Source organism: Miniopterus schreibersii, assembly GCF_964146895.1.
Source record: "Miniopterus schreibersii genome assembly, chromosome: X".
NCBI classification, from domain to species: Eukaryota; Metazoa; Chordata; class Mammalia; order Chiroptera; family Miniopteridae; genus Miniopterus; species Miniopterus schreibersii.
In genome coordinates, this window is record NC_138104.1 from 68,188,833 (window position 1) to 68,308,694 (window position 119,862).

Below are 119,862 nucleotides of genomic sequence, written 5' to 3' on the forward strand. Positions count from 1 at the left end.
TTTCCTTTTTATTACTGAGTAGTATGCCATTGTTTGTTCAGCCATAAACCCGTTGAAAAACATCTGGGTTGTTTCCAGCTTTGGGCAATGATGAATAGAGCTGCTGGAAACATTCACTGCAGAGGATTTTGTGCGAGCAGCTTTCATTTCTGTAAGGAGTGGGACTGCTGGGTCACACAGTGACTTTGTCTACCTGTCTGTCTTTTACCTGTAGGGTTTAGTTGATCATATTGGTGGTGGTTGCTATATGTTTGGATTTACTCTTGCCCATTTATTAAGTGCTTTCTATTTGTCTTCCTTTCCAAATTTCTCTCCCTCCGCCCCCATTTTCTGTCAGTGAAGTTTTGGGGTAAGAAGCAGAAATTGCTCCAGCCATCTTACACAGAAAGGGATTTTGTACAAGGAATTGGAAACATACACAATCATCAGAGGGGCCATAGGGGTGTGTTCTGGGTGGGAGCCACAGGACACCACCACAGAACCGACTCTCCAAAGGAGCTCTTACCTCTGCCACCATCAGCAAAGTGGGAGAACAGGCGGTCAGCAGTGTAACTATTGAGTTCAAGAAGACACCACCATAGTCATGAGCCAGGGATCAGCAAGTTGGAACCTCGAAGCCATCGCTGCCACAGGAAGCAAAGGTTGAACACTGAAGCATTGCTGCTGAAGCCCCCAGTCCTCCTTGACCTTTATATCCAGCAGAAAAACAGCTCTACACAGTAAAAAGATGGTCCCCCTTCCTTCAGCCTTCCAAATCTTGTGTAAGTGCACCTAACTGGCAAAACCTAAATTGCATCCCAGAGCCCGGCTGCACACAGTCTGGGAAACACCCTACCTTAACAATAAGTACAAAGGCACATCAAAAGGAGGTGGGAGTTGTCCAGCCAGCATGGCTCGAGGTTGAGCATTGACCGAGGATCTGGGAGATCTCTGTTTGATTCCCGTTCAAGGCACATGCCTGGGTTGCGGGCTCGATCCCCAGTTGGGGGCGTGCAGGAGGCAGCCAATCGATGACTCTCTCATCATTGATGTTTCTATTTCTCTCTCTCCTCCTCTCTTCCTCTCTCTGAAATCAATGAAGATAAATTTTTAAAAAAAGAAAAAAAAGGTGGGAGTGAATGTTGAGCCCAAGCAACCATCCCATTCATTCCCTCTGTTCTTGGTCATCTTTTAGATGGGTTGAATTTGTTTTCTTCTTTCATTTTCCCCTCTATTTAGAAGCACTGTATGAATTTTTTAGTAGTTACTCTAGCTATTTTAATGTGCATTCTTAACAATGTCTAAAGTTAATCAATATCTCTGCTCTGGTGGTTTTAACTTATGGCTACAAATATTTTGGTGTTCCTCCCTTCAAGAGGTGGCGCCTACTTTCCCTTCTCTTGAATGAGGGCTGGACTTGGTGATTCATTTTTTTAAATAATTTTTTTATTGATTGATTGATTCGAGAGAGAGAGGAAGGGATACAGAGAGAGAGAGATGTCAATTTGTTGTCCCACTTAGTTGTGGATTCATTGGTTGCTTCTTGTATGTGCCATGACTGGAGGTCGAACCCACAACCTTGGCACGCTCTATCCAATTGAGCTACTCAGTCAGAGTGGTAACTCATTTTTAATGAAGAGAGTGAAGCAGAAGTGACAGCTGGCAACTTTGAGGAGCAGGTCATAAAAGGTACCTCTGCTTTCTCCTTATCTTCTTTGCTGGGCTGCTCCATCTGGAGGAAGTCAGCTGCCATGTTGTAAGGGCACTCAGAAGCCCTATCAGGAGATTCCTTTGAGCCTGGCCAGGCATGGCTCAGAGGTTGAGCATCAACCTAGGATCTAGGAGATCTCGTTTTTTTCCTGGTCAGGGCACATGCCCGGATTGCGGGCTCAATCCCCAGTTGGGGGCGTGCAGAAGGCAGCCAATCAATGACTCTCTCATCACTGATGTTTCTATCTCTCTCTCTCCCTCTCCCTTCCCCTCTCTGAAATCAATAAAAGATATATTAAAAAAAAAGAGAGAGAGAGAGAGAGAAACTCCTTTGAGGCTCTTCTCACTGGGCCTGGCCAACTTCTGAGCCTTCTTATGTTATCACTCTGCCATATTCATCAATGACTTCCAACCTTCCACTCACCCACAAAACATCCCAACCTCTTAATTTCTTGACCTTACCTTCAAAGACCTTCACCTTGTCTCAGCTTCCCCTTCTCACAGTTGTGCCTTGTAGGCCTCTTCATCATCCTCAGAATTGCTCTGACATGTTAAGATTCAAATGCCAGCTCTCTGGGCATGACCTTCCATCTGTTCCTCTTCATTTTCCAACTTCTTTCTTTCTACCACCTCTGCACCAAAGCTATTAAATCCCACTTGGCCTTGCTCTCTTCAATATCCTGCCTAAGCCCTATAGTGTATCTTTTCAACATACTCAAGTTTCTCCATTAATGGAGGATTCATGTAGAAATGAGGAAGACAGTTACGTTAGTCAGGGTTCTCCAGAGAAAGAGAGCCAATAAGATGTGTGTGTGTGTGTGTGTGTGTGTGTGTGTGAGAGAGAGAGAGAGAGAGAGAGAGAGAGAGAGAGAGAGAGAGAGAGAGAGAGAAGAGATTTATTATAAGGAATTGGCTCATGTGACCATGGAGCCTGAGAAGTCCCAAGATCTGAGAGAACCAATGGTTTAAGTTCCAGCCCAAGGGCAGCAAAAGCCAATGTCTCAGCTCCAGTAGTCAGGCAGGAGAGTTCCCTCTTACTCTGCCTCTTTATTCTATTCAGGCCTTCAATGGATTGAGTGAGTCCTACCCACATTAGGGAGGGCAATCTGCTTTACTCAGTTTACCAATTCAAACATTAATCTCATCCAAAACATCCTCACAGACATACCCAGAATGATATTTAACCAAATGTCTGGGTACCCCATGGCCCAGTCAACTTGACACATAACAATAATCATCAAGCCCGACTGAAGTGGCTCAGTTGGTTGAGCTTTGTCTTGCGCACTGAAAGGTTGGGAGTTCGATTCCCAGTCAGGACACATGCCTGGGTTGCAGGTTTGATCGCTGGTTGGAGCACATACAGAAGGCAACCAATCGATATTTCTCTCTCACATCTCTCTCTCTGTCTCTCTCAGCATGTCCTTGGGTGAGGATTTTTTTAAATTAAATTAAATTTAAAAATAACCATCACAACAGTAGCCTCAGTCACATGGACAGGAGCCCAAGCAGAATCAAACATCACAGCTCTGGGGAATTTGAACCAGGTTTTTAAGTAGCTCTGAGGACCAGATTTTCTTATTCACACTCTCAACCTCCCACCCCTGAGCTGTTATGATGGTGACTCAGTCCCTGCTCCTGTCACCACCAACTACCTAATCCTCTGGTACAGTGTCTGTCTTTTCTTCATCTCTCTGCTTCTGCCTAATCCTAGTTTCTGCTTCCCCTTGGCTTCTAATCCTTCATGACAATTACACATTACCTTTTCTCCACATGTCTTTTGGCTTTTAATCTCTCTGCATTTTAAGTACCCATGAGAAAGAAGCTTATTGGCCCAAATACTCACTATCTCTATTTGGGAAGAGCTTTCATGTCAGGCAACTTGGATAGGAAACTGACCGGTCTATAGACTAGCTGTTCTTGGCCAGGTACTTGTTCCTGGTCCAAGCAGTTGAGGACAAGGTTAAGGCAGGTTATGTGATACACAAAATGGCCATCTGTTATGGACTGAATTTTGTGCCCTCTCCCCCACCAAAACAATGATACATTGAAGCCCTGGACCCTTGTGTCACTATATTTGAAGATGGAGCCTCTAACAAAGTAATTAAGGTTAAATGAAGTCATAAGGGTGGGGCCTTGATTCGATAGGATTTGTGTCCTTGTAAGAAAACAGCAGAGAGTGAGCCCCCCCCCCCCCCCGCATAAGGATCTGCAAGAAGACAACCATCTACAAGCCAAGAAGAGTGCCTTCACCAGAAACTAGCCCTGCTCAATCTGGGACTTCTAGCTTCCAGAACTGTGAGAAGTAAATGTCTGTTGTTTAAGTCTTCAGTCTATGGTATTTTTAAATTGGTTTTAGAGAGGAAGGGGTGAGGAGAGAAACATTCATTGGCTGCCTCCCATATGCACCTAGACTGGAAACTGAACCCACAACCTGGGCATATGCCTTGACTGGAAATCGAACCAGCAACCTTTTGGCGCACAGGATGATAACCAACTGAGCCACAGTGGCCAGGGCAGTCTATGGTATTTTGTTACGGCAGCCCAAGCTAAGACACCATCTATGTGTAAATCATTGGCTAGAGGCGCTCCCACAGCAAGGAGCTGTGTCTTGGTAGGCATCTTGTTTGGTCTGTCCAGTCTCACCACACTTAAATCGCCTGTTCTCTTGTTTTTCTTACAAACCCCCAGGATTTGAACAGAGTTGCCCATTTTATTTCTCTGCTGTCCCTCTCAGGCTGCAGAAAGTGCTGCCAGAGCAAACCACATCAGTATGGAGACAGGCATCACTAGGGATTCATAGGTTCCAAACAAGCTGGCTTGTGAGTGCCGCAGTCCTGCTGCATGACCCTAGCCAGCTTTCCTCTCTCCACTCAGTTGTTCTTTCAGATTTTCTCCACATACTGTTGATTTGGAAACAAAAGGGACAGATTAAACCCATGAATTTACTTTCTCTCCTTCCTGAAACCTCACTAAAATGACATTAAATGACTTTCTAAAAGCAAAAATTCCCAAGGACAAAAATAACAGGAGATGAGATAACAGCAACGAGATTGTGCTAGCTGAGCAGTAACCACTGTAGCAAATCCAAGGAAGCTGGGGGCAGTGGGGACAACTGAGCACCAGCTGAATTCACATGGCAGAGCTCACACGTGGCTTAAAAATCAGCAGAGGAAATGGGAGTAAATGTCAAGCTGCAGTTGAAAATCTGTTTAAGAGGCAGTTATACCTCTAGATACCATCCTCCATCCCAGCAGATGAACAAGTTCATTCTTTAGAGATGATGAAACAAAGAGTGTCTTGATTGGGGAACACCAAGAACAGCTTTAGGGGGCACTACACTGAAAACAGGAAGACTAAACAAATATTTACTTCCTGTATGTGGAGTACTCTGGGCCCTCTTTCCTTACGCAGTTCCTTGAGTGCTGACTGCCAGCCCCAGAAATCAGACTGAAGCTCTTACTCTGGGCGATTTGACCATTCCAAGAGGAAGGAATTAGAGAGTAACATTGGGATTCCCCACTAAAACAGCCCAGGTACATCACCCTAAAATGAAGCCCATAGTTGACAAGCCTCTAATAAGTTTTTTAGTATCCCATTCTTAAGTATGAGACAACAACCAAAGATCACTAGACATCCGAGGAAGCCTTTAACACGAAAACATAAAAGGTAGAGATCAAACTGAAGAAGAAAACAATCTGCTGCAAACAATGTTATGAGGGATAAGAAATATTTTCTTTAAAACTCTTTAACTTCCTCAGGGAGATAATAGAATATAAATATCCATGAAAAAAAGAACAGGGTGCTATCAAAAGGACATTTAGAGAGCAAACAAGAACTTTCTGTGGTAGCATAAATTAAAAGGCAGTAAATGAATATTTTGTTTCTGCCTAGGATACAAGAAGTTGCAAGACAGCCTCACTTCCACCCTAGCTACAAGAAGCTAGGTAACCTCCAAAGTAATAGGTTTTTTTTTTCTTTTAAGCCTATTAGGATGCTGAAGTTACCAAAAAAAGGGGAAAAAAAAAAAGTGAGCCAAAATCTGAAAAACACCAAGCCCTTCCTAGGAAAAAGACCTTGTTGCTTTTATTTTTTATTTTTTTATTTTTTGGTTAATCTTCACCCAAAGATATTATTTCCATTGATTTTTAGAGAGAGAGGTAGGGAGGGAGGGAGAGAAACACCGATGTGAGATGGATTGGTTGCCTCCTGCATGCGCCCCAACAAGCATGGGCGCTGGGATCAAACCTGCAACCCAAGTACACAACCTTGACTGGGAATCGAACCCATGACCTTCCATCCATGGGCCGATGTTCTAACCACTGAGCCACACTGGCCAGGGCCCATTGCTGCTTTTATCCTGGGCAGCAGCAGCAACAAGAGGAGGCTGTTGTAGACTTGTGTAAGAGGAAAACAGAGGACCTTTTAACAAAATTTTAAAGGTCAAATGTGGAATGGCATGGCAGTTTGAATGCCTAGGGACCTCAGACACAAAGAGAGTTTGCATTTACCACAACTCCTTTCCATAGGCCTTCACCAAGAAACTTTGGGGGCAGGGCAGGTGGGCTGAGCAATTCTCTCTGAGGTACAGATGTACTAGGAGCGCTGAAGTCTGAATGCAGGGCAGGAGAAGTGAGACAAACCACACTCCAGACTTCCCAGTGGCAGTTGGTGGCTAGAGAAGGGCAGAAGAGCTGAGAGACATCAACCCCAGGATGAAGGGATACAGAGGACACATAGGCTCCCTAAGTCTTACTTTGAATACAAAGCAGAAGCTTGCGATGGCAGGAGTTGAGGCAGAAGACCTGAAAGAGACACCCCTGAGGCACATGTTCATCGGTCTACTGAAGTCTAAGGGTGAGGTGAACTAAGACAAATCCCCCAGGTACTTGGGTCACAAGTCCTACTAGAAAGAATGTTCTAATCCTACTTTGAAATACTCTGAAGTCTATGGGGAACTGAATCTAGCTAAATCAATAAGAAATCTCAGATGTAGCTTAACTACAGGCCAAATCAACTCCCCCCCCCCCACACACACACACTAACAGCTTAACAGAAGAGGTGTGTCCTTTGGGGCGGCACAAATGGTATTAGACTCCTTATTGTTCTATTGCATATAATGTCTGGCATTCAATTAAAAAATTAAAATACATGGGAAAAATCAAGGAACTATGACCCGTCATAAAAAGAAGAAATAAGCTCCCTGGCTGGTGTGGCCCAGTTGGTTGAGCACCGTCCCATGCACCAAGAGGTTGCTGGTTTGATTCCTGGTCAGGGCACATGCCCAGGCTGTGAGTTCAGTCCCTGGCAGGGGGCGTGCAAGAGGCAGCTAATTGATGTTTCTCTCTCCCTCTCCTTTCCTCTCTCTCTCTAAAAGCAACTAAAAAATATTTTTAAAAATTTAATAATAAAACAAAAGAGAAGAAATAATCAATAAAACCAGACTCATAGATGGCCCAGAGCCAGATGATAGAATTACCAGACAGAGACTTTAAAATAATAATATTTATCATAATTCCAACATCCCTTAGGTACTCATAGTCAAACTGCTGAAAAACAATTTTTTTAAATAAAACCTGAAAGCAGTCAGAACAAAGACATGCTATATACAAGGAACAATGAGTGACAACAGAATCCTAATCTAAAAACAGTAGAGGCCAGAAGATAATGAAATAACATCTCAAATGATGAAAGAAAATAAAAATTTCAATCTGGAATTCTAGATTCAGTGAAAATATCCTACAAAAATTAAGATAGAATAGCCCTGGCCGGGTGGCTGAGTTGTTTGGGAGTAGTCCCATGCAGCAAAAGGTTGCCTTTTTGACTCCTGGTCAGGAGGCAACCGATTGATGTTTCCCTCTCACATCGTTGTTTCACTCTCTCGGTCCCTCTCTCTCTCTCTCTAAAAATCAATTCTTAAAAATCTTTAAAAACAAAAGGTTGTGAGTTTGATTCTTGGTCAGGGCACGTGCCTAGGTTTCAGGTTTAATCCCTGGTGAGGGCTCAGACAGGATGTGGCCCATCAAAGTTTTGCTCTCTCACATTGATGTTTCTCTCTCTCGTTCTCTCCCCCCTTCCTCTCTATAATCTATAGACATATCCTTGGGTGAGGATAAAACAAATTAAGACAAAATAAAGTTGTATCCCCAGATGAGAATAAAGAATTCATCTCCAATAAAAAAAGCTAAATTAATTATTTAGATATAAATTATACCAGACTGAAGAAAGGAGTGTAAAACACCACTAAGTAAATATATATGACTATGTACTGTTTAAAGTAAATGCAAGAATAATGAAATGTGGAGTTACTTTTTGCATATTGTATATAAAAATAATTTGTATATCATATGTAAAAATATTGCATGACAGCCAGAACACAAAGGGTGGGGTTGTTGCAACTGCAATACTGTTGTAACATTCTTATACTGTTCATGAAATGGTAGAGTATTTCTTTGAAGGTAGAATGTGCTAAATTAAAGAAACAAATTGTAATTTCTAGAGCAACAATTTAAACATAACAGAAAAAAATTATATATAAGAAGTCAATAAAGAAGATGAAATACTACAAAATCCAATTTGTCCCCCTTAGAAAAGGCAGAAAAGGAGAAAAATAAGAACAAAAATGGATGAAACAAATAGAAGCCACATCCTGGGTTGGGAGACTTAAACCCAGAGATACCAATAATTACAGTGAATATAAGTGGACTAAAACTCTGCCCTAGTTATTTTTGTTGCATAACAAATTGCTCCAAAGTTTAGCATTTTAAAATAACTGCAATAATTTTCTTATTGTTCATGTTTCTGTAAGCTAAGTATATGGGAAAGGCATTCCTCAAACAGCTAAACAGGATTACCATATGACCCATCAAGTCCCCTCCTAGGTAGATCCTCAAAAGAATTGAAAACAGGGATTCAAGCAGATACTTGGACAGCAATGTTCATCGCAGCATTAGTCACAATAGCCAAAAGGTGGAAACAACCTAAATGTCCATCAATAGATAAATAGATAAAAATAGTATAGCCATACAATACAGTATTACTCATTCATAAAAGGGAACGAAGTCTGAATATATGCTACAAAATGGAGGAACCTTGAAAACATTGTGAAAGAAGGCGGACACAAAAGCAAAATAGTGTATGATTCTATTTATATGAAATGTCCAGAATAGGCAAATTCATAGAGACAGAAAGGAAGCTAGAGGTTACCAGAGGCTGAGGAGAGGGGAGAATGGAAAATTATTGCTTAATAGGTACAGAGCTTCTTTTTATGGTGATAAAAAAAATTATTTTGAAAAAAGGAAACAGATAAGGGTAATGGTTGCACAACACTGGGAATATAGTTGACACTGAATTATATACTTGAAATTTATATATATATATATATATATATATATATATATATATATATATATATATATATATATATAGAGAGAGAGAGAGAGAGAGAGAGAGAGAGAGAGAGAGAGAGAGAGAGAGAGACATACAGGGTGGGGCAAAAGTGTGTTTACAGTTGTTAGTATAAAAATAATACAATAGTTAATAAATAATATGAGAATAAACTGTTTCACATACTCAAATCTGTAAATCTACTTTTGTTCAACATTGTATATAAGAACCTGGGGAGGGCTCGTCTGGGCAGTTGCGGCTGAGGGTCTTTCGTGTGGTTGCTGTCAGACAGTGGCCGAAGCTGAAACAGTGGCTGGGCGCCTCTCCCTCTTCATGTCGTCTCCGAGCCCTTCCATGTGTTCTCTCCGTGAGGGCTAGTTTGGGCTTCTTTCCAGCATGGCAGCCTCAGGGAAACTGGTTAGGGGACAGCTAAAGGCTGGAAGAGTGAGTATCCCTGCTAACAAGGCAGAAGCTGTGTTGCTCTCCCTGACCTAGCCTCAGAAATTAAGTGGCGTTGCTTTTGCCACATTATGTTGATTTAAAGCAAGTCGCAAGCCTTCCCAGATTATAAGGAGAGGGTTCAATTCCACCGCTTGATGGGAAAAATGGCAAGGTTCCAGAAGAGCATGTGGGATGGGGGATATTGTTGGGGCTACCTTTGAAAAACACAATCTGCCACACACACCAGTTAAAAGGCAGAGACTGTCAGGCTAGATAAAATAGCTATATGTTATTTACAAGAAGCACACTTTAACCATAAAGACAGACAAGTTGAAAGTAAAATGATGGTAAGAGATATACTACACAAACACTGAGCATAAGAAAGCTTGTATGGTTATATTAATATTAGATAGAGTAGAATTCAAGACAAAGAATATTACCAGAGATAACGAGGGACATTTCACAATGGAAAAAGGTGAAATAACCAAGAAGACATAATCATTTTAAGTGTGTAAGTAGCTCATAGCAAAGCTCTCATATACATGAAACAAAAATTGACAGCACCAAAGAGTTCGAGAAATATACAAATCTTCAAACGTAGTTGGAGACTTTAAATATGTTTTCTTAAATTGATTTCTCAGAGAGAGGAAGGGAGGGGGAGAGAAAGATAGAAACACCAATTACGAGAGTCATTGATCGGCTGCCTCCTGCACACCCGCTGTTGGGGATGGAGCCCGCAGCCCGGGCATGTGCCCTGACTGGGAATCGAACCTCGATCTCCTGGATCATAGGCCAATGCTCAACCGCTGAACCATGCCTGCTGGGCCATAGTTGGAGACTTTAAGATACTTTTCTCAGTAATTGATAAAACAAATAGTGAAAAATCAGTAAGATACAGAAGACCATCAACACTCAACACTATCAACCAAAGTGACTTCATTGATATTTTTAGAATACTACACCCAGCAGGAGAATACACACTCTTCTCAAGTGCAGATACAACACTCACCAGCACAGATAACATTCGGGGCAGTAGAAAAGCCTCAGTAAGTTACAAAGGAGAGGAACCATACAAAGTAGGATTTCTGACCACAGTGATGTTGAATTAGAAACCAATAAAATAATGGTATCTAAGAAATTTCCAAATAAGTGGAATTGAAAAAATATACTTCTAAATAACCCATGGACAAAAGAAGAAATTACAAGTTAAATAAGAAAATATACTTATTTTACTTATGTTGAAAAATATTATGTCTTAAAAATAAAACTGTAATGTTATTTCACTTAAAAGGTACAGCATGTGAAATGTTATGTAATGGTAAAAAAAAAAAGTACTACAATGTAAATTTTCACAATTTTCCAGTAAATGACATTTCTGGATCAAAAATTACCATTACAAACCCTTTAATTGAATGTTTATTTGCTGTTTCCAGTATTACAATTTGCTGTAATTCATAAACTTCAATCTAAGTAAGCTTTAGACACTGACCTCATACAGGTTGTTAGGTCCTTATGTTAAGCACTTACTTATCCAGCAAAGAGATCACTCAGCCACCACTCTTGTGTGGACAATGTTCAGTGCTACCTGAGCAATTTAAAGAGCATATGAGCCCGGCCGGGCGTGGCTCAGCGGTTGAGCATCGACCTAGGATCCAGGAGATCGGGGTTCGATTCCTGGTCAGGGCACATGCCCGGGTTGCGGGCTAGGCAGCCGATCAGTGACTCTCTCATCATTGATGTTTCTATCTCTCCCTCTCCCTCTCCTTTCCTCTCTGAAATCAATAAAGATATGTATCAAAAATTAAAAAAAATAAAGAGCATATGAGTAGGCTGCGAGCCCTGTGGTCACCAGGCGTGGTGGGTGCGCCCGAGACTGTGGGCCTGGCCAAGGCACTGCAGCTCTCCAGGGAGTGGAAGCGCCGAAATCACGGCCAAGTTCTCATTTGGCATCAACGGCATTTTATATCAGCGTGGCATCTGAAATCTTTACTTGAGTGCAGGAATATGGACTCACCGTACTTGTAGCTACTGATTCTGAGCTCATGAAATACCTAAATAATGTGGTGGAACAACTAAAGGACTGGTTAGAAAGTGTTCAGTGCAGAAACTGGTGGTAGTCAGCTCGAGTATTGAAAGTGGTGAGGTCCTTGACATTGATACTGAGCGTGAGGAGGCTGCCAGGGATGACAGACAATACATCCAGAGAAAAGTCTCAGAAAGCTATTCAAGGTGAAATCCACTTGGTGATCAGACAGATCACAGCTACAGTGGCAATTCTGCCACTGTTGGAAGTTTCTTGTACATTTGACCGGCAAATCTATACAGACAAAGATTTGGTTGTACCTGAAAGTGGGAAGAGTCGGGATCAGGGTTCATTACCAATTCTGAACAAGTCTGTCTGCGTTCCTTCCCTAGTGCAATCCACAAAGTAAACAGTATGGCGGCCTACACAACCCTGCCAATGGCTGAAGATGAGACAAGAATAATAATGGAATTCCTAAATGTGTTTCCTGAAACCAAGTCAACTACAGTTCATGTTTTATCTCATTGACTAATTTTTCGATGGGGGAAACTTAACATTATACTTTACTGAACATAATCGTTCCATTTTTTGGTACCTGTTTGACTTTCCATAGGGTTGACATCATTTTTTACAACTGTTCAAAGGGAACCAGCAGATTACATCAGCACTGTAATGTCAATTCCTTTGAAGGTGGTAACTGGAGATGGAAAATTTTTGTTGCAAAGCTAAATGCCTTCCTAAATCAGACCTTTTGGTCAAGAAGCTTGACTCAGAATATAGGTAAATATGAAACAGCAAAAGAAGCCTGAGTATTCAGAATCTTTGTTTAGGTCCTAAAGTAACTGATAATCCAAAGTCATAAAATATTCCTATAAGACCCTTTTGCCATTTATTTCATCTGTATAGTTTCCATATTGAAAAAATCTCCAATTATTTGATTTTAATGTATATAATTTATATTTTCAAAGCTATCACTATTTCTACTGTTTAAATTCTGAAGATATAGAACTCTTAAAAATGTCTTTTTGTGTTTTGTAAAATCAAGCTTTAAGTGACAATGATAAAGTTAAATGGGTATGTTTTAAAAAAATAAAGTGCATGTGAGTTGTTTTGATGAATGGAGACAACGCTGTAGTTTTGCACTAAATTTTCAATTACTGAATTGTACGTTTCTTCACCTTGATACCTTATAATCGTTAGAAAGCTACTTACATAATGCTATAGCCATATATTATGCTAAATGCCCATTTGTAACTGCAAGAAAGTCATGTTATAGACCCACTACTGACTATGATATTATACAAAGTCATGGCCACAAGTTTCTGCATAAGAGATTTACTTCTCTCTCTTTCTTTTAAATCAAGAAAATGTATTTAATTTAATAAAACCAAAAACATAAATTATCAAAAGTTAGGAATTCAACTAAAGAAGTGATTACAGGAAAATATATAACATAAAATGCTTATATTAGAAAGGAAGAAATGTCCTAAATCAGTTATTTAAGCTCCTACTTTAATAAACTAGAAAAAGGAGAGTAAATTAAATCCAAAATAAATAGAAGGGAGAAAAATAAAGATAAAGAGCAGAAATCAATGAAATAGAAAAACAGTACAGTAAATATATGAAGCCAAAAGCTGACCTTTGAAAAGATTAATGAAATTGACAAACCAGTCTGATCAGAAAAAATGGAGAGTAGAAATTACCAATATAAAAAATGAAAGAGCCCGGCCGGGCGTGGCTCAGCGGTTGAGGGTCGACCTGGGATCCAGGCCATCGGGGTTCGATTCCCGGCCAGGGCACATGCCCGGGTTGCGGGCTCGATCAATGACTCTCTCATCATTGATGTTTCTATGTCTCTCTCTCCCTCTCCTTTCCTCTCTCTGAAATCAATAAAGATTTTTTTTTTTTAAATGAAGGAGGGGCTATCACTACAGATCTTACAAACATTAAAACGATAATTATGGCCTGGCCGGTGTGGTCAGCTGTTGAGCATCAACCTAGGATCCCGGAGATGGAGGTTCGATTCCCGGTCAGGGCACATGCCCAGGTTGCGGGCTCCATCCCCGGCCCTCATTGGGGCAAGTGCAGGAGAAAACCAATTGATGTGTCTCTCTCACATCGCTGTCTCTCTCTCTTTCTCCCCCGCCCTCTACCACTCTCTCTGAGAAGCAATGGAAAAATATCCTCAGGTGAGGATATAAAAAAAAATTTTTTTTAAAGATGAGTTTGTAACTAAAAACATTCCCACAAAGAAAACTCCAGGTTTATATGGCTTCAGTGGTGAATTCTGCTAAATGTAATGGAAGAAATAACACCAATTCTATACAAACTCTTCCAGAAAATAGAAGAGGAGGGAACACCTCCCAATTCGTTTTACAAAGTAAACAATACCCTCATACCAAAACCAAAGACATCACATGAACAGGAAACTACAGACCAGTATCCCTCGTGCATACACATGATGTAAAAATACTAACCAAAATGTTAGCAAATCAAACCAGAAATGTATAAAAAGATCATGGCCAGGTAGTGTTCCTCCCAGGAATGCCAGTTTGCTTTGAAGATCAGTCAGTGTGATTAACCGTATTAATAGAGCAACAACAAGGAAAACCATGTGATCATTTCAATGGATGTGGGGAAAAGATTGGCGAAAATTCAATACCCACTCGTGATAAAAGCTCTCAGTAAACTAGGAATAGAAGGAAGCTTCCTCGGCCTGATAAAGGGAGTCTATAAGAAACCCAGTTAACATCACATTTATTGATGACAGACCAACTGCTTTTCCTTTATGATCAGGAACAAGGCAAAGATGTCTGCGCTCATCACTTTTACTCATCATTGTACTAGAGGTTCTAGCTAGTGCCATAAGGTGGGAAAAAGGAATAAAAAGCATACCGTTAAGCCCGGCCAGGCGTGGCTCAGCAGTTGAGCATCGACCTAGGATCTAGGCGATCGAGGTTCAATTCCCGGTCAGGGCACATGCCCGGGTTGCGGGCTTGATCCCCAGTCGGGGGCGTGCAGGAGGCAGCCGATCAATGACTCTCATCATTGATGTTTCTATCTCTCTCTCCCTCTCTCTGAAATCAATAAAGATATATTTTTAAAAAATAAAATAAATAAAAAGCATACTGTTTAAAAAGGAAAAAGGAAAAGTGTCTTTATTCAGAGATGACATAATTGTCTATGTAAAAAAAAAAAAATCCTAAGAAATCTACAAAAACCAGTCTAATATGTAAGTTTAGCAAGGTTGCAGGACTAACAGTCAATATGCAAAAATCAATAGTATTTCTATATATTACCAACCGACAATGAGAAATTGGCATTTAAAAGTACCATTTAGTAGTTTCAAAATATAAAATACTGCCTGGCCAGCGTGGCTCAACGCAGTGTGGCTCAATGGTTGAGCATTGACCTATAATCCAGGAGATTGCAGTTTGATTCCCAGTCAGGGCACATGCCCGGGTTGCAGGCTCGGTCCCCACTGGGGCGTGCAGGAGGCAGCCGATCAATGACTCCCTCATCATTGATGTTTCTATCTCTCTCTCTCTCTCCCTTCCTCTCTGTGAAATCAATAAAGACATATTTTTTAAATATATGAAATACTTAGGGATAACTAAATAATGTGTGCAAACCTGTATACCAAGAACTATAAAATATTGCTGAAAAATGAAAGAAACTTAAATAAATGAAGAGAAATAGCCTATACATGGGTTGAAAGATATTATGGTTAAGATGTCAATTCTCCCCACATTTATCTAAAGACCTAATTAAAATCCAAGTCTTTTTTTGTAGAAACTGACAAGCTGATTTAAAAATCTACATGGAGCCCGGTCGGGCGTGGCTCAGCGGCTGAGCGTTGACCTGGGATCCAGGCGATCAGGGTTCGATTCCTGGTCAGGGCACATGCCTGGGTTGAGGGCTTGATCAATGACTCTCTCATCATTGATGTTTCTGTCTCTCTTTCTCCCTCTCCTTCCCTCTCTCTGAAATCAATAAAGATATATTAAAAAAAAAAAAAATCTACATGGAAATGCAAATTACCTAGGCAAGCCAAAATGATTTTGAGAAAGAACAAAGTTGAAGTTTATACTACCTGGGTTCAAGACTTACTATAAATCTAAAGTGATCAAGATAATGTAGCATTAGTATAAGGATAAGATATAGAACAGTGGAACAGAATTGAGAGTCCAGAAATAGACATGCGCGCACACACACACACAATCAATTTGTGGCACAGGTACCAAGGTAATTAATTCAATGAGGAAAGGATAGTCTTTTGAACAAATGGTGCTGGAACAACTGGTTAATCACATGAAAAGAAGAAATCTAGCACAAAATTTAACTCAAAATGAACCCCAGACCTAAATATAAAATCTAGAAATATAAACCCGCTAGAAGAAATCATAGGAGAATATCTGTGACATTGGATTAGGCAAAGACTTTTTAGATAGGACCCAAAAACCACAAACCATGAAAAAAAAAAAAATTAGACTTCATCAAAATTTAAAATGCTTGCTTTTTTTTTTTAAAAAAAAAATACATCTTTATTGATTTCAGAGAGAGGAAAGGAGAGGGAGAGAGAGACATAGAAACATCAATGATGAGAGAGTCATTGATCGGCTGCAGCCCGCAACCCGGGCATGTGCCGTGACCGGGAATGGAACCCCGATCGCCTGGATCCTAGGTCGACACTCAACCGCTGATCCACGCCCGGCCGGGCTAAAATGCTTGCTTTTTAAAAGAAACTGTTAGTAAAATTAAAAGACAAGCCACAGACTGGGAGAAAATATTTGCAAAACATATCTGTTAAAGGATTTGTAACCAAAATATGTTAAAAAGTGAAAAACCCTTACAACTCAATAGTTGAGAAAATTTTAAAAACTGACAAAAGATTTTACTACATACTTTACCAACAAATATATACAAATGGCAAATAAGTGTATGAAAAGATTCTTACCATCATCAGTCATAAGGAAAATACAAAATAAAACCCCAGTAAAATATCACTAAAATGGTTAAGATTAAAGAGGCTAAAAACAAAATAACAGACTGATCATAGTAAGTGCTGGCAAAGATGCAGAGCAAATGGAACTGTCATGTTATACGATGAGTGTGGAAAACAATTCTTTTTTTATTTTATTTTAGAGAGAGGAAGTGAGAGAGAGAGAGAAAGAGAGAGAGAGAGATTGATTGGTTGACTCCTGTACATGCCCTGACCTGGGGACCCACAACTTGACTATGTGCCCTGACTAGGCATGGAACCTGCCACCTTTTGGTGCACGGGATGACACTCCAACCAACTAAGCCACAACAGCCAGGGCCAATTTGTGGGTTTCTTATCAACTGAAACATACATCTATCATATGACCCAGCAGTCCAATTTCTAAGGATTTATCTAAGGAAATTAAAATATGTGCATACAAAGGTTTGTACTCAAGTGTTCAGAGTAGCCTTCATTTGCCCCAACCTGGAAACAACCCACATGTCCGTCCATCAACTGGTACTGGGATAAATGATCTGTGGTTCATCCATACAATGGAACACTACTTAGCAATAAGAGGAAAAAACTCCTGACACAACAGAGAGGAACTCAAAGGCATTCTGCTGAGTGAAAGAAGCCAGACATGAAATACTACATTCTCTATGATTCTACTTACATGAAATTCTAGAGAAGACAAATCTATAGTGATAGAAAGATCATGGTTGCCAGGCTCCAGGTGGGGGAAGGAGATTGCAAAGGGCCATGAGAGAACTTTCTGGAGTGATGCAAACGTTCTATATCATGATTATGGTGATGGTCACACGACTGTATCCATGTGTCAAATCTCATCAAACAATTTGTGAATTTTCTTTTATGCTAATCATACCTCAATAAAGCTGATTTTTTTAATCCTCACCCGAGAATACCTTTCCCATTGCTTTTCAGAGAGAGTGGAAGGGAGGGAGGGGGCAAGAAACGTCGATGTGCGAGAGACACATCGATGGGTTCCCTCCCGGACGTGCCCCGACTGGGGCTGGGGATCCAGCCTGCAACCGAGGTACGTGCCCTGGGCCAGAACCCAAACCGGGACCCTTCAGCCAACGCTCTAACCACTGAACAAAACCGGCTGGGGCAATAAAGCTGATTTTTAAAAGTCATTCAGGACAAGGAAAGAAATCATTGCCTGGGCCCCAGCAATCAGAATAGTGGAAGCATTGAGCACCCATGAAGCAGCTCTGGGTGCAGCCAGAGGGAAGGCAGGCCGGTGGAGGGAGAAGGATGTGTGGGGGCGGTGACAGTGAACGAGCCGGGGGCCCATTATTGAGCCAGACAGGTAATTACCCCAGAGAGCCCCTGGAAGGAGCTGAAACTGGTTGGCTCTGGGAAGGTGAAATGAGGAGGAGCAGCTGCTGCTTTTTGTTACAAGCCTCAGCCTCAAACAATCTGCCACTTTAAACCACATGCCTGTATAACTCTGACCAAAAAAGAGACACCTCCTACAGGGCTGCCTTCCCCTCAGATGGGGACCTCATGGCCATCTGGGGGCACAACTGTCAACTGCTCACCTGCCTTCTACACCCCAGTTCCTCATCCCAGAAGAGGGGTGACCCCAGAGCCTCCTGCGGGCCCTGCCATTCCCAGCCTGCAGGGCTCCTAATTATCAAGTACCACTCTCCTCCCTCCCACAACTTTGCAAACAGGCTTTGTCTAACTTTCGAAATTACTATTCACTTTACCTTGGACCTTAAGGTGACTGGACACCCTGTCTTCCCGTTGTCATTGGCCCGTGCATGTCCCAGTGAACACTTGCACGCACACATGCAGGCTTTCCCCCTTCAGTCCCATCTTTCACCCCACCGAGCCTCTCCTAGGCATTTGAATGACATCGGGCTCTCCTCACTGTGCTCCTTACCTATCATTTCAGTTGGTGTGAGCACATTCATTCCTCCCACTGCCATGCAGGATCTGCCATCTGCAATGCATACCCAGTCAGGAGGGATGCCCAGTTGGGGCACCTCTCTCCTTCCCTGGGCATAGCCTCTCAGCAGCTTTGCTGTGTCTTTCCTTCTCTTGGGGCACCTGTCTCTCCTTCCAGTCCTGCGAACCCAAGCACTCCTGGTTTTCCATCACTCCTCCATGTCTTTGGCTGGCTCCTCTTACTCTTTCATCCCAAATGCCTTTCAAGGGTCTATCCAGGGCCCAAGAAATGCCTTTCCTTTCCACCCTCACTGCCTGGTGGCGTTAATCAAGTCCCACCATTTCTCTCCTGGGTGCTTCTCCTGGCCTCTCTGTCCCCAGTCCTCTCAGCACAGGACCCTGTGCTTCTCCTGGCAGGGCCCAAGTCCTCTCACCTCCGCACCCACAGTGCGGGGCCAGCAGAACTTGCTGTTTGTTGAGCAAAAGGTTCTGATTACAGAGAGCGAGTGATAGAGCAAGGACAGGCAGATCTGGGGTCCTGCCAGCTCTGATTTCTTGCCCCTGCGGCTGGCACCTGGGATAGTCAATGCTCCCTGCTTCCTGGGGCCTCCTGTCCTCTTCTGTTTAGACATTGGGCTAGTGGAGGCACAGGCCTTGACCACCCACAGAACTCTTTCTGCAAATGCGATCTTAGAGGGAGATGGTGGAAAGCAGGGCAGAGGGGGCTGCATTGGGGATACTGAGGGGATGGGGAGGGTGTCTGCTCAGTCCTGCCCCAGGCATGAGGCCTGCTAAGGCTTACTAGTCAGCCCCATGGCCAGGCCCTTCTCCAGCCTCCCAGAACAAATTTCCTAGTGCTCCCCAGGTGAGCATGGGCCGGTTAAGCCACCCCTTCAAACACTTCTCAGGGATCCTGCCTTCTCTCTCCTCTCCAGGGCCCCCACTCATCTGCCTGTCTCCAGGTATGTGCCCTGCTCTCAGTTCATGCTGCCCAGGGGGCAGGGGTTTCTGGGCAGCCCAGTGCCATCTCTGCTGACTCATGTGGCCTTGACAGTGAATAATCCAGTCAGCCTTTCTTCCCACAAATTGCTGCCAAGCTCCATCTTTCTTATCTTCTGTGGGGCAGCTGGGGCAGGGGCCTGCCTGGGGCCTCTCACCTCTGACCGGCTCCTTGCTGTAGGCTGTGGGACTTAGCTGGGCCTCACCTCTCCCCTGGCACAGCGCCCATGCAGCACCAGCACGTGCACCATGGGCTCCTGAGCCTTCTGGGCTCTCAGTTGAAGAACCAGACTCTCTCTGGCACACCCTCCAATCTTGCTAGCTCTCATTTCCTGAGAGGTCCCCAGTACTTGTACTGGCTGACGAGGGGGAGTTCTATGAGCACCTTCCCTTTGTGTTCTGGCCTTAGTGTGGACACAAACCCCTCCCCTTGTTTCTTGGAGCCCAGAAAAAAACACAGGAGGGGGGCCTTCCCCAAGACTTTTCCCTGGGCTCAACAACAGGAAACAAGGAGTGCACAGAGCAGAAATGGTCACAAGCCTGGCCTCATGGCTCAGGTGCCCCGCCCTGTGTCAGCTCTCCACTGGGATCTAGCTCTGTGCGGCCTCTGTTGAATCCAAGCGGAGAAACTCATAAGGAAATGATTGCCCGGGAAGGCTGTCGCCCTTCCTGACCAGTCCCAGGAGCTTCTCTCCCCAGCCTCTAGCACTGCCCTACGTGTAGTGAAAGCAGCCGCTTCCGAAGGTGCATCACCTGCTGGCTCCAGGCCATTGCCCGTCCCATCACCGAGGGTTGATCTTCAGCCATTAGATTCCCAGTGTACAGGGGGGAAGCTGAGGAGCAGAGAGTTGGGCATAGCCTGTGCAAGGTCATCCAGCTGGGGATGGCAAAGCAGGGACATATGTTCTTCTGCAGGCACCTGAGTTCGGAGGGTGGACCAGGGAGGTCCCACCTTGCCTGCAAGGCTGGGAGAGTCTTGGGAACCAAAGCCACAGCAGCCATTGCAGCCTGGCACATGTGTAATGTCGGGGGTAGGGTGTGTGTGTGGTACATGTGTGTGCACAGGGTGCTTGCTGCATGTGTGACACGTGTAGGTATAGTGTGTACTGTACACTGTGTGTGCAGTGTGTAGGGTGGGGATATGGTATGTGTATAAGACACCTGCCTCCAAATCCCCTGCTGCCTGGTCAGAGGCTGGGGGGCGCTGGGGTGCAGCCAGTCTCTCTGGCTAGGAAGAGGAGGCCTTGGCTTTGGTTGTACTTGGGCTTGATCAGTGAGGGGCTGTTTTGGTCTCTTGGCTTGCAGGTCAACAGAGAAGATGAACAAACAGGAGAAAAGAGTCGAACTCAGGACAGAGCCTGGCCTTTGGCAGTGTGCAGGCCACTGCCTTGGGCTAGGCTGGGCCAGCCTAGGCTGAGGGAGGCCAAGGCTTGTGGCAAGGCAGGGGAAGGGTGGAAAGAGGGTGCCTGGGATGGGGGAAAACGATGGGCTAGAGGTTGGAGGGAGCCCTGGAGCCTAAGGGGAGAAGAGCAGGGAAGGCCCAGCCCTGAAGCCCCTGGCAGGGAAGCTCCTCTCTCAGGCCTTCCACACAGGGTGCAGGAGCCTCAGTGTGTGTCTGTGTCTATGATGTCAAGTGTGTATGCCTTTGTGGGCATATGGCTGTTTCATATAAGTGAGGGCTTATGAGAGGAGCTGGTGAGGGAGGGGAGAGGTGGAGAGGGAGAGCTGGAATATGCAGGAGCTCAGAAGCCCTCTCCTAGGACAGGTAGTTTCAGGTGGGAAAAGAGGAGGGAGGGTTGTCCGGGCTCCCACTGGGCCTTGGGGAGGAAACTGGATCTCACAGGGTAGGTTAAGACCTTGATCCCACCCCACCTCCTCCCTTCCTGTCCTTCATCTCAGGCTGGCCCTAATTGAGGAGGGGGAGGGGCTGTGTTTGTGGGGATTCTTTGAGCTCTCACCTTTTCCTCACTCTGGCCCAAAGCAAGACGGAAGGAGCCTGGCTTGGGAAAGAGGAATCAAACTTTGCCACAAAAAAGCTGTATGATCCTGAGCCAGTCTCACCCATCTTTGGTCTCAGTTTCCCCACTTATAAAATGGAGACGCTGAATTAAATGATCTCCCAGATCCTTGCCAGACCCAACATTCTAGTAAAGTCGGCCCTGTGGGGATGGGGGCTGCAGGGGCAGAGGGGAGAGGCAGCCAGCCTGGCGGTCACAGCCAGGTCAAGCTGGGGACCAGCCTCCGGGCCCTCAGGAATGGAATCCTGGGGACAGACCTGGGAGGGGCTGGGGGCAGGAAGGGAAGCAGTCCTTCCCAGTGCCACAGGCAGGAGGCCAGGGGAGGCGCATAGGGGAGGGGGAAGGAAGTCCCCTCCTGGGCAGGTCACTCCCAGAGGCTGGGTTGGGGCGGGGCGGGCGATGGAGAGCAGATCTGAGCTCCTGAGACACCTTCAAGCCTGCTGCTGCCCAGCTTCCCAGGAACCCGGGAGCCTGGCCAGGTAAGGGGCTGCAAGGGGCCCCGGGGGCACGCTGGCCTTTCCCACCCAGTTCCCAGCTCTCCCATGACCCCTCTCTTGGCCTCTGTTAGGGCAGGGGGTTCTATATGTTTGCCTTGGGTCTGTGGACTGCCTAGGTGGGTCCTAGGCTTGGTTTGTCCATCTGTTTAATTGTCCCTCTATCTTCCCCTGCCAGTCCTGGGAGGAGCATAGCAGGGCCCCGAGGTCCATGCCTGACTCAGTAGGCCCAGACCTCACCAACCTTGATCCAGCTAAGGATGTACCGCCGTGCCTAATTGCTGGCACACACACATGTACACACACAGTTGCATGCACAAGCTGGAACCCCCACTCCCACCCTACCACACACACACACACACACACTCTCTCTCTCTCTCTCCCACCCTGGCACCTAAGGGCCTTTGTCCAGGGACTCTGGGCAGCAGGGCTGGCCCTTTGGGATGGGAAGTTGAGCACACCACCCTATCTCCTCCAGGTGCTCAGGACACACGTCCCAGCCCCACCATGCTCATGGCTTCCACCATCTCTGGTAAGGTTCTAGCCACTGGGCCCCTCCCCTTCCCCCACTGGGATGAGCCAAGAGGGCCAAGCGGGGTTGGCTGGAGTGGGGTTGGATGAAGCCGAGAAGCCCCTCTTTCAGAGACCTCTTTCACCCTTCTCTCCACACTGCCCATGCGGGCTGGGGCTGCCCTTTCCTCCCTTCCATGTGAGGTGTGCTCTGCTGGTGGGAGGGAAGCAGAAGACCCAGGCCACTGGCTCTGCCTGTCCAGTTGGAACCTCCTTGGGTTCTCTGGTGCCCCTGCAGAGCACACTCTCTAACTTGGTGTCGTTGCCCACCCCCCCCCTTGCCCAGCTGTGCCTCGACCCCTCTCTCAACCTCTCCCACCCGGCAACAGCAGTAAGGAGAAGCCTGTGAACACCCGGGACCAGCTGCTAGCCCAGGCGGAGCTGGCTCTGCTCTCCATAGTCTTTGTGGCTGTGGCCCTGAGTAATAGCTTGGTTCTGGGGGCCCTAGTGCGGCGGGGCCGGCGGGGCCGCTGGGCACCTATGCACATCTTCATTGGCCACTTGTGCCTGGCTGACCTGGTTGTGGCTCTGTTCCAAGTGCTGCCCCAGCTCGCCTGGGAGGCCACTGACCGCTTCCAAGGGCCTGATGCCCTGTGCCGGGCTGTCAAGTACTTGCAAATGGTGGGCATGTATGCCTCCTCCTACATGATCCTGGCCATGACGTTGGACCGCCACCGTGCCATTTGCCGCCCCATGCTGGCATACCGCCATGGAGGTGGAGCTCACTGGAACCGGCCGGTGCTGGTGGCTTGGGCCTTCTCGCTCCTTTTCAGCCTGCCCCAGCTCTTCATCTTTGCCCAGCGTGATGTGGGAGATGGCAGCGGGGTCTTTGACTGCTGGGCCCTCTTTGCCGAACCCTGGGGCCTCCGTGCCTACGTCACCTGGATTGCTTTAATGGTGTTTGTAGCACCTGCCCTGGGCATCGCTGCCTGTCAGGTGCTCATCTTCCGGGAGATTCATGCCAGCCTTGTGCCAGGCCCAGCAGAGAGAGCTAGGGGGCACCAAGGAGGGCGCCGGACAGGCAGTTCCGATGAGGGAGCCCCTGTGTCTGCAGCCATGGCCAAGACTGTGAGGATGACACTGGTGATTGTAATCGTGTACGTGCTGTGCTGGGCGCCCTTCTTCCTTGTGCATCTGTGGGCAGCGTGGGACCCAGAGGCACCCCTGGAAGGTGGGTGTGGCAGTGGCTAGGGCTATGGGCAGAGCTTGGGCTTGGCTGCATATACACCTCTACCTGCCTTCCCCCCATACACATCCAGCCATGGGCTCAGGAGTCCCTAGTAGGCACATGGGGTCGCACCCCTGCCTGGGTACCCTCAGCCCAAACCCTTCTCCTCCACCTATACAGGGCCCCCCTTCGTGCTGCTAATGCTGCTGGGCAGCCTCAACAGCTGTACCAACCCCTGGATCTATGCCTCCTTCAGCAGCAGTGTCTCCTCAGAGCTGCGCAGCCTGCTCTGCTGTGCTTGGAGGCCCGCCCCACCCAGCCTGGGGCCCCAAGAGGAGTCCTGTGCCACTGCCAGCTCCTTCCTGGCCAAGGACACTTCCTCCTGAGAAGCCAGGGGGCGCCTTCCTTCCAGAGGCTCCACAAAGCTCAGCTGCCTGCAGGGAAGATGAAGGTCTCAGGGAGCCCAGGAGGAAGAAAAGGGGATGAGGCCAGGGGCCTTCCTTTCTTCACTTCTCTAGTTCCCCTCTGCCCTTCTCACTCCCTCCCTAATAAAAGTGTCAGCTCATTTTCCACCCAGTGAGTCTCCTCAGATCAGGCTAACAGTAGGTGTGAAGGTGGCATGGAAAGACGTCCTCAGACTCCCCCACACCCACAGGCACATGTATGACTCTGGAAGCCATGATGCAGGTGACGGAGTCTTCAAATATACAAGGGCCCAAACCACACAGCCCTGTGCCAAGCCCCCTGATCCCCAAGCAGAAGCTGTTTCTGCTACCCAGCCTCCTGCCTTTGCTGAGCACCCTGGCATCTGGCCTCAACCAGTGAGGGTGCCAGGAGGTTATCCCTGTACCTACCTGCTCAGTCCCCCAAGACAAGAGAACTGCTCACGTGGGGGAGTCAATGAACAAGTCTTTATGAATGGCTGCCGATGCTTGCCAACCCCACCAGTCTCACACTCTCAGCTGAGGCAGAGAAGGGCCTGGGCACTGGTGGGGGTACTCATCTGAGCAAGGGCCCCCACCACCCAACAGCCACTCATAAGCCCTCACAGAAAAGCTGGGAAGGGGCCTGCCCGCAGCCTCCTTTGGCTGCCTCCCAAAGGGGCCTAAGCCAGGGCTGGGGCAGGCAGGGGCATGTTTGGGCAGCTATGTCCTTCTCTCTGCAAAGGGTCAAGAGCAGGTGCTCCACACTTGCTGGACAGGGCCAGGGAGAAGCAAAGGGGCTGGGGACGGTAGAGGGTCTTGCCGATGACCTCTAGAGTGAGGGGGGCCTGCTGAGGAGCCAGCAGCACTTCAGTGTGGCTTGAAGGGTGAGTCCAGGCCTGGGAGTTGGGATGCTGAGGGTGAAGCAGGAGCCCCAGGGCTGCGGGAGAAGCCTTTGTTCTTGCCGAAGCGGTTGCAGCCTAGAGGCTTTGGGCTGCGGGGGCCAGGGCTGGGAGAGCTGGTGGATGCTGGCCCGAGGCCCTGGCGGATAGCAGTCTTTCCCAAGAGCTCCTTAAACACTGAGTCCATGGTCTGCGCCACAGCCTGGCAGAGAGGTGAGGGGGGAGGCATCTGGTAGGTGTCCCCCATGCCCAGCCATTCCCCCCACCCCAGGTCAGTGTGTTGACAACTAAGCCAGGAGTGAGGCCTTCCTACCCTCTGCTGCCCAAGCCTCCCCCAGAATTCCCCTCTCTAAAACTAATGTCCTCTGCCACCAACCTGTTACCAGGCCCTTCCTCTCAGTGGGCCTGCAGCTGCTGTCCCTCCTCCCTTGCCCAGTTTCCCTCCTGCCACTTTTGGTGTGGCTATCACAACTTCCTTTAAGGACAGCAATCTTCAACCCAGCCTTGAAGTGGGGAAACCTCTGGCTGGGCCCCGACTGCCCCTCTCCTTCTCATGCCCCCTCTCTCCCTGGCTGAGATCTCCCTATGACCTTGGGAGCCACCAGCGTATGGGGCCTCCCTGGTCAGTGTTCCCCTGCACCTCACCTGGCCCCACCTGCTGTCCACCTACCCTGGGGTTTCCCAGCTGTGCTGCCCCATTCCTACTGTCTGGTGGCCCAGCTCACCCCCCTGTCCTTAGGCTCCCAGGCCTGGCCTCTGGGCCTCACCTGGGACACCACGTGCTCTTAAGGTCTCTCCTTGGGCTCAGCCTGTCTTCAGGGCCTCTAACCCAGAAGCAGTGAGCACCCACCAGGTGGGCGAGATGGGCCCATCAGACAGAGCAGGGAGCCACGTTTCCCCAGGCTGCACCCCTTGCCGGGACCATGCACAGTACCCACTCTCTCCCCCTGAGAGAATCACTGTTCTGCCCAGCTCCGCAGCCAGCCTCCCCCACCCTCCAACCTCTTTTCCATCTGTCCCTTTCATCTTCCGTGGCCCACCAAGCATGTTGCCACCTGTCACCTAGCCTGGCTCTAGATTCCAGCCCTGAAGCCTGCCCAGTAGCCCCTCGGCCATACCACTTGCCACCTCCCACTCAAAAACCAACCATGAAGCCCAAACGCACTCTGGGGACATCCTTCCCCTTGCACTTACACCCTGGCCTGCCCCTAACTGGGTTGGGCTCAGTCAGCCTGTCTGAGGCCAGGAAGGGCAGACTCAAACCTCAGGAGGGAAGAATTTGGTTTATAAGGGGAGGCAGAGACACCCCTCCCCCTAGGAGAAATATCCCCCACCTGTCACCAGCCAGTCCCCGCTCTCACCTTATCCACCTCCACATGTCGCTCTGGGGAGGTTGGGACCAAGCAGTGCCGTCTGTGCCCAGAAGGGCCCCCGGGTGGGGTGCATGGCTCTGGCCTGTAGTGCACAGACAGTGAGTCTCACAGGGGCCCTGGGAAGTCTGCACTAATGCGGCAGTGGTTCCTCCCACCTCAGGGTGTGGCCAAAGGAAAAAAGACAGTGAAGCTGGCCCAGAGAGTCCATTCTGTCCTCCTTTGGCATCCCTCACCCAGACAACTCTTCCCCAACTGGGCCCCTCTCCATGTGCCCACCCCCCTCCAGCCTGGCCCCCAGAGCAGTGTTCAGGTGGGGGTAGGCAAGAGAGGCCACCAGAAGGGTTCTTCCCGAGGGGCCGAATTCCCCTTGCTCACCGTTGGAAAAACTCCATAGCCAGGAGGCCCTCTGGACTGCTCAGCAGCTCTCCTGCAGCCTGCAGCCCCTGGCCCACCTCATGCTTCTCTGCTCTGGGGTCAGAAAGACGGCCTGTTTAGGGTGCTGGGGGCCAGTGGGTTTTGTGCCTCAGTGCCAGGCAGAAGTGGTCAGAAGGGCACACAGAAAGCCTACAGACCCTGGGGCTTGGGGTAGGGGAAGGGCCAGGGCCTGGCTTGAAGGGAAGCTGTGTAGAGCTTCCCGGCAGCATGGGGCACTCACCCCCCAGGCAGCGTGATATACTTGTGGGGAATGAGTCCCCGGGTGCCACCACACTCGCCCCTCCACCAGTCGCCTGAGGCCCGCTCGTGCAGCCGCAGCACATCCCCACGCTGGAAGGTCAGCTCCTGGGCCGTGCGGCCCGTGTAGGCAAAGCAGGCCACGGCTTCCACGACCCCTTCCAGGACTGGGAATAAGAAGGGGTCTGAGTTGGGGGAGACACCCAGGGCAGGGACAGAGTAGGGTCCTTCTTCCAGACACCCTTACCATCCTCCTGGGCCGGGGTCCCAGCTTCCAGCTCCGGCTCGTTCTCACCTGCCAGGCTCTCCACCTGGGTGTCCCTGAGTGTCAGAGCAGAGTGAGGGGAATAAGCTGTTGAGAGGGCTCCCCTCCCCTTAGTGCCCCCTCCCTCCCTCCCTCCAGCAACATGAAGAGCATACCCCAGGCAGCTGGCAGATGGCGGTGCCATGCACTTCTCATAGACAGGGCCCGGCAGTAGGGTCAGGGATGGGAAAACCCGTGCGGGCTGTACAATGAGCGTCTGCACCAGCTGGTTCACCCGGCCCTGCAAGGCCACGGGGTCCTGCCCAGGGGGCACGGGCAGCAGCGTCGGCCCGAAGCACACGGCCAAGTTGTATGGGTCCATCATGTTCTCATCGCTATACTGGGCCAGGCTGGGGGCACATGTGGGTGACAAGCAGAGAACTCCCGTCCCAGTGTCCCCTACACCCCCCACATCAGCCACCCTCGCCCCCTGGGAAGCACTCACTGATTGAGGAAGGTGAAGAGGTAACGCAGGACCACAAGCACTGGTCCTGGCAGCTGTGCCAGAAGGCGGCTCACAAGCTCTACCCGCTCGTCCACGGCTTCCAGCTCTGTGGTCAAGGCCACCACGCCAGAGAGGAAAGAAGCCCATGAGTGCAGTCACAGACCACTGGGGACCGACCCCTCCCACCTGGCTGGCCTCAGGCCCTGGCTTCACCTGCAGAAGCCAGAAGCTCTCCAAACAGGTCTGGGGGGAAGAGTGGGGGCTCCAGGCTCCGAAAGTAGAGCTTCAGCACCCCTGCCACGGAATCCAGGTCATGGGCCGTACAGCCTTCCACCAGTGGGTCCTCTCCTGAGGACAACACAGGGTGCAAGAAGGCTGATCACATTCATTCTAGCTAGCCCCCCACCCCACCCCACCCCACCCCACCCTGCCTGTCCCCACCTCTCTCAAAAGCATCGCGGATCTCTGAGATCCTGGGCTGGGCACCCGACACTCGGAAGATGCCTTCATGCTGTAGGCCTGCAGGAGGACAAGGAGCCAGTGGGCACTGAGCCCTCTCCCCCTCCTCTCTAGATGGGTGCCAGGTGCTGGGTGCCAGGCTTACCATTGAGGTTAATGAAGCGGACACAGCTCTCCACCACCAGGGGCACGGGCTGGCTTGAGCTCTGGGGACAGAGAGGGTGTTCACTTCTCTCTGGACACAGCAAGTCCCACCTTGTCATTCGCTCGCTTTTATTTTCTCTTAACCATGCATTATGGTTGTTGGCAACAAGGCCCGGCATGCAGCTTGCAAGATTCACTCCCAGGTATCTGATGTCCCTGGTGCCATTTTCGGCAGAGCCTTACATTTTACTTGCTGTTTATTGCTGGCATGTGAAAATGTAATCCGATTCTGTATGTTGACCTTGAATCAAGTAGCATTGCAAAACTCATACTTGTTCATATAAATAGTCTGTCAACTCTTTTGAATGTTTACATACATAATCACATCATGACAAATACTAGCTGCAGCCTGAGTATTTCTGTAGATGCCTGTTACAAGTTAAGAACATTCCCTCTGATCAGTGGAAGCCTGGCAAAGGCCCACCCAGGAAGGTGGGCTGACAAGTAGTTGGCAATGTAGGTCGCTGGGGTCACAGGCAGCCAGACCACAGAGGTAGTCCAGGGCTGTAGAGAGAACAGAATGCAAGGGGAGGGCTTGCATTTAGTTGGAACACAAGGCAAAGCAAGTACCTGGATAAACTTCTCCATGTCTCCTCCAAAGAGTTTATGATTATATTGGGAGCTGGGGCGGGGGTGACGGCTCTTCTGGAATTTCCTCTGTGTGTACTGGGCCCTGTGGTAAATGGGAGCTGGCTCTGAGGGTTGAGAGCATGGAGAATAGGATGCCCCACCCCCCAGCCCAACCAAACAAGGCCCTGGAGCTTGTGAGTTATTCCAGAACCCACTGGCAAAGTGGGAAATTGAGGCCACAGAGGAATGAGCAGCAAGAGCTTGGCCCCAAAGAGAAGGGAGGAAGGGAAATCACAGCTTGATCCCTGCAGAATCCCAGCTCCTTGAAACAAACCAGCCCCTCATGAAGGACTCACCAAGGCACCTCCTGCTCTTCCTTGTCACCTGGAAAACAGAAAATGTTGGTGTGCCTCTCAGGCCAGGAGATCCTTAATGCACCACAGAGAGATAAGTGCAGCCTAAAGGCCAAGGGCAGTAGCAGGGCCAAGGGTGCAATAGAGGCCAGGACCCTTGTTGGATTATTTCCTTCACACCAACCAACCTCTCTGGGCAGAGAGGAAGAACATGGGTTGGGTGGGTTTCCAAGGCAGGAGAGCCAAGGGCAGGTGCTGCTCCTGGCCGTGGGGGTGGAGTGGAAGAGACTAAGGGGGCCAGGAGTGGGGCCCACCTCGCTGAATGGCCTCCTGCAGTTTCTCATGCTTGGCCTGCAGCTTGGCAAGGATGCTCCGTCCACTCAGGTACTCCTGGAGCTTCTGGGAAGCCCCCAAAAGAGCCCAAAGTTTTAGTCCCAGCTCTGGGCCCTCCCTGTACCCCACCCCTGCCCCCCAGTCCAGCCCTCCCCACCGTGATGTAGAAGGTCTCCGTCTCCTGCTGCTGGCCCCGCCTACGGCCTGCCTGCCGAGCACCTGGGTCCGAGCTGGTGGATTTGAGGGACTCAGTGGAGGGACTGGCCTGGAAGGAGTCAAGCACATCCCCGTCTTCCAATGCCACCACCTCCAGCAGAGCCTGCAGTGTGGCCTTCAGCGTCTTGTTCACCTGGGGAGGAGACAAGAAGTCCAGGGCAGGAAGAAGTTGGGGGCAGGCAAGGGACAAGAAGTCCAACTTTAAAAGAAGGGGAAAGGGAAGCCATTGCCACCTGGCTCCATGTCTCCAAGTTCCTGTCCCCCACCCCGGGCCAGGCCACTCATACCTCCTCTGTCTCTATGGTCTGTCGGTCCAGGCGGCTCTGGATATTCTGGGCTCTGGGCAGAATCTCATCCCGAAGCTCCACCTCAACCCGGATCTCAGCCACCTGCAAAGGGCAGCGTCCAAGAACTGAGGACTGAGCCTGAAGACAGAGAGCTCAGTCATGGGAATGGGGCTGGGCAATGGGCACTGAGGTCTCCAGGGCATGAGGGAATCGAGCACATTTCCACTGCCTGATGTACAAGACCACCAGACCTTGACGCTTTGTACATCTGGTTCTGAAGAATGGCAAGGGCACCGCCCCAAGAGAAAGGAGCACAGCCATGCACACACACACTTGAGCACAGACACTCAGGGCAGCACACTCATAACAGCCCAAAGGTGGCAGCAACCCAAGTGTCCAACAGCTGATGAGTGGATCAGCAGGTGTGGTGCATCTACACAATAGAATGTTATTCAGCCATGAAAATGAATGAAGTCCTGGCTGATCCATGCTACGATGTGGGTGAACCTTGAATGTTGAGTAAAAGATGCCAGACACAAAGGCCATAGATTACATGAATCTATTTATATAAAATGTCCAGAAGAAGCAAATCCATAGAAACAGAAAGTAGATTAGTGGATGCCAGGGGTTGCGGGGAAGGGATGGGGAGGAACTGCTTAACGAGCCCAAGGCTTCTTTTTTAGGTGAGCATGCTTTGGAATTAGATAGTAGTGATGGTTGTACAACTCTGAATATTCTAGAAGCCATTGAATTGCATACTTTAAATGGGTGAATTACATGGTATGTGAATTATACCTCAATAAGGCAGTTTATTATTTTTTTTTAAATCAGGAGGGCTGGGGTCTGAGACAGAAGTCAGGGAAGTCCCAGCCAGACCTCTCCTGGGGCGAGCAGAGGGTAGAAAAACTGTTTCCTCTAATCAGGCAGAAATAGACTCCCATGGGAGGGTGAGAGGAAAAAGCTTTAGGAAGTGAAGAATTTCTCCCTTTTGAACATGTAAACATCCAGACAAATCTGACATCAGGTTAAAATTGAGAGTGAGGACTTCACTTATCCATGGCAGGCTAACAGGCCCTGCTCTCTGCTCCCCGGGCCCCACCATAAAAGGATGCATGAAAGTGTAAGTCACAGGGACAACGGGCAGAGAGAAGGAAATGACGGCACACAAGAGATGTCAACAGACTTGTGGAAGATGGAGACTGGTGTATCTGACTCAACAAAGCCAAGACAGAAACCAATCAAAACAGGCCACTGAGCCTGGAAAAGCTCAGAAGATGGAGGCAGTGGGTGCCTCCCAGGTGCAGGGGGCACAGAAACCAGGACTGGCAAAAAGTCTATCTAGGAAACAGTACCACAGTTCCTCATAAAATTGCACACAGACTTGTCAGATGATCTGGCAATTCCACTTCTGGGTATCTACCCAAAATAATTGTAAACAGGGTCCTGAAGAGATATTTGTATACTCATGTTCATTCATAGCAGGATTACTCACAGTAGCCAAATGGTGGAAGCAACCCAAGTGTCCATCAGTGGAGGAACAGATGAACAAAACATGGTCTATCCATGCAATGGAATATTATTCAGCCTTAAAAATAATATTCTGGTACATGTTTCAACATGGATGGACCCTGAGGACATTGTGCTAAGTGAACTAAACCAGTCACAAAAAGACAAATAGTGTACGATTCCACTTGTATGAAGTCCTAGAGGAACCAAATTCATAAAGACAGAAAGTAGGAGGGTTGGTGTCAGGAGATGGGGGAGGGAAATGCAGGATTAAGTGTCTAATAGGAAGAGAGTTTCAGTTTGAGCAGATGAAAAAGTCCTGGAGATGGATGGTGGTTATGGTTAATGTGCTTAATGCCACTGAATTGTACACTTAAAAATGGTAAATCTTATGTATATTTTATCATAATGATAAAAAAAAGTCTATCAAGGCAATAGGGAGCACTGACAGTAGAAGACCCATCTCCTTAAAACCTACACAATTAGCAGAAAGGTAGAGATTTACTCTCTAGAAAGGACAAATCAGAGGAATTCTGGACTCATGAACACTAGTAACAGCTGAAGGAGACGAGACTCCCTACTGATGAGAAAGAGCAAAGCAGCCGCCGCCATCTGGAGCTGGCCGGGCACTCACAGCTGGGTCTAGGTGCTGTCCCATTGAACATAAGGGATGTCAGAGAGCACCAACATCAGACAAGGCCCCTCTGTGACCATGACAGGTGAAGACAAAAACAAGACTACCTTGTAATCAGGTCTGAGCACAAACAAAACCAAAAATGTTGTCCAAGCCACAAAAATAAGCAAACCTCCCTCTCTCCCAGCTCATGAGTGATTGCTGTTCCTCACCAATGACAGCTTTAGCCTCTCTTCATCCCTCACCCTGCCTCCTAGATAAGATTTATTAAGACACACAGTCAGTTACCCCTGCTTCCTGTCAGCATCCAAGCCAGAGTCAAGCCCCTCCCTCAACTTCACCCATTCTAGCCCAAGTCCTAGAGGTTTTTCTAGCACCCTTACTGAGACGCACCTCCCTGGTTCCCCAAGGTGTGGGCCTCCCTCGCAGCAATGATCTGAGTCCCTGCCCAGCCACCCTGTGGGGAAGGGCACTGTTGAGGAGCTCTGCTCACTCACATCACATATTTAATTCCCTTCTCTGTGCCTCCTCTTAAATATGAACTGATGGCCAACTCAGTCATTTCAGGGAAGCTCTAAAATGGAAGACATAGGTCAAAGCAAGCTTTTAAAAAATACTCAAGAAAACAGAGAAGTCCGGCTGGTGTTGCTCAGTGGTTGAGCACCGACCCATGAACCAAGAGGTCACCTGTTCAATTCCCGGTCAGGGCACATGCCTGGGTTGCAGGCTCAATCCCCAGAAGGGGATGTGCAGGAGGCAGCTAATCAATGACTCTCTCATCATCAATGTTTCTATCTTTCTATCCCTCTCCCTTCTGCACCCTCTAAAATCAATAAAACATATTTTTAAAAAATGAAAACAGAAAATGCAAGGAACAGAGAAAAATGTCAAGAAAACAAACAAACAAAAAAAACATTTCAGAAAGATTTGAGAAGGTATTGTATTCATGAAACAAGAATAAAGGGTTATTTTAAACAGGAATTTGGAAAATAAAACAGAACTCTTAGAAACAAAAATATGAAAGTAAATTTTTAAAAAATTCAACAAGGGGTTGGAAGAGGTAGTTGAAGAAATCTCTAAAAAAGTAGAATTAAAAGGCACAGAGATGGGGAAATAGGAAAGAGAAAAGATAAGGAAACTAGAGAATTAATCCATGAGGTCCAACATTTAATTATCAGAAGTCTTTTTTTATTTCATTTTTCAATTAGTTGACATTCAATATTTTGTGTTAGTTTCAGGTGCACAGCATAGTGGTTAGACAATTATATAATTTACAAAATGATTCCCTCCCAGTAATTCAAGTACCCACCAGGCACCATACATAGTTATTACAATATTATTGACTACAGCCCGGCATGGCTCGGAGATCGAGCATCGACCTAGGATCCAGGAGATCGCGGTTCGATTCCGGGTCAGGGCACATGCCCGGGTTGCCGGCTCGATCCCCAGTTGGGGGCGTGCAGGAGGCAGCCGATCAATGATTCTCTCATCATTGGTGTTTCTCTCTCTCTCTCTCCCTCTCCCTTCCTCTCTCTGAAATCAATAAAGATATATTTTAATATATATATTCATATATATATTTATATATATATTAAATTATATATATATATAATTGACTACATTCCCTACGCTGCACTCTACATCCCCATGACTATTTTGTAGCTGCCACTTTGTCCTTTATAATCCCTTCACCTTTTTTACTCAGCTCCTAAGCCCCCTCTGCTCCAGAAACCATCAGTTTGCTCTCTGTATTATGAGTCTGTTTCTGCCTTGTTTGTTCACTTATTTTGTTGTTTAGTCTTGGTCTCACTTATTTCACTTAGCATAATACCCTCTAGTTCCATCCATAATTATAAGAATTCTTGAAAGAAAAAAAATTAAGAGGAGGAAATTATCAAAGAAATAACATAAGCCCAAAAGCCTAAGGACACAACTTTCCAGACTGACAGGGTCCCACTATTTGCCCAGCATCATGAAGGAAAAAGAATCCCCAAAACACAACATCATAGAATTTTACTACAAAACACAACATCATAGAATTTTACTACAAAGGAAAGAGACTATCCTGAAAGCCTCATGGAGGGAAATTACAGGTCACTTGCAAAGGTCAGGAAATAGAAATGGCACTGGACCTCTCACCCACCGTACTGAAAGGAAAATGATTTTTCTACCTCAAACTCTATCTCCAGCTAAACTACCAATCAATTTCAAGGACAGAATACAGACATTTTCAGACATGCTCCAGGGCGGGGCTCTAAAAAGAAAAGGGAGCACACAGATTGCCTGGCATGGGAGACAGGACCGAGAGGACTATTACAGGAAAATGGTGGGGCTGAGCCCTGATCACCCATGGAAAAAAGTCAGTGGAGCTTATGGAAAGCTGAAAAGCAACTAGTAGGCTACTGCATGATTTGAACACACAGAGGAAAGCTCTAGAAGCAGCAGCTCGAAGACTGGAAAGTGGCTCTTTCTGGGGAGTGGGAATAGGGAACAGAAAGGGTGAGTTAAGAGAATGGCTGTGTACCATTGGAAGCCTTGGGTAACCTTTGACTTTTTCAACTATTATTTTGGTCAAAATACAGGTAAAATAACTAAAAACTCCATGTAATCCCAAACCACGCGCAGTGCCCATTAGGATACACTGGTAAAGGAAAAAACAGCACAGAGATAAGTCAAAAGATGCCTAGTTATATTATACTGCTTGTATGGTTTATTTCCCTCCAAGTGTGTGTTATGAAATATCTAAAACATACGTAACAATTGGAAGGAGAGTATATGGACAACTATATGCCCACCTACCACCTGGGGTCAACACTGGTGACATTTTTGCTGTTTGTCATTGGGGGAGGGGTATTCATTCACTGGATAAACTACAATGAGCCGAAGAAGTTTATTTGCTTCTAGTGCAAGTGAGGAGACTTCATTTGCCTCAAGGCCATTGAATGAGGGTCTGAGAAATAAGCTACATTCAGGAGTTTCGACCTCTTAGCAAAGTGAAATTCACTGACTTATCTGAAAGGCAGAGAGCACAAAGCCCTTGGCATCGATGCTGAGGGCATTAAGGGGCAGGGGCAGTGACCCTTACTTACCTCATCCCCTTCATGGGGCTGGTAGTCAAAACGCTGAGGGGGGCAGAAGGCTACGGCATGCACCTCCAGCACCTTGGCCTTGTCCCCTGGAGGATCTAGGGCCTCCACCGCCTCTTCCAGGCTGCCCAGGCCCTGCATTTGGGAGGCTTGGGCACGGCTCTCAGCAGCCATGTAGCTCCGCAGCACCTGCCCCAGGGCCAAGTGGAACCCTGTGTCACAGCACTGAGGAGAAAGCAAGGACATGGCTTGGGCGGGTCCCAGTGCACTGGGCCCTGGCCCCCCTCCTGTCCACCTAGCACTCACGTCCATGAGGTCCAAGACGTCATACAAGTAGTAGTTGCTGACAGCAGCATTGACACTGGCCAGGCTGAGCAGGTACTCATTGCGCGCCTTCGTGCACTTGAGTTTGTGCTCCAAGAACTTGGCCTGGCGCTGCTCAAAACCACACAAGTACACCAGCGTCATCTACTTGGCCAGCCCCCACACTCTTTCTCCCCTGCCCTCTCCATGTGGACAGCTACACTCAAAGTCCCAAGGCCCCTCAAACAGTATGTATGGCCAGAAGTCCTAAAGTGCTCACCCGCCCACCCTGCAGTGCACCAACCCTCCTGTCTTGGGCTGGCAACCCCAGCTCCGCCTCACCTTCCCCCCAGCTTGGCACCTCCATATTCTGGTATTCCTGCTACCCTCAACCTCTTCATCCTCTCTTCCAACGCTCATTATCCCTGCACATCACCCGATCACCCATCCCACATGCCTTCCGCCCCTCTGAAACCTTATGGTACTGTATGAGGCAAGGAGGATGGGTGGAAGGCCCCCAGGCCTGGAAGCATCAGAGTTCTCTTCACCCCAGCTGAGCTGGGGAAGGAGGAGGAAGCTAGGAGCAGGGGGAGACAGTCTCTATCCTCCTGACCTTTCTGTGTACTACCCCAACGTGGAGAGCCCTCCAGAGCCAGCAGAACTGATCAGGCCCAGGTCCTCCCCTTACAGCCTTGCCAGAGGTCTTTGGCTCTCCCCTCCCCAGCCCTACCTTCCCCCTCCATGCTCTCTACCTTCTAGCAGGCCCCAGTGAGGGCCAGGGACTTGAAGGGACAAAGGCTAGGAGCCATAGCCTTCACAGACAGCCCAATGCCCTCCAGGCCCACCTTTTCCACCAGCCGTGATCCCTTCTTGATGGAGGTCTTGCGGAGGGGCCCTGCCTCAGTGGTAGTGGTGGCTATGGCAGCAGCACTCCGGCCAGCCCGCTTCTCCTCCTGCCGCTCAGCTTCCCGGAGCTTGGCCTCGGCATTCATGCTCTCTGTGTGGTACACCTGGTACGTCTTCTTGGCCTGCAGGGAGGCCCAAGCCAGGCAGCCCTGCTGAAGGCCAAGGCCATAGCCAGCTCTCCCTTTCCTCCTCCCAGCCATCTGGGACTCAGACCTGAGAGTTAGGCAATCCCACATGAGCACCTATCCCATCCACCCTGTGCCTAGAGCAGGGAGAAAGGGCCATGCTTGCGGTCCTTGAAACCCAGGTCTTTCCTGGGTGCCTGACCCTCTGCGTTGGGCCTGGCTTGGTGAGATGTAATGTGACAGCCTCCGTCTGATTGGCATCCTCACCGTCTGAAGCTCTGATACCACCTCCAGGAGCTCCTCCTGCAGCTGTTGCTCCAGATCCTTACTCTGCAGAGGGGAAGTGTGACCAAATCATTGTCCCAGTGCAGCACCCACTGCTGTCCTGGAGTGGTGACTACACCTCAGCTTGGCACTCAAGGCTCTGCCTGGCACCCATCTGGCTTCCTTTGCCCTCCCAGCCCTGATGCCTCTGGATTGAGTACCCATAGGCTGCCCTCCATAGATCCTGAGGCCACCCACACCTCTTATATCCAGGATCAGGGCCTTACCTTCTTGACTATGCGCCCCACATCCTCCGCGATGTGACTCAGGCGTTGGACCAGTGGCCCAGCCAGCACCTCGCTGAGGGCCGCGCTATCCCGGCTCTGCTGCCGTGTCTGCTGCAGCAACACGGCCCAACAGTGCAAGGACGACAGGAGGGACGGCTCCTTCCTGGGGGCAGAGGGGCGCTCAGACTGGGAGCAGGCCTTGGGCCCTGCCAAGGCTTTCTTCTCAGTGAGGACCTACCGGAAGCTTTGGTACTCCCGGCTGCTGCCTCCCAGGCGACCTCCTCGGTTGGAGAAGCGCTCAGCCAGCTTTTCCAAGCCACGGGAGTACTCCAGCTCCACCTCGGCACGGCGCCGCATGAACTCCGCCAGCTCCTGCAGCAGCTCCCTCCGCAGCTCACCCTGCAGCTCCAGGCAGCGCAATTGCTCACTCAGCTGAGAGCGCATCTCTGTGGGAAAAGTGGCCCAGGCCTGGACAGTAGGCCATCCTGTCTGCCCTGAGGGTGAGGGCTGGGGCTGAGGAAGAAGGTGGCCAGCCCCCGGGGAGGAGTCTTGGGTTCAGACGTCTAGCTGGGCTCAGGACAGTCCTGAGGAAAGGGATCTCTGCGCTGAGGCTAAAGGGAACCAGCCAGGCCCAACTGGTTGAAGAGGAACCAGAAGGCTATTGTGGGGAGAAGGGAGAGCCATGCAAAGGCCCAGGGGTGAGAAGGAATGTGGCAGATCCAGGAGAGTTGGAGCCAGTTGTGATGGTGAGAACATAGAGCTACCCTAGCCCCATCTTGCCCTGTCCCCAGCCAGGCGCCTTTCACTTAGGTTTCCCATAACTCCCCGGTTCCTGGAAAGCCCCTGAATTACTTCCCCAGCCACTTCCTGCCCCTTAGGTGCCCAGGACCCCAGGCAGAGCAGCCTCCCTGCAAAAACAAACACACAGGGCTGCACAAGGGCATGGTGGCTATGGCGCTCTGCCAAACCTGCAGTGAACTTGTGGCAAAGGGCAGCCCCATGGTGAAGGCTGGAGGCCAGGATCGCTGCTCAGGGCTGACAAGTAAAGGGAAAGAGGAAGCTGGCCTGTTTTCTGTCCCCAGTTCCCACTCTTGATCACACCCCCCCAGGGCACCCCCAGCCCCACCTCCCAGCAGATAGAGCCACACCCAGGGCCCCCACACTGCTGGCTTTTGACACCTTATCACTGGCTTGATTGGGCAATGCTGCTTTCCCCACAGTGACCTAAAGCAAAGAACAGCCTCAATGACAAGCTTAAGCAACTGCTGCAAACACTTTTGCCACCCACTGTGTGCCCAGGTGGGCACTGGGGCTCTTGAGTAAACAAGTCACTGTCTTGGCTCCTGGCATGCAGGTCACCCACTTACTAATCTCTGCCCATGTGCTATGGAGAGACATTAACTGCTTTCTTCATTCAGCAGAATGTTGATTATATACCCAGTCTGTGCCAGGCATGTTCTAGACACAGAGATACAGTGGCAAAGAGGGTTGACCAAGTGCCTGCTCTCATGGAGCTGAGATGGGAATGGGGGGACAGCCAGAGCATGGGGATGGGGAAGGGTTCTTTTAGAGTATGGTGGTAACAAGTGACACTGGAGCAGAGAACTGAAGGAAGTGATGGAGGGGCCGTGGGGACATCTGGGGGGAAGAGTGTTCGGGCAGAGGGAACAGTGAAGGCAGTTGGAGCCAGTGTGGCTGGAGTCAGCTGTGCTAGGGGAAGTGAGGGAGTCTGAGGCCAGTGGGGGCAGAATAAACAAGGACCCTGGTCCAGGGGACTCCAGGTTGAGGCCAAGGGAGAGGGAAGCCACAGCTCCCTTGGGCTGCCATGGGGAGCCCAGGAGGAGGTCAGGTGACAAAGGGAAGTGCCCAGCCCAGTTGGCAGCTACTGCACCAGTCCAGGCAAAAGACAATAAGGGCTCAGCCCAGGGAGCCAGACTGGGAGAATGTATGAAGTGGCAGGACCTGGGGTGGCTGTTCGAGAGGACTCCACTGTGAACAGCTCGGTACCGGTACCATTTGGATTTCTGTGCTGCCAGTGACTTCCCAGAGGCTGTGACGTGTAGAGCAGCCTCAGTGGGTTCTGCCTACAGGGACAGCATCCCCATCTCTGACTCTAATCTCCCACTGGAGAACACCCCTTCCTATTCTCAGCCTCTGGGTCGCTCTCCCTGACTCCAGGTGCCCCAGATGTGGCTGCATGGGTCCCTTCTCCCCCACCCCCCATTGGCTCAGTGATGGGCCCAGGGGCCACTGTCCTCACACTTTCACTAAAATTACTGAAAAGGTGCTCTTTTTCCACTGAGGGGTCAAGCTGCATAAATAGAAGCCTAGGGAAGGGGGGAAGGTCTTCCTGACAGTGAAACCAATGCAGATCAGGGCAGAGGCAAGAAAGACAGTGCCCTTATATCATCTGAGGCTGGGCTCCAGTGGCTGACTCTCAGCTCCACAGGCCAGGTGGAGCGGGTTCTACACCACTTGCAATCAGGAGAGTCTTCATAGAATCAAGGTAACATTTTTTGAATAAAAGTAAATTTCATTTCATTCTAAGAAATGTCTGAGACCTCCCAGTTCACCTCGCCTTCCTCTGGCATATGCCCAGCCCTCCCTGGGGACAAATGAACAATGCTGGCAAAAATGGGCCAGCCCACCAAACTGTTTCATTTATTCTTCAGGGCAGCCATGACTCGGTCAGGATCCAGACATGCACACTGGCTGGTGTCAAGTAGGAGACTTGTGAATTAGCACTGTCTAAGCACAAAGAGCTGGTGCCTAGCCCCAGCCTCTAGGCTGTGTCTCTATCCACCTCTCAGGTCTCAGCTCAGATATACTCATTAGAGAACCCTTCCCTGACCTCCCCCCAAACTAGGACTGGCCCTCTTCCCACCCCCTTTCTTGACAGCTGGGCTTTCCCTTTATAGAGGTTAGCATCATAATTAAAATTGTGTGATGCCTTGTTTACTAAATGTCTCTGAGCTGTAGGAGGGCAGCAACTGGTTCTCTTTTGCTCAGCAAAAGAGACAGAACAGATGCATATAAAACATCTGTCATAAGGAAGGATGGAATCCACTATGCTCTGGCCCCACCAGCACTTCCTGTGAGCAAAGCCTAGGTCTCACTTCTGCTGACAAGCAAAGCAGAAGAGAAGATGGCCTCCCAACCCCGACTATGCTGACCTTTCAGAATTTAGGGTGTTAAGACAGTGATCCTGTTTTCTAGCATAGTAGGAAGTTTCTTTTGTCAGTGGTGGGGGTGGGAGGCAGGGAAAAGAAGCTAAAATCATTGGAGGCCAGAGCAGGTAAGGAACATCTTAAAGACAGCCTTACTCAAACTCTGTTTTTCAGTGTGAATTCACTGACCCATATTTGCTGACTGAAGAGTTCCCAAAGTCCTTCAGCCTCATGACATTTTGGGGAAGCAGGATGGGAATCATTATCTTCATCTGCAAAATGATGAAGGTAAGGCTTGAAGAGCTGGCTCACCCTCACCATTATCTCAAGCTGGCTCTGGGTGGCAGGTCGCCTCTCTCAGGTGGGGAGGACTCAGGCATATTTTGGTGTAAATTGCTTGCATTAATAATTACGTTGCAACCTGCATCTCTGGGTTGGAAGGAACTTCAAGGGTTATTTCATTCTACCTCCCAGGAGCTGTAGTACTGTGTGACCACAAGCGAGTCACTGCTCCTCTGAGCTTCAGTTTCTTCCATCGGTAAACAGTGCGATTGAGAATGATATATGGGGGTCACACATCTAAAGACACTAGGAAACTTTATGGCCCCAAATTGTTGGTGCTTGGATGCTACCTTCTTTCCTTTGCAAAGAGTTACCACACCCTAAATAAAACCCCTAAATAAAACCGCAGAAGTTGTCGACAAAGAATTTGCAAAGCTGATTTGCATGAGATTGGCACAGCCTGTTTATAAGTGCCCAAAGAGATCTACTCTTCTGAAGGCTGCGAGACTGGCCCTGTTGACTCTCTCAGGCCAAGATTCACTGGGCCAGCTTGACCCAGAGACAGTGGCCCTAGCTCTGAGCCACCTCAGCGCCCAAGGGAGGGCAAAGGGTCTGGGCTACAGGGACTGAAGTGGTTTAAGGACAAAGCCATCACTAATACATCCACCTAGGCACCTGGCCTCCCTTACTAGCCCCCACCTCAGCAAAGTCAAAGTGTTCGATTTCATTCTGGCTAGAATGTCACTTTCTGGGGGTCACCTTGGTGCACCCAGAGGCCCCATTCTCTTCTCAGGCTCCTCGGGTGAGGTGCAAGGAGAACTAAGGAGGGCAGTGAAACCAAAGGAAGGGAGTGATGGAGGAGGGAAAGGGGGAAGGAAGGGGAAACAGTGGGGTGATTGAGGCCAAGGGGGTGCAGAGGAGCAGGCAGGGGGCTCTGGATCCCTCCTTCAACACCCCCTCAGGTGCCTGGGGGAGGACAGCGGGCCCTGGGCCAATAGCGTGACTTTTGGGGCTCCTCCACGGCCTTGGGGTCTCCGCAAGGAATCGGGCCCGAAGAGCCCAGCACCCTCTCACCTTTTATTTGCGTCTCATACTCGGTCTGCAGCCCCCGCTCCCGGCGCAGCTTCCCGTGCGCGGCCATGGCTGCCGGCAGCGGCGCCGTCGAGCCCCACTGCTCCCACCCGGGCCAGGCGCTGGGACCTGGGGTTCCACAGCCAGCACCGGTCACTGGCTCCTCCCCGTCCCGCCCCCCAGCACGTACCGGGGCGGGGCAACCCAGGCCTGGCACTGCCCTGGATGGACTCCTGTGCGGGTCCCAATGAGCTCAGGCCATGCCTCCCCTACCGCTGGGTGCTGGTCCATACCTGGGCTGCTTTGTGCCCAAAGCTCTCCTGCCAGGCAGCCAGGGCCAGTGTGAGAACCCCAAGGTGCCCAGCAAGCTGGCTCCCTCTGGCTGCTGTCCTCCCACCTCTAGAAGGCTGGCTGGCCACCACTGCCAGACATGGCCACTGGCCCTCAATGCCAGTGGGCAAGGACACCATAGCTGCTCTAGGTCGTGGACTTCCTTGAGTCACCACCTTCTCCCAGACCCCCAGGACATCAGATGGAGCCCACCCTTCCCAAGTCACAGCCCTGAGAGATAAGTGCAAGGAGCCTGGAGAACTGGGTGGGAAGTTCCCAGGGTGGGCTTGGGAGGAAAGTCAGCACCAGAGGACAGAACCTCAGTAGTTGTTCCCTACAGCCCCCCTTCTGAGGGGGAGAGCAGTGTTCAGCTAAGGTTCCCCTTCTGCTCCACCCCATAGGGAGGAACAAGCCTTGTTTCCCCATAGGTGGTTACCACTTCCTGCTGCCGGAAGAGACTTTTCTGTCTGCTTTCCCCTGCTGCTTGCACCTGTCCTCTCCTAGGCCTGGGGGTGGGGATACAGCCTTCCTCCTGCTCCTCAAAGCAAGGCCTTAGCAAGCCTGGGGGAAAGTCTGGGGGCCTCCCTTATCCAGGGGTACTGCAGTTTCCCTCCACCACTCTCTACCAACCCAAAGCCACAGGGCAACAGCTTTTCTCCAGTAAATTGGGAAGGCAGGATGCAAGTGGCAGGTGATAAGCCAGACTATACAACTGTCTTCACTTGGGTGGGAGGGAAATTCCTGGGGTCTAGATGGTAGGAGAGGAATGAGGCAGTTAGTAAGCTCGTGCCCAGGGAGGCTGGTCTGTAGGCACTAGTGCAAGGAGTCTAGGCCTGTGTGTGCAGGATGTCAAAGTCAGGCTCTGTATACATGCGAGCACATGTGACTTAGACCTGCAGCTCTAAGGGAGGGAGGGCAGGCTGTGAAAGTACTTCCTGCCTTTCAACTATAAGCAATTCTCTTTCTCAGAAGGGGAAAGCATAACTCCTCAGCTTGCTGTCCACCCCCCACTCCCCCCACGACCAAGGGCCTTCTCTAGGATGCTGTGTCCACGGGGTCTGGGGCTGGAAGGCCCAGGACCTGGGCTTCCAGTAGCTGGTCTCAGCTGTACCAACTGAATCCTTCTGCAAGGCACGCGAGCAAATCTCCTGCCCCTTCCCACAGTAAGCAAGGGTACACCAACCCCTGAAACTGCCTTTGTCAGGAACCCAAGCTCATCAGCAAACCCCAACACACCCTTCCCCCTTTTCTCCATCTGAGCCCTGAATGATCCCCAAAAGTCCTTCGCCCATCCAACAGAGCCTGGCACAGGGCTCAAGCCCACAAGAAACTACTGATGAACTCATCTCAGCCCCTACTTTCAAATGCTCTCCTCAGACCTTTTCTGACTCCAGAAATGCAGACATGATGCCCCATTCAGCCACTGCTTTAAAATCGGAAGTAATCAGCCCTGGCTTTTAGGACACTTGTTTGGCATTTAAGGCTGTAACGCTTGCTCTATCCTCAGCTCGTTCCCAAAGAATCCAAAATCCCATTATCCCAAATTAGGCAAGGGCCAGGTCTGCGGGGCCTTGCTAAATCTGTTGACGAGTGGAGTGTATGTATACTTGGTCCTGAGTGGTAACCACAGTGCTGACGGGATCAGGTCTGCAGCGTGGCTGACAGACCAGAGGGGAGATGAGATCAACGGGGAGGCTGTTACAAGCAGTCCACATCAGAGCAAGAATAGATGAGAGCATGAATTGGGCAGTGAGGCCCCTCCTATTTTCCCACAAGTCTGCTTTCCAGAAGTCTAACAATAAGACACAATGATATGCACCTCAATGTCTAGGTTCATGGGGGGAGGGAGTGGAATGTCGTCAGTGCCTACCCCAGCCACACCGCGAGGGGTTAGGGGAGACTGCTTTCCTTCCACCAGCCTTCCAGCCACAGCTCGGTTCATTGGAATGGAAGCGGCCCCTCCCAGCGGAAGGTGCTGCAGAGGCGGGGGAAGTGCTGGGTCCCAAGGGCCAGTCGGGTCTGTGGCTTCCCCTCCTTCCCCCACCACCCGCAGTTCCCACCTCCGCCCAGGAAACGTAACCGCCTGGGGGCGGCGCACTGTGCGCGGCCCGCCAGGGAAGCAGGGCACCGAGGGCAAAGGGCGGCTGCATCCCTGCGGGCTGGGCGGAGGGAGGAAGACGGACTCCGCAAGGCACCGCGCCTCCACCGGCTCCCTCCCACCAGCGTTAGGGCGCGGCCTAGGCAACGCGCAAGGACGCTCGCCGCAGCTGCCGGACCAATCAGAGCCTGGGAACGAGGCCCGCCGCGGCTAGCGAACCGGAAGGGACTGACGCCAGGCGCGGAGGGCGGGGCGAGTATCGGTCGCCAACTCCCATAGGGGAATCCGCGACTTGAGTCAATCAGAACACAGCGTCGCCTTAACCCGCGAGCAAGCGGGCCTGCGCAGACACAGCTTTCAGCCCTTATCCCCCGCCCCCTAGTTTCAGCTTCCCCGGGTTTGTTGATCACGTGCCAAGCACCAGCCAAAGAGGACCGAGTTTCAGGCCCCTCCCGGAAGTATTCAGCCTGGCAGGGGAGTAGTGTGTCGTTGGCAGTAGCAGGGAAATAAGGTAGTGACAGCTCAGGAGTGCTGAGCTTCCCTGGGAGGTGGGCAGCCCAGACAGCCTCCTCGGGGACTAGGAGCGGCAAGTGATGGCGCTGCAGCCAGAGGAAAGGGCACAGGAACAAATTTGGGTTATAGTGAAGCCATGAAAAAGAGGGCTTATATTCTGCATGAAATGACATTATGCATTTGTCAAAATCCATAGAATGTATAACACGAAGAGGAAATGTAAACCCTGGACTATAGTTAATGTGTCAATACTGGCTCATCGATTGTAACAAATGCAACACAATGCTAAATGTTAATAGGGGAACTGAGGGGATAGAGGGGGTGCATGGGAACTCTGTACTATCTGCTCAGTTCTGTAAACCTAAAACTACTAAAAATAAAATCTTAATTATTTTCAAATTAAGACTTAGGTTAGGGAGTAGATTCAAGGAGTATTATGGTGGTCAAACACAGGACTCACTGACCTTTTGGATGGCAGGGGAGGGAGGAAACAAAAACAGTTGCCAGAACTTCAACTGGGTAGCTGGTTGGGCCATTATCCAGATACAACATCAGTGGATAAGCTCAATGAGCAGTTGGACTTAGGCATCTAGAACCCAGCAAGGCAGTGAAGAGCAGGGCTCAGAAGGCAGAGAATCTGTCCCCAAGGTGGGGGTGGCTCCCAGAACTCCAGGGTCTCCCTCCCTAGGGCCCAAAGATGCTGAAAGCCATCAGACTTAGGAGCTCTACCTCCAAAGCCCAGACAAAGCTCTTCCCTTCTTCTTCCCTTGGACTTTCCAAGACACACAGTGCCAAAAGGCTGTGAGGTCCACCTCCACAGGGACACAAAGGGACCTGAGAGAGGCACCCCCCCCAAAATGTGCACACTCGTACACACAAACCCCCCAAGGCTACTGGGTAAAGTTTATTGTGAAACCTTGGGTGAGGATAGGATGGGCAGGCCAGGGCAGGGAAAGGAGCACTTGCATGCTCTAGGAGGCTGAGTCGGAGGCCTCTGAGCTGTCCTTGACATCGGTGCTCTCTGTGGTCTCGCTGACCTCACTGAGGTCCTTGCTGTCACCACCGCTGTCCTCAGCAGCCAGGCCCTTCTCCTCACGACAGGGTTCTCCTGAGCTTGGAAGTGAGTTGCCCTTGCTCTCCACCTTGTTCTCAATGGAGCCCAGCACTGTGTGCCTGCCCTTCTCCTTCAGCTCCAGGTGCCTCCTCAGCTGCCACCAGGAGCCCAGGGAGAAGTGGGAGGAAGAAGACAGGACCTAAGTCTCCAGACCATTTAGGCCCTCTCTGGCTGCCCAAGGGACCCTGTGCCTGTCACCTCCTGGGGGCATGGGGCAAAATGAGAGGCAGCAGGGACAGGGCAGGGAATACAGGACTGCACTGTGTTGAATCCTGGCTCTGTCCTGTTTTCTCTCCTGTAAAGGCAGTATGGTCATGCCTCCCTCACACGGGCTGCTGCAGGACCTTGACTTTCTCCTCAGCCCTGTTTTGTCTTACCCCTGAGCCTTGGGACAGGTCATGGCTGTCCCCAGGCCCCCACTGCAATCCTGGAGCCCTCACTCTCAGTGCATCCAGAGGCCTCCTCCCTTGCCTCTCACATCATGCCTCAAGAGTGGCACAGGCTTCTTCCCGAAAATGGAACCTTGGGCAGATGTAGCCTTCTTCAAAGCCCTGACAAGGCCCACCTCCCTACCTGACAGCTGAGGAAGCTGTAGTGACAAGCACCGCAACTCCCAGCAATGTAGCCACAACGGCTGGCACCTGGTCTATCTTGCCTCCAGCCATCACAGGCCTCCTACCATCTCAGGGCCCCTGGGAGCCTTCACCTTTCCTCCAGCAGGGCCTCCCCTACTTGCCTTACTTTTCTTTCGTGTGGGGACTGTGGCCCTAGCCCCCTTAGACTCTTACCTCATCAGCCATCTGGGTGAGATCCCGTTTCATCGCATATGCATCTTCTCCATCTGCATAGTATTTGGGTTCCACTTCACTGATCCTGTGGGCAGGGGGTGGAGAGGAGGGCAACCCAAATCAGGGGTCAAATTCTCCTCAGCCTTCTGGCATCATATGCTAGTGGGATAAGATGTCATTTCCATCCGAAGGACCCTTTTGTAGACAAGCCCCATTTCCAACATAGCCTTCCCTTTGCTCTGTCAAGCAGTGAGTAGTGCCAGTGCCTATATCCCTCTCCCTACTCCCGGGGTCCTGCCATGGTCCTGCATCCCTAACCTGGCTACCAAGATCTTTCTGTGGTTTCTTGTGAGCTGAAGCCCTAAATCTAGCCATCCTCTTCCCTTTCTGCCCTGCTCCCTGTCACTTACTGAGAATGCATGGTCAGTTCCTATGCCTAGCAATTGGAACCGGGGAGAAGGGGTGCTGCACCCTCTGTTCCTGACAGGCATTGCTAGGCAGCATGGCCAGGGCAGCTAGGGGCTGAGCTTTCACTGGAGGTGTGCGCGCAGACTTGGGTGCCTGCCACTGAAAGGGGAGCTGGACTCAGTGGCCTAGAAAGTCCCTCCATACATAAGCCCCTGGAATTGTTGACCACTAGAGGTTTCAGCATCTGGGTCAAAAAATCTCTCCTCAAATGCCCTTCACAACAGTCCCTTCTCATCTCCCACCAAAGTGAGGTTGAGTACTGTCTCAGTGGGTCCTCCCACTGGGGTCTAACCCACCCCAGCCTCACTTTCAAGTGGCTTTTGCTATCATGTATTGGGTGTGTCAATTCCCTGCCAGGCTCTCTCCTGTGCCAGGTGCACAGAGACTCCCATGTCCCTGAGTGAACCCACCCTCATCACCAGGATGCCCAGGGCTCTAGATCCCTTCGCTTCTCGTGCTGACAGAACATCCTGCCTGGATGTGCTTAGGCTTCTGTAGCACCATATTCTCCTTTCTTCTGGTCCCACTTAGATGCTTTTAGGTGCCTGGCCATTTTGAGTCCTATTCCTAGGCTTCTGCTCATGTCCTAAGCCCTCATTTCTACTCCTGAACCTTCACTGAAAAGCCTGTGTGCTCTTCACCACACTGCCCATCACCTGCTCTCAGCCAGCATCAAGCAATCGCTCCTCCACCCAGCAATACGCACCACACATCCTCCTGCATCACAACATGCCTTGAACAGATAGCAGCAGGTAGGAATAGAGGAGGCACCCTGGCAATGTGTGTGGAGTCCATGACCTGCTCCCCTTCTCAGCTGCCCCTGCCCCTGCTGCCTGGAATGCAGCTCAGCCCATCTCAGCCACCTGGATAAGCCAGACCTGGGACCACCCCACTCCATTAGAAAAATCTAGATCTACTTACTGAAAGTTGAGGGTGTTGGAATAGAGGTGCAGGGCGGCCCGGTTACTGCAGGGGAATAAGGCACTGCTGAGCTGCACAGACTTGGTCAGGCAGGGACAGCACATCCAGGTCCTGCCCCTTTTCCTAGTGCCCCCTCCCCACTAATCCCATTTCCCAGATCTTTTCCAAAGGCCAGGGCACCCCAGGATCCACATCAAGACAGTATCCCCTCCCCACTCCTCCCCTTCCCTTGGCCCCAGCTTCCACCTCTTCCTGACATGCAGGGAAACGTATTTGGCATTGAAGTTCTCAATCATGGCTCGGGAGGCCTGGTCCATCAGCTTCTGAGCCAGGCCAAGGCGCCGGTGGGAACGCTTCACAGCCTGGAGGAAGAAGGGTAGAACCTTGAAGGCTGCCCCAACTAACCCCTACTTCCACCCCCATCAGAGCCTGTGTGGGCCCTACGCACCAGTGAGGTGATATGTCCATGGGGCACATCATCTGGGTCCTCTTCCCTATATCAAGAAGAGAGATTAGCAAGGAGCGTGATGCAGATGCAGCACCCCCCCCGGCCCCCGCACATGCGCATGGCAGGAGTGAAAATTCCTCTGGCTGGCCCCAAAGTCTCCCCAGACCTGGGGTGGGGGAAAAGCTGAGATTCTCAAAACCCCTCACAGCAACCAAAAGACATGTGTAGTGTCAACAGACTAAAATGGAATATTGTTCAGTGATAAAAATAAATGACCTAGCAAGCCAAAAAAAGACATGGAGGAACCTTAAATGCACATTACTAAGCGAAAGAAGCCAATATGAAAAGGCTCCATAGTTTCTGATTGCCACTAAATGACATTCTGGAAAAGGCAAAACTATGGACACAGTAAAAAGATGAGTAGTTGCCAGGAAGAGGAGGAAGGTGGGATGAATAGGCAAAGATACACAGAGGATTTTTAGGGCAGTGAAACTACTCTGTATGATATCCTAATAGTGGATATGTGTTATTATACATTTGTGCAAATGCATAGAAGATACACCAAGAGTCAAGCTTAAGGGGAACTATGGACTTTAACAATGTAGCAATATTGGTTTATCCATTGTAAGAAATATACCACAAGATGTTAATAATAGAAGAAACTAGGGGGGAGAAGGGAGGGTGCATGTGAGAACTCTGAACTTTCCATTACATTTTGCTGTAAACCTAAAACTGAACTTAAAAAAAAAGTCTGTAAGTTAATTTTTAAAAAAACACCCAAAAAACCCAGGCAGCATTCACCAGACATGTGCGGTGTTTGTGCCCCCACCTCCTGTCCAAGATCCATGCCCCGACTCCCAGCTCCCACACCAGGCTTCTCTCCCTCCTTGGTAACTCACATTTTGGCCAGGACATACCCCACAATCTTCCCATTCTCATCCTCAGCAATGTAAGAGAGCTGGGTGACAGGGAGGAAAAAGAAGTCAGAAAACAACTTCCTGTCAGAGGTGAGGAGCCCTTAGGTCAGACACCTGGTCTCACAGACCGCTGTGTGCATGACAGACAGAAGTTCATCAAGTGGTGAGTTCAGTGACAGCTCCTGACCTCCAGGCCAAGTGGCTTGGTTTCCCCACACCACGCTGTTCTCCCTTGGTTCGCAGGGAAAGGACAGACACAAGTGGGAATCCTGCCCCTCCTTTGGCCCAGTCCTAAGCTCCCCACCGCAGCTGAAAGCACCCACTCTTTCCAAACTGATGCCTGGTGTCCCCAGTCCCCAAATCCCAGCTGCCCACCTGGGGCCAGGAGAGGCCATGATAGAAGTAGTATTTCATCTGGTAGTTCTCTGGCAGGCACAGGAGGTTGCAGTGCTGCATGTTCATCAGGTCCTCTGGCTGCGGGGAGGAGGGCAGTGGAATGCGGTCAGGCCAGGGGCTGTGGTGACTAAGCAGGCCTTGGTCCTGTCAGAAGCCTGCAAGCTGTGTGTCTATTCACCGACACCCCCCACTCCACCCTCCGCATGGCCGGGAGGGCCTGTGACTGTCTTTACACAGGCCTGGCCCACAGCCACTGTGCAAAAATCGTCTGTTCCTGGAATGAACGTGGGTGTCAAGGGCGCTCCTGGACACCATCCGACTGAGCCCCCACATCCCGCAAAGGAGGGGTTCGCAGCCCCGGCACCCTCCTCGAGTAGGTCCAGCCCCACGGGCACGGTGGCCTTTACCAGCCCTGCGCAGGGCTGCCCGCCCGGGGCGCGCTGGGCCCCTCGGGAGCATGCGCACGCGGCCCCCGGGCCCGCACCCACGCGGCGCGGACAGCCTTCTGCCCTGGCCCCTCACCCTCGCATTGCGGATGTTCATAACGGCGGCGGGGATCGCGTCTCCCAGCGGGTCGAGAACGCGCAGTCAGCTGCCGCCGGGCTCCAAAGTGACGCCGGGGCGGCCGGGGCCGGGGCTGGAGCTGGGCTCGCGGGAGCGGCGGCGGAAGGGGCGGTGCGCGCCGGGCCCGGCCACCGGCCGGAAGTGCTCGCGCCGCACCCGCCCTTGCGGCCGCGCTGCCAATGCGCGGAGCGGGCGGGACTGTCGGCGGGCTGGACCGTGCACTGCGTGGGCAAATACGCGGGGCAGTCGGGCCCTTGGACTGGCGGGGCACTGTCTGGGTGAGCAGGTGCCCTCGGGCCAGCGCGGCAGTTGCCCCTCCCGCGACCCCACAGACTCGTGCACGCGGGCAGTGGCACAGGCTCAGCTTTATTTCGCGCTTCCGCGGGCGGGGTTAGCGGGTGGGGACCCGGCACGGTGGGCAGGGACCGGGGCAAGGCGGCTCAGCAGAGCGCCCAGCATCTCCTCGCACATGGCCAGGCACCGCGGCACGTGGAAGCAGCCTGCGGGGAGAGGCGAGTTGGGAGGGCCGGGTTCAGCCAAATTCCCAAACCCCTCAAGGCCCCACCCTGTCTCCCACTCACCTTTGAAAGGACCCCCCTTGATGGTGAGGGCAACCGTCCCCTCTCGGTTTAGGTAGCCAAACCACTCCCCGTGCTCAGGATCTCGAAACTGGAATAGTAGTGACACAGTGACAGCCACACCTACAGGAGCCGTCCATATGCGAAAGGCCCGGGGAAGGGCCTCTTACTGTCCCCACTGCACCGCGACCAGGGTCAGAGGTCCCGTTGACCCCAGGTAACGTGGCTCCAGAATCAATGCTATTAAACTTGGTTCCACATCGTGGACACATAAAAGTGAGGGGCTTTCCCTTTTCCCCCTTTCTCTGCGTGTGTGTGAATGACTGAAAGTCTGCAGCTAAATAACCCACTGAGGGAAGGGGCCACAGGCTGTTAGATGAAACACTGCAAGATGGACTAAAAAGAACCCTGCTTGGGGATGATAAAAACAATCTATATCTTGACTGCTCTTGTGGTTACACAGACGTATATATTGGCAAGTCTTAGCTGGACACTCAAGATATGTACATTTTAGTGTATATAACTTGTACTTAAAGAAACAAAGAGAACCATGATAGAGGTTCTGATCTGTCAGGCAACTTTAAAACAAGTTACTCCCTTAGAGTTCCTCCTGTTCCCTGCTACCCAGGCCTGTCCTCCAGTAGCTGAGACTGAATATCCATCACTACATCTGACTCTGGCCTTAATCACCACAGGTCCCAAATGTACCACCCCTCCCTTGGAGCCACCTGAAGCCTGCTCCTGCCCAGCAACTCTGTAGAACCTTCTGCATTCCGCCCTTCTCTCCTGCTAGCATCCCATTGGGCACCTGTCCCCTGGAGGCTTGTGAATTCCTTCCAGACACCCCAGGATGGACCTCAGAGACCTGGCCTCAGTCCTTTTTCCTCTCCGGATAGAGATTTCAGTGGAGTGGAGCCCCTTCTCAGAAGGGTCACAGAGGAAATCAATGACATTGAAGTCCACTATCAAAGTATTTTTTTAACTTGGGGCCCATGAGTTGGCATATTCTTCGTAAGGGGTAAAACTAGTTCTGTTTGTATTCATTCTTTCTTCCTAGCAACATTGTGTCCTTACTCATTTTTCAACTACTTCATCTGACACAGAAAGATAACAAAGAATTTAACTGTTTTCCTGTGGTTGTCTAAATTTGTGCTTTTTGTATTCTGTTGTGTTGGTTAGTACATAATGATTTGCCTGTTGATGATAAGTTCTGTAATTGTTCACATGCCATCTCTATCTCTTTAAAATGTATTCCTTAAATTTAACTTTAGGCAGTTAAAACTGGTGCCTCCAATACGTGTTTTGTGTGTGTGTGTGTGTGTGTTTTTAATACGTGTTCTTTATGAATGCATTCAATATTAAGATATAGCCTTGCCCTGGCCAGTGTGGCTCAGTTGGTTGGGCGTCATCCCTTTCACCGAAGGGTTGCCAGGTTGATTCCCGGTCAGGGTGCCCAGGGGCAGCTGATTGATGTTTCATTTTCACATCAATGTTTCTTTCTCCCTTCCTCTCTCTCTAAAAAAATCAATAAAATATATATACACAAAAAAGATATAGCCTCGGATCTTATGACTTCTGGGTTTGGAAGTAGCGATGAGCTTGTGCGATACTTGGAGATGCCTCTCTAAGTACAATGTAACATGAACATATTTGGAATTTCTGTTGGTGACACAGGTGCTGCTAATACTACTGTGGTGACTGCCTCCATTCATAATGGAAGTGAATTCTGGATTTCAGTTAGAGCTTAGTACAAATAAAGATGTCATTTTCTCTCAGGTTTCGAAGCCCATGGACTCCAGAATAAGACCCCCTGCTATAGTCCCTCCTATTAAAAAAACTCCATAAAACTGGAGTTCACCAATGGAATTAGTTGTGGCTTTAGAAACACATCAGGAATCTTCATCCATTCACTACAAGGCTCAGCACCCGAGGTACCCCTCAGCAGTGGCTGGTGTAGTTCATCACTCTGCTCATGGCACTTTGGCCTCTGGGGTCCCCTGGCTTCCTTCCTACCTTGAAGCTGATTCTTGTCTCCTTTGTTGGGCCTTCCTATTCCCTCTTCTCAGTCTGTGCTTTCAAAAGCTTACTTTGTCTCCTGGCTTCCAGTATCATCTATATTCTTATGACACCCAAACAATCATGGCCCAGACTTCTCCCACTTAACCAGACTCTGATCCATCTGCCCACTGAGCCTCCCAGGCCAGGCCCCCATCCTCACTGGCCAGGATGACAGCTACAGCCTCCTGTCTCCCCGCCTTTGCCCTGTGCCTTACAGCCTTCCCTCCTGAAGCCCCAGGGCCCAGTAATGCCTAAATCAGACAAGGTAACAACTCTGTACAGAGCACCCCTGCCATCATTATTCCCTCCCACAGCCACCTGACCTTTATTTTCCATAGCTCTCATCGCCATCTATGCTTGCCTGTTCACTTGTTTATAGTCTGCCCGCCCAAACATGAGCTCCAGGAGAGCAGGGACTGCTTTGTTGACCTTTACAGAGGGCATTGGGGGACCTCCAGGAATTCTCAGATCAGCTAAGGGACCATACCCAGTGAAGTGAGGAGTAGGGGGTGCGAGATGAGCCTCCCCATCCCTGCCCAGCCTCCTCCCACTGCCCAGAAAAGCCTGGCTCTGGCCTGTTCGGGGGGGGCGGGGGGGAATGACTGTCTACTGTCTCTCCGATACCCTTGCTGAGCCCATAGAGGGCTGAGAACCAGAAAGCAGCACTTACCTGGCGGAAGGTGTACTCAGCCACCTGGTAGAAGAGGTGCAGTAAGGCAGGGTCCCCACTGTCACTGTAGCCCATGAGTAAGGCAATCATGGCTTCACTGTGCGGCCACCAGAGTTTCATGGCCCACTCCAGCTGAGAGCAGAGCAGAGGTAGGCATCTGAGAGCCCTGGGCCCCACCCTCCACCACCCCTCTCAGCAGGAGAGTCACCTTCATCTTTTAGGTTCTGGCTCAGACTCTATCTGGCCCAAGCACTTGGAGCTTAATCACAGGATGGATATCTCTGGGGGTCTGAATGGCCCCTCAGAACAGGACTAGCTTCTTGACACAGCACACCACAAAGGGCAGGCTTCCCTTAGCCCTGGAATTGAAATCCTATCTGTCTTGTCAGTCTGTCTAAAGCCCCTCGGACACTCAGTTCCTGCCAGTGGCAGGGTCAGCCACTCTCTGCAGATCTAAGCGGATCAAGGCATAATCAGAGGAAAAAGACATGAGAGAGCAAATCTGCTCCTGCTGCTGACACCTTAAAATCACCCCGAAAGCCTTTCAAAGATGAAGGGGACAAGTGTCTCTGCATTGGCATTATTTGTGCTCCCTAATGGCTCCCTTTGCAAATAAGGGTGAGGACCATAGACAAAGAAGTCAAGTGCTTAGCACTGGGGTCACGCTGAGCAAGTTCACCACTCTGAGCCCCTGTGGTCCTCCTCTATGAAATGGGTGATGACAGCAAGCTATGAACCTCCCAGGACAGAAAGCTTTGAACAGGTTAGTATCATGTGGCCCTGGGCACACTCCTACCTGGGTAGGGCAGAGGCCATCGACATCCTGGAAGTAGAAGAGGCCTCCATGGTCAGGGTCCCATCCCGAGTGGAAAGGCAACAATAGGAACTTGTCAACAATGTGGGCTCGAAGTTCAGGATCACCTTTCCGGATGGCATGACGGAGCAGGAACCATCCAGCTTCTAGTGCGTGGCCTAGTGAAGGCTCATGGTAAGGTAGGCAGCGTATTCTCCTCTAGGCAGGGAGGCTCAAGCCCCTGCGCTGACCACTGTGCATTCCTTCCTCCCTCCCTAATAGTGGGAGCTGCCCTGAGCTCCCTGGCCCACCCGACAGCCCCCCATGCAGAAAACTTGCCTTGCCCAGTCCACCCCAGACTACCTCTCCTGCTGCTGGCTAGGAGGTGTGTCACCCCTCCTTTGCCTGGTCCTTGGTTGGCAGAAGGTAAGGAAGGCAGTCCCCAGGCACTCCCACACCTGAAGCCCAGAGACCAAGGCTGATTGCTTCCCTTCTCCTGGACTGCACCCAGCCCACCCTGCCCCTCACCTGGGTTCTGGTGTCTCCCCAGGCAACCAGAAAGTTCCTTGCCATCCTCTGACACATTCTCCAGCACAGCCTGCCCATCCCTCTGCCAGGGGAGGAGCAGGAGAAGGGAATTCTGCCTTCAGCCCCACCATCCAACCAGAAGACCCTCCCTCCCTAGTCTGCAAGCTTGGGCAAACCCGGTTCAGATGGGTGTTTGAGGAGGGGCCCATTCACTGTCAAGAGCCCAGATGGGTTCTAACCCTTGCTTTAGGCCTGGGCTCCACAAGATGGAAAAAGGGGAACATTGAAGAGGACTGAGATTGGATGGGCTGGGCTGTCCACAGAAGCCTTGGAAGGACTTGGGTCTGGCTGGGTTTCCTGCTCTCTGGCACCTTGCCCTTGTCCCCACCCCCAGCCCCCTGGGCTCTCCACATTTCCAAGGGTCCTGAGCCAAGCCTCCTCATCTTGAAGGGAACCATCAAGGTCCCTGTCGGGGTAGGTGTGGAAGGAAGAAGTGCCCTGAAGAGTGGGGGATGCCTTGCCTTCAGCGCCCAGGCCCCATCTGGCAGCTGGCATCACCCTCCTGCCTCCCACCTGGACGTGCTGCAGAATCCTCTGGGCACACCAGTCACCCAGCTCTGCATAGTTGCTTGCCAGCTCCTCATCTCCTTCCCCAAGCTGTTCCACGAGGTTGAGCAGCATCATGGGCACTGCCATGGACTCTGAGGCTGGGGTTCCTGGGAGCCAGGGCCGGCCCAGCCCCGATGGGTCTTTCCGCACCCAGTGTACAATCTGATCCATCATCTCCACTGCTTCGCTCTGGGGGGGGGGGCGGAGGGGGGAAAGGAGCCCAGGCTGAGACTGCATCCCATCCAGTCCACCCACTCACAGGACACCTTCCTTCACCAAGGGCCTACTCTGGGCCTGGCCCCAGGTTGGGTGCTGAGGGCCAGGGTGGATCTGCCCCACCTTGACTCAAAAGTTCCTAGTCTGGGGGTATAGGCCACTCCGAGGCAGTAAGGTTGGGTCTGAAAGCACAAGGAGCCCCAGGGAGGAGGGAGAGGTCCTCTCTCAGGTGGGGGCTGGGCATGGATTGGCCACTCCGTGCCCAGGGCCCCTGTGAAGGTTCAGAGAGGGGGGAGGAGTTCAGAAGTGAACAAGACTTCTGGGGGGACACCCTTAGACACACAGTGACAATATAATGCAATGAGGAGGGTATTGCCAGTAGCCCTGGAACTGTGGGAGCCCAGAGGAAGGACTGACGTTGACAACAGTTCCAGCCTGCAGACAGGGCCTGGGGAAAGGGCTTGCACACAAGTGGGAATGCATCAAGTGGATGCCCAGCACAGGCCAGAGCACACAGTCTCAGGGCAGCATTCCTCCCACGCACCTGGTAGCGTCCTTCCCCTGTCACCCTCCACAGCTCATTCATGGCCATGGTGTAGAAACACTCGCTAAAGATGGTTCGCTGCACCTTGACTGGGCGGCCATCCCTTGTCAGGACAAAGGCACACTTCTTCCCAGGAGGTGCCACTTTGGCATAACGCAGCAAAAACTCGCCACCTGGTGGTTGGGAAGTTGACATGCTAGAACTCGGGTGAGGACACCACCTCCCCTTCTTTCCCTGTCCTTCGCAGTTTCTAGACCCCCTCCAGGAAGTAGGGACACAGGAGCTACTGAATAAACTTGGAGTGGCCTCTGGGGAGATGGGACAGGGAGACAGCACCTGCTTTAGCTGAATCCAGAAGTTCAGGGCGGCGGAAGCGCTCAAACTTGCGGTACAGGCGACAATACATCCACACCTGTGGAGGGGCAGAGGGAACATGGCTTAAACAGGGAGCCTTGTGGTGTGTACGGATGCGCAGACCGTAAGCCTGGCTTTGGCTTTTGTGCCTGGGAGAGCTACAAGCCTGGGCACATCCCTACCTGCCTCCCCTGCAGCCAGACATACTTGAGGTCGTCGTACACCTGCCCGTCGCGGCCGAGGCACGTGAAGAAGCCCCTGTGGGATGCAGTGTTAGCAAAGGGAAGAAAGAGCCTTGCCCCCCAACAGCCTGCTGGGCCCAGCAGATCTGAGTCTGCTGAGAGTGAGGTGGGGCTCAGGTGGGGCAAAGACCCTGCTAAGGGCACCAGAAGGACGAGGCGCACCCATGCTCCTGGTCGTGGGAGTGCTCCATCCAGAAAGCCACCACACGGTCCAGCTCCTGCCCAACATGCTCCTTCCAGGCTTGCAGAGTCTCCCGCTCCTTCTCCATGTCCTGGGGAACTTGGGACTTGGAGGCGCAACTCCCAGACAGACCTCCCCATCTTCCTGGTACCCAGACTCCTCAATGGGTTCCTCTATGCCCAGGTCACCCCAGGCTTGAGTGGGCACCAGGGCTGCCTGATCCGTCTCCCCTAGGCCCCCAGGCTTGGGCACCCAGCCCTTGGGGTTCCTCCCACTCGTGTGCGGGGCTGCCCTCCAGCCCGGGACTAGCCCCAGGACTGACTCCACCAACCCTGGGATCCTCAGAACACCACCTTACCCCCCACGGTCCCCACTACTGGCCTGCCACACTCGGAGACCACCGTTCATCCCTACCTCTCCTCCAGGAAGCCAGACGAAGCAAGCCACGGTCCCGTGACTGTCACTCAGCTGACCCAACTTCGCTCCACCCACGCCCTCCTCCAGGGTTCCTCAGGGCCCTAGGGAGGGACCAGCTGTGGGGGCGGGGCTTGGCAATCACTAGACCCCTCCCCCGCGCTCCGGCTCCGCCTTCACGCTCGGCCCCCTGTGACCCCTCTGGTGGCTGAACCTCGCGATTGCCGCTGCTGGGGCCCTCAGCTCAGTATCCTCTGGTGGGAAATACTGGGCTAGCTGGCAGGAAGGTCTGGGGTGGTGGGTGTGTGTGTTGAGGATTGGGCCAACTTATCCTCCCCAACCACCTCTCCCCATCCTTGAAGTGAATCCTGAGAGGGGTCCTACTGTGTGGGGAGGGCTGGGCAGGGCAGGGAGAACAAGGGCGCAGGGCAGGGAGAACAAGGGCGGTGGCCTCAGCAACAGTGTAGGGATCGGGTGCAGCAAGAGAGGGTACAGCTGGAAGTGCCTGAACTGAAGCCCCTCTGACCTGTGACCCCACAGGGTGGGCAACTCCTCTGGATGAACCAGCTCCTCATAAACCACTTCAGCTGTTAGGGTCAGTACAGGGCAACCTTTGGGAATTGACTTCTTAGTTCAAGTGATGCGTGATGCAGCTCAAAAGCCAGACAGCAATTGTGCAGATAAGAGTGGGCATCCTGGGACCTCTCTGCCTTCCAACCCTCCAAGTTCTCCAGGCTTGTCTTCCAGTGCCCAGATGTGGTTTGTGTGGCTCTGCGACTGTCTGACCTGATCAGGTGCCCTAAGCAAGGCTGGCTGACCAACTGTCCCCCGCTTTCCCTGCCGAGGGCAGAATTATGTGGAGGCAGCGGTCCAGGGGCCAGATTGCCTGAGGGCCCTGGGATCCGTGTCACTTGGGGGAGCTTGGACTTCTGGGTTGGTCACCCCTTCTTCTGAAAGGATGGATTGCAGCCCAAGAGTGTAAGGGGGCCTCTCTACCTCACGGTGCAGCTCCAGAACGCGGCTGGAACAGAGAGGCTCTACTGCCTGGGCATGGCCCCATACTGCAGCTCCCACTGCTATGTGCTGGCCTTTTTGTTTGTTTGTTTTATTTTTAAAATATATCTTTATTGATTTCAGAGAGAGGAAGGGAGAGAGAGAAACATCAATGATGAGAAAGTCATAGATTAGCTGCCTCCTGCACGCTCCCAACTGGGGATCAAGCCTGCAACCTGGGCATGTGCCCTGACTGGGAATTGAACCTGCGACCTTTTAGTGCATGGGACGATGCTCAGGGCATGTGTCACAGTGGCTGACTCCTACCAGGCTCTGGCTGTTTGGCAGGCAGAGTTCCTGCTGCAGGCTGACCTTCCCAACCCCTTTGTGATGCTCGAGAATAAGACTGACCTCCCTGGCAAGTGGGTAGGTATATAGGCATACCTTAGAGATACTGTGGTCTCTGTCCTATAACAGTGAAATAAGGTGAGTTGTAATCTTTTTGCTGGTGGAGGGTCTTGCCCTCAATTTGTAAAAGAACTTCTGTGAAATGCAATAAAGCAAGGTATGCCTATACACTGTAGCTTCTCTGTGTTGCCTCCACCCTCTACCTTAGCACATGCTTAGGGGGGGTTCTTTGCTTTGGGCCCAGCTGGGCTTGTGTTCACCTGCCCTGCTCACAAGTGCCTGTCATTATTTATGGCACATCCCTTTATATCCAGCCTCTCCCCTGCTTTACTTGCACTCTGTCCCTCTCATGCCTAGCCAAGGACAAGCCTTGGTATGTGTAGGGTTCTAAGGTTCCTATTGGTGGGCTCCCTGGCCCTGGGTCCAGTAGATGAGCCCTTGGCCAATCCTGAGGTGAAGAACTAACACCACTCCTTTCCTCTTGCAGGTCTCTCCCCAGGAGACTGATGAGTGGTGAGCCCATAATTTTGAGACCAGCACCAACTGGTGTGGCCCTTGCCTTCCAGAGTGCCATGCAGGCCGCCCACCTTGAGGCAGGTGAGTGTGAGCATTGGGACAGCAGAGGGTGGGTGGGAAAAACCCCTGCAGCCCTCTGAAGGCTAAGCACCCAGAGTCATGTCACACATCTGACAGATCTGCACAGGACCCACCCCTTCTGGGGTCAACCCCGCAGACCCTTAGCCACAGCTGGCCTGAATCCTCCCATTGCTGAGCATTGCTCCTGCCACTCCAATCTGAAGGACATGTGCCTGCCTCTCCCCATGGAGGTCCCTGGGCTCAGTCAGGTCAGAGTTGGTGCAGTGAGGAAGACATAGCTGTGGCTCCCAGTGTCAAGATCAATAGTACCCCACACAATACGAGACACTGTGAGCCCAGCAGAGTGAGCACCAGGGAAAGAAGAGGTGGCCTCAAGAGGCTTCCTGGGAGAGATCAAATTGGACTGGGTCTCCCCTGCAACCATAAGGTGGCACTACATGGGCATGTGCACTTACCAGGCAGAGATGGAGGAGGCTGCTTTGGTACCAGAGTGAAGTGGTGGAGGTGGGGGCAGGGAGGAAGGCAGGCATGCTGAAGAATTCTTCCCTTGCTTTCTGTCCCAAGCACGAGCATGAGGTGGACCACCTGGCATTAAGTACTAATTTGGTCTACCTAACCCTGGCTATACCCTAGCAAACCACCCCAACTCCAACAGAAGGTCTATCATAGTTGGTTCAAGAGAAGTTCTGCTTCTTCCTCTTGGGGGGTCTGGCTCAATTGCACAGGGAAGCTGGAACAAGAGGATTCACTCTTGCACCTGCTGAGCACTAGACATGGGAACCACCCAATGGGCGACGACATCCATAGTCATTTCTGGGGTCCTGAGCCCCTGGTGGAAGGAGCTCCAGCTAAGCCCTCCCCAACCGGCAGCTGGTGACCTGCCTAGCCTTGGCCCCAGTCCCCTGGCTGGGGAGGGTATCTGGTCTCCAGATGGGAGTTGGTAATAGCTACCTAGGGAGCCCCTTGGCTACAATATTAGCTGCTGTGGGACCTTGTTCTCTGACAGCCTGGTCCTATCCAAGGTCATAGGCCATGGTGAGTCCTGAAAATTGCAAGGCAGTTGGGAAGCAGAATCCCACTACAGGCAGGCCTGCAAGAGGCTCCCTGGGAATTTGGTGAGCTTGGGAGTCCCAGCTCCCCACCTCCAGTACCCTCCCATGGGAGTCCCAGACACAGTAAGAGACAGCAGTTGGTTATTTCAAAAAAAGTCTTAATTGTTCAAAATAGCACAAAACGACATTGCACTATGGTAATATTGAATCACGGGGGTTACTCTACAATAGAACGGGAGTACTGTTCTCAGAAACAAGAGAAATGAAAGGGCGCTTGGGAAACAAGGGACAGGGAAACAATGGAACCAGGCGAGTGGGCTCCAAGGTGACTAAACATGACATTTTCCACAGCGAAATACACTATAATACAACAAACCAGAGGCCCCAGAAGGAGCCAAGTGTGGGGGGGAGAGGGGTAGAGGCAGCCACAGCTGGTCTCCACAGCAGACTGGAAGGGGGGGGTTCTGAAAAGATGGCTGCTCGTTTAAAATGTATGACCTGCTTGAAAGCCTTGCTCCTTGCCTAAAGCTTGGGTATGGGGCAGAAAGCTGTCTCATTAGCCACTCCAAACAGAACCCTAAGCCCCCCTAGGAGGACTGCATAGTCTGGGGACAATGTTGCACATTCATAGACCTGGTGGCCAGTGCTGTCAGCCCACTCCTCCAGGCTCCCTCCTGGGTGAAACGACACACTTGCCCTCTCAGACTGCCTCTGAAAACAAGTTCCCCTTCATGCCCCACCCTACCCTTTTCCTTACATATAGCCTTTGGAGGGGATGGCTGCAGGAAGCAGTAATTCAGGGTGTTGGACACTCTAAGCCAGCTATGCCAAGGAGGGAGCCTGGGGGTAGGTGGTGAAGGGTGCTGTGAACCAGACCAGGAGGATCACTGGACCTTGGCCTCTAGGCTGTCCTCCTTAGAAACCTGACTTCAAGCTCTTGCAAATTTTCAAGCTCAATCCTGTGGTGTGATGTGGAGCACTCGCCCATGGGGAGTGAAGTTAGACAGCTTACCCCTCCTTTGTTCCAGAGGCCTGGGGACAGGCAGAGGGGCAGAGAGCAGGGGCCAGCAAGAGGAAATTGAGCTGGGCAGAAAACACCAGGTCCACAGGGGAGACTCCATGCCTCTTATGCCCTGGCTGCCCCTAGCTTCTCCACAAAGATCCCTGCCAAGGCTTAGCCAAGGAGAGAAAAGTTTAAAAAAAAAAAAAAAAAAAAAGATACACAGTCTGTACACAGCTAACAACAAAAAAAGGGACAAAACTGCACACGCTAAGGCTAAAATTACAATAAAAATGTTAACTTCAATTTCAACTTAAAAAAATACAACAAATGCAGCAGTTGGTGATGTGGCCCCGAGCCCCAACCCAGGGGGGCCAAAGCTAGGCTGGGGGGGAAGGGGCTTCTGTATGCCCCATTGGGAGTCAGGAGGTTTTCACAGAACACTGTTCAGGCCACCATGGGGTCCCTTCTCCCCCTTTCTTTTTCTTTCTTTCTTCTCTTTTTAAATGGGAAAGAAGACAGAAGGGGAAAAGAGGTGGGATAGGTAAAAAGGCCTCTGAGAAAATGTGTAAGCTTCCCATGGGATCACGGGCAGAGATGGGTTGGATAAGTCGAGGGTGGGCTGTTAGGTGGCAGGAAATGCAAAGGGAACAAAATAAAATAAAATCAGACACATACATCCAGCACAGGGTGCCCCACAAAGCCTCTCTTGCTTCTCCGAGCAGAAGCTGGGTAGGGGGACTGAGGGGTGCTGTTCCCTGGCTTCCGTGTCCCCTGCCCCTTGGCTGCCTGCTCAAACCAAGGGTGATAAACAGCAAGAGGCTCCCAGGTTGTGGAGGTGCAGGCCTCCATTGTTTTCGCATCTTTGCTTTAAGTTTCTCTCCCTCAGGGTCTCTGGACTTGGGGACTCATTCAGCCCCCAGTGGAAGGCCCGGAGAGGAGCAAGTGCACTACTTTCACTTGCTCACTGTTCTTCCAGACCTGCCTCTGCTTCCTCCCAACAACAATGGTAAAATGTGCTTTCTTGAGATTTTAAAAAGAGAAAAGGAGAGAGAATGAATGGTGGCCAGTAGCTTGGGAGGGTAAATTGTGAGTGCTGGGTGAGTGGGATAGGCTGGCAGGGTCCTGGTGGGTGGTGTTCCTGAAGCAGAGGGGGGGGGGCCGGAGAGGAATCCAGTAGAAGCCAGCTGCCTCTCACTGGCCATCTGCCTTAGATTTCTTTGGAGCGGTTTTCCTGGGAAGATGGAAGGAAAGGGAAAGAGAAAGTGTTAGCGTGGCTCCTGACAACACTGTAGGACTTGCTGTAGGTTTTTGGCTGGCACCCAGTAGGGGATCACACCCAGTTAAGCCCCCAAATCCACTGCTCCTTCCTCCCAGGAGCCACCCACCCTCAGCCTCAGAAGGTTCCCAAAACAGGCTTCCTGCTTACATTTCCGGAGAGGACATGGGCCGCTTGTTGGCTGGCTTGGTGCCAGGGCTGTCTTTACTGGTTTCTGAAAACAAAAAGGGAGCAGTGAGCGACACAGCAAGGTGGGTCAGATCACTTCAGCCACACAGCTGTCCACAGGCTGAGAACATATCTGCACCCACCCCTTCACCCACAGCCTCTTGGCCCCGCAGCACAACTAGCTACGTCTGCTGAATATGACAGCCCCTCCGGTGGGTGCACTCCCCATGGTCCTGGGCTCCTGTGTGCCACCCCCCAGGGTGGCCCTGGACTCAGGTTAGAGGCCCTTACTATCCTCCCTGGTCAGCCTTGTGGGAGCTGGCTTGTAAACCTGACAGGGCAGCCTTGGGCCTCCACTCCCCAACCCATGTCCACTGGGCTCCAGCTACACTCTATGCCTCCTACTTCAGGCTCCTCTCCACCCCATCGCACCTCAAACACCCCTGGGAAGCTTTCCCTGTACCTCCAGATGAGGCAAGGGGCCCCCCCAAAACAACTTCACAGCACCCTAGGCCACTACCCTGCCCCCCTGCCAGATTGTAAAGCTCCAAAGTCCAGCTTAGAGCTGGATCACCCTCTGCCCATCTGGTGCCAGGGGCTTCCACTCCCCAAGCTCCCCCTTCCCAGAGACCACCCAAGAAGCCTCATGGATGATACCCACCTTGCAACCACCTCACTTGGGTGGCTGGGCCATAGCCCTTCTCGTTGCGGGCAGCGATGCGGAAGATGATGGCGGGCTTGGTGGTATAGTCAATGTGGGCATTGGAGAGGCTGGAGGACTGCACGAGGCAGGAAGGGCTGGGCCCGCAGTACACCCGCATGAAGGCCAACTGGGCTGGGGTTGAGCTCTTGGGCTCACCGCTGGCCTGTGAGCTCTGGATAGCCAGGTACACCGAGTACTCAACGATCTTGCCAGAAGTCACAGAGGGCGGCTCCCAGGTGAGGTGAGCACCATCTGGACTCTAGAACCAAAGCGACAGAGGTTAAGCTGTGCTGTCTTTAGCCTTTGTGACTTTATTGTACCCTGCCTATGCTAGACTGCTTCACAACTCCCAGAGCTGACCACTCACACTTCACCACTCCTCTAACACAACAGACCAATTTCACAGCAGAGTTCAAGAAGCTCCAAAGAGATGGCCTCATCTGCTTCCATCTAGAAGGCAGCCTCGTGTAATGGCAAAATAAAATCAACAGGGACTCAAAATACAGCCTTTCTATACCCAATTCGACACCTAAGGATTTGTCAGCCTCTTGGTGCCTCAGTATCCTCACTGGGAAAATAGAGCTAACAGGTCCCAGATCTCAGGATGTTCTAAGAATTAGATAAAAAACATGTTTAACATGACACATACTGAACACTCTCTGAACATTAGCTGCCATGTTAGAGGGGGAGAATGAGGCCAGGGGACAGGAAAGAACTTGCCCATGTCACCCTGGCAACTGGTGACAGTCCCAGGAGCAGAGACTTCACCCAGACCTGGCCAACTCTGCCCACATCTTGGGGCCCCTCCTGAGTCACCCCACCTGGCCCAGCACTGTGTATGAACTCAGCTGAGGCCTGCTCTGCTCCAAGTGGGCAGGGGACTGACCAGGGACAGAGGGCCACTCTACAGCAAGACTCACTTTGCTGATTTTAATGGCACAGGGGGCCCCTGGGAAACCAGGCAGACACGTCTTAAAGGCTGAGATCTCACTGAAGGGCCCCCGGCCACAGGCATTGATCCCAGCAACACGGAACTTATAGGCTGTGCCAGGCTGCAGTTCATGCTTCTTCAGTTGGTTATAGTCTGGAACAGTGCCCGAGTCATCCTGCGGAAAGAGGCCAGAGAACAGGAAGAGAGAGAGAAGTGACATAAACCCCACTGTCAGGAGGGCAGCTCCATTTTTCCAACCTGGGTACCATGCAGGTCCATGTGGGAGAGGGGAAGAGGGCAGCAATGACATCCCCTTCATAAGGAAAGACATGGCAAAAGGACTAAGAATGGGTTTCTTCACTGCTTCAAGGGCAACAAGAGGAGGGAGTGTTGTCCTCGGGCTGGCTCCAACATGGAGGGCACCCCTGGGGAGCTTTAGAAGTCTCCTCAAGGCCCTGTACCTGCCTTATGGCCAGGATCCACCCACCTGAGGGCATCAATTCCCGGGGACACTTACATCAGATGGAACAGCATCATCTGGTGGCAGGAAATAGTGTGTCACCATTACATTAGTGCCCTTAATAACCCCCACATCAAACCACTGATTCTCTTTCTTCACGGGGGCTTTGCTGGGTGGGGGTGGCAGGTCTGGCTTCTGGAAGACAGAAAAAGGAGAAGAGATCAGGCCCTCAGCCTTTGGGGCCCAGAAGCAGTGACCCCCATGAAGCCTCATCACATCAGACTCACCACGCCCAGGGACTCAATGCCATTGGCTACCTCAGTTAGGGTAGCGGCAGCCTGCAGCTTAGCGGGACTGGATCCCACAACTGGCTGGGGGGCCACAAACGTGTTAGAAGGAGCCAGGCCTGGGAGGAAAAAAGGTGTCAGTGGGAAAGACCCCAGAAACTCAGTTTCCACATGGGAGCCCTTCCCTCAGACCAGGCCACACTTTCAGTCTGTGCAAGGAGGGACCCAGATACCTCCCAAAACCTCTCCCTGGTCAACTGAGTTCCCTGGGGACAGTGCTACAGGAAATATGCACATGGCCAAACAGGGCTCTGCTTACTCTCGGTGGCTGTGGAGGGCAGCAGGGCTACAGTGCTAGGGACAGCCCCAGCCAGCTCACTGAGGCAGTTGCTCTCGATGGTCGGGTCATTGAGGCTGTCAGCAGGGGCCAGGGCCTCAGTGGGAAGGTGGTGATGCTGCTGCTGGGCCTGTGCCTCCTGCAGCTGCTGCTGCTGCTGCACCAGGGCGGCCAGTTCTTGCTGTGTCAGCACGATAGGGATGGTGGTGGCCTGGCCCTCCTGGCCCTCTGCTGACAAGTGGCCCAGTTCTGCCTGTGTCACGGCTCCTGCCGCCTCAGACGTGTCCATGGGTTCCCCAGTACCTGCTCCAGGGTGGAGGAAAATACTACTCAAGAGGGACACCAGCCAGGTGGAGCCCATCCCTGACTTTCCAGTGTCACTTCCCAAGCCCCACCCCCAGCCAAAGAATATAGGCCCTAAAAGTCTGTCCTACTGACCATGTTTCCTGGTCTACATCTACCCTGAAATCCCCCAACCAAGGGGCCCTGCCTCCTTCCTGGGTGCCCAGCTGAGCCCAGCAGCCGTGCCCATTACACCTGACTTGTGCCACCCTGGCAGGAAGCAGGCCTCCTCTTCTCTTGGCTGCCCGTCAGCAGGGAGGCTCCAGAACCCTGTGTTCTCACTCTTCCTGAGGGGCCCATCTTCCCTTCAGGGCACTCATCTGGCCTTGACCTCAGATGGCATGGTGAGCTATCCACCCCCCACACCTACCCATGACAGCCTGCTGTGCGGCCTGGAGTACAGCCTGGATGGCCAGGGCCTGGGCTTCCTCTGTGGCTGCAGCCTGGGCAGCCGCTTCGGCGGCAGCAGTCACTGCCAGCTCCTCAGGGGTGAGCCCTGTTACCATGAGGGTGGTTGTGCCTGCCTGGGCCTCAGCCATCAGCTCTTGGGGAAGTGACAATGGGTCTACTTCAGATTGTGTGGGTGGAGGTGGCTGGACCACCACAGTGGCCACCATGGCTGAGTTGGCAGACTCCTGGCCTGAAGCTGGGTCCCCTGTACTGCTCAGATCCACAGCGGCCTGGAGCTCAGAGGTCTGCGAGGCTGAGAGGACCTCGGTGGACTCCCCCATCAGGGGCGTGGAGGCAGGCTGCAGGAGTTGCTGTGGCGGCAGCTGCTGGCGAGGCCCTGGGGAGGCCTGGAGTTCCTCTGGGGGCTGCAGGATGTCAACAGCAGAGAAGGGCATGTCAGAAGTTTCTGTGTTGGCTATGGTCACTGTTATCGTGGCCGGGATGGGGACTTCGGTGGTCAGAGCCCCTGGGGTAGTCTCAGTCACTGATGAGATCTTCTAGAAAGGGAGAGAAGCCCCTGTCAGAGGGGAGGACAGGGAGGCCAGAACCAGGTACCCTTCACCTTTCCTTGTAGGCCTGGCCTCCCATTCTCAATGGACCAGCAGAACCTCGTTAAATGGGGAGGGGTGACAGGTCATATAGCAGCAGGGGTTCAGCAACAGAAAAGAACTTTGAGACCTGCTGGCCAATTTTAACCCCTCCTCAAGGAAGCCTCCCAGTCTAGTCAGGAAGGGGCCCTCAGATGCCTGCCTTATCACTCCTATATGTTACAGTGAAACGGCAAGCCATGGGACTGGGGGACTCCCTCCTCTTACCCTATCATGCCAGGAGGTTGCCCTTTTATAGTCTGGAAAAGGGACCAGAAGCAACACTGTGCCTGGTACAAGAGTGACACCCGGTGTCCAACTCCAGAACAGCACATGGGCTGAAGGTGCACTAGGCAGCAGCAGGGAGGCAAAAGGGGACCTTCCCGGGGCTCTTACCGGCACAGAGGGGCCAGGGGCTGGCGTGGACTGTGTTACGGTAGTCACAGCCCGTGTCAGCGTGGAGGACACAGTTGTTGTGATGGCACTGGAGCTGGTGATGTTCACACTGTCGCCCTGGGTGCTCTCTACCTCTCCTTGGTCACTGGCAGCTGGTGGGGGATCTGTGAGGGGACAGGCAGAGCTGGGTGACAGGCACTTAGCCAGTAAGGGCCTAGCGGTGATGCTGGTTGACAGGTGCCCCAGGAATTCTACCCAGCTTTGTCACTAGAGGACAGTTGCCAGGAGGACACCCCTCCCCACCACAGGTAAACTTAGCCCCACGGAATCTGTTGGGTTCTGGCTAGATAGATCTTTTAGCCACCACTTCCTTCATCCTTTGAATTTTGGGCTCCAGGAGACCACAAACACCAGGCTGGCCATCTTCACTCACCTTGGTTTGAGCTCATGTTGGAGGTGACGGTGGTGGCCGTGTGTGTGGTGCCTGTCTCATGCGTCTCACAGGGGGGATTGGAGCACACCCTCTGTGTTGGAAAAGGAGTCAGCAATGAAGTGCTGGCCTGGGGAGAGATGGTGGGTGGTGCTGCCCCCTCCAACCCGGACTCCAGGGTCCTGAGGGTGGGGCTGCTGTCAGGAAGCAGGGCACCCACGCTGACTGACATGGTGGTGCCAGTGGAAGTGGTCTGGTGTGTCTCGCAGGGGCGGCTAGCAGGGGGCTGTTGCCCCCCCTCGGGCTGGCCTGCACCCCCACCAGAGGTGGCGGTAGTTGGTGTATGGGTGGTGCCCGTCTCATGGGTCTCGCAGGGTGGGTTGGAGCAGATCCGCTGGGCATTGCCTGCATTCGAGGTAGTGGCTGTGTTGGTGGTGCCAGTCTCGTGGGTCTCGCATGGTGGATTGGAGCAGACTTGGGTCACGGTGGCCGAGGAGCACAGCAGTGCTTCCAAGGCTGTCACAGTCACAGCAGCACTAGATGAGCTCTCATACGCAGGTGTGGGGATCCCCCGCATCTCGCCGGGCTCCCCAGCACCCATGGTGGAGCGGGCTGTGGTGGGGGTGTTGGTTGTGTGGGTGTGATGTGCCTCCAGCTGGCACCCCATGGACACCAACTGACCTAGGTCGGCTATAGCACTGTCCTTGCTGCTGGGGCCGCTGGGCCTGACTTGGCCGCTCGTAGAGGCCAACTGTGCAAAAGCAGTGCTGTGGCCTCCAGCCTCCAGTGCCAGGCTTGGCCCAAGCAGCGGGCTGTCTGAGCTTGGGGCCCCAGTGGCCATCACAGTCATGGTGGTGCTGGTTGCGCTGGTCTGGTGAGTTTGGCATGAAGACTTGATAGAACCCTGGGCTCCCTCTAGTGCCCCAGCAGCCACACTGACTCGAACCACAGCAGGGATGGTGGTGGCCACACAGGTGTGACGGGTGTCTCGCTGCTGGCCTGCACCAATGCTTGACATGGCAGTGGTGGCGGTGCTGGTGGTGCCTGTCTCGTGGGTCTCACAGGGTGGGTTGGAGCAGCCGTGCTGCCCAGCCATGTTGGAAGTGGCAGTGGTGGCCGTGTTGGTGGTGCCTGTCTCATGGGTCTCACAGGGTGGGTTGGAGCAGACGCGCACCACACTGCCATTCTGCTGCCCCACCGTCGAGGTCACAAGAGAAGCAGCTGCCTCCTGCCTGTCACAGACAAACTGCACTTGGGTCGGTTGTGGGTGCCCTCCCAGGTTAGCCACAACGGTGGTGGTGGCCGTGTTGGTTGTGCCCGTCTCATGGGTCTCACAGGGTGGGTTGGAGCACACCAGTGTCACGGTGCCGGGCTGCACATCACCCTGGCCAGAGTCAGCAATGGTGACGGTGGCAGTGGGCTGTTCTGTAGTAGGTGAGGCCAGAATGGACACAGGGAGGTCATGTACAGGCTGTGCCTCAACTCCACTGGGTGCTGTGATCAGAGTCACCTGGGTAGGCTGGGAGACAGGCTAGAAAGACACCAGACAGGAACAATTAGTGCCACATCTTCCCATCTGTTTGCCCCTCCCAACATCCTACAGTGTCACTCACGCCAGCTGGTATCATACACTCGGCTCCTGCTCACCCTCTGATCCCAAGACACTGACTTTCTCAGGGACCAAGGAAGAGGCACTGCTTCGCCTCAAGGGCCACAGGGCCTAGGAAGGGGTTGTGGGGCAGGGCCAGCCTGGGTTAGGGAAGGAATCCCACTGATCCCACACCAGACAAATGCCAGCAACAGACACTTCACCAATTCCAGGAATTCAGCTTAAAACACATGAAAAGAAGAAAAATGCTATATGCGTGTGAAGATAAACAGTCATGTAGTCTGTATCACAAGAAAAATCTAGCGTTCAAAATCTATAAACAACTGAAGTATGTTTCAACACGAAAGACTACTAGTGATTAAGAATTATGATTCTGCAACAGAGAACACGTCCCATGGGTGCTACACGCGTAAGGAAGAAAGAGGACCTGGTGCACACAGTAGCAGACAGCTGGGAGACCAGACACCTCAGGCCGGGGCTCATGCTTTCCCACAGCTCTCAGACACGCCCCCACAGCCCTCATGCACTCCCAGCCACCCTACCTGCATGGTGATGGTGGGAGTGGTAAGACTGCCGGCTGCTGTCAGCGTGGTCTGAGCAGCCGACACAGTGATGGCAGTGGGGTTGATCACTTGGCTTGAAAGGGTGGCAATGGTGCCCAAAGTGGTGATGGGTGTGGCCAGGGAGGCACTGGTGCTATGGCCCCCAGCTCCAGCGAGGCTGGTGGAAACGGTGCCGGTCATTGTTCCTAGGGTTGTGACTCCTAAAAGCAGGGAGGCAGGATCGAGATGAGGCCTGCTGCTGGCACTTCCTTTCCAGCAGTTTCCCAACCTGGATGGGGCTGGGGGCACTGGGAACTCTAGAGTGCCCTCAACAGGAATAGAAGGCTCCAGAGAGAGCATCTGCATCCTCCTCCCAACCCTATGGGAGGTGGACCCAGAAAGAATATGCAAAGCAGCTACACACCTGTGGTGCCCTTCACAACCAATGTGGTGACTGCGGGCTTGACGGCAGAGACAGTGACAGGGGTGACAAGGCGGACGCCCCCCATGGGCACAGTGCGAAGAATGGTGCCTGGCTGTCCAGGGGCCCCCTTTAGTACCACCTAGAACACCAGAAGAAACCACCCTCGATTATCACTCAGGTTGGCTGGATTCCGTGCTGTCCCCTTCCAGGACCCTCAGGACACAAGTGGCCTGCTCAGGTCCTAGACTGGACGGTGGGGTGAAGAGAAGGCCAGAAACGCCTCACCTGGGTCACTCCTTGCTGCCCATGGCCAGTGGCAATTTTAGGGACAGCAGTGATGATTTTCGCGGGTGTTCCAGTTCCTGAAGTCATAACCTTGGTGGTGATAATAGTGATGGGGGACTTGATGCCAGGACTGCTGGTCACACCTACAGAGAAGGGAGAGGGGGTAGCTTAGCTTCAGGCTGGGTTTCTGAGGCTCCACCAGCACTAGTTCCCATGCCCCATTTTCGGTAGTTACTCTTGATGTCCCTCACTTAAAATGATGAAGTGGCCCGGCTGGTGTGGCTCAGGGTTCAGCATTGGCCTATGATCCAGGAGATCGGGGTTCAATTCCCAGTCAGGGCACATGCCTGGGTTGCGGGCTCAATCCCCAGTCTGGGGTGTGCAGGAGGCAGCCAATCAATGACTCTCTCATCATTGATGTTTCTAGCTCTCTCTCCCTCTCTCTTCCTCTAAAATCAATAAAGACGTATTAAAAAAAAAAGATGAAGTGCCAATTAAACCTGCATTCTGACACCTTCCTACAAATCTTAAACAAAAGGCAAGGAGAGGGTGGAGAAGAGAAAAACCAAACAGAAACCAAGAGCAGGGCAGAGACTGGCCTCTATGCCTGTCTGGCATTAGCCTCATGGCACAATTTGTTGCCCATGCGCCGGGGGATACCCCTACCTGTGGCACCCGCCTGTGTGATGATGGCCGACATGGGGATGGTCTTGATAATAGTGGTCGTGCCAGGCTTGGTGGTGCTGGGGGACACACTGCTGATGCCCAGGATGGTGGGCTTACTTCCAGCCCCACTGGCCTGAGTGGTAGTGATGATAGTGGTGGGCTTGCCATCTGCTGAGGTCACCAGCTTCAGGATGGTCCCGGCTGGCAGGGGCCCTTTGGTCTGCAAGGGAAAACAGGTGGAGGAGGACAAGGAGGACTAGCATCACTAACACGACAGGTAGCTAGTCTAGCTGCTCTCCACCACAGCCCAAGCAGCTTTGGGACTATTCTGAAGACTGTGGGTGATAGGTCCGAGCAGTAGGACTTTCTGTGCAACACATGCTCAAGGGATCTTCTCTAGGCAGGGATGCAAGCTATACTTGCTTGAGTTGCAGAGTCTCAGACCCACAAGCTCACCTGGATGATCTGAGTCACTGGGCCCGTAGATGCCTGGCCTGTGACCGCAGAAGTCTGAACTGGTTTGGTCTGGACCACTGACATCACTTTGCCCAGATTGGAAATCTAAATAGCAAAGGATGGAGAGTTATCTGGAAACCAATCAAGGGCATGGCACGGGCTAGGGCTCTCCTGGCATGGGCCCAGGGCAGTGATATAGCCTAGCAGCTGTCACATGCAACAGGGTGGCACTCACCAGAGCACTGCCTCCTGGGACAGAGATAGGGCTCTTCACCAGGGTGATGGTCTTGGTGACCCCACCCACAACTGTAGTCACCACTTGGGCTTGCTGAGCCACAGTAACAGTCCCTGACTTGTGCACTGTGATTATAGGGCGAGTGGACGTGTTGGCAGCTGAGGAGACGGATGTCCCCACCTGGGCGGCTGCAGTCTTCAGCATACGAGTAGCCGGGTTGCTCACCTGGCAGAGCAGAGCAGGGAGAAGGTAGGTGATGGGTGGGATGGAGAGAGGTAGAGCCTCTATCTGGGATGTCCTGGTGGGCCTACAGCTCTGGCTCACCTCCCCCCACTCCTCTTTCCCCCTCTCCCAGACTGAAGAGCTGTTTGGTTGACTGAACAACCACAGGTCTAGCTTAAGGCTTCACATCCCTAAGGGTGAAAGCTTATTCCAGAGCCCACGGCAAGCCCCAATTATAGACCAACAGCTCTCTGGGTTGGTCTGAAGTCCCAGAGAAGTGACCACTGCAAGATCACATTCACTGCCTAGAAGCCCCAAGCCCTGAGGCTGCTGGCTCAGCACCAGGCCCAAGGGACGCTCACCATGACTGGTGAGGAGGCCACCTTCACAGTGGCTGGGAGGGTGGTAGTGCCAGGTGTCACAGCCACGGTTTTGACGATGGTGGTGCCTGCGGGGACACTCAGCACTGTGGGCGCCGAGGAAGGAGGGATCTTCTGGGTGGCAGCGGCTGCAGCGGCTAACGCAGCCATCCCACTCATCTGTGGGTTGCTGCCGATTACCTGTGGTGGGCACGGGGAGCGTGAAACACAGCCCTGGGACCTAGGCCATCTAGCTCCCCGCTCCAGACTTCATCAGGGAGCCTCCTTCCCGCCCAGGGCTCCTTGCAGCAGGACTTTAGCTCTCCTGGCCCCAAACCTGGACTCCTACCACCACGCAGGCACAGTGAACCCAAGGCAGGAGTTTGTCAGCAGCTCTGGATCTTGTCTAAAGACCAGAGTCAGAGACCACTTCCTCTTCACGGGCCTGGGTCAACCAACCCACCCTCTCCTTTTAGATTCTCCCCAGGTTTTAGAAGAAGAAAGTTCACATTTAAAACGCCCTTGGGAGATGGCAGGGAGGTCCTTCTGAGGCATTAACTTGTTAATTCTTATTAACTTGGCAATGAAAGGTCACCTCTTTGGTGCACCCAGGATGAATGGTGCTGGAGCTGGGTGGGATTCTAACCCAGTGAGGGCACCATCGACCACGAGGAAGTCCTGCCCCACCCAGCCCAGTCTCACAATGGCTCCTCACCGTCCCCTGAGCACTCTGTGATGGCACAACCATTCGCACGCCTGCAGGAAGGGAGGTTACAGTGACAGGGGCTTTCCCAGCCTGGCTGGCAGGTCTCATGGTGACCAACGGGGTTCCTGTTGTAGCCTGAGGACCAGTCACTTTGAGAACAGCAGGGACACCTGACGAGAGAAGGAGGTGGCGATCAGCAGAGCCCCCCCAGCCCCTCTGTTGGGTCCTTTAGCATTTAGACATGAACTGCTAGTGCTTCATGTCTGGCCTTTCCAGATACCCTCAAAGTGATAGGCTCCACAGGAGGGATTGAGTTTGCTCCCCCACCCTCACCACTCAATAATAAGCCTGCACTAACAACTGCCAGGCTTGCTATTTAGCAGCCCTTACTCAGGAAGGCACTCTCCCAGAGGCTAGCCCCTGCCCTCAAGTGCTTGGTGCCCGGCTCACCTTGAGTCCTGGCTGCAGTGGGCACAGAAATTGAGCTTCCAGGTACTGGCGGCAACACCTGGATGGTGGTGGTGGTTGGGGGTGCGGCGGCAGCCTGGGGCAGGAGTGTGATGCCTACTTGGGTCAGCGGCTGCACAGCAGGTGCGGCTGCTGCGGGGGCAGGGCTCTTGGGAGGGTTGGTAGGCACAGACGGGACTGGATTGGGTGTGGGGGAGGTGGCAGTAGCAGCCGTGGCAGGAATGTCATATTTCTGGAGCTGCAGAAGGTAACTGTCGGCGGTTGCCACTGCCCCCCAGCTCACCTCCAGGGAGTTGGTGTTGGCTCGTACCAGCTGTACCCGGGCTGGAGGCGGTGGCTTTTCTGTAAGAGAGCACAGTCAGTGAGAAGGGGGAGGCAGAGGCTTCTGGGATAAGTATGGCAGAAGGCTATGCCTTCAGGCTCAGCTATACTGTGGAGGGCCCTAAGGCTGCCTCCTTCAGTTGGCCTTACCTGTTTCCAGGTACCAGAGGTCCTTGCAGCAGACCTGGTTGTTCCAGGCCTTTCGGTAGCCATCACGCCCACTCCATATGTACAGGCGGGTGTTGATTGCTACAGCACAGTGGCCAGCTCGGGCTCGGGGAATATTGTCCTCCAGTGTGTCCATTAGGATGGTCTCCCAGGCCATGGTATCTGGGGAAAGCAGGCGGTGGAGGTCAGCAGGGGGGCAGAGGAACGAACAACCTCTACTGGCCCTTTGGCCTTTTGCTGGCAGGGATGGGGAATTTAAAACCAAGAAGGCATCAAAGATTACTAAATTAGAAAAAAAACAAACCCCCAAAACAACAACTCTGTTCGTCAAAAAGACCCTAACAAAGAAAATGATAAACCACGAACTACAAAAGGGGAAAACTATTTGACAGGCACAGCCAAAGGTTTCACCTCTTATATATCAAACTACACAAGAGCCAATAGAGACAGGCAAAGAGGAATGCAAGTCATGGAAAAGGCAATGGATCTAAGAAAAATGAAGTACTGTGCTCAAAATAAGAGAGGTGCAAACTTAACCCATCAGGTGCCTGGCAGTTTGATTTCAGTGCCTGCTGCAGCGGGGGCTCAAGGTGAGCAGGGGGCATGGGACTGGCCCATGGCGAGATTTAATCACTTATCAGACTTGGTGAAGAGCAAATAGTTTGACAGTCACTGTGCCAGCATGGCTAGAAGTACCTATGTGGGTACAGGGCAGCTTGGCAACATCCCTTTGGCAGCAATTCTATCTTGAGGTTTTTACCCTTCAAATACACTTGCACGTGGGTGAGAATGGTGCAAGGATACTCACGGAGCAGTGTCTGTGCAAGTTTCGATACCAGGATAGCAATTCAAAAGAATGAGGCCGCTTGGCGTGTGGGGATGGGATGGTCTCCAAGACAGAGTAAATGGAAAAGGACAGGTGCAGCTCTAAGTAGAGCAGGCTGCCGTTTTGTTTCTAAAGGAACCTATAGGTAATGCTTGTACATACAGAAAAGTCCCTGGCAGGGTGGATGAGAACCTACCAAATTGTCTGCCTCTGAGAAGCAGAATGGGAGGCTCTGCACCCTTAGGCTTTTGTACTTTCATATGTCGGACCTTGTGTAGGAAGAGCCTATTCAACAAATGAAGAGGAGGGTCCCTCCGAGAGCTCTGACAAGTGGCTACTTCTTAGGGATTCTAGAGGCACGGGCCTGAGAAGCTCTGCTCCCTGCACACCCCACACAGCTCTTGGGCCGGGGAGGGCCAGCCTCCCGCAGCCCTCCATAGGCCACTCCAAGCCCAAGGAGGCCATACCCAGGTTGAGACAAGCCAGTGTGTTGGTACACTTCCATTCCTTCTCGTGTGTGGCCACTTTGACGTCATCCATGACGAGAGGCACCCAGCCACCAAACACGTACATTCTGGGACGAGGGAGGGAAGAGTAGGAGACGATTGTAGAGGTGGTGCCAACCTAGAGGACACCTCTTCCATCCAGTAAAGTTTTAAATACACTTGGTCCTCTAGCTCTCCCCAGGAGAGTCCCCTAGGATGCATGAAGCTCTTGATGTGGCCCTCTTCTGCTTGGTGGCTCAGCCCTCAAAAGAACTGTGTCACCTCCACTACATGAAACCAATGCTCAGCTTATCTAGAGCTCATCCCAGTCCCCATCATTCTTACATTCGCTTTGGGACCTTGGTATTGACAAAGATACCCAGCTGCTTATATGTGGAGAATCTAGAATAGTACATGCCCCTCTACCCTGTGTCTTCTCTTGGTCCTCCAGGGTCATAATGAAAACACAGGGCTGCTGAATACCAGCCCAGCCAGAAAGAGGCTTCCTCAGAATTGCTGGAACACAACTGAGAGCCCTCTGGGGCCAGGAGTGGGGGCAGGCAGGGAGAGGGCTAGGAAGATAAAAGCAATGGTTAGCTACTCACTTGTTGCCTATGGTTGTGGCCGAGTGGAGACTTCGAGGAAGAGGTGCCACTCCGCTGAGACTGGGCTTATTCCACGTCAGAGTCTCTGTGCAGAGCAATGGAGAAAGGAGGGTTACCCACACAGGGTCACACACTCTCTGACCCAGAGTAAGTTCCCAGGCCTTGAGGAAGGCTCTGGAAGGTGGGTGCCAGCCCAGAATTCCATGCCTGGCCTCCCTATAGGCCACGGGAGGCACTTGGATCAGGTTCTAGCATGTCTCAAGCTGTGTTCATCATCCTGGCAATTGTCATCTCATTGAAGGCCCCTGCTATGGGCTAGCACTGTTCTCAGAGTCGGGGCAGGGAGCACAAGACATGACACTGTGCATCCTACTCTCCACAAAACTCATTCGCTCCCATACTACCTCCACTGTCTATAGATCGAGTGTTAGGAAGCAGGGTACTGCTGGGGATTTCGCTCACAAAAAACTGAGTACCCACCCTGACCTAATTTACCCTCCAAATATATGTTGTCAGCCACCTTCTCTCAACTTTCTTCAGGTCAAAAACCCCACAGTTCTTTCTACCAACTCCTGACACCCACCTGGTTACCAGCCCAAGTAGCCCCTAGAAGTCTCATGGGCTTTTGAGACCCCTTTTGACTATGACAGACCAGTATGCACTACTCCTGGTACAGTCTGACCACTGATGAATCAGCAGGGACTAATACTACCTAATCTAGACAATTCCATTTTTGAAAGGCCTTCACCTCTCCCCCGTTCTCCTATAAGCTGGCAAACCAACTCTGCCTTGTTCTTTCTTAAAAACAATGCCACAAGCTCAGAGAAAACATGATAACCCCAAACAGGGTACTGCTCTCACCCTCCCATGACAAGGAGCCAAGCAGGACACTCCCCAACCATCCCATGCTGGCTGCAGAGCAGACTAGCTTTGCTCTGAGGCTACTGGAGAAGCCACATCCACATCTTACCAATATCCAGGGTCCAGAGGTCCCCCAGCCGGCAGCCACTCATCCCTCCATAGATCACCAGCTTGGACTTCTTGTTGTCTTTCTCAGTGTACACCACGGCAGTATGTGACTCCCTCGGTGGGGGCAGGACGCCGTAAGTGATGGGGATGTCCCAGGCTACCACTCCGGAGCCTGGCCGCAATTCCAGGATGTATAAGTCATTCAGGTACCTGGAAAAGAAAGGTCAGTTATGGCAAACCCTGACTCCATGTGCCAGAGAGCTCACCAGCTTCTATGGGTGAACTATGGATTTCTTGGGATACAAAGGGGGCTATGGTCATGTGAACAAGTTCTTCTACACTCGCCCCCAAGGAGAGCCTGCCAAGAACTCCTGAGGATGAGCTTGTGTCCAACAGCAGCAGCAGGACAGGGCATGCTGGGCTGCCTTACACACAAAGCTGGGCATTATACCAGGGCCTCCGGCTTGGTATTACCTCCAGACTTTAGAAAGGCCCTTGGCCACCAGCCTTGGAAAATAAAAATAACCTCCACTAACCCTACAGGCAGCAGAAGCTTAGGCAAGCACCGGATCTAAACTAGGTCCAAGGAATAGGAACCATCCCAAAGCAAGGGAGGTTTCTACGTCTTGGCCTGGCCCTTCTTCCCCGACACCTCCTCAGGGTTAGAGACCTCAGAGCCAAAAAGCTCCTTATAGGACATCTAGTGCCACCCTCTCCTTTCACAAAGGAAAGGGACTTGGCATGGTGGGGCTGACTGGTACGTGGGATTCCACATGAAGAGGACACAGCCTCACCTCGGAATGTTGTTCTTGGGGTCCTCGCTATCGTTGGCCAAACCCCCAAACAGGTAGCATTTGTTGCCCACAAGAGAGAAGCTGTGCCCAAGCCGAGGACACGGAGGGGGCCCGTTTTTGGGTGTCTTTGCTTTGAGTCTCTTCCATTCCCACCGACTTGCCTGCAAAATCAAGACTCGGTGATTGAATTGCGGATGAGCCCGCCACCTTCTGAGCCCAAGCTATTTGTCATGTACGGAGGAGCTGGCCAGGTTGAAGTACGTGCTTGACTGGAGCAAGGAGGTACTGGGCAGTACGGGGCCTGGACAGGTTCTTGAGCAGCCCCCTTCACCACCTCATTCTTGCCTCACCGCCCCCACCCTACCCCCCAGCCACAACTGTAAGGAGCACACCAGGGGCCATTACCTGGAGCTCGTAGAGGTCATTGCTGTATTTCCCATACTCTACCATTCCACCAAACACCAGCAGGCGAGTCCCGTCACACACAAAGCCATAAGCTGCACACCCAGGGGGGATGTCCCCTCTCACAGCTGGGATGAACCACTGGTTGGTTGCTGGTGAACAAAAGGAAGATGTCAGAACAACTTGGGAACTCCTAAAACCAGAGTCCCCACTCCTCTTACTCCCCAAATCCACCAGCCTACATAATATGGTCCAAGAAAGGAAGGGCAGATACAGCACCTCTATTTCCAAGGATATGGGACTTTCCCTTTTCAGCATTCAAGTGCCAGCGCTCTATCACAGCCACCTTCCAAGCTCTTTGACCTTAGAGGCCACCTTAAAACAGCCTGCGAGCACCCTGCTTCTCATCAAGTTCGCCCTAATAAGCCGGAAGTCACTGACCAAGATAATTCATCAGCTTCTGGGAATGTGGCCACCAACTTCCTTCCCCTGTCGCTCAGTGGGTCATCAGAAAGAAACTTCTAACACCCAAAATACTCTCTCGGTGGCCCTGTGCTCCTCGTCCTGGGGGCCCATGGCTGCATCTTTAAGTGGCTGAAAGAACAACTAGTACTGGTTAGTGTCTTCCCTTCTTGCGGTGCGGGGGAAGGAAGCCAACCAAGGCAGCCTGGACTGCTTGGGGGGGAGGGGGAACGACACACGACGACACGAGGCCACACAAGAACAATGTCTGCTGGTGTCTCCTAGGTAATGGTGCCCACTGACCTTCTCCCCAGGCCACTCCCATACCCCTCAGGAACATTCTCAAAAGCCAGAAGTGGCAGCAGTAGCATGAGCTTCTGTGGCACCTAACAGTCTCTGCCGGCCACAGAAGTTTCCCCAAAGCCCATCGCCTCTAGCTGGCGGTGAGCTGGGGAGGCCACCAAGGAAGGGGATGACTCAGAAACCAGGTAGCAGAGAACTCATGGACCTGGACAACAGTGTAGTGATTGTGGGGGTGGAGGTGGAAGAGGGCATAGAGGGAATAAATGGTGATGGAAAAAATAAAAGTAAAAAAATTTAAAAAGCCAGGCAGCGAGCCTGCTGGCCCGGCTTCTGTGACGCTCATGACCTGCCCTCTTTTCTGAGTCCTTTCATTCAACTCCTGTCTTAGCAGAAGTGCCAGGGCTTCCTGGGAAAGTCATGGGCAAATGTCCTCCTCTTTTGAGGGGTCCCTTTCATCACATACTATTTAAAGGACTGTACCCTAAAGGATATGCCACACTCTTTCCAAAAACCTCAAACTGGGGGAGAGGGGCGGTCAGATGCAACTCTGCTTGCTTCCATGCGCCTAAATCTGTCTTGGTCAACATGAGCAAGCAAAGGGATTGGGATTTGGGTGTAAACGTAGCATTTCCTGGGATCTGACTAGGGGTTAGGCTAGTCTTGTGGGGAGGACCTTGGGAGGCCCCAGCTGCTTACTGTTACAGCCCCTCTGCCTTCTGGGTACCCAAATCCTATGTTATCACCCTCAAGGCCCAACATGCACCTCACCCGAAAGGCCTGCCCTCATCTAAAAGCACAACTGCACCTCCTGAGACAGTTACAGCCTTTCCTGTCACTACCCACTACCCAACTCTACAGGTTGGTTTGGAGGAGGCTGTCCGTTCTTTCCGTGGTTGAGGTGAGTCACAGGGACTTCAAGATGCCTAGCACAAATCCTTCTCTCCCCTCCTCCGCCATTTTCCTAGCAGAGGTGCAATGCTGTATTGCCTGCCATGCGCATGCATCAAGAACCAGGTCCTGGCTCACTACCTTGAGCTCATTCCTAGTGCAAACACACACCAAGAAAAGCCAGCAGCTTCCCATGCTGAGGCAAATTGCCCTGCATGAATGGTCCCTGAAAGGGATCTCCATCCTAGTTAGTGGGATAAAAGCTGAGAGAAACCTCTGAGATTGCCTCAGCCAACATCCCTTAATTGATAAAAGAAGAGAACCCAGGGGGGAGTGACTTACCTGAGGTCACAGAGCAAAACAGACAGACAAGAACCTTGTCATGAACTTAAAGTGATCTCTAGATGCCCACCTCAGGGCCCCATGCCCAAGGAGCCATCAGCTGCCCTCGCTTATCTGAGCACCCTGGTGGCTGCCGCACATAGCTATGGGGCCATCGAGCAGGACTGGGACAAAGCTACATGGCAGATGGAATCACCCCACAGCTTTCCCATCAAACTGATTACTGACCCAGCTGCTATGCTAGATGTAACCTGGAATATCCTAAGAGCTCATAATGACCAGCTCATTGTACAGTGCCCAAGAGGTCCTGATCTCATTCTAGAACACTCCAGGCAGGGCAGGGGCCCTATCCACCCCCACCAAGAACATTCTGTGAGGCAGTGCAGTTTCTGGTATAAAACTGTAAACTGAGTCTCTTCATATCATCCACAGTCCCAGTTTCTGCCCCTGAGATGGCACAAGCAACCACTTCTTAAATATGACAGCTACTCATAGTCACCCCTTAATAATATTATCTCTAGCTCATTTAGTAGGGGGTGTCATACAGCCTAATCTCTGGGTTCCTCATTCTTGATATGCTCTGGTTTTGTCACAGCTCTCAGCTGGGAGGGGGCTTTGAGGAAAGGAGGCTGCCTCGGACCCTTCATTGGATGACCAGAAATACGACTCCACCTTCCCTCTCCTCAACAAGACTGAAACTCCAGCTTCTGTGTTTTATCAGTTCCCCCACCCCTTTCCATGCTGTGCCAACTCTGTCTATAGTTGCTGCTGCCCTGTCAACCTCTACGCATCACCATCTAGAGACCCATCCACACACAGTGGGTAGATGGTCAAGTCGCACCAGTTGCCTTTTTGTTCGCTCAGTCACGCTGAGGCACACTTCCTGTGTGGCATACGTGGTGCCGGGTGCTGAGAGGCACAGAGGAGACAGCTTGCGTACTCAGAGTACCAATCTAGTAGGGAAGCTGCCATGCCCTCCTACCAAAATGGGAAGAGCAGCCCAGAAAGAGCTCCGCACTGAGCAGGGGCGATTATTGGGGGGGGCATTTCTCAGAAGAGGTGACCATTGGAGCTAGGCTTAGAAGGGTGAATAGGATTTCCCGACAAGTGAAACTAACAGGGCTAATCAGGAAGTGACTGCAAGAGCCATGTGAGGAGAGGGCCCAGAATGGAGGAGGAACAGATTTGAGACAAGCTCAATTCAGTGACTTGGCTACAGGGACAGAGGAACAGGGGGGCATTTCCAAGGTGGTGGTCTCTGCCTGGTAAGTAAAGGAAGAGATAGCCTAACAGTCTCCAAGAAGGTCTGTACTCTCGCCAGACTCCACAACTAGCTGGTGGGGTGACCCTGGACCTGTCACTTCCCCTCTTGGATCCCAATTTCCTCATGTGCAAAAACAAGGGAGTTCTACTAGATATTTTCCAATGCTCCTTCCAGCTGAAACAATTGGTAGACCTTAAAGAACCATTAAGGCCAACCAGCCATGTCCTCCCCTCACCAGGTCTTCTGAGTAATCTGCTTTGCTGGGCTGAGATAAAATTACCTGAGGTCAAGGACGGTAGCTATCCTAAGACCTCCCAAAGACCAGTCAAGTGTCCCACAGCTGCTATAATGACTGCAGTCGAAGAGGAAGAACACTCACCTTCTCACACACCTGCCACCCCTCATCCCCGTCACCCTATTCGTTTGTTGAGATAACCAAACCAGCCAAGTGTGCGTGCACACACCCCCTGAATGCGCTCCCTGGAGTCTTTTATCTTAGCAACAGGGAATGCTTGCAGATCAGTGAGTCTCTGAGCACCTATCCTGTAGAAGGAAAGGTGCAAGAGAAGAAGCCTAAGGACAATACGCCCTGACCTCATTTAAAGCAAAAGAAAGGTAAGCAGGAGGGCAGCTGTGGAGGTAGCAGCTAAAGATGATGGGCATCTGTACCACCACTGGTGGGAGAGGGGCAACACCAGGCCCCACCTCTCCAGAGAACACTAGAACCTTGCAGCTACAGGAAAGGCCAGAGAGATCCCTGCGCCGGAGGTTATTTGACCGTATTTGACAGAACATAAACACTCAGGAATAGGGAGTGGGGTCGCTAGTTGCTCTCTTGGGAAGTCACCTAAGGAGTTGATTAGGGCAGTTTCCAAAGTGCTCCCCCTGGAAGAATCGGGGCTGCAGCCCTTTGGAGGGTTGGATATCCACTACTACACAACATATCGTTACAGCCTGGGAATGAATCAAGGCCAAAGCGACCAGTTCATTGTAATAAACTAACGAATATGCAGAGGCCCCAAGAAGAAGTGGACTTTGGAGTTGATGCTAATTAGGCCCCTGCCCTACTTTCTAATATGGTATTTCCCTGCCAAAGCGCCTGCTCCAGGCCTTGGGAGAATAAAGCTGGTCCAAGGAGCTGAGGATCTGCTCAGGGCAATGGCCTCTCTAAAAACAGCCCTGCCCCTCAACCTTACCTTACTGGGCTAATTGCTGCCACCGCAGCTGTCTGAGCTGGCACAGAGCGCCACCAATCAGCCCGGCCTCGCTTGAGGCAACAGGTGCTGAGACTCAGAATGCAAAGGGTCACTGCAACCCACCAGCCTTTGAAAGTCAACTTGGTCAATTGGGGGCAACAGCCTACAAGGTTCAGAGAAAATTGCACTCTGCCTGGGGATGGGGGGTGGGGGAAGCACCCAACCAAGAACCCAGCTCCAACTGTTGCTACTCCAACCAACTTCTGCCTCGGGCTGCCAGCTCTCCACCCCAGGGCAACCTGAAAGCTGGAGACAGTGCCCAAACTCAAGGACTTGGTATCACCAGAGCCCGGGAAGAGGATGGATCTGGAGCAAAAGGAGTTTTGCTAGATATGATAGCAACAGGGAATGAGCTGGCAGATGGTCCCTGGCTATGTCCAACTTGATCACACTTCCCTGCTGCTGCAGAGGGGAACTTCCTAAAAGACTACTGTCTAGACCTGGGAAGGGGGACTTTTCCCTGCCCATGCCTTAGTCCCTCAAGCTCTCATCCAGAACACAACAGACACAGGCCCACTGTTCTCAGTGACAACGCCTCAAGTCCCTCCTTACAAGCAAGGCAAGCTGATATGGGCCAGCAGGCATCCAACAGCCCACTCAGAATGAGGCAATAGGTGTGCAAAGAAGGCCAAGTGACCACCATGGGAAGGGGGCTGCAGGAGGATGCAGCCAGGCCCTAGAGACCTAGCAAGGAAACCTGGCAAAAGGCTGAAAGTCAGCCACAGGCCAGCATACCCAGACAGAAGCATAGCACTGTGTTCAGTCTGCCATCCAATCCAGCTCCTTCCCCCCCAAAAAAACTAGGCCTTGGGTTTGGGGCAGGCATGAACATGGGCAGGTAACCTCCTTAACCTCTCAGGAGGAAAAGAGTCAGGTAAGTGACCACCTAGCCCGCTGCGGGATCACTGGAATTCATCTACTACATCTGAGGATCAAGAAAACCGATAACTTGAAGAGAAGCATTGCAGAAGTGAATGCCCAGAGGAAGAGGCAGCAATGCTGCCTGATATGTGGTTCCCCAAGGCTCCTGCACCAACTGGGAGAGGTTACCCACAACGTACAACCCCCCGCCCCAAAATCGGGATTAGGCTGCTAGACTCTGCCCCTTTCCCCGAGACAGAACTCATCTGTAATCTAGAAGTTGTCATCTCTCCCGAATGAGCACTAGCGATGATTAGCTGAGCAGGCGCAGGAGGCGGGAGGGAGGAAGGGAGGGAAGGAGGGGGTGGGAATCTGCCTGCACCAAAGGGACGCATCCGCCAGCACGCTCGCCGGGGTAACGGTGTATGTCTGAAGTCACCACTGCTGGCGACGCCCCCGCACCAGCCGGACTAGACGGTTCCTCTTCAATAATGAAAGCACCCCTCAAATACAGGAGAGTTGGGGGTGTAAGAACGGGGAAAAGAGCAGAGAAGCGGGGTAGAGCAGAGGGTCGCAGAGGGGAGGAGAAAGCAGATCAGTGCGGAGGGAGGGGGAGAGAAGGGAGGTGAGGGAGGAGACTGAGGTGAGGGAAGTGATGGAGGGAGGGAAGAAGAGGAGATGGAGGGAGGGAAGAAGAGGAGATGGAGGGAGGGAAGAGGAGATGGAGGGAGGGAAGAGGAGATGGAGGGAGGGAAGAGGAGATGGAGGGAAGGGAGAGGGAGGGGATGGAGGGAAGGGAGAGGGAGGAGATGGAAGGAGGGAGAGATCCGAGGACCCAGTGAGCTTTGCACTCACCCGTGTTGTACACGTGCAGTTCATCCACTATCCCCTCGTTGCCGCCGCCAAACACCACGATGAGCTCCTTGATGGCCACGGCGCGGTGGCCGTGACGGGGTCGGGGAACTGGACCCGACCAGCCCACCACTCGCTTCCAGCGGGGCTGCAAGAGCACCGCTGGAGAGTTGGCAGGCGACACGGCCGAAGCCATAGTTCCAAGAAAGGGCGAGGTGGGGAAAAGTCACGAAGCGGGAAGGGAGCCCCCCAACACCTCCCACACACCCCCTTCGTCTAAGGCAGCTCTCACGGAGAAGCAGTTCCTCACACAGCGGTGGACGGCTCCATGGAGGCCGCCATCTTAACTATCCTCCTTCCCTTCGGCTCTTTCCCTTCTTCTCGCTCACCCCGACTCCTGAAGAGCGTCCCGAAACTATAGACCGGCTTGGCCCGAAAAGCTGGAGGCCGCCGAGTCCTGCCGCTCTAACTACTTGCCCGGACGCTCTTGCTTACAAGCTCGGGCGGGAGGCCCTGGGAGCCGCCATCTTGAGCCGCCTCTCTCTCCTCCCTTCCTCAGTCGTAGCCCTCACCCGCCGGAAATGGCGGAGCCCCGGCCCGGTTCCCACACCCCCCAAGTCCCCTGCACTGGCCGGCTTCCGGGGCGGGTGGATAGGAGCCACAAGCGCCGCGGTTGCCCCAGACCCGCCGGTGCTCAGACCACAATTGTGGGAGCCGCCATCTTGAGACGGTCCCGCTTCCCCGCCCAGCGCTAAGTGCAGCCGCCGCTCCCGAAACAGCCTCGGCACTCGTAAGGAACAGAGGCTCGGCGGAGGCCCGTGGACGAGCTTGAATTCTCGGGGATTGCTCGGAGGCTTGCGCCGTACGGCTTGTGAGGTCTTGAACCTCTCCGCTCAGTTCGCCTCTGCTGCTCAGGCTGCGCCTGCCGCTCTGGGAGCCGCCATCTTGAGATTAGCTCCCCCTTCTCCCCTATTCTCTTCCTCCTGGGTCAGTTCTTCCAATGCAAACAAAACGCAAGGCAGCGTCCGATCCTCGCTTCCCGCCTTATGACTCCTTCCCACAGGAGCCGCTCCAAAGACCCAGAGTTAGGCCCTGAAGTGGCAACTGTACGGCATGAGGAGCGGTAACGGCAGGGCGTTCATGCCTCCTCCCTGGGAGCCGCCATCTTGTGTGAAGAAGTAACAACTAAACATGGCGACTGCGACATTCGGGCGAGGGGGCGGGATCGATGACGTCACTGCTCCCCCTCCCGCCCTCGTTAGGTTTCGCCTCTAGCTACGCCTCTTAAAGGAGCCCCGCACAGCCCCGCGCCGAGGGCTTGGGGTCGCTGCGCCCTCGGTTCGGGCTTAGGCTGCGCCCGGGTCAGGCGCAGGCGCACCCATCCCCGCGGTCTCCCTCAGTTCCTCCACGCCTCCGCCCTGGGAGCCGCCATCTTGCCACTTCCCCGCGCCCGGCCGTCCGCGGGCGTCAATAGCGACTTTCAGCACAAAACAAAGATGGCGGCTGCGGCATCTAAGGAATACCCGGATGAGAATGCCTCTGACGAGTTGGCCCCGCCCCCCCTGGGAACTGTCCCCCGGGTCGCTGAAGGGACACACGCCCGAGGAGCTGCTTTTAGCAGTGGGGACAGAGCACAGGTTGCTGATGGTGGCTAACGGAAGACATGAGTGTCGCGCCCTCCAGCCGGGCAGCGGACATTTTCCTGCTCCGTACACCCAGTGTCCGCCGAAGAGGCGGCCCGAGCCCCTAGCGAGGGGGGGGGGAGGCGGAGGCGGGGCGAGAGTGGGCGGTGACGCAGCCGGCTCCCAGGCTCCCAGGCCCGCTGGCTCCGCCCCCGGGAGCCGCCGCAGCCGCCACCGCCCGCGTCCCAGCGAATTTTGTGGGGCCGTGCGCCAAGGTGCCGCCGTTTGCTCGGCTGCCTCCGGTCTTGCCGGCCGCAGGGCAGACGGGCAAGTTGGCGGCGTTCGAGCCGAGCGGGCGCGGGACAGCTCCGTGTAGCCTCGCGTCACCTCGCGTCACCCCGCCCCATTCCGCCCGCTTCCCAGAGCCCGGCGTCCCGCCCGTTGCGCAGGCGCAAAACCTATTTTTCGGGTCCGCCCTTTTTAGAGATTTGAATTTCCCCCAGCTAAGTGAGAGAGACAAAATACCCGGATGGTGATCGGTGGCCTTTTCGCGCCAATACTGTGAGTTCTCACAACAACCTTGAGAGGTGGGTACTGACGTCTCCCCTGGGTTCCAAATGGGTTACAAATCTTGCAAGAGGCCGCCTGGGAGCTGCACTGCCTTGCTTCCCAGACGCAGGCTGTAGTGCAGGGGTCCTGTATCGGTGTCTGGGAGCTTGGAGTGACAACAGATGATTTTTTTCACTTTCTCTCATCTTTATTTAGTCTTTATTTTCACCAGCCTCTAGCTGAAATACAGCTTTTCCCGCAATTATGAATGTAGGCCACAGAGCATTAGCCAGGTGATTTGTCACCAATGAAAATGACAGATCATTTCAGATTATATCGCTTTTGTTTTAGATATCCTGAAATTAACTAAATGACAGGACCTACTGGCAGGCAGAATAAGTACTTTGAAATTACTGTAGTTATTAAACCTGCCTGTAGATCCTGGAATTTAACCTATTAGTAAAGAAGCACATATATTACCATACCTCACATTTTCAAATACGTTTTAGTACTTGTCTTTTGACATATTAAATTTATGTTGTAATTCTGGTTTTCTTTATGCGTTTGGAAGCATTTGTTTGAAAAAGGCCAAAGAGGCCTCACCTGTATGGCGGTACTACCAACTGCCCTAAGTGACCTTGGCCATTCACCTCTCCTCTCTGGCCCCGAGTCCCTCCCTTGTAAAATAAGGAAGCTGAGCTGCTGGTTCCCAGGGGCCTTGCCCACACTCAAAGATTCTCTCCCCAGAGTTCAGGAATCCCTGTGGTTGCTCCAGGTTCTTTGGGCATTCAGGTGGCTCCGATTGACCTCACCGTTTGGGGATGTCCCACATTGCAGCCCTCGGACTGGCATCCCCTTATCTGCAGAAAGCAGCAAGGGTGATTAGGGTAGTCAGGGGTACAACAAGGAGTTGTCAAATGGTGCAGGCCAAAAAAGCCGCCACTGTGACAGATGATGGTGGCTCCTGCTTAAATGCATATCACCCCAGGAAGCAGGAGAATCTAAGGAACGTGTGTTAGCCCCTTAGCCAGGAGATGGTCATGCTTTGCAGGACTTCCCCAAAAGACCCCAGAACAGGGACCTGATGCTGTGGATCCTTCAACCTTTGTGTGCCAGGCGCTGGGAGAATCTGAAGAACTTTGAGTGTCCCGTAACAAGGGTCATGGCAGTTCAAGGGTACAGAGGAGCTAGGCCATAAAGCACCTAGCAGTGGTCTTCCTGGTGGAAGCTGGTTTGATTATATGTCACTTTCAGCTTGCACAAGGGCTCAAGTGGACTCTGCTGGGCTGGCTGGAGAGAAGAGTTACTTTCCATGTCCTTCCTGGACCTCCTTCTCTATCAAGTTGACAGTGTTTGATTCCTGTCCCTGGCTCTCCTCCCTGCTTGCTGGTAGATAGAAGGGTCAGGCTAGTTTGGGCTACATGGGACCCTAAAGGCCTGGCACTTCACTCCAGGGAGCCAGGCCCAGATGGGTGCAGAGAGGGATCCAAAGACACTAGGCAGGCCTTAGCTCCCATCCCAGCCAGAATTAGGAGCTGAATAGGGAAGCGCCTGAGAGGAAATGACAGCCTAGTTGGGGATGTGAGCAGGCTGGGTAGGGTGTAGGAGGGAAGAAAGACCAGTATCATTCCAGCTAGAAGACAGACTGGGCCTGGGGAGCTCTCAGGGCTACGTGGCGATAGCATTTTGATGTCTGGCCAAGAGGTCGGGATGGGATTGTGTGTGGAGTGAAGAGCCAGGCACTGAAGGGTGTTGACACAATCCAATTCAGGGGGTGTCTGAGGAATATACTATGGACTGCTGAGTGCAGACCATGTTAGCGGCCACCATCCTGACAGTGGGAACCCCAGGGCAGGGGTGGCCTGGAGGATCCTTAGCCAGAAAGGAGGGGGCAGGAGGTGCCGACAGTGCCACACGCTGAGATGGAGACTTGTGATCATCCAGGAGATGCAGACTGAGGGTGAAGGCTTCCATTCACTTGTGGAAATGCTAAGCCTCGTGGTCGCCTTATGAGCAGACTCCCAGGCCAGGACAGACAGTAGCAAGAAAGCTCAGCATGAGGCCCAGCAGCTCCCTCCCCAGGGAAGGCAGGGAGCCCCCATAGCCCGGCTGAGCAGTGAAGTGGCAAATGGGACCAATGAAGAGTAGGCACAGGGCAAGGGTGCCTGCTTGGTGCACGAATTGAATTGAATTGAAGTCGAGCAGCTCTTCAGTGAGCCCTGAAGGGAAAGCAGAGAATTAGCCTCTGTCCCGCCCCTTCAGGGCCTAAACTGCAGGAGGGGAGATAGACAGTCATGCCTCAAAAATAAATGGTGCTAAGTGGTCTGCATCTGTAAAAACTCACCTAATTTACACAAGGACTCTGTGGAGAGGTATTGGTAGCATCCCCATTCTACAGGTATGCAAACTGAATCCCAGAATGGTTAAGACCCAAGGTCACACAGTTAGTAGGTAGGGGACACAGACAGTCCTTCTCTTCCCCATGCCTGCCTGCCTGCTGTTTTGGCTTTGAGTCATTTTCAGAGCTTTAAACCTCTTCTTTCTTCTTCAATACATTTCTAGGCTACTAGGCCAACTCACCCCACAGCTGGCCCCAAAGCAGTTGACAGTCAATGATAAGTCTACGTTGTTTTTAAATTGTTTGTCTGCTGGCCCTCACTAGGTAGCTCAGTTGGTTAGAGCATCTTCCCAATACGCCAGGGTTGCGGGTTGGATCTTGGTCAGGGCACATACAAGAAGCAACCAGTGAATGCATAAATAAGTGGAACAACAAATCGATGTATGTATGTGTGTCTCCCCCCTCCTCTCTCTAAAATAAATAAAAGTCAATAAATAAATTATTTGCTTCTTTGACTGCAGGAAATGGAAAGTTTTATAGTGAGACAGGAAAGAAGGTGATTTGCAGATGGTCTAGGACTTCTGGGGAGGGCAGGAGGGCGAGCCAGGGTAGCAGGCCTGGAGGAAAGCTCATTGTGCTGCCTGACCTCACACCCAAGCAGCAGAGGAGAGGTGCTCCTCCTCCTCCTCCCCCTCTTCCCCCTCCTCTAGCACCACACCATCTCTTGCCTGGGATTCCAGAACTCAGACCACAGCTAATGGTCTCTTGTTCAACTGGGTATTTGGTTAAAAGGGTTTTGGGGCTAGCTTGGAAACGTCCACATTTATAACACTGCTGAAGTGGGAAAACCCGTCTGAGTTGTACGAACAGATCTAGGAAATGTTGGAGTCTCTAAATACAGTGGCTCTAAGGGAACTAGGGCAGGGAGCAGGATTTTTATAGTCCACAATGAGAGAAGAACAGCATAGGTGTCAGGAGAGGCACGAAATGCCTAGGCAAGAGAGGATTCTAGGGGCTTCTAATGAAAACTGTTGGCGGATCCTGATGCTGAGAGTCGACAAGATGGAGGCTCTTTTTTGGATGGTTTTCTTTCTAACCACATTCTTTTTCTAACCACAAAGGAAAAAGGCAGACCAGTCCTCCACTCGTGCCAGCCAATCAGCAGAACCCCCACCTTCCTCTGGCCTGCCACCGCCACTCCCGGGCAAGGTTGTAGCATCTGCATCGGAAATCACGGGACGTCTTCCTGCTGGCTCAGCTGGGAGGCAGAGAAGTGTTTTGCAAAAGCTGTTTATCTGAATTCTGAAATAACGGCGAAGGCTCTGCCACTCTTTTAAGCTCTCTGCCCCAAGTCACAGCTAGGGTTCCAGATGAAGCCCAAGTCAGGGCAGGCCCTCTGCCATGTGGCCGTGGCCAGCTGCCTCTGCATGGCCACTGTCTACACGGGTGTTTTTGAAAGCGTCTTTGTCGAAGTGGGCTATGAGCACTATGCGGAAGCCCCAGTAGCCAGCCTCCCCACCTTCCTAGCCATGCCCTTCAACTCGCTTATTAACTTGGCCTATGTGCTCCTGGGAGTATACTGGCTACAGAGAAATGTTAGTGCCCCAGGGCACCCCAGTGAGGTGCAGCGGGCTTGTTACCTGAAGGATGTCTTTGCTGGCATGGCCCTGGTCTACGGCCCCGTGCAGTGGCTGCGGATTGGACTGCAGACACACCCCGCTGCTGTGCTCGACCAGTGGTTCACCTTACCCATCTTTGCATGGCCAGTGGCCTGGTGCCTCTACCTAGACAGGGGCTGGGAGCCCTGCCTGCTCCTAGCCATCGAGTGCCTCTCGCTGTTCAGTTATGGCCTTGCCTTGCTGCACCCCTGTGGGTTTGAGGTCGCCCTGGGTTTGCACATTGCTGCTGCCATGAGCCAGGCCCTGCGTGTCCACAGGCGCTACGGCAGCAATTGCTCAGGAGTGTACTTGGTTCTGGGAGTAGTATCCTGCCTGGGCTTTGTGATCCTCAAGCTGTGTGACCATCAGCTAGCCCGGTGGCATCTCTTCCAGCGGCTTACAGGCCACTTTTGGTCCAAAGTCTGTGATGTGCTTCAGTTCCACTTTGCATTCTTATTTTTGACAAATTTAAACACTTGCCAGAGACTCCCTCTTGAGGGGAAGATGCATTAAAGTATGGAAAGAAGCTACTTAACAGATGCTGACCCCCCAGTGTCAAAATGGACAATCAGATGACATTTTGTCCACAGTGTTAAATTTCCTGGGTGTGATAAGATGATTATTACATGGGAGACTGTCCTTTCCTTCAAAGTTATGGGCTTCAGTATTTAGGAGTGAAATGTTTTACCCTATTATACCATCCTTGTAACTTTTCTGTAGTTTGAAATTTTTCAAAATAAAATATTGGGGGAAATGACCCCAAGAAATCCCTGACACTCAAAGTTGGAGAAAGAATGGCTGTTTGCAATAACTTCAGGATGTGGGTTATAAGTGCGGGCTGATGACAGTGGGGTAGGGGAGCTTCTGGCCAGTGCACCAGGCCAAGCAGTGGGGTTATCGGTGAGTGTTCCCAGAGGTGAGGGGTCAGGGAGAGTGAGTCACATGAAATACGTGCCCGGCAGACTGATAGGGAAGTCAGAAGGTCAGAGCATTAACTCACCATAACACCTTAACTGCCAAGCTAGCAGCAGGTCACATGGAAGCCACGTCATTTCATATCCTCTGTGGAACAAGGCAGGGTGCAGTGCGTCTAGATGAAGAAATGTTAAAAATGTAATTCTCGCCTCAGTCGGTTTGGCTTAGTGGTTAGAGTGTCGACCCATGGACTGAAGGGTCCCGGGTTTGATTCTGGCCAAGGGCACGTACCTCAGTTGCAGGCTCAATCCCCGGCCCTGGTCGGGGCATGTGTGGGAGGCAACCAATTGATGTGTCTCTCTCACATTGATATCTCTCTCTCTCTCCCTCTCTCTCTCTCTCTGCCTTCCACTCTGAAAAGCAATGGAAAAAACATCCTTGGGTGAGGATTAAAACAATAATAAAAAGTAGAATTCTCTGCAGAATGTTGCTAGATGGGTCCACCCTCAGAGCCAGGGTGTATCTTAGATGTCCACAGAACAGCGATTTTCAACCTCTCATCTCATGGCACACATAAACTAATTACTAAAATTCTTCGGCACACCAAAAAATATATTTTTTGCTGATCTGACAAAAAGAAATAGGTATAGTTTTGATTCATTCACACCAGAAGGCTATTGTGTTAGCTATTGTCATTTTTTTTTTTTTTTTTGACAGTCTAAGGGAAAAGAGGTCAGCGCCCCTGACAAAAATAGTTTTAAAAATCCTTGTGGCACACAGGTTGAAAATCCCTGCCTTAGAGGCTAGGGTTACTGAAAGTGTCATGTCTGTAGCCATTGGAGAGACCAAGAGCATGGTCTGAGCAATCCCCATATGCCAGTCACCCCAAGTCCTTAGGAGCCATGATTTCCTGATGGCATCTCAGGGCAGGTCCCTGGAGTTGGCATCTTTAAACCCCTCAGCGTGCTTCTCATGATATGACAGTGTTTGAACCAGCGAGCCTGGGGGTCATGATGCTGGAGCTGAAGAGATGCTGAGGATCCTGCCTTTGAGCTGCCCCCTGCAGACCCCCAGAGACCATCACCCCTCCCCCCCCTGCATTCTTTCTCTTTGCTTGTTAATGGGTTCTTTAGATGCCTGTTTCATCTTCTGTCACCTGAAAAGCCTCTGGTGTTTAAAGACAAAGGTGAGGGCAGAGAAAAGAGGCCCTGTCCCTGTCAAATGGCACTCAGAACTGGATGCCTATTAGCTCAGTGCCCCCTGAGACCTCTCTCCCTAGAGCCTCTCGGGTTGGCATGTGGACCATTGCTACCGAGATGCTTTTGAAACTGGGTACCTGGGTCAAATGATCTCTCCTAGCTGGGCACATCTAAAATGGATGGTGAGTCTCAACCACGCTGTCACCTGAAGAACCCAGCAGGTGAGAGCCCGTGAGCATTGCCTCCGCTTAGATGCCTGTGACAACCAGCCTCTATCCCTCCCTCAAGGCCTGGGTATATGGTGAACCTGTGCCCAGGACTTGGGGGCCCGAGGCAGAGCATGTCAGCAGGTGAAGAGCAGAGGCAGTATTTGCTTGGGGAAACAGCTTTATTCCATTACAATTGTCTCGAAGGCTCTATATGCCCTAGAAGAGGAAAAAGACTATGGGTGTCTCTAGAGAGGCTGCCCTTATCTCAAAGAGGCCAGAGGGAGGGAGAGGGGGTGGCTCAGTTAGAGATGGGGGTAGGAGGGTGGAGGAATGAAGGGAGCAGGCTCTTCACCTAGTATCTGGGTGATTCCCCCCCCCTTTTGCTATTTTTCTCTTAGTAGCTGCTTACTTGACTGACAGAGTGGATCCACTGAGAATTGTTTGAGACTTTGCATAGTCTTGCTCATTCCACACCTTTGAACCACAAGCACCAATAACTTATTTTATTTCTACCAACACTTAATAAATAACCCTGAGAACCTCCTGGTTTTCATTCCACTCCTGTGCCAGGCTGGGCCCCCACAGGGAGCAGGTGGTACTCTCAGATTAGGGTGACTCAGGATGGTTTCATGGAGAACTAGAGCGCCACTTGCCTGGGGGACAGAGCACGGGGACCTTACCACTTGGCCTGGGGAGACCCTGGGGAGGGCAACCTCCACCCAAAGGACTCCTGTGGAAGAGACACCTAGAGTGGGGCAGAGGCCTCCAGAAGCCCAACCCCACTCTCCTGCAGGGGCTCTCATCCAGGGTTGTCAGATTAAACGCAGGACAACGGATAATGTTTTAGTACTAGTGTGTCCAAAATACCGTGAGATGTGCTTGTATTGAAAAATTATTCATTGTTATCTGAAATTCAGATGGAATTGGGCATGTGTTTTTTATTTGCTAAATCAGATAACCGTACATTGAACTACCCAATTAAAGCCAGAGACCTAGAACTTTTTCTTTCTGCCCCATTTTTTAAAATGTATATCTTTATTGATTTCAGGGAGAGGAAGGGAGAGAGAGGGAGAGAGAAACATCAATGATGAGAGAGAGTCATTGATTGGCTGCCTCCTGCATGCCTCCCCGCCCCCCCCCCCCCCCCCCCCCCCCCCCCCCCCCCCCGCTGGGGATCGAGCCCTCAACCCCAGCATGTGCCCTGACCAGGAATAGAACTGCATTCCCCTGGATCCTAGGTTGATGCTCAACTGCTGAGCCACGTCCCATTTTTGATCAGTGTTTCTCAGTGGCCAACATTAGCTATGCACCTTCCTGGTCCCCTCCAGCCCTGGCTTCTGGGGCCGAGACCACACACCACCTCATCCCTGCCCTGGGGTTTGAGGGTATCAGCAATGTTTGAGACCCTAGTAGGGGTGGGGAACCTTTTTTCTGCCAAGGGCCACTTGGATACTTATAACATCATTCAAGGGCCATACAGAATTATCAATTTAAAAATTAGCTATGAAAAAAGCTGCTAGATTTTTTGAATTTCGAGTCCCGCCTGCAGCTGCTTTGGCAGGGCCAGACCAAATGATTTCACGGGGGTACATGGCCCACGGGCCAGATGTTCCCCACCCCTGCTAAAGGAAGGAGGCTGATAGCTATGCCCCCATCAGGCTCTGCTCTAAGAAGGCCTTCTTCTTGCCCCTCCCTGTTCGTTTATCTTTTGTTGCTCCTATCATCTGCTACATCTTACACCCCCACGCCCCCACACAGCACAGCTGAGAAGCCAATGGTTACCAAATGGGCCCTCTCCCCACATTTGGCCTAACGGTTTAGAGGTTCCAAAGCTGGGAGGAATCTTAGAAACCATCTGCACCAACCCCCACATTTCACAGAAACTGAAACTCTAGAAGTTTGACTTCGCTGCAAATTACAACGCTGAGCAACCCAGGCATCCCCCTCCTGGCCCTGTGTTGCTCTCTCTCCCTGTAAGATGTGGCAATAGTGTTGCCACGTAGCCTCTTCCTAGCCTTGCCATACCATGGCCCAAAGATTTGCCCCCCAGTAAAAATAGCTGTGTTGGTTTTGCTCTAATTGTGTAGGTAACACAAGCTCATGTTGGTGGTGGAGGTGGGGTATGACAAGCCCCCTGAGAGGACTGTCAGGAATTTGGTGGCTCCACTCTGGGAAACACATTCCCATGCACTTGCTCTCCCCGCTTCACAGTGATGGGCACAGATGCTGCCCCGGGCCCCATTGGGCTTCCATTACGCTCCAACTACCTCACCCTGTCCTTGTACAGTGCACCGATTCCCTGCTAGAAAGTTCGCAGTGCCCCTCTGTGCCCTGGAGCTCGCCTTTTTCCGGGTCAGTCCCAGGAGTGAGATTTAAGGGCACGTGGGTTTTAAATCCCTGGGTTGCTTTTCCCACTGACGCTCATGATAAACATTTCTACCAGTGATGAGAGAGGGCTCCGTGGGCCCCCACCCACCAGCAGGTGTTAGCACGCTTTTTCATTTTGTGCCAATCTGATGGGAGTGAACCGAGATCTCACTGTGACTCTAACTCCTGCCTCCTCCACACATATGCACACACACATGCACAACTGGTGCTTGTGCATTTGTCTGTTGGAAGTTTGTGCTTGTTCTTCTGGAAGTTGCTTGTTTATATCTTTCCTCATTCTTCTCAAAGTGCAGAAGCTCTTTTTATATTGTAAATATTAACCATTCATCTGTCATACAGGTGATAAATACATTTTCTTAATCTATGGTTTGTCTTTTGACTTAACATGTTTGTTTATTTTTTTTTAATTGATTTCAGAGAGAGGAAGGGAGGGGGAGCGAGAGATAGAAACTTCAATGATGAGAGTGCCATTGATCGGCTGCCTCCTGCAGGCCCCCTACTGGGGATCGAGCCCGCAACCCAGGCATGTACCCCGACCGGGAATCGAATCATGATCTCCTGCTTCATAGGTTGAAGCTCAAACACTGAGCCACGCCGGCCAGGCTGTCTTTTGACTTTGTGGGTATCCTAAAGCAACATGCTTGAAGATTGATGTAGTCACATATGTCTATATGTTTATCTTATCTTTTTTTGTTAATCCTCACCTGAGGATATTGTCTCCACTGATTTTTTAGAGAAAGTAGAAGGGGGAGGAAGAGAGAGAGAGAGAAACATCACATCGATGTGAGAGAGACATATCAATTGATTGCCTCCTGTATGAGCCCCGACCTGGGCTGGGGATCAAAACTGCAACCCAGGTAGCATGCCCTTGACTGGGAATCAAACCTGAGACCCTTCAGTACATGGGCCGATGCTCTAACCACTGAGCCACGCTGGCCAGGGCTATATGTCTATCTTTTCCTTCATAGTTTTTGGGTTTCTAGTCTTGCTTAAAACAGTTTTCTGGTTGTCCAGATTATACTAGTATACACATCAGCAAGCTTTGTCAAATCTTAACATCTCTTATAGCTGCTTTAGATCTTTTTCATGATAAAAATTTATTAGTACTTTTTCTTTAAATTTTTAATATTTTCTAACTGACTGGGAATCGAACCTGCAACCTTTTGGTGTACAGGATGATGCTCTTACCAACTGAGCCACCCAGCCAGGGGTATGATAAAAATTTAATTATAAAAATATTGCCCTGGCCGGTGTGGCTCGGTTGGTTGGATGTCATCCCGTACACCAAAGGTTGCTGGTTCAGTTCCTGCAGGGCACATGCCCAGGTTGCAGGTTTGGTCCCTGATTGGGGCACATGCAGAAGGCAGCCGATCGATGTTTCTCTCCCTCTCTCTCTCTCTCTCTCTCTCTTCCTCTCTTTCTAAAAATCAATTTTTAAAAAATTTAAAGTATTAAAAACAATAATTATCATAAAAATAGATAAAATTTACATTTAGAAATAAAACAGATAACCAAAGAATTTATATGGGGGAAAAGGGGGACATCTGTAATAGTTTCAACAATAAAGATAAATTTTTAAAAAATAAAATAGAACAGCTGTCCTCATCGTCAGCATGGTGGTTTACCAAAGCGCCGTCCACTGGCGCACTTAGTGATCATATGTAATTGAAGAGAGGAAATTCCCAAACCCTGTGTGAGATGTTTCATTGCACCCTGGGAGAGCAATGGATATTTTGTTTCTCTGCAGTTAAAATTGAACCGTCCAGTTTGGAGGTGGGCCCTTTGGGAGGTGGTTAGGCCATGAGGGTGGAGCCCTCATGAATGGGATTAGTGCCTTTTATAAAGGAGACCCCAGAACTCTCTCATTCCTCTGACATGTGAGGACTCACTGAAAAGACAGCATCTATGAACCAGGAAGCAGACTCTCCCCGGGACACTGAATCTGCCAGCACCCTGATATTGGACTTCCCAGCCTCCAGAGCTGTGAGAAATAAAGTTCCGCTGCATTGAAAAAAAAAAAAAAAATTGAACCATCCAACAGGCAAAGCATTTCCTTCTCACCTTTTTAAAGGTCTCCAAGAGTAGAAATCTTCGGATAAATATCAACTAAGTGATTTGTGTCCTCAAGCAAGCCCCCTAATAGCCATTTAATTAGGGAACACCTCTTCCCCTGCTAAGTGGATGCTTGGGTCACATTTTTCTCAGCCCCAATATGTTTGTGCAATCCCCTTGCTGTTGCTAAGACAAGCAGTCTTCGTCCTAGGTGCCCCTTGAGTCCCTGCTGCCTCTCTGGTAAGTGACCTGGTAGCTGTTGAGCCACATGGCTGAACAAGGGGTTGGCTGATTGCCAGGGCCTGCTGTGGGTCCGGAGGGTTATGTTGCTATTTGCAGCTTGGGCCAAGGTAGCACAGCAGGTCCTTCTAACCATTTTCATGCTTTTCTAGTCTTTTCTTTTTTTTTTTTCCTGTTTCCCGCCTTTCACTTTGATCTTTGCCTTCTGCTTCTCTTCAGAACTGCTAACTTCTGGTTTTACTTCTGCCTCTTCTTTCTCTGCCCCGCCTAACTTCCACCGGGGCCTCCCCCAGGGTGTGTGTACCACCACCTTCTCAGCCGGCACAAGCCTCTTCCTTTGAAAGACATGAAACCTAACAGACTGAGTTGGAGTCCCATCTCTGCCCTCCTGCCCCAGAGGTAACCACCATCCGGAGTTGGGTATACTCTGCTCCCCGGCATGCTCTCCTGCCTTTCTGACGAGTGGGCATGTGTAACCAGCAATATATACTACTGTCTTGCACGTGTTGCAACTTTCTATAAGTGCACCACAAGGTCCAGTTCCTTCTCCCACTGGCTGCAGGACCTGATTGGTGAGAGTTTTTCCCTAGGTCTCCTGGGGTGCCCCTCTGGGTATTTCGTCCTTTGATGCAGCCTCTCTGCTATGTGTGAGCACTTTGCAAGGCAATGTGCTTGTGTGCAGCACAGCTACACTTTAACTTGACTGGAAGTTGCCAAATCCCTTGCCAAAGTGGTTGCTGAAATTACCGCCCACCAGATTTCCCACTGCTCCACGGCATTGCCAGTACTTGGTACTGTTAGAGGATTTACTATCTGTCGATCTGATGGGGGCGAGGTAGAATTTCATTTCCTTCTTGTTTGCCTTTCCTGGTTTAAAAGTGAGGTTGCCTGAAAAAAAATAAACATAGAATTAACATGATCTAGCAATTCCACTTCTGGGTACATGCCCCAAAGAATTGGAAGCAGGGTTTCTAAGAGATATACACACCCATGTTCATAGAAATATTATTCACATTATCCAAAAGGTCTATCGACAGAGGAATGAATGTGCAAAACAGTGGAAAATTATTCAGCCTTAAAAAGGAAGGAAATTCTGACATATGCTACAACATGGATGAACCTTGAGGATATGATGCTAAGTGAAACTAGCAAGTCACAATAGACAAATACTGTGTGATTCCACTTGTATGAGGTCCCTAGAGTTGTCAAACTCATAGAGACAGGGTTTCAGTGGGGGGAGATGGAAAAGTTCTGGAGATAAATCGTGGTGATGGCTGCGCAAAATATGAATGGGCTTAATGCCACAAAGCTGTGCATTTGAAAACTGTTCAAATGGTAAATTTTATGTTATCTGAATTTAACTTTTTTTTCTTTTTAAAGTCAACATTGGTCTCTGCAGTTCAGTACGTAGGAGGCTTTGGGTGAGTTTCATAAGCTCTTTGTGCCTTGGTTTCCTCTCCCTTTAACAGCAACCCTCTCCTGTGGTGTGGGGTGGTTGTGAGGATTAGACAGGGTAACCCATGAAGGCGGCTCAGGCTCTTCATATAATGAGGTGTCGGTACTGTCAGCGCTTCTCAGCCTTGCTCTGCCTTCTTATGGCTGCATTATGGACGAGGAGACACAAATCATTCTGGCGATGAACCGTCACTGAGGGCTTACTGTTGAGGAAAGTGAGTTTAAAGAAGTTGAATGAGCTTCAAGTTCACTGGAGGTAGGAAGTGGCCAAGGTGGCCCTGGCCACTTCCCTCCCTTGCTCTTGGCTGCTACTTTGTTGCTTGTAACTGGAGCCTTTGCCACTAAGACTTGGGATCTAAATTTCATTTTGAAAATGCATTTTTAAAATTGAGATATAAATTATACACCATAGTTTTACCCTTTTAAAGTGTACATTTCAGTGGTTGTTAGTATATTCACAGGGCTGTGCCACCATCATCACTATCTAATTCCAGAACATTTGCATTAACCCAAAAAGAAACCCTGGCCCCATAAGCATTCATTCCCCATCCCCCTCCCTCCAGCTCCTGGCACTCACTGACCCACTTTCTATGGATTTGCCTCTTCTTGACATTTCACATAAATGGACTTTTGTGCCTGCCTTCTTTCACTCAGCATTATTTTCAAGGTTGGTCCATGTGATCATGTGTCAGGACTTCATCCCTCTTTATGGCTGTGTAGCATGCCACTCCATCGATAGACCACATACTGTTTCCCAGTCATCAGCTCATGGATGCTTGGGTCACTTCTACCTTTTGGCCACTGTGAGTAATGCTGCTGTGAGCATTTGTGTACAAGTCTAAGTAGGGACAGATATTTTCCTTTGTCTTGGGTATATAGCTGGGCATGGAAATGTGGGGACACTTGCTAACTCTGTGTTTAATCCTGTGAGGAGCCGCCACACTGTTTCCCACAGCAGCCGCACCATTTCACACTCCCACCAGCAATACACAGGATTCCAATTCCTCCACATCCTCACCACCCCTTCTTATTAATGTTTGATTATAGCCATCCCAGTGGGTGTGAAGGTGATATCTTAGGGCTGGAAAGTACAATCTTAATTTTCAAAAGTCTTTCATCAAGAACACAATAGCACTTACACTTGGATGTGTCACGGGTCAAGTGTAGACACAGGAGACCACGGTGCCCGGCCCCTCTTCTCAGCTTCACCAGAGAGCAACCTGCCCTTGCCAGGCGAGCCATTCAGAAATGTTTACCATCTAAAACTTTTCATCTTTGCTATTCAGATGGGCTCCCCCCCACCCTGCATATTGTTCTTTATATTGTACAAACCAAACAGGTGGAGGAGCTGAGCCTAGAACACCGACAATGAGCTGAGCCAGTCCCACTACAGGCTTCTGTGGGGACAGACATAACAAATGACAGATGTCACCTCTGAGAGAACTTTAGATCAGGGGACTGTCAGAGATTACAGAGATTATCATATTGTATCAAAACTACAACCTCCAGCTTGGCCGGTGTGGCTCAGCAGTTGAACATCAACCTAGGATCCAGGGGATTGTGGTTCAATTCCCGGTCAGGGCATGTGCCTGGGTTGCGGGCTCGATCCCCAGTCGAGGCTGCAGGAGGCAGCCGATCAATGACTCTCATCATTGATATTTCAACTCTCTCTCCCTATCCTTTCCTCTCTCTGAAATCGATAAGGATATATTTTTAAAAAATAATAATAAAAAAATAAAGATATATTAAAAAAAATTACAACCTCCACACTTATGCTGTTGATTAGAGACACTTAAAACATGTCTGCAGAAAAGTTACATGTGAAAGAATGAGAAAAAAGGCATACTAGGAACCTACTAACCAAGGGAGAGCTGGCATAGTTATATTAGTATCAGACGAAATAGACTTTGGGGTAAAACAAGAACATTTTAGGAATAAAGTTAAAATAGGTTCAAAATGTATAAAGCAAAAATCGACAGAACTCCAGGAAGAAATAGATCTAGCATCATAGAAGGAGGTTATTATGGGTTTCCCTCGGAGATATTTAAGTCAAGCAGACAACAGTTCTGTGAAGATACAGAAAGTGTGAACAAGCCTATGACTAAGGTTCTCTCTGATGGGCTGGTGTCCTCCCAGGTCACCCCACAAGTGGCATCTAAAGACAGTAGTAGCATCCTAGCCGTAAACCAAGAAGCAAGGAAGTTGGAAGACTTGGTGTCAGACCACATTGTTGGAGCACACTGCAATGCAATTGGGTTCCAAGTCAATAACGTACATGTACACATGCTTATGTGTGCCTGCTCACACACACATAATTGCCATTCATTGCAAAGTTTTAAAAATCATAATGAGAATTTTATTTTATTTTATTTAAAAAATATATCTTTATTGATTTCAGAGAGAGGAAGGGAGAGGGAGAGAGAGAGTTGAAACATCAGTGATGAGAGAGTCATTGATCGGCTGCCTCCTGCACGTCCCCGACTGGGGATCGACGCAACCCGGGCCTGTGCCCTGAACGGGAATCGAACCGTAATCTCCTGGATCCTAGGTCGATGCTCAACCGCTGAACCACACCCGGCCAGGCCATAATGAGAATTTTAAAAATACTTAGAACTAGCCCTAGCAGGTTTTGCTCAGTGGTTAGAGCATTTGCCCATGGACTGAAGGGTCCTGGGTTCAGTTTTCTCCAAAGGCCCATACCTCGGTTGCAGGCTCATTCCCACCGCCGTCAGGGCATGTGCGTCTTTCACGTCAATGTTTCTCCCTCTCTCTCCCTTCCACTCTCTCTGAAAAACAATGGGAAAAATATCCTTGGGTGAGGATTTGGAAAAACAACAACTTAGAACTACATTAATAAAAATAACTACAGCCCAGCCATTGAGACTCAGTGGTTGAGCATCAACCTATGAACCAGGAGGTCATGGTTCAACTCCTGGTCAGGGCACATTTCCAGGTTGCGGGCTTGATCCCCAGTAAGGGCTGTGCAGGAGGCAGCCAATCAATGACTCTCATTGTTGTTTCTATCTCTCTCTCCCTCTCCCTTCCTCTCTCTGAAATTAATAAAGATATATTTAAAAAATTAAAATAAAAAATAACTACATAAGACTGGTGGGTAATACTGAAAGTGGCACTTAAAGTGAAATTTACAGCTTTAGAAGTTCACATATTTAAATTATTTTTTATTGAGCCAAAGCTTGTTAAGTGTATACCTTGAACTTTCCCTACAGAGGCAGTGGAGTTTCCATCAAACCAACCCTGAAAGGTAAATACTATTGTGACCTCTATCACTACAGAGTGGTCTTGTATGTTCTAGAACTTCATAGAAATGGAAGCATAGAACACATTGTATGACATTCATACACATATCAGCACATTCATTCCATTTTATCACTGAGTAGTATTCCATGCTACAGATATATGACAGCTTTGTTTATCTGTTTGTCTGTTGATGGGTATTTGCTTTGTTTCTAGTTCTTGGCTAATATAAATAAAGGTGCTACGGACACTCATGTACAAACAAGTTTTTTATGGACATATGCATTAATTTCTCTTTGAAATTATGAACCTATTTTGAAATTATGAACCAAATTTCTCTTTGAATTCATAAACCTATGAGGTGGAATTGCTTGCTTAGGGTAGGTGAAGTTCCGGTTCCTAAGAAACTGCCCAATAATTTTCCAAAGTGGTTGCCCCAGTTTCCATTTCCTCTGGCTCAACATCCTCGTCAGCACTGGGCATGACCAGTCTTTTTAGTGTTAATCATTCTGGGGTATGTGTATAGCTATCTTGTTGAGGCTTTATCTTGCATTTCCCCATGACTAATGAGGTTGCACATCTCTTTGTTGGCATCTGTCCTAGTGGGGAGAGCAGGAGGCGGGCAGAAGAGTGGGAGGAGGTGAGGGAGTGGGGGGGGATGAGAGGAAGGGAGTGGGTATGAAGAGAGGGGGAGGGAAGGTGGGAGGAGTGGCAAAGTTCCACTGGGAGAAGCATTGGGGCCCTTCTTTTGAACCACTATAACCCAGTGAGGTGGGTTCTGGGTCTGAGAGGTGATTTTAAGTGACAAGCTGGGAGGGACCCTGTCACTGCTATGGTCTGAAGGGTTTTAAGACACATTGGGTCCCACAGTGGGAACTGATATTGCCAAAACTGATCCCAGAAGAAAGAGATCAGCTGAGCAGAGAAGAAAATGGGTTGTCAGACAGACACCCCTGCCACAGCCTCAGGCCTCAGATGAATTCTTTCTGGCCTTTCAGACATGGGTAGTTCCAGTGTGTAAAAGAGGCAAAGAAATGTGTTTCATGACATTTGAAGAGCCTTCTTCTCCTAGGGAACATTAGTGCCACAAAGACAGCACGCGTCTCAGTCACTGCTCTCGCTCCAAGAGTCCAGAGCCACGTCTGCTGACTGAATGAATCTGGTTTCCAAACTTGTAGAAGATCATTCACCCACAAACACAAAGAAAACTGCAGGTCATTATCACTGATAAAAATCAATGCACATTTCGAACATTAAAAATTACCTGTATAAAACAATTAGCTAGCCCTGGCTAGTGTGGCTCAGTCGGTGGAGCGTTGTCCAGTGCACTGAAAGGCTGCTGATTTGACTCCAGGTCAGGGCACACGCCTGGGTGGTGGGTTAGATCCCCAGTCAGGGTGTGGGCGGAGGCAACTGATCGATGTTTCTCTCTCCCTCTCCCTTCCTCTCTCGCTAATATCAATAAAAACATACATATATTTTTTGCTTTGGTTAACAGTTTATTAAATACACTACAATTGTACCTTATTCTGTAGTTTTTTAAATCATTCACACATGAACTTAGTAAAAACATACTTTATAGAAAACCACCTGAAAAACCGAAATAAAAGTAAGCACGTACATTTTACACACATATTAGATAAACTGCTGAAAATGTTAGGAATTATTTTAATAATAAAGGTGAAACATGAGTTGGCTTGATTTTATTAATTTTGACACCAGACCATGACTTCAGAAGTGTTGATGTTGAAATGTGGATGCGAACATGTCTATTAACAAAACTGCTTAATAGAGTAAAAACGTATGTTTTAAAAATTAGCCAGTATAATCCAAAAGCAGATAAAGGAATGAATATACCATAACCAAGTGGAGTTCATTCCAAAAGTGTAGAGATGGCTCAAGTAGGAAGTTTTAATAGTGGAGAAGGGCACGTAATAAAAATAGAGCCACAGCTGTTTAATAATCATTCACCTTACTAACGATAGAGAAGAGGTTTTCTTACAGGCCCTGGGAAACTGGAGGATGAGACAAGGCTGTAAAAAGATAAGATGCCTCGGTGGGTCCATCACTCAGAAAAGAAATACATTTTGAGAACAGACCAAGGACAGGACAGGCTTTGATTGGGTTGCTGTGCCCGGACCCTGACCCACTCGGGAGTTTGCCTCAGGAACGCTGCCCATTCTCCCGCCCCAGGAACAGGCCGGGCTGTTCCTAGATTAGCCGCCGGGTATCGGACTTTGAGCTCCTGAAGGCCGGCTGCAGCCCCTCCCCGCCCTGCTCCCTGCTACACTTGTAGCTGCAGCTGCACGTAGTGATCTCCTCCCTCACTGGTGTGTAAGCGGCCAACTGGGGAGGGGGATCAGAGCAGAATTTCCGGGGTGACCGACGGCTTTCCCATTTTGCGGCAATAATTGATTAAACTCTCGCATACGATTCAACCCCGTCTCTGCTTAGTTTGGCTCAAGTAGTGACGGGCGGCCTCGGACCCCTTGTGTCCGGTTTCAGTTTGTCATTATAACTAGTAAACATGAACGTGTCAAAGGAAGCAAACGTCACATCAGCAGATGTCGAAAAGGTATTGAAGCAATTCCGCTTCTGGGTATGTACCCAAAAGAATTGGAAGCAGGGACTGGAAGCCACACCTGTACACCGGTGTTCACAGCTCACAGCAGCACTACTCACAGTAGCCCAAAGGTGAAAGCAACCCAAGGGTCCGTTGATGGATGAACAGATAAACAAAACGTGGTCTATCCATGCTATGGAATGTCATTCAGCCTTAAAAGGGAAGGAAATTCTGATACATGTTTCTACACGGATGAACCTTGAGGACATTATGCTGAGTAAAATAAGCCAGACATGAAAGGACAAATAGTGTATGATTCCATTCTACGAGGCCCCTGGAGGAGTCAAACTCGGAGAGACAGAAAGTAGAGTGGTTGGCGCCAGGGGCTAGGGAGGGGGGTGGGGACAGATTCCAGTTTGGGAAGATGGAAAAGTTCTGGGGATGAAAGGTGGGGATGGTTGCACAGCAATGTGAATTATCTGAACTTAATTGCCACTGAACTGTACAGTTAAAAATGGTCAAAATGATAAATTTTAATGTGTATATTTTACCACAATAAAAAATAAAGATAAAAAGGTATTTGATAAGATTCAGTTTTCTTAATACACAGGAATTGGAATTGATGCTGTTCCAGTTAACTATCGCTGTGGAACAAACTACCCCAAAACAGTGACAAAATAATTCCACGTGTTCATTTTGCTCATGGATCTGCATCTCTGCTGGGGCAAGCCCACTGAGGGCTAAAGCCTCCATTGCCAAGATGGCAAGTGGGGAACTTGGTGCTCAATGTCAGTTGGGAGCTCAGCTGGTGCTGAGGGCAGAGGGCATTGGTCCCTCTGCACGTTGGCTTCTTCATGTCACCCTTCATCACCCTGGTTCCAAGGGTGAACATCCCAAGAGAGGAACCTAACCTTGGAAGTCTAGACTAGTGTCCCTAATGCCAGACTCTATCTAGTGAAGGCAGTCACAGAGAGAAGGAGAGGGAGAGATAGAAACATCAATGATGAGTCATTGATCAGCTGCCTCCTGCACACCCCCGACTGGAGATCAAGCCTGCAACCCGAGCATGTGCCCTGACTGGGAATCAAACTGTGATCTCCTGGTTCGTGGGTCGATACTCAACTGCTGAGCCACACCGGCCAGGCTAAGGGGACTCCACCTCTTGATGAGGGAGTGGAAATGTCTTAGAAACACAAGTGGAATGGGAAATATTATTCCAGCCATTTTTAGAAAGTGAAATCTGCAACAGATTATAGCTTAATGAGCTGATACTGTATATATATATATTTTTTTCTTTCATATATATATATATACACACTATATATATGTATATATATAATATATATATATCAAGCCAAAAGGCAGTGAGGCAGTGTTATGCTTAAGGGTGAAGCCAAGGAAACATTTTCATTAGACAAGAACAAAACAATAGTCCCATGGCCACCATATTGTTTAACATCGAAAAAGAGAAATACAAGGAATGTGTATTGGAAAGGACAAAGCAAAGCTCTCATTATTTGTAAATAAGATGGTTGTACAACTGAAAAGTCCAAGAGAATCACCTGAAAAAGAATTCTAAAAAATAAACAAATGCAGTCAGTTGGCTGGTTACAAATAAACAGCATACCAAAAAAGAGTGGGTTTCTATGTAAAAGCAAGTTAGAAAACGTAGCAGGGGTCCCGGTTCTGTGCCCATTTCCTGTAGCAATACTACCAACGAGAAAAACCAACCAATATGCAAGAGAGCTGTCATCTTTACAATATCAAATCATTTGGTGACATGCAGCCCAGTGTTCCTCTTGGCAACTGGGTCCCACAGTGGAGAGAGCTGGCCTGCTGCCCTAGGCTCTGACTGGGGTGGTGGGAGACAGTGAGGTGTCAGGTAGCAGAGGCCCCCCCATCATCAGTCACGGAGGTGTCCTTTTGGTTTGGGTCTGCTGGAATGGCCTATGGGGCAGGGCTGGAGTCGCCTTGCCAGCCCCAATTCTGGCTCTCTCCATTGGGCCTGATCTGAGACTGGACATCATTTTCTCTTTTCGAATCTAGTTTCACTCCTTCAACTAGTCTTTGCAGTAGTCTCAACTCTTTGGAAGCATATGCACAAAGTGGCTTTATTTTTACCAGCACTTGCCCACGGCCCCACCACTGGGTTGTACCAAACCCCCCTTAAGACCTTGAAGGCCGAGTCCATCGTTGTTCAGGTCTCCTGTAATTAGTCTCATTATGGTTCTTGAAACCAATGGTATTCCTTTTCAAACATTACCCTTGTACCCAATTCAAAGTGCTCCCCTGTAAGGGAGTCCGTCTGTCTTGGGCTCCCACCTTTACCTGACCCCTCAGCTCTGCCGCAGGCAGCCTACCCCCACAGCTCTTGCTGCCGGGGAAGGGGGGGGCGGCGGGGGGGGGCGCAGCAGTAGAAGGTGCTGGTGGGTAGGAGTCAGAGACACCGCCCACTAGAAACCCATCATCTCCTTGCTGTGCCGAAAGCTGGGCCCTCCTCAGCTGCCACTGGCTCAGCCCCCCAGCGCAGGGGGAAGCTCTGCCACTTCCAGATGAGACCGGGACGAGTCAAGCACCCCTAGTCCCCAAGAGTGATTCTCTTTGTGCACCCCTCCCTTGGCTTTGCAGAGGGCAAGTCCCTCCTCCCATGAACTCCCCTCAAATGCTACACTTCTGGGCAGTATAGCAGCAGCTGGTGGTGTTGGAAGGGCCAGTCTGTGCCTCTCAGCAAGCCCCAAGGCGAGGCGGCTTCCCCCAAACAGCAGCTTTTGACCTCAGAAAGTGAGACTGACGAATGTCAGAGGGATGGAGGAGGGCGGGTGGGTGGAGGGAGAGAGAGTAACCAAAGAATTTATGTGCATATATGCACAACCCAAGGACACGGACAATGGTGGGGAGAGGGACTGGGGAGGGGGAAGGAACGGGGTGGAACGGGTCATTGGGGAGAAAAAGAGACATCTGTAACATTTTAAACAAAAATAAAAATTTTAAAAAAAACCCCAAAAACAGAAAGTGAGCTACTCAGGCAAAAACTGAAACCATAACTTACCACCCAGCCTCTTGTCTCCCTGTAGTAACAGGCCTTTACTATGCCAGGAATTCTCCTCTAGGAAGAGGAGGTTGCAAATTACTTGTTAATTTCAGGAACTCCTGAAAATCCTTTTATCCAAACATCAGATTATTCAACTAGCCCTCCTCAGGGTAACAGCCCCCAGCTGAGAACAATAGCTCACTCTGCTGGGCTTTGGAGAGGGTTCTTTATTCTTCAAGGTCACCTTCAGAGCCCTCCCTCGCAATACCCACCCTAATGAGAAATACCCCACCCTTGACCTCACCCTTCCAAGAAGCTTCTAAGGCTCTGTCATGGTTGTGGTCTCCTTTTCTGCAATGATCTTGGCTTTGCTTGACCAACGAGTCATCTTAGTGGTCTTATGGGGGAGTGAGAGCCAACAGTGGCCTAGGGGTCTTAGTTGTGACATCTAAACCAACATCTTTCCCTAGCCCTGTGTTAAACCACACTGCATGACAAAGTTCTGGGACTGGGAATCCGTTCCCATTCCATTGTAAAACTGGGAACAGAGCAAAGCAAACTAACTTCTGGTGCCAGCACATACTTGCTCCTGGAAGGTAAGACTGTGCTCCAACACTTTATGGATCCCTGTCACTCTGCTCTGTCCGAGCCTGACCCAGGCTGTGCCCACCAATCCAATGCGATGTCATCACCTTTGCCTGACCCTGAGGTCCCACCCTGTAATTGCCACCAGCTCTAAAGATTCGTGCATTTCTTCTAGCTTCCTTGGTTGAGGTGGTGTTCATCATTGCAGTGAGTCCAGTAAACTTGGCTTTGCATGATCAACAGGCTTTTCTGGTGGTCATTTCGGGGAGTTTACAGCCAACAGCTGCAATTGGGAGAACAGGGGGGAAGTCCCCCTTTATCACCTCTAGTGGCTCTGGTGGCTGCACTCAGGTAGAAGCCACACACATCCTCAACATAGGTTGTGTTCAGTCCCCAAGTTAATTAACCAAAGATGTGGAATAATGTCCAAAGTCAGGTGGCAACACTGAGCAGGGGCAGATGCAGCATCCCCCCAACATGCTTCAGCCAGGCAAGGTCCCCGAGTCTGGGAAGAGCTCATTTCTTCTTATATGCGGGGATCTCTGAGTTCACGCCTTGCATGAATGCCTCTATGAAAGGCTAGGATGATGTGTTCAACCCAGGCCATGGGTTGTGCTGGTCACATTGCAGAGCCTCCAGCCCTTTAGAGGCCTGGTGCCGTGGCTGGCAATTCCATATTACAGGTGATTTTTGTTCTATTCAGTTTTCTACTTCCTTTAGAGACAAATTTGGAGATTTCTAATTCTCAAAGAAAGTTGTTCATTTAATCTGGAATTTCACACATATTGGCATAAAGTTATATGTAGCGTTTAGTCTTTTTCATTTTATTTTCCTCCTTAACCCACACTTTATTTAGAAGGGCGATTTTAAATCTCCAGTCAGACATTTTGCAGGGAGGAAGTGTTATCTTTCCTGGTTCATCCTAATTTCTTTGTGTTGCAGTGGTGGTCTGTTTTCCACTTATTGGAATTGCTTGACATTTTCTCTGTGGCCCACAGCACAATATTTTCCTGAAAGTTTCATGTGTGCTTGGAAAGTGTGAGTATCCTCTGTTTGTTGGGCACAGTTCTCTGGGTATACCTATCAGATCAATGTTGGTCTTTTATGTAAAATATTTAAACATTAAAAGATAAACTCATAAAAAAAAAAAAAGATAAACTCATAACAGAAGAAAACACGAGTGACTTTTAAAAATGATCTTGAAGTGGGGAAACCCTTTTTGAGTCTGATATTGTAAGCCAGAAACTGTAAAGGAAAAGATTAGTAAATTTTTGCATGGAAAGTACCAAGAACAAAGTCAAAGACACATCAAAAACCAGGAGAGAATATTTGTAACACATACGGAGAGACCAAGGGTTAAGGTCCTGAATGTGGAAAGAACTCTCCCCACCAATAACAGAAAGCCCCACAACCCAGTGGAAATCTGACCATGGATATGACTAGATAGCTCACATGAAAAGAAACTCAAAAGGCCCATGAAGACAAAAAAGGAATGTCTAACCTCACTCGTGCTGAAAGAAATGCCAATAAAAAACAAGATATGCTTTTTCACTGATTAGATTTGCAAAAGTGAAACTTTTGCCGATACTTAGTGTTTCAGAGGCTACTTTGGTTTCATCTGTCAAAATGACCTAGCCATCCAGCTCCTACCAGGGCCTCACCTAAAAATACCCTTGCCTAAGTGTGCAAAAATGCACGTGCAAGGATGCAGTGTTGTTTATGATGGCAAAAGCACAACCAGGCAAACTGGAAACAATCTAAATGACCTTCCACAAAAGACCAGTTAAGTAATTTGACAATATATTCACACAGCGTCCACCCCGCAGCTCTGCAGAAGAACGAAAGTAAGGTTAATCTGCGTGCTCGGGGGGCAGCCCGGGTGCGCGGGGCTGGGCCAGGAGGCAAGGTGCTGGGCTGCGAATGGGCTCGGAGCCTCGGGCAGCGCGCGGGAAGCTGCGGTGGGGAGCAGAGCCCAGGCTGCGAGAGTGAAAAGGGGTCTTCTTATTCTGCACACTACACTTCCGTACTGTTTGGATTCCTTTGTAATTAGCAGGTATTGTTAAAAGAAAAAGTTTGTTTTTTAAAAATCGGAGTCTAAAAAACGTTCTGGTTAGAAAAACAAATATGGCCACATGGTGGCTGGGAATGGGAGTCCCTGTGATCCCAAGTTGGCTTCGCTCCAGCCCGCTCACTGGTTGCCTTAGAAACAGGCTAAGAGAGGGGGGAGTCGGGTATCTGGGGTGGCCATTAAGTCAGTGACTCAGCAGAAAACCCAACCCCAGAGGGAGGTCTCCATTCGCAGCTTCACCTGCTTTCATTCCCGTCCAGAAAAACAATGGGGGCGGGGGGATTTCTGATGCCACATTTGCAATCTGCTGAGATGATAAAAAATGAAGGTGCAGGACAAGTTAACCCTCGCTTCTAGTTTCTCACTAGCTCAGCACCATTTCTCTGCTCTCCTGTCCCTAGGAAACCCCTTAACTCCACCGGTCCATCCTTGGGCTTTACTTAATATGCAGCCCCCACTTATGGTGCTCCGTACTAGACCCTCTCGTTGACCATGTAAAGCAGGCTTCTCCTCTCCAGTGCTTACTCAAGGTTGCTGCAGCGACTGGTGGCCTAGAGACCACAAGCATGGCTCTTGGAATTTTTTAGAAACACACACACCCCCCCAAAAACAAAAACCCACCCACGACTAGTATGGTTCATAAATTCGACAGAGAAAAGCTAAGGGACACAGGTTCGGCTTGGCTTCCTTCTGGCTTGCCTGGGCACCGATCTGTCAGAATGTGAACCAAACAGCAGAGTTCCACATCTGAGTTCTGTGGAGTGACCCTGCCTTGTTCATGTTGACAAAACAGAAACCCAAATAGCAGGAGAAGAGGCTGGAGAGTGAGTCGGGTGGGGTACCCACAGCGGGATGCCACTGCCAGCCTTGACAGAGGGGATGGTGGCCTGGGCTAGGGCAGAGCCATGGAGACGTACAAGGCAAATGGGAGATATATAGAATGTGAAAGAAGATAAAATGTGTTGGATATTTGGTGTTGGGGGTGTGAGGGAGGGAATGGGAGGAGTCAAGAATGACTTCTGGAGAGAGTAACCAAAGAATTTATATGCATATATGCACAACCCAAGGGCACAGACAATGGTGGGAAGAGGGACTGGGGAGGGGGATGAGACGGGGTGGAATGGGTCATTGGGGAGAAAAAGGGACGTCTGTAATATTTTAAACAAAAATAAAATTAAGAAAAAAAAAAGAAAAACAAAAGAGAAAAAAAGCACAAACTTTAATGCTATGTAAATTCCACCTTACTGATATCCCATAAATCATTTAATTATTAAAAAAAAAAAAAAAAAGAGGATAACTTCTGGAGACTTCTGATTCTGGCCATGATGGTATATCAGCCTCTCACTGAAAATAGCTATACAGCCCGGCCAATGTGGCTCAGCGGTTGAGTATCGGCCTAGGATCCAGGAGATGAGGTTCGATTCCTGGTCAGGGCACATGCCCGGGTTGCCGGCTCCATCCCCAGTTGAGGCGTGCAGGAGGCAGCCGATCAATGATTCTCTCATCATTGATTTTCTCTCTCTCTCTCTCTCCCCCCTCCCTTTCTCTCTCTGAAATCAATAAAGATATATTAAAAAAAGAAAAGTAAATAGCTATACAAGTGGACAAAATGTATTTTTTAATCAACCTTTGAAGGAACTGGGGAGCAAGCAGCAAAGGCATGAAGGCGGAAAAGGCGAGCACCACAGGCACCCTGGCTTGTGCCCAAACAGCAGAGGAGAAAGGACAGAAGCAATGTTTAAAGATAAACTGGCTGAGAATTTTGCAAAGCTGACAAAAAGACATGAAACCCCAGATTCAAGAAAGTTACAAACATTAAGTAACATAGATACAAAGTAAATCCCATAGGTTACCATATGACCCAGTAATGCCACTCCTAGAGATTAAAACAAGGCCACCCAAAAACTGTTACACAAATGTTCACAGTGGCACTATTCATGGTAGCCCCAAGTGGAAACAACCCAAATGTCCGTGAACTGATGAATGGATAGAAACAAAATGTGGTTTCTCCATACAATGTGATAGTATTCTGCCATAAAAAGAAATGGAGTACTGACACGTTACAACCCGCGTGAAACTGGAAATCATTATACTAAGCGAAAGAAGTCAAACACTAAAGATCACATTTGAATGATCCCATTTATATGAAATATTCAGAATAAGTAAAACTATAGAGACAGAAAGTAAATTAGCAATGGCCGCAGGCTGGGAAGAGGACGGGAGGGTGGGGAGTGATGCTAATGTGCACAGTGTTTCCTTTAGCGGTGATAAAAATGCTGTGAGGTAGGTTATGATGATGGTTGCTCAACTCTGTAAATATACGAAAAACCATTGAACTGCATGGTTTTGTGGGTTTTTAAAAATATATCTTTATTGATTTCAGAGAGAGGAAGGGAGAGGGAGAGGGAGAGAGAGACGCATCAATGATGAGAGTCATGGATCGGCTGCCTCCTGCACGCCCCCTACTGGGGATCGAGCCCGCAACCCGGGCATGTGCCCTGATCCGGAATCGAACCGAGATCTCCTGGACCCTACGTAGATGCTCAACCGCTGAGCCACACCTTGCCAGGCTGAACTGCATGTTTTAAACAGATGAACCTTAGGGTATGTGAATTATGTCTTAATAAAGCTGTTAAAAACTCTAGCATATTTGCCCCAGCCCTCTTAATAAACACATGAAGGAGGCACACATTTCCCTTGGGTTATAGAAGACAATCATAGCGTATTTATTTAAAGTGTTACTCAAAATATACTGGCATCTTTGTTGTGGATCCCGTGGAGGGTTTGCGTCATTCATAGGGGTAGTCAAGACCAGAAAACAGCTGAAGGTGGCTCATATTTGGTAATGTCTCCTATAGTGACGTTACCCTTTGGTTATTTCCTTGACCCTATTTTTTGCCAAGAAATGAAGTAATTTGAGAAAGAAAGGAAGGGAGGGAGGCATCCAAGATGGAAGAACATGGAGAGCACTAGAAAGGCAATATCTATGGGTAAATATAAGCAAAAACAGACTGTTGCAGGGGTGGGGAACGTCCGGCCCACAGGCCATATACGGCCCATGAAATCATTTGGTCTGGCCCTGCCAAGGCAACTGCAGGCGGGACTTGAAATTCAAAAAATCTAGGAGCTTTTTTCATAGCTAATTTTTAAGTTGATAATTTTGTATGGCCCTCGAATGATGTTATAAATATCAAAATGGCTCTTGGCAGAAAAAAGGTTCCCCACCCCTGGTCTAAAGCAACACCAATAATGTCCTTTGAGGTTTAAAATATATGAAAAGAACAGTGTCAAAGGCAAGGGGAGGGGTCAATGCCAGGATGCAGATCCAACACGGGAAGAAGGTTAGAAAGGAGAAAAGAAGGAAAGAAGAACAGACGGGACAGCAGACAACAAATAGTAGGAGGGGCACAGGGAGTTACTGTTTAATGGGTGGGATGATGGAAATGGTTGGGGTACAGGTAGTGGTGACTGGATAACACTGTGAATGTATCTAATGCCACTGAACTCTACAAAAATGGTTCAAATAATAAATATTATGTCCTCTATATTTTACCACAATAAACACACAAATATGTCAGCAAATACATTAAAATGTAAATGGATAAATAATGATTGCCAGGCTGGATTAAAGGGAAAGACCCCAACCATATGCTGCTTAAAAGAGACACAATATATATTTTAAAAACAGCTTTATTGAGGAAGAATTGACATAAAATAAAATGCACATATTAATTAATTAATTAATTAATTAATTAATTATTTTTAGAGAGAGAGAGAAACATTGATCAGCTGCCTCCTGTCCGCCCCTACCAGGTATTGAGCCCTCAGCCTGGACATGTGCCTTGACTGGGAATTGAACCTGCAACCTTTCGGTGCACAGGATGACACCCAACCAACGGAGCCACACTGGTGAGGGCAAAATGCACATATTTAAAGCCTACATTTTGAAAGTTTAATCTGTGAAACCGTCACCACAATGGAGAGAATGAACATAATCATCACTCCCAAAAGTTTCCTTGTGCCTCTGGTGACCCCTTTCTCCAGCCCATCCCTCCCCACCCATCCTTAGGCAGTCACTGATCAGCTTTCTGTAACAGACATAAGTTTGCATTTCCTAGAATTGTACGTAAGTGGACTCTCACAGTGTGTAGGCATTTTTTTGGGGGGCGGGGAATCTGGCTCTTTTCAGCCAGTGTAGTTATTCTGAGTCCAATAGGGTGTTTGTTTGTTTTTATTGTTAAGTAGTCTTTCATTGTGTGAACACACAATTTTTTTATCCAGCCACCTGATGGACATTTGGGTTGTTTGCACTGCCTGGCTTTGTATATTGTGTACAAATCTTTGTGTGGAAGCATGAATGTTTCTCTTGGGTAAGTCCTAGGAGTGGAGCAGTTGTATCATAGTGTAAGTGGATGATATTTTAAGACCCTGCCAAACCATTTTCCAAAGTGCCTGAACCATTTTACATTTCCACCAGCAGTGGATGAGAGTTCCTGATGCTCTACAATGCATATGGAAATGCAAAGGGCCTAGAATCACTAAGACAATTTTGAAGACCAAACTGGAGGAATTACTGTGGACAGAAAGGCTTTCTCTACGACTACAGTAATTAAGCTAGTGTGGTATTGGTGCAGGGAGAGACTGATATAATAGAACACAGGCTAGACACAGGCCTCTGCAAACACAGCCAGCAGATTGATGACAAAGTCCCCACATTGATTCAGTGAGGGAGTCTTTTTACTAACTGGTGAGGGATAAATTGGATGTCCATGTGGGAAAACAGGACATCTTGATGCCAACCTACTGCAGGAACAAAAATCAATTTGAGGTGTAGCATAGACCTAAATATGAAAGGTAAAGCAATGAAGTGCCCAGCCGGCCTGGCTCAGCAGTTGGGCATCGACCTGGGATCCAGCAGGTCACGGTTCGATTCCCGGTCAGGGCACATGCCCGCGTTGCGGGCTCAGTCCCCAGTGTGGGGCATGCAGGAGGCAGTAGATCCATGACGACTCTCTCATCATTGATGTTCCTATCTCTTTCTCCCTCTCCCTTCCTCTCTTTGAAATCAATAAAGACAAATATATATAAAAAAAAGCAATGAAGTGTCTAAAAGTCAAAGAATATCTTCATGACCTTGTGAAGTTCAAGAACATGCAAAACTAATTTATGTGTCCGTGGTTCTCTTGAGTGAGGGACCTTTTGAGGGTGACAGAAATGTCCTTGCACTGGTTTTAAACACATGCACAAATTTTCTGGCACTCTTACCATCAAAAGCTGGACTGTAATTCCTTTCCCTTTGAGTATGGGCTGGCCTTAGAGACTTGCTTCTAATGAAGAGGGTGCAGCAGAAGCTAGGCCACCAAAGGCAATACAGCGTCCACCAGGCTCTCTCTTTTTTAAAAAATATATCTTTACTGATTTCAGAGAGAGGAAGGGAGGAGAGAGAGAGAAACATTAACGATGAGAGAGTCATTGATCGGCTGCCTCCTGCACGCTCCCAACTGGGGATGCAGCCCGCGACCCGGGCATGTGCCCTGACCGGGAATTGAACCTCGATCTCCTGGATCCTAGGTCGACGCTCAACCGCTGAGCCACGCCAGCTGGGCCACCAGGCTCTCTCTTAAGACACTTCCCCTTAGAAGCCAATCCTGGCCTTGGTAACCTTGCCGCAATGTGGTTCAAGATTCTCCCTGGGATCACCATCATGGGTGTGTGCTTACTCATCCCCAGAATTGCCACTGCGAACAGGTTCACTGACGGGGGCAAGGACAAAAAGAGAATGGAAAGAGGCCCGTCTCTGGAGTTAATCATTACTGTGTGTCAGAGGGTTTGGGGAACATTGATTAAGGAAGCACTTTCCTGATTGATGAAAAATAACTCTTATGCTCATCTACACTTGCTAGAAGGTTATGCAGTGTATTACGTAGTGTGTAATAAAAAATTAAAAAGTAAAATAAAAATGAAAAAAGCTAACTCTGTGTTGGAAAAGAAGTCACATGGCCAAGAGGCAGAGGTACGTGGAGATCTCCTAGCCTGGCAGAGTCCTCAGCTGACAGCCAGCATCAATCACCAAACACCTGCGGAAGCCTCTGATGGTTCCAGAAATTAGCCTTCAGGCCACTCCAGCTGATACTGAGTGAAGCAGGTGAGCTGTCCCATCTGAGCCCTGCCCAGATTGCAGGTTCCTGGACAAAATAATGTAATTGTTTTAGCTCCTAAGTTTTGGTGTGGTTTGGTACATAGCAATAGATAATTGAAGCAGACTTATATCTTCGTTTAAGCAGTGTCTGTCACATGGATGTATACATATATAAAAGGTCACTGAGCTACACATGTACAGTTTGTGTACTTTTCTGCCTTTAAGTTACACCTTCCTAATGAACTCTATTAAAAAAGCCTAACTTCTGAGGTCTGCCTTGGGCAGCTGGGTGGAAGATGGTGGTAGTGCCATACACTGAGCAGAAAGCTTGTGGCAACTGGAAATCCAAAGTTCTATTTTGTCATTTAAGCTATGGCACCTGTGAAACATCAAAGAAGACATGCTTGTGGTAGGCATTTGGAAGTATAGGTAAAAAGCTCAGAGGAGAGTTCATTTTTGGAGATGTTATTTGGGAATTGATTAATAAGTAGATGGTCTTTGGAGCCACAAGAATGAGTGAGTTCACTACAGGAGTGAGTGGAGATAGAAAAGAGGGCCCAGAGTGAGCCCTGAGGGACTCCTACCTTGTACAGTTTGAGTAGAGGAGACAGAGAGGGCAGTGGAGAGGTTGCCAGAGGAGGGCAGTCAGAGGGGGTGTAGGCACCAAGAGACCGATAGGATGGAGTCAGAAAAGGTCACTGGATTTGGCAACATGATCACTGGTGTCTTTAACACCACTTTGGTGGAGTGATGGGGTAAGAGCCAGATTAGAAAGGGTTGAAGAGAGAATGAGAAGTGAGAAAATAGACAATTATTTTGAGAAGTTTGGCTATAAAGAGGAACAGAGAATCGGGGTTGTGATTGGAGAGAGCTGTTGGGTCAAAGGACTTCTTCAAGAATCAAAGCTAGTAGGGGACATATTTGATGAAAATAGATCCAGGAGCAAGGGAGAAATTGATCATGCAGGAAAAAGATGGGGTGGCCTTTTGAGTAAAGAATTATAGTCCTCAGAAAAGAGAGGAAACTTGTGATTGTGCCATGATAGAATCACCAATACCCGAGTAGCCCTCTGGTTGTAAACAGCTAGAAAACTACGCAAAATATTTGAAATAACTATTTTTAGATATTGGACAACAGGCAATGCAGGACTATGATCAGAAGGAAACCAAATGCAGTGACCCCCACAAGCAGCCTGGATTTCTACCTTTGTGCCCATGAGGCACTTTCCAGATCATGGTGCAGGAAGGGGGCTCTGGAGCAGAACCAGTTAGTAGAGCTAACAAACCAATAGTGGAGAAAAAGCAGAACACCAGAAACATGATTAATCCAAAAGAAGTCAGGGAACAGAGGAAAAAAGGAACAAAGAACACATGGGACAACAGAAAACAAATAGCATGACAGTAGACTTAAGCTCAACCATTAAGTGTAAATGGATTAAACAAACCAATTAAAGGCAGTTATTACCAGACTGATTACAAAAGTAAGCTGAAACAATATGTTGTCTATAAGTGCACTTTAAATATAAAGACACAGATAGATTAAAAGAACAGAAAAAGTTATACCGCAAAACAAATTAAACATAAAGAAGTTGGAGTGGGCCTGGCCTGCGTGGCTCAGCAGTTGAGCATCGACCTATGATCCAGGAGATCAGGGTTTGATTCCCGGTCAGGGCACATACTTGGGTTGCGGGCTCGATCCCCAGTGGGGGGGCATGCAGGAGGCAGCCGATCAATGACTCTCATCATTGATGTTTCTCTCTCTCTTCCTCTCCTTTCCTCTTTCTGAAATCAATAAAGACATATTTTTTAAAAAAATTAGTAACAATAATAATAATAAAGAAGTTGGAGTGGCCCTGGTGTCAGTGTGGCTCAGTTGGTTGAGCGTCTTCTAGTGTACCAAAAGGTCGCCGGTTCAATTCCGGGTCAGGGCACATACCCAGGTTGCAGGTTCAATCCCTGGTTGGGGTGCACACAGGAGACAGGGAAGCAGCCGATCGTTGTTTCTCTCTCTCTCTCCCCGCCTTCCTCTCTCTCTAAAATCAATAAAAATATATTTTAAAAAAAGAAGTTGGAGTGGCTATATTCATACCAGACAAAGTGGACGTCAAAAGAAGGAATATTACCAGAGATAAAGAGGGGCATATCACAATAATAAAAGGGTCAATTTATCAAGAAAACATAACAATCCTAAATGTGTATGCACCCAATGCAAAATAGATGCAGCAAAATCTGACAGAACTGAAAGGAGAAAGACACAGCCACAATTACAGTTGGAGACTGTGCTATTTTCTTCTCAGTCTGCCAGAGAGAACTGGCACACAGAAAATCAGCAAGGATACTGAAGACTTGAACAACACTATCAACCACCTTGACCTAACTGACATTTATAGGAACACTTCACCCAACTGCAAATATATACTCTTTTAAAATATACACTGAGCCTGGCTGGGTGTGGCTCAGTGGTTGAGCATCGACCGAGGATCCAGGAGATCGAGGTTTGATTCCTCATCAGGGCACATGCCCGGGTTGCAGGCTCGCAGCCGATCAATGATGACTCGCTCATCATTGACGTTTCAACTCTCTCTCTCCCTCACCCTCCTCTTTCTAAGATCAATAAAGATATATTTAAATAAAATAAAATATACATAGAACATTCACCAAGCTAAACCATAAAACAAATCTCAATAATTTTAAAAGGAATAAAATCATACAGAGCAAATTCTCTGACCATGATGGAATTAAAAACATATAACAAAAAGGTATCTGCAAAGTCCCCAAATATTTGGAAATTCAATGTACTTCTAAGTAA

The 119,862-nt window shown here is 50.5% G+C and overlaps 6 protein-coding genes, 1 long non-coding RNA gene and 1 pseudogene across 23 annotated transcripts; 4 read left to right on the top strand and 4 right to left on the bottom strand.

The window, feature by feature from the left end:
- The first annotated feature begins 6,467 nt into the window (after positions 1-6,467).
- Positions 6,468-12,064, top strand: LOC308551006 (mitotic spindle assembly checkpoint protein MAD2A pseudogene; annotated as a pseudogene). The gene is made up of 2 exons: positions 6,468-6,543; positions 11,421-12,064. The product of its transcript is annotated as a mitotic spindle assembly checkpoint protein MAD2A pseudogene (transcript).
- Positions 12,065-21,777: 9,713 nt separating this feature from the next.
- AVPR2 (arginine vasopressin receptor 2) lies at positions 21,778-24,602 on the top strand. 4 transcript variants are annotated; one of them, XM_081125317.1, is made up of 4 exons: positions 21,778-21,930; positions 22,424-22,477; positions 22,802-23,612; positions 23,864-24,602. In XM_081125317.1, exons 2-4 carry the CDS (start codon positions 22,453-22,455, stop codon positions 24,261-24,263), a joined length of 1,236 nt encoding a protein of 411 aa, XP_080981443.1. In that variant the 5' UTR covers positions 21,778-21,930; positions 22,424-22,452; the 3' UTR covers positions 24,264-24,602. The 4 variants fall into 4 exon arrangements, with proteins under 4 accessions (XP_080981443.1, XP_080981445.1, XP_080981446.1 ...); XM_081125319.1 differs by having other exon boundaries at positions 21,831-21,930; positions 22,802-23,686; XM_081125320.1 differs by having other exon boundaries at positions 21,836-21,930; positions 23,054-23,686.
- Positions 24,574-42,051, bottom strand: ARHGAP4 (Rho GTPase activating protein 4). Of its 3 annotated transcripts, XM_081125314.1 has the most exons (22): positions 41,858-42,015; positions 37,573-37,780; positions 37,335-37,497; positions 37,051-37,113; positions 36,598-36,780; positions 35,756-35,884; positions 35,453-35,674; positions 30,224-30,325; positions 29,878-30,069; positions 29,702-29,786; positions 29,391-29,418; positions 29,035-29,137; positions 28,406-28,466; positions 28,243-28,320; positions 28,015-28,149; positions 27,802-27,907; positions 27,473-27,706; positions 27,300-27,373; positions 27,036-27,219; positions 26,756-26,848; positions 26,369-26,462; positions 24,574-25,209 (listed from the first exon to the last, which is right to left on the bottom strand). In XM_081125314.1, the coding sequence occupies exons 1-22, from the start codon at positions 41,922-41,924 to the stop codon at positions 24,976-24,978; spliced, it is 2,838 nt and encodes a 945-aa protein (XP_080981440.1). In that variant the 5' UTR covers positions 41,925-42,015; the 3' UTR covers positions 24,574-24,975. The 3 variants fall into 3 exon arrangements, with proteins under 3 accessions (XP_080981440.1, XP_080981441.1, XP_080981442.1); XM_081125315.1 differs by having other exon boundaries at positions 35,453-35,884; positions 41,858-42,051; XM_081125316.1 differs by lacking the exons at positions 24,574-25,209; positions 26,369-26,462 and having other exon boundaries at positions 26,834-26,879; positions 41,858-41,981.
- A 3,635-nt stretch (positions 42,052-45,686) lies between these two features.
- On the bottom strand, positions 45,687-50,765 carry NAA10 (N-alpha-acetyltransferase 10, NatA catalytic subunit). The gene is made up of 8 exons (XM_081126297.1): positions 50,370-50,765; positions 49,827-49,925; positions 49,434-49,492; positions 48,535-48,580; positions 48,333-48,448; positions 48,087-48,131; positions 46,698-46,782; positions 45,687-46,003 (listed from the first exon to the last, which is right to left on the bottom strand). Exons 1-8 carry the CDS (start codon positions 50,388-50,390, stop codon positions 45,767-45,769), a joined length of 708 nt encoding a protein of 235 aa, XP_080982423.1. The 5' UTR covers positions 50,391-50,765; the 3' UTR covers positions 45,687-45,766.
- LOC308551612 lies at positions 50,570-52,506 on the top strand. The gene is made up of 3 exons (XR_013998058.1): positions 50,570-50,689; positions 51,045-51,206; positions 51,685-52,506. It is a non-coding gene; the product is annotated as an uncharacterized lncRNA (long non-coding RNA).
- On the bottom strand, positions 50,711-57,725 carry RENBP (renin binding protein). Of its 7 annotated transcripts, none has more exons than XM_081126295.1 (11): positions 57,599-57,667; positions 57,166-57,275; positions 56,944-57,019; positions 56,744-56,819; positions 56,408-56,580; positions 55,612-55,836; positions 55,039-55,120; positions 54,514-54,689; positions 53,718-53,849; positions 50,993-51,080; positions 50,711-50,911 (listed from the first exon to the last, which is right to left on the bottom strand). In XM_081126295.1, exons 2-11 carry the CDS (start codon positions 57,270-57,272, stop codon positions 50,778-50,780), a joined length of 1,269 nt encoding a protein of 422 aa, XP_080982421.1. In that variant the 5' UTR covers positions 57,273-57,275; positions 57,599-57,667; the 3' UTR covers positions 50,711-50,777. The 7 variants fall into 7 exon arrangements, with proteins under 7 accessions (XP_080982421.1, XP_080982415.1, XP_080982416.1 ...); XM_081126289.1 differs by having other exon boundaries at positions 57,543-57,603; XM_081126290.1 differs by lacking the exon at positions 57,599-57,667 and adding an exon at positions 57,566-57,588.
- Positions 57,726-60,785: 3,060 nt separating this feature from the next.
- HCFC1 (host cell factor C1) lies at positions 60,786-86,426 on the bottom strand. Of its 5 annotated transcripts, none has more exons than XM_081126752.1 (26): positions 84,792-86,426; positions 78,564-78,712; positions 78,159-78,319; positions 77,366-77,574; positions 76,396-76,480; positions 75,773-75,879; positions 74,462-74,641; positions 73,973-74,332; positions 73,532-73,692; positions 72,820-73,017; positions 72,236-72,460; positions 72,001-72,105; positions 71,545-71,764; positions 70,879-71,021; positions 70,594-70,732; positions 70,170-70,390; positions 68,022-69,549; positions 67,589-67,752; positions 66,526-66,970; positions 65,796-66,116; positions 65,477-65,595; positions 65,247-65,384; positions 64,719-64,904; positions 63,757-64,057; positions 63,078-63,141; positions 60,786-62,882 (listed from the first exon to the last, which is right to left on the bottom strand). In XM_081126752.1, exons 1-26 carry the CDS (start codon positions 84,982-84,984, stop codon positions 62,843-62,845), a joined length of 6,162 nt encoding a protein of 2,053 aa, XP_080982878.1. In that variant the 5' UTR covers positions 84,985-86,426; the 3' UTR covers positions 60,786-62,842. The 5 variants fall into 5 exon arrangements, with proteins under 5 accessions (XP_080982878.1, XP_080982876.1, XP_080982877.1 ...); XM_081126750.1 differs by having other exon boundaries at positions 65,796-66,119; positions 66,526-67,099; XM_081126751.1 differs by having other exon boundaries at positions 65,796-66,119; positions 84,792-86,425.
- Positions 86,427-86,628: 202 nt separating this feature from the next.
- TMEM187 (transmembrane protein 187) lies at positions 86,629-91,744 on the top strand. Its single transcript, XM_081125930.1, has 2 exons — positions 86,629-86,997; positions 90,419-91,744. The coding sequence occupies exon 2, from the start codon at positions 90,668-90,670 to the stop codon at positions 91,466-91,468; it is 801 nt and encodes a 266-aa protein (XP_080982056.1). The 5' UTR covers positions 86,629-86,997; positions 90,419-90,667; the 3' UTR covers positions 91,469-91,744.
- The last annotated feature ends 28,118 nt before the right edge of the window (positions 91,745-119,862 follow it).

Excerpts from the sequence above, each read along its gene's own strand:
- RENBP (XM_081126295.1), bottom strand. The coding sequence starts at position 57,272 with ATGGAGAAGGAGCGGGAGACTCTGCAAGCCTGGAAGGAGCATGTTGGG. Across the intron at positions 55,837-56,407 it reads CAGGGGAAGGACGCTACCAG|AGCGAAGCAGTGGAGATGAT; the intron begins GTGCGTGGGAGG and ends CCCCCCCCCCAG. Across the intron at positions 50,912-50,992 it reads CAAGGGGGGTCCTTTCAAAG|GCTGCTTCCACGTGCCGCGG; the intron begins GTGAGTGGGAGA and ends CTCTCCCCGCAG.
- AVPR2 (XM_081125317.1), top strand. The coding sequence starts at position 22,453 with ATGCTCATGGCTTCCACCATCTCTG. Across the intron at positions 22,478-22,801 it reads CATGGCTTCCACCATCTCTG|CTGTGCCTCGACCCCTCTCT; the intron begins GTAAGGTTCTAG and ends CCCCTTGCCCAG. Across the intron at positions 23,613-23,863 it reads ACACTGGTGATTGTAATCGT|GGCCCCCCTTCGTGCTGCTA; the intron begins GTACGTGCTGTG and ends CCACCTATACAG.
- ARHGAP4 (XM_081125315.1), bottom strand. The coding sequence starts at position 41,924 with ATGGCCGCGCACGGGAAGCTGCGCCGGGAGCGGGGGCTGCAGACCGAG. Across the intron at positions 37,781-41,857 it reads GTATGAGACGCAAATAAAAG|AGATGCGCTCTCAGCTGAGT; the intron begins GTGAGAGGGTGC and ends CTTTTCCCACAG. Across the intron at positions 37,114-37,334 it reads TGGGGCGCATAGTCAAGAAG|AGTAAGGATCTGGAGCAACA; the intron begins GTAAGGCCCTGA and ends TCCCCTCTGCAG.
- HCFC1 (XM_081126748.1), bottom strand. The coding sequence starts at position 84,984 with ATGGCTTCGGCCGTGTCGCCTGCCAACTCTCCAGCGGTGCTCTTGCAG. Across the intron at positions 73,693-73,972 it reads CACTGCAGCCAGGACTCAAG|GTGTCCCTGCTGTTCTCAAA; the intron begins GTGAGCCGGGCA and ends TTCTCTCGTCAG. Across the intron at positions 71,765-72,000 it reads CAGTGACTCAGATCATCCAG|ACCAAAGGGCCCCTGCCAGC; the intron begins GTGAGCTTGTGG and ends TTTCCCTTGCAG.
- NAA10 (XM_081126297.1), bottom strand. The coding sequence starts at position 50,390 with ATGAACATCCGCAATGCGAGG. Across the intron at positions 48,581-49,433 it reads GGGTATGTCCTGGCCAAAAT|GGAAGAGGACCCAGATGATG; the intron begins GTGAGTTACCAA and ends TTCTTGATATAG. Across the intron at positions 46,783-48,086 it reads TCCAACACCCTCAACTTTCA|GATCAGTGAAGTGGAACCCA; the intron begins GTAAGTAGATCT and ends CCCTGCCCACAG.
- TMEM187 (XM_081125930.1), top strand. The coding sequence starts at position 90,668 with ATGAAGCCCAAGTCAGGGCAGGCCCTCTGCCATGTGGCCGTGGCCAGC.